The sequence below is a fragment of the Ovis aries genome, chromosome 12 (genome assembly GCF_016772045.2).
Source record: "Ovis aries strain OAR_USU_Benz2616 breed Rambouillet chromosome 12, ARS-UI_Ramb_v3.0, whole genome shotgun sequence".
Classification (NCBI taxonomy): domain Eukaryota; kingdom Metazoa; phylum Chordata; class Mammalia; order Artiodactyla; family Bovidae; genus Ovis; species Ovis aries.
The window spans coordinates 3356758-3484524 of NC_056065.1; the positions used below are offsets into that span (position 1 = coordinate 3356758).

The following is a 127767-nucleotide window of genomic DNA, read 5'->3' on the forward strand; positions in this document are numbered from 1 at the left end:
AGCAGGATCCTCTATGACCCACCTCCCAGAGTTATGGAAATAAAAGCAAAAATAAACTAATGGGACCTAATTAAACTTAAAAGCTTTTGCACAATGAAGGAAACTATAAGCAAGGTGAAAAGACAGCCTTCAGAATGGGAGAAAATAATAGCAAATGAAGCAACTGACAGTTAATCTCAAGAATATACATGCAACTCCTGCAGCTCAATTCCAGAAATATAAGCGACCCAATCAAAAAATGGGCCAAAGAACTAAACAGACATTTCTCCAAAGAAGACATACAGATGGCTAACAAACACATGAAAAGATGCTCAACATCAGTCATTATCAGAGAAATGCAAATCAAAACCACAATGAGGTACCATTTCATACCAGTCAGAATGGCTGCTATCAAAAAGTCTACAAACAAAAAATGCTGGGGAGGGCGCAGAGAAAAAGGAACCCTTTTTACACTGTTGGTGGGAATGCAAACTACTACAGCCACTATGGAGAACAGTGTGGAGATTCCTTAAAGAACTGGAAATAGAACTGCCATACAACCCAGCAATCCCACTGCTGGGCATACACACCGAGGAAACCAGAATTGAAAGAGACACGTGAACCCCCAGTGTTCATCACAGCACTGTTTACAACAGCTAGGACATGGAAGCTACCTAGATGTCCATCGGCAGATGAATGGATAACAAAGCTGTGGTACATTTACACAATGGCATATCACTCAGCTATTGAAAAGAATGCATTTGAATCAGTTCTAATGAGGTGGATGAAACTGGAGCCTATTATACAGTGTGAAGTAAGTTGGAAAGAAAAACACCAATACAGTATATTAACACATATATATGGAATTTAGAAAGATGGTAACGATGACCCTATATTCGAGACAGCAAAAGAGACACAGATGTAAAGAACAGACTTTTGGACTCTGTGGGAGAAGATAATTAAAGAGAATAGCATTGAAACATGTACATTATCATATATGAAACAGATAGCCAGTCCAGATTCTATGCCCGAGACAGGGTGCTCAGGGCTGGTGCACTGGGATGACCCTGAGGGATGGGATGGGGAGGGAGGTGAGAGGGAGGGTCAGGATGGGGAACACACGTACAGCCATGGCTGATTCATGTGAATGTATGGCAAAACCCACCACAATATTGTAAAGTACTTAGCCTCCAATTAAAATAAAAAATTAAAAAAAAAAAACTATGTAAGGCTGTATGCTACACCAACCATAACAGAATGACAAATGTTCTTTCTTAAATACTTCAATTAAAGATTCCACATTGTCCATTAAAAGAAAAATAAAGATAGACACTGCTTCTACTGTCTACAGGAGCTCAGAAAGGGACCTGTCTTTGAAGACCCTGCCAGGAACTTAAAGAAAGATTCTCCAGAGTTGTGTTTTCTTTTTCCTTCTTCTTTTTAAAAATCTTTTACCTCCAACCTGCTGCCCTCTGTCCCATCACAACACTCATAAGAAAGGGTGGGATAGAGGAGCTGTGTGTTTCGTTAGTCTTTCTGTAACCCCAGTGGCCAAAAACCTTCTTGGAGATAGGTTCATGGTTAAGAAGGATGCTTCCTTGCCTCAGGTCACAGCCAGAAAAAGACTGGGCCAAAGTCAATTTAAACTTTCTAATTCATTTTCTCAAGTGTAAATTTCTTATTTTCTCAAGTGTAAATTTCTTATTTTCTCAAGTGTGTATTTCTTCTGCTCCAGACTTCCATCTTCCTTTCTATTCCTAAGAATGTTAAGAGATGGGGCTTCCTTGATGGCTAAATGGTAAAGAATCCGCCTACCAGTGCAGGAGACATAGATTCAATCCCTGGTCTGGAAAAATCCCACATACCATGGAACAACTAAGCCTGTGCACCACAACTACTGAGCCTGTGCTCTAGAACCCCGGGAATCACACACTGCAGCTACTGAAACCCTTGTGCTCTAGAGCCATGTGCCGCAACAAGAGCAATGAAAAGCCTGCGCACCACAAGGAAGAGCACCCCTGACTCGCCACAACTAGAGGAAAGCCCACGAAGCAAGGAAGACCCAGAACAGCCAAAAACAAATAAATAAAAGAATGTTAAGAGCTAAGTTTAGGTGGGTTTCTGTTACTAAGACAAATAGGATGTACAACTTGACATCAGATTGAAGGAAAAAAAAACCAACACTAACACTCGCTGTTTTGCTCAACAGCAGTAATAGAAAACTTGCACTTGTAACATGAAAGACAACACAGCCTTATCCACCTAAACCACCAGCAAACACTGTTAAGTGAACACTACTGAAAGGGGAAGCCCCCAGGTATACCAAAAAGAGCACTGCATTTGTGATGAAGAATATTGGCCCTGAGCACTGTGGTTTACTACCTAGGTGATCTTCAACAAATTTTAAATTCTTGTGCCTCTGCTTCTTCATCTGTAAAATGGGGATAATTATGTTGGCCCTTCCCTCCTTCACGAGATCGAGATCGGTGTAACAATAGCAACAAAAGGGGCTCCCTTGTGAAAGTAGGCTGGACACTATGGAGCACTGTAGGAGGCAGAATGAAGTACACTATCTTCACTGAAGAGAAAAAAGCAAATCCAACAGCTGGTTTATGCCTCCACCGGAACATAACAATCCTCGGGAGGAGAGTAAACAAAGAGTGCCCACAGCTACACGTGGAGAAAAGGTGACAGAAGTGATGACAGTCATCTTTTACCATCATGAATATCCAAGGAGGTATGTCCATACGGCCACCTGATGTGAACAGCCAACTCATTGGAAAAGACCCTGACCCTGATGCTGGAAAAGACTAAAAGGAGAAGAGGGCGGCAGAGGATGAGATGGTTAGATAGTATCACCAACTCAATGGATGTGAACTTGAGCAAACTCCTGGAGATAGTGGAGGACAGGGAAACCTGGCGTGCTGTAGCCCATGAGGCCGCCAAGAGCTGGACATGACTTAGTGACTGAACAGCAGTAACATGTCCAGGGTGCCATCACTCATTCTCCACTATCTCCTAACCATTCCTAGGAGGACTGTGTTCTGACCACACCCAGTACGGACAGGATTCTACCAACTGCTGCTAGCCTCTCTGCCTCCAGTGAATCCCAGGATATTGGAGTTCCAGTCCAGTATCCTGACTACCTACCAGACATTTCCACTTGAATACCCACAAGCTCAGTTCATCTATGCCAAACAAATTATCTCCCCTACCCACATTCTTTTCCTGACTCCTCATTTCTGTCAGCAGCATCTTCTTAATCGCCTGAGCTCAAATCCTTGGTGCTACTGACTCCAACCCAACCCTTCACTGTTAGTCTTCAACACAGAAACTTCTTGATTCTTTCTTTATTGCATTTCTCAAATTCACTATTCACTTGCCATGCCCATTGTCACCATTCATGCTTAAATTACTGCAACAGCTTCTCTTCCCTTTTAGGAATGTGTGGTAGATACAGCAGACAACACTGTCTTCCTGAAGTACAGCACTCATGGCATTCCTATAATTAAATTTTCAATATGTCCTTATGGTTCTCATAATAAAGTCTGAATGGTTTATACTAACATTTAAGCTGTTGCCAGAGTTTCTCAGGCATAAGTCTAATATTATTCTACTTTAAACCTCTCCATGAACTGGGGAAAATATTTACAATATATATGAGAAAAAGTTATAATGAGTTTTACAAAAGCACTAAAAAAAGACAACAAAGTAAAAACAGACATAGGCTACAAATAGGTGACTAACGTAAGAAATAAAAATGACAATTACATTTAATCATAACCAAGTTGGTTTTTTTTTTACATTTCACTACTTAAATTGGTAAAGGTTGAAAACAGTCTTGTTAAGGATATGGATAAACTGGCCCCTCATATCTTACTGGTGGGAGTATATAATGGGACCAACATTTTGGAGGGAAATTTGGCACTATATTTAAAGTATGTATACCCTTTGACTTACTTCTAGGAGTTCATAAAGAAGGTTTCACACAAGTCTATAAATTTATAGAGAGATTCTGTGGCACTATTTGTAGAGAGGAAAAAGAAATAATCCAAACATCCATTAATAGATAACTGGTCAAGTAAATTACAATACATCCATACAATCCTATGCAGCAAGTAAAAGGAATGAGGTAGAACTATGTGTTCTTACAAGAGGAGATATCCAAGATACATTAAAAAAGAAAAAAAGCAAGTTTCAGGAAGCTGTGTATAAATTTGTTTTGTTTTGTTTTTAGGAGAAAGAGTTATACAGCTGGGACTGCATATGCAGAGAAAATCCTGGAGGAATATTCATACTCTTAAATTGTCTTTCGGAGGTCAAATTACAAAAGAAATCTATTTCCTTCTAAAAAATATATTATGTGAATTATAACAATAATGTTCTTGGCCCTACTACCAGCTAGTCATGTGACTCCTTAACAAGTTCCTTAACCCACTACTCCTCAGTTCCATGACCTAATCTCTGGAACCTGTGAACGTGGGAAGGGGAACTAGATTGCTAATCAGCTGATCTTAATATAAAATTAACCTGGATTATCTGAGCAGGCCCAGTGTAATCACAAGGGTCCTTAAAAGTCGAAGAGAGGGACACGAAATGTCAGAGTGATAAACTGACTTGACGGACTTTTGCTGGCTCCAAAGATGGAAGAAGGGGACCATGAGCCCAGGAATGTGCATGGCCTCCAGAAGCCAGAAAAGGTAAGAAAATGATTCTTCCCTAGAGTCTCTAGAAAGGAATGCAGTCCTGCCAACAACTTGATTTTAGTCCAATGCAACCTATTCTGGATCTCTGACCTCCAGAATTATAAAATAATACATTTCTGTTGTTTTAAGCCATTAAAAAATTAATAATGTTTATGTATTTTTCAATTAGAAAAGAAATATTTTAAAAAGCCCTTTTAACAGTTCTCCAACAAAATGAAGTTCAGATGCATGGCGTATAGAGCTCTTCCTGATTTACCCTAACTCCAATCTCATTTACCCACAGTCCCCTGCTCTCCTCCATCCATCCTCTCTCTACCCCAGCTCCCCCAACAGCTCCAGGTCTAACATCCATGTACTGTCCTTACAGCAAGCTCTGATGTTTAGTGAGTGCCCCCACGCCTTTACTCACTTCATCCTGTCTAAGAACGCATTTCTTCTTGTAGTCCTCCAGTCGGAGTGCCCTCTTCCACGAGGTTTTTCCTGACCTCCTTCCTTGCCCTGCGTCACTACAAGAAGTAGACTCCCTTCAGTGAGATGCAATTCTTTTACATGCCTGGCTCTCTTCTGGACTGCCCTTCCTGGACAGAAAGCATTTCTTCCCCAGGGCTTATCCCACAATTATAACAGTAGGTATACCACTTAATTAGTGACCTATATAATCTCTCCATGGTCTTTCTAACTTTATTTCCCACTGCTCTATAATATGACCCTTTTGGTCTACTGGTGACTACTCAAACGTGCATAAAAACTCTCAGCCCCCTTTCTTCCCAGCCTGAAATCCTATCCTACCTCTTTCTCGATCGGCATCCATCTCGTGTCCTCCTTCCCTTTAAGAAATCTTTCTTGACCGCCTTCCATGAACTTCTATGGCACACAGCTTTATATCCTCCACAATTCCTACTGTAATACTGGATACATAAAAAGGATGCAATGAAAACTGCCTTAAGTGTGAATACAAGCATATGAAAAAAGTCTGCACATGAAAAAAATGGACTGAACATAAATTTATCAAAATGTAAACAGAGGTTTTGTTTGGGTTGTGGGACATTTTCCTTAAGGAGCAGATTTAAAATTGTTATAGAAGTACTTAAAAACCTGTACACCCATTTAATAAATTACTCTTTATGTGGGAAAACGTCAAGGATGCCACCACCAAAACAGACACATACAAAACAGGAGGCAGTTTATTTAGCAAAAGGAGCCCCTGAGGTTAACACAGCTAAAGGTTAAAAATGAGTTTGCCACTCTCTAGCTGTCTAACCTTGAGCAGTCTTAATTTTTGTGTCTTAAGTGTCTACACATATAGAATCTTGGGATCATTGTGAAAATAAAAATAATCCATGGGACCTGCTTAGACAAATATGTATTTGGCTTATAGAAACATTCAGATGTTAGCTACTGGCAACAACAGTTGAAAATGCAATGGCTGTTAAAATCCCTGTACTTGCATATATAAAACAAACAACAAGGTCTTACTGTATAGTACAGGAAACTATTCAGTGTCTTGTGACAAACTATAATGGAAAAGAATAACTTTTAAAAAATGTCTGTATTTGCTAACAATAAAGCTGATGTTCAAAAGTAAATGACAGTCACTGCATTTGGGTGACATTATCTCAGTCACTGGAACTTGTCAAACATTTCAGGACATATCTGTGCTGCGTGCTATTCATACAACACTAAACTTGACCCCAAGTTTAATTACACACATCTCTGAACATGATCTCAAAGTCTATCTAATACAAACTAAACTTCCAACCCAAAAAGGGCCAGTTCTGTTTCTCTAAATGTCTGGGCTCATATTCTATTAATAAAATAGGTTTTTCAGGTCAAAGTCTTCCCAGAAACCTAAATGACAGAATGGAGATGGGGAATTTGAAGATTTGCAGTTATGTCTTGGCTTTATTACAGATTCAAATAGCTGTCTTTCATTAGTCAAATTTTGAGACAGTTTTTCCCTCAAATATAAAATGAGAACTGTTTACTTTCTTATTTCCAGGTTAGTGTAAGAAACATGCACAACTCACAGGTCTGAGGGAAGAGTTTATACAAAGTCAGATATTGGTATCTAGTACTACTGGACTGCCTTTCTCAGGTCATGATAAATCATAAAATGTCTATCTTATTTTCTTCCTTTCATATCTGCTTTTCCTCTTTACTCCCATTATATGTAGGTTAGTTCCTAATCAGTTAAATCAAGTTGAGTGTAAAGAAAGTTATCAAAACAGCACCATTACATAGAAAAGTACTGTTAAGTGCAAGTAATGGTTAAGTTTGTGTGTCAGTTTGACTGGAACATCGGTTTACCCAGGTATTTGGTTAACCATTATTCTGGGCGTTTCTGTGAGGGTGTTTTGGGATGAGATTAACACTTACATTGGTAGATGCCGTAAGACAGACTGATTTCTCTAATACAGGTAGGCCTCATCCAGTTAGTTGAAGACCTGAACAGAACAAAAGGCTGACTCCCCATCCTGAGTAGCAGAGAATTCTCCTATCTGACAGCCTCTGAACAGGAACATCAGCTCTGCCAGTCTGGGGACTTGAACTGGGGCATCAGCTCCACAGGTTTCAGGCTTGCCAGCCTCCATAATCACATGAGACAAATTTTTATAATATATCCCTTTACATATATACACACACATATTCATATATATACATACCTACATATCTGTATCTTATTAGTTCTATTTCCCTGGAGAAACCTAAAGAAGAGCAATACCATTATTATACTAAAACTCTGCAGATAAAACGGAACAAAATTCAGATTATGCTTGAAAGCCAAGGAGAAGGCAGGGTTTTTCTAACAACAACAAAGATCATGCGTAGATATATTTTCAAGTCAAAAATACATGTAGAGTTCTTTCCAATGCACATTTTCGAGTGGCTTTCTACCTATTCTACTTTGCAGCATGGAGGGTATCTGCCTTCAATAAATGAGCCATGTACACAGCTGGGGCCTCTTCCTATACATAGTGAAGGGGGTGAAGGAGAAAAGGGCACTGAAGTTTATTTCCTCGAGCAATCTAATCACTGGATTGTACAGAATATCTATCATGGAAATTTTTACATCTGCTAACCTTGGCCACTGCCTACAAAAGGATAAAAGGTAGGAAGAGCCTTCTGTTAGATGGGACAGTGTTCTGGGGACAGAATGCAGACCAGCTAAGGAAAAGAGTTAAATCTGGAGATAAGGGGGGAAATGAGGAACCCAAGTAGTCCTCAGCTATTGTTAAATGAGTTAGAGAAATAATCTTAGAGCAACTCCGGCTCATTACAGCACAGAAGAGCAAATCATCACTTACTGTTGAGGGGCCTTCCGTGACCTGTGGTTCCTTTCCCAGCTTGTTTGATCACTCAGCTATTCTGTTCAAAGTAGCAAGCCAAGGCAGTCACAATTCCACAGCTCTGTTCTCGGCCCTTCCTTGCATCTCTTAGAACACTCTGCGGGGAATGCCTATGATTTCTTCTTGGCCACAGACTAGCTGGATGAGTGGAGGGGCATCTTGTCTCAAATATGGAAATTTCTCTAGGGAAGGGCTACAATGATGTCCATGTTCCAAACAGTTTTACCCAAGAAGTAGCATCCAAATGATAAGATCTAATTATTTTTAATATAATCACATTTCTAATCATGTAAATATTTTTTTATTCTTCCTTATCTTAATTACTTTCTCTTTTCTTTACAGATAGGGATATGGAGAGGAATTATATTTCACTTTCTTCTTTAATTGGTTTCAGGGCCATAATGTTCACCATTTGGGAGAGAAAATCCAGAAGGGCTGGCAGGCCAGCCTCTAGCAATGCTTGAAAAGGCAGAAATATCCTGAGTCAGCCAGTGGGAAAAGAAAACATATTCAATTTTTAAAAAATGGTCACATTTCCATGCAGTATTTGAGAAGTTACATCAAGTACTAAATTGGAACAAGGCAACTGGTGCTAGGAAATTAACATATAACAGACTAACATTTACCTTCATTTTAAAGAAGGTATTTTAAAAAGTCTCCATTTCCATAATACTCTTATCAGTATAAAATAACACTTTAACAAACTCATATTGAAGGTCAATAACTACCATGAATACAACACTTATTTCCCGTTTATTTGTGATTTTGCAGGGGTTCAAATCATTGAATAAAAATCAATTTTCTTTTCACAGAAAACTTGTTCTTCCACTATTATTTTCAGAATCATTGTAATAAAAACTCAACCTGGAATGGGTAATACAAAAGAGAACCTGAAGGTCTAAAACGACTGTGCAAAATTTATTTAACAACTGGCATTAAAAACAAACCACCAAAGGCTCTGATATCTGGCTTCTGATCTCTTAGGAGGGTGGTTTTCAGTCTTCACACGTGCGTGCTAAGTCACTTCAGTCATGTCAGACTCTGTGCAACCCTATGGACTGTAGCCCGTTAAGCTCCTCTATCCGTGAGATTCTCTAGGCAAGAATACTGGAGTGGGTTGCCATTTTCTCCTCTAGAGGTTCTTCCTGACCCAGGGATCCAAACTTCATCTCTTATGTCTAGTGCACTGGCAGGCGGGGTTCTTCACCTCTAGTGCCACCTGGGAAGCCCCAGTCTGGTATGTGTCAAAATCACCTAGAGAACTAACGGAGCCTACAGAAGCCCAGGAACATTTCACTGGGAAGGCCTGGATCTCTGCATTTTTACCATGTTCTCCAGCTGTGGTTTCCAAACTGGCCTGATCAGAACTGAAAACAACAACAACAATGAATCCCCAGGTTTCACTCCTGGACACTGTGATTTAGTAGGTTAGACTGGGAAACACAAATCTTAAAACATTTTATTTTAAAATCTTTAAACAAACTTTCTAGGTGGTTTTGATCAGATGTGGGAACCACAGACTTAGAACACTTATTTAGCTATGTGTCTCTCACAGAGCTCTAAGTCTGAGCTCACTAAGAATACTCATAACTCTAGGTAGGTTATAAATCACCATCCTGTGAGACTTTAACAAATTAAACTGTCTAGAAGTGACTGGATACTAAAAACTCTACCCAATTTAGCACTTAAATTACCTAATGATTTTCTATCTACTTTCCACCCCCAGGCAAAGGTCTATACATAATATTTATTTCCTATGACTGTTAAGTGCTAGCCACGAAAGTGCTCATAAGCAAGTTGTCCCACAGGATTTTGTTCTGTTAACCTCTCCCTCTTCTTCCATTCAGACTACCAGAGCTTTGAGGAACAGACCTATTTTAGGGCACCATGGCCAACTGATGTCACCTGCAGCATCATGCAGTAAGACATCAACCCAGAAACCTGCAAACCTGGTCCCCAGCCCACTGGGAAAAACATTAATGTGAGAATTAATTTCTTTGGAGAAAGAAATGCTCTCACCAAAGAGTTCATTTAAAAGCTTGGCTATTCTTAAAGCCAAGACAAGAGAAAGCTAATACAACTTTAGAATCTTAAAAAAATACAGTGACTTTTGGTTTAGGGCCTTCAGTAGCCCTAAACACCTATTATCTGGCCCCACTCCTCCTGCATTTCAGAATCAGATGTTTAATTCAAAGGCAAAACCGAAAGAATCTGAAAGCAACGGCCAACAAGGAATTTGGGAAATGAGCTTTGATCTCACTTTCCTTGTAACTGAAGTCCTATCAGACTGGGATATCAATATAAATTGAACGGAAAAATATACTCAAAAACAGGTGAGAATTATGCTTCTTGAAACACAGATGCTAATTTCTAATCCTTGCCACAAAATCAATCCCAGATCACAAACTGAGGGATGAGATGATCTTGTTTGGAGAGAAGACACTGGTCTCTCTAAGCCAGCAGCAAGCAAGAGGCAGAAATGCCCATGGGTCCCATGTGTCTTTTCTTAGTTATGATGGTTCTCCTTACCAGACAGTCACCAGCAGACAGGTCAAATGTACTTAGTACAACTGTTGGATGGGCAACCAAAGGGAAGAGAAAGACTTCCTGGAGCTGGGAGGGAAAACAAGCCAAATGCTACTAGCAGCAGGCCCAGCTGGAGGAGGGCTTGGTTTGCAGGTTGATGTAGTTCCCCTGGGTGGACAAAGACATATCTTCTCTGGAATTGCTCATCATCTTTTCAATGAGGACTCTAAAAATCAAATAAAATATAAGCCTCAGAAACTGAATGGTGAAATGGCAGATATTGTCTGCTTTGTCACCAGATGGCATTCAGTAAAGCCACGAGGTTTAAATGCCTCACTGTCCCCAATTATCTCAGGAGAGAAGACAGCATCCCTGGCCTTCAGAAGTTGGCATTCCATTGGCTCAGTCTGTTCTTGTTTGCTCAGAAACAAGAAGGTCCAAGATGCTGCAGTGAAAGATGGGTAAATCTGTATGCTTATCCCTAGAACAGCATAAGCTACTCACCTCATGGCCTCATTAATATTTTTGTTCTCCTTGACCGAGGTTTCTGTCCAACCTGTGAAACCATTCTCTTTACTGAACCGGTCAACCTGGTCTCGGCTCACTGCCCAAGGGGATAGATCACACTGGCAAAGAAAAGAAATTAAAGGCACTACCATAAACTTCCTGGGAATAGGAACATTGCTCAGATACATGTGGATTTAAAATAGTTCCCCCAATGGCTAGAACAGAAGCCTCAGAAATCTATAGTCAACGTTCTTCTCAAAGAAAGTTTCAACATCTCTTGAAGAGAGGTAGAGAAGATTTTGCCAGCTTGAGAAGGGCAAGTGGAAACCTAGAATCAGAGTGCATTTTAGATTCACTTACTCTCTGACCACAGACTGAAGCCAGGGGCCGTTTTCCAAGCTGACCACATACCTTGTTGGCTAAGAGCAGGCAGGGCACCGGCTCTCCATTGGGCAGTGTGAGCTTGCTGTCCAGGTCTTGTTTCCATTTCTGGCTGTTGCTGAAGGTAGTGGCATTGGTAACATCAAACATAATAACACAGGCTGAGGCATCCCGATAGTAAAGTCGGGTCATAGAGGTGAAGCGCTCCTGCCCTGGGAAGTAAGACAGTTCTTGAGAAGGTGATCCTCAGAACCAGCTTGGGGACCCTCTCTGACACTCTGCCTTTTCCATCTTCATTTAAGGAAAGAGGGCAGTATGAGGAGCGGGTGAGTTCAGATTCTGTACCCAGATCATCCACTTCCAAATTCCTGCTCTGTCATTTACCATCTATGTGACTTTGGATAAGTCAAGGTTTCAGTGCTTCAGATTGCTCATCTGTAAAGTGGGGGGAAAGCAGTGGTTTTTTATTACAGGCTAGTTGTAAAGATTAATGAGTCAGTGACTCTAAAACGCTCAGAAAAGTGATTAGCAAATAATAAATAAGGGTTGTTGTTCAGCCGCTCAGTCATGTTCAACTCTTTGTGATTCCATGGACTGCATTATGCCAGGATTCCCTGTCCTTTACTATCTCCCGGAGTCTGCTCAAACTCATGTCCATTGACTCTATGATGCCATCCAACTATCTCATCCTCTGTTGTTCCCTTCTCCTTCTGATTTCAGTCTTTCCCAGCATCAGAGTCTTTTCCAATCAGTCCACTCTTTGCATCAGATGGCCAGAAGTAATGGAGCTTCAGCTTCAGCATCAGTCCTTCCAATGAATATTTAGGGTTGATTTCCTTTATGATTGACTGGTTTGATCTCCTTGCAGTCCAAGGGACTCTCAAGAGTCTTCTCCAGCACCACAATTTGAAAGCATCAATTCTTTAGCACTCAGCCTTCTTTATGGCCCAACTCTCACATCCACACATGACTACTGGAAAAACCATAGCTTTGACTAGACAGACCTTTGTCAGCAAAGTGATGTCTCTGCTTTTTAATACACTGTCTAGCTATTATTATTGTCTTTTCACTTGTTTCTCACCAAGGTTAGCTGGAAACCTTAGAAAGAGCACCCTCTGCCTGCTGTGGGAGCATCTGCCTATGGTCTTCACAGTTCACTACCTCACCACCCCTCCACCCGCACAGAGACTGCTCTATATTTATTCAGGGTAAAACATTTACAGAACACATCTACAAAAGCTCTACATCTATTCAGCTTACATATCCTCAGAGCAGTCTGATCATTCCAGCTTCAGAAAAAAAAGTTTGGTTCTACTTTTTCTCTGAAAGCTTGTTGGTTAAACCAAAATGTCTCCCCTTATTCTTGTCCCGTTTTCCCATCCTACCTGCAATATCCCACAGCTGGAGGCGCACCATCTCTGAGTCAGACCACTGGAGAACCTTCAGAGCAAAATCCACTGAAAATATATGTATAATATACTTGAATAAAGTTTACCTTTAAAAAGTCCACAAAGTCATATCAAACATGCAGATACAACCCTAGGGACACACAACTCCAATCAAATTCATTCATTCATTGTTGGTTTATTTGGTTATTTTAAGCCCTCAATGGACCACACCCATGTACTAAATATGGGACATATAATTCACATGCATCTTCTGAAGGCATCTCTGGCTTTTACTCTCTTGTCAAACCAATTATTTGATCCTACTAATACTGCCTTATCTCTTTTCAGACAGTTGGCTCAGGCTGAGAAAACTCAATTGGAGAATATTAGGTGAGAGTAATTACAAAAACAACTTATCTTAGGTTAAACAGTTTTTGGAAGATTTAGGGGGCTTTCTCAGGGAAGGGATGATGAGGTAGAAGACGGAAATGAGGTAAGTGTGTTGGCCTTTGCATTTTCCACGTTCAATTTCTCTGTTGGTTTCTAACCCAATTGTATTATGAGAAAATCACAACCTTGGGGGAATTCTACATCCTTCATAAGGCTGTAGGAATTATCCTGGGCAGGAATGAGATAAAGTGAAAAGGTCCCAGAGGATTCACCCCATGGGTGATGCTTAAGAGCTGTGCTGGAAGCTCCTGCCACATCTGTAGATGCTGAGACTCCATGAGTTAAGGCCAAGGGGGAAGAGCGTTTGACAAAGACAGAAACAGGATAATTTCTGATGTTTGGAAATATATTTCTTCACATCTATGACAGAAATGAAAGCTAGGGGAAATTTAGAATAAACACTGAAAAAAATAGCCAGTCAATTATATTCTTTACTATAGGAAAACTAGAGCAATTGTTAAAAATTAGGAGGATACTTTTAAACCAAATCCGTGAATCAGAGGCCCTCATGTTACTTATTTGTTTGTTTGTTTGAAACTTAAAACCCTTCATTTTGATGGATGCTCTTAAGGAAGATGTCTTAATTGGATGTTAATTTTTAAAAATTCCATAATGAACACTAGTGTACATTTTCAAAATTTGTATTACAAAAGTTCTTTTAATGGAGATAAATAAATGTTTGTTATTTTTCCTCTTCACCAGCTCTCCCCAGCTAAACTTTTAATTAAAAAGCATTCTCCTACTTCTGGAAAGATAGTTGAGTCCAAAGGCCACACCTGGAAAGAAGTGAATTAACTCCTGGTGTCCCCCTTGTCCTTTGCCTCCCTAGTTTGAGAGAAAAAGGGGTGGGAAAATAAAAAAGTGGTATATTTTACACTAGGAATAGGTTGTCTTTAAACAATCAATGGACAAAAACCACACAGCTCATCAGCCTCTGACAGTGTCCAAGTGCTCTCCTGGGCAAGCATCTCCATAACGAAGCCAGGCTCCTTGAGGCCAGGTTAAACACCCTTCTGTTCCTTCAACAGCTGTCTGTAACTCTCGTGAAAGGTAGAACAGCAGCCCCAGATGGTACCTAACCAGGTTCTTCAGAAGGTCTCAGTGGAGTCCGCTTGTCGCAGAGATTTGCAGGTGACTGCTAGGAAGGCTGGAGGCTTGAGTTCACAGTTCCCCAGCGAAACGCAGCAACTGCTCATTTTCTCACCCACCCTTCCCCATTTCCTACCGTCACACTTTGCCTTTCTCTCTCGAGACAGCTCTGACTGGGAAAATTTAACTGGAAACCACCTCCCCCCACCCGCCCCACGCCCCGAGAGACATGCACATCAAACACCAGGGTCTCAGACAGCTCCTTCCTGGCCCGGGGAAGGACCCAAAGCCGGCAAAACCCCCGGCCCCCAGCCCACTCCAGTCTGCGGCTAGTCGCAGGACCCCGGCCGCTCCCCCGACCGCCCCTCGCAGCGTCTCACCTCCCACCGTGGACTTGTAGTGTTTGCTGAAGCTGTCCTGGGAATATCGCTGCACCAGGGACGTCTTGCCCACCGCGGCGTCCCCCACCACCAGCACTTTGAACAGGTGGTCGCGGCTGCTCATGGCTAGCGGGATGGGGGGCTCGCTTATCTTCACCCCTTGGTCTAGGGACCCCCGCTCAAACTGAAGTGTGGCATACCCGCCCCATGGCCCGTGAGGGCGACTCTGAAGAGAAAGCAAAAAATATAAAAGGAAACTTTGCGCTCAACTAGACGCGCTTCCTCCCCGCGCTGCCGCAGCCTGGGCGGGGCGCAGGGCGCAGGCCCTGAGCCCCGGGCTGTTACCTTCTTCCCCGGCCCGCCCGGCCGCCGAGAAAAGGGGCGAGGCACCACGATGCCTTACTCTCCGGACTTCCCCGGAGCTGCTCCGGCGGGCGACGGAACACGGCCAGCTTATTTCACCTCACGGTGGGGAGGAGATGGGGGCCATCCCCTAACTGCACAGACCAAATTCGGGGGGAAAGAGAGCCGTATGCCTAGCCTCCCCCGGACCCCCGACCGCCTCAGGTGGCGCGGTCCCCTCGCCTGCCTCCGCGTGTCACGTGCAGCGTCGCTTGGCGCACTACACTTCCCAGCGTACCTTGCGGCGAAGGCCGCTTGCCGAGCGCAGCGACTCGCCCGCATGGATTCCTGGGAGTGTAGTTTATACGCTATTTTTTTTTTTAAATACACTTAGTTTCAAACTCCTTCAATGGTTTGGAATTTTATTTTTAAATAATTCTGCGATAGAAAACATCCTTCAGAAAGCGGTTTGTTCGGCATGATCTAACCTTCCTAAATCTGTCTCCACATACATGTCTCATCTTTAATAAAAGTTTCATGGAGCTAAGATTTAAAAAATTATTCCATAGATTCCATATATTATTTCCACTAATAAAAGCTCAAGCCTCATCCCTCATGCTTCAAGTCCATTTCCTATTCTTCCAAATGGATAGATAGACATACCCACCCCAAAAGACCTCAAACCAGTCAAATTTAAGGACATTAAAAGACCGACTCAGGAAATCCCATGTCGTTAAATGTTAGTTATTAATATTTAATAACTTGTTACTGCAGTAAAGACAGAAAACAACAGACGGTTCCTCATTCTCACTTGCACAATCTTCGGTCACACTACACCGCTCACATCATTTGAGCTGGAAGTTGACTGAAGTACACTGCCAGTCCTCCTCCATTTGTTTCTGCTGTTGCTCATGAATAATGATTAAACTACAGTTTTGTGAATATTTTTAATTTTTTAGTCTGTAACTTCTGACCTGCCTGCCCTTTAGGTAGGAGTTAAGTGGACATGAGCTTCATGGCAAACAAAATAATCTCCATTTTCTATGCTTTTCCCAAGAATAGAAGAGAAAGCAACAGGAAGAAGAAAAAAATCAACCCTGCTCGGGTCTCTTGACCTTAACCTCGAGGAGAGACCATCAGCATGATTCACAATGTTTGTTAACCAGGTAGGGAAGGTCAGGCTAGGCTTCTCATCTTTTTGGAATGTCCCAGTTTCCTTCCCAATGGTCTTTTCTCAGTTTCCGTTGGCTTTGACATAGTGAACAATTTCTCGAAATTTGCTTCTCATGTGACTTAGTGACGCCGTTCTTTCTTGTTCAGCCTCCTTCTTCTCTGATGATCACCTTATTTCACCATTTCCTTTCATCCTATCACTCTTTAAGTATTTCTAAAGGCTTGATTCTCGGTCCCTCTGAGCTGATCATTCTTTAACCTTTTTACTTTGGTGAATTGCCCTTGGCATCACATTTCTCTTTGTCTAAGTTTTATTTATATCTTCATCTCCAATCAGTTTTGCTCAACTGATATAAAGGTACTTTTAGTTGGCTGTCCTGCCAGAGCCTCCCTTTCACAGCTTCACCTCAAAAACAACTATTTCTGTCACTGGCCTCATCATTTCTTCCTTCCACTCAGACCTGAAATTTTTTATTTTACTGTGGTAGGAACACTTAACATGAGACCTACCTTGTAAGTTTTTTTTTTTAAGTTTTAAATTATGCAGTCACAGCAATGTAAAAATACAAATTTTAAGTGTGCAATAGAGCTACAGAGTTGTACAGCAGATCTCTAGAACTTATTCATCTTGCTTAAATGAATCTTATGCCTATTGATTATTAACTCCCTATTTCTCCCTCCCTCCAGCCCTTAGTCACCACTATTTAGTCCATTCTTTATTTCTGTAAATTTAACTGTAAAGGTGAAATCATGCAGTAGATTTTCTTTCTTGGATATTTCACTTAGCATAATTAATATCTTTAAGGTTCATCCGTGTTGCAATGTATTGCAGAATTTCCTTCTTTTTAATGGCCAAATAATATTACATTGTATGCATATACAACTTTTAATTTTATTTAAAAATTTTTATTGGAGTAGAGATGCTTTACACTGCTATGTAGATCTCTATTGTGCAGCAAAAGAATCCGTTATGCGTATACATGTATCTCCTCTTTCTTGTAATTCTTGCACATGTAGGTCACTACAGAATGTTCAGTAAAACTGCCTGTGCAGCACAGAAAGTTCTCACTAGTTATCTGTTTTATACATAGTATCAGTAGTATATATATCTCAATCCCGATCTCCCAGTTCATCCATCTCCCCTTTCCTCCTTGGTATCCATGGATTTGTTTTCTACATCTGTGTCTCTATTACTGCTTCATAAATAAGATCATCTATACCAATTTTTTTAGATTTACATATGTTTTCAGTTCAGTCACTCAGTCATGTTTGACTCTTTGTGACCTCATGAACTGCAGCATGCCACGCCTCCCTGTCCATCACCAACTCTTGGAGTCCATCCAAACCCATGTCCATCGAGTCGATGATGCCATCCAGCCATCTCATCCTCTGTCGTCCCCTTCTCCTCCTGCCTTCAATCTTTCCCAGCATCAGGGTCTTTTCAAATGAGTCAGCTGTTCGCATGAGGTGGCCAAAGTATTGGCACTTCAGCTTCAACATTAGTCCTTCTGATGAACACCCAGGACTGATTTCCTTTAGGATGGACTGGTTGGATCTCCTTGCAGTCCAAGGGACTCTCAGGAGTCTTCTCCAATTTGTTTTCCTCTGTCTGACTTACTTCACTCTGTATAACAGTCTATAATAAGTCCATCCACATCTCTAAAAGTGACTCAGTTTCATTCCTTTTTATGGCTGGGTAGTATTCCATTGTGTGTGTATGTACACAAACACACATACACATATATACACACATATGTATTCTTTGGCAATGCCAAAAAATGTTCAAACTACTGCACAGTTGCAGTCATCTCACAGACTAGCAAAGTAATGCTCAAAATTCTTCTAGCCAGGCTTCAATAGTACATGAACCATGAACTTTCAGATGTTCAAGCTGGATTTAGAAAAGACAGAGGAACCAGAGATCAAATTGCCAACATCCACTGGATCATGGAAAAAGCAAGAGAGTTCCTGAAAAACATCTACTTCTGCTTTATTGACTATGCCAAAGCCTTTGACTGTGTAGATCACAACAAACTGGAAAATTCTTCAAGAGATGGGAATATCAGAGCACCTCACCTGCCTCCTGAGAAATCTATATGCAGGTCAAGAAGCAACAGTTAGAACTGGACATGGAACGACAGACTGGTTCCAAATTGGTAAAGGAGTATATCAAGGCTGTATATTGTCACCCTGCTTATTTAACTTCTATGCAGAGTACATCATGCAAAATGCTGGGCTGGATGAAGCACAGGCTGGAATCCAGATTGCTGGGAGAAATATCAATAACCTCAGATATGCAGATGTCACCACCGTTATGGCAGAAAGTGGAAAAGAACTAAAGAGCCTCTTGATGAAAGTGAAAGAAGAGAGTGAAAAAATTGGCTTAAAAGTCAGCATTCAAAAAACTAAGATCATGGCATCTGGCCCCATCACTTCATGGCAAATAGTTAGGGAAACAGTGGAAACAGTGTCAGACTTTATTTTCTTGGGCTCCAAAATCACTGCAGATGGTGACTGCAGCCATGAAATTAAAAGATGCTTGCTCTTTGGAAAAAAAGCTATGACCAACCTAGACAGCATATTAAAAAGCAAAGACATTACTTTGCCAACAAAGGTCTGTTGAGTCAGAGTTATGGTTTTTCCAGTAGTCACAGGTGGATGTTAGAGTTGGGCTATAAAGAAAGCTGAGTGCCAGTGAACTGATGCTTTTGAACTGTGGTGTTGGAGAAGACTTTTGAGAGTCCCTTGGACTGCAAGGAGATCCAACCAGTCCATTCTGAAGGATATCAGTCCTCGGTGTTCATTGGAAGGACTGATGTTGAAGCTAAAACTCTAATACTTCAGCCACCTGATGTGAAGAGCTGACTCACTGGAAAAGACCCTGATGCTGGGAAAGATTGAGGGCAGGAGAAGGGGACGACAGAGGATGAGATGGATGGATGGCATCACCGACTCGATGGACATGAGTTTGAGCAAGCTCCAGGAGTTGGTGATGGACAGGGAAGCCTGGCGTGCTGTAATCCATGGGGTCACAAAGAGTCAGACACGACTGAGTGACTGAACTGAACTGACATATATATATATATGATTACATCTTCCTTATCCATTTTTTGTTGATGGACATTTAGATTGCTTGCATGTCTTGGCTATTGTAAATAGTGCTACAGTGAACATTGGGGTGCATGTCTTTTTGAATTACGGTTTTCTCTGGGTATATGCCCAGTAGTGGGATTGCTGGGTCATGTGGTAGTTCTGTTTTCAGTTTTTCAAGGAATCTCCAAACTGTCCTCCAGAGTGACTGTATCAATTTACATTCCCACCAACAGTGCAAGAGGGTTCTTTTTTCTCCACACCCTCTCCAGTATTTATTGTTTGTAGATTTTGTGGTGATAGCCATTCTGACCAGTATGAAGTGATATCTCATTGTAGTTTTCATTTGTATTTCTCTAATCATTAGTGATATTGAGCATTTTTTCATGTGCTTGTTGGCCATCTTTATGTTTTCTTTGGAGAAATGGCCATTTTCTGATTGGACTGTTTGTTTGCTTTGCTATTGAGCTGCATGAGCTGCTTGTGTATTTTGGAGATTGATCCTTTGTCAGTTACTTCATTTGCAAATATTTTATCCCATTCTGAGGGCTGTCTTTTCATCTTGTTTATGGTTTCCTTTGCTGTGCAAAAGCTTTTAAATTTAATCAGGTCCCATTTGTTTATTTTTGTTTTTAGTCTCATTACTCTAGGAGATGTGTCAAGAAAAGATCTTGCTGTAATTTATGTCAAAGAGCGCTCTATGTTTTCCTGTAAGAGTTTTATAGAGTCTGGCCTTACATTTAGATCTTTAGTCCATTCTGAGTTTATATTTGTGTTTGGTATTAGGGGGTGTTCTAATTTCATTCATGTAATGTAGCTGTCCAGTTTACCCAGCACCATTTATGAAAGAGGCTGTCTTTACTCCACTGTATAATCTGGCCTCCTTTGTCATACATCAGGTGACCATAAGTGGGTGTATGTATCTCTGGGTTTCTGTCCTGCTCCACTGATTTATACTTCTGTTTCTATGCCAGTACCGTACTGTCTTGATGACTGTCGCCAGTAGAATAGCCTTAAATCAAGGAGCCTGCTTTCTCCAGCTCTGTGGTGTGTGTTTGTTTTTTTTTTTCTTCGTAAGATTACTTTCGTTATTTGGGGTCTTTTGTGCTTCCATACAAATTGTAAAATGTTTTGTTCTAATTCTGTGAAAAATGCTGTTGGTAATTTGATAGGGATTACATTGAATCTATCGGAGAAGGCAATGGCACCCCACTCCAGGACTCTTGCCTGGAAAATCCCACGGACGGAGGAGCCTGGTGGGCTGCAGTCCATGGGGTTGCTAAGAGTCGGGCATGACTGAGCGACTTCACTTTCACTTTTGTCTTTCATGCATTGGAGAAGGAAATGGCAACCCACTCCAGTGTTCTTGCCTAGAGAATCCCAGGGACAGGGGAGCCTGGTAGGCTGCCGTCTATGGGGTCGCACAGAGTCGGACACGACTGAAGTGACTTAGCAGCAGCAACATTGAATCTGTAGATTGCTTTGGATAATCATTTTCACAATATTGATCCTTCTAGTCCAAGAACATGGTGTATCTCTCCATCTATTTGTGTCATCACTGATTTCTTCCATCAGTGTCATAGTTTTCTTCATACACGTCTTTTATCTCCTATGTTTTTACCTAGGTTTATTCCTTGGTATTTTATTCTTTTTGTTGCAGTGGTGAATGGGATAGTTTCCTTAATTTCTCTTTCTGATCTTTCATTGTTAGTGTATAAGAATACAAGAGATTTTTGTGTATTGACTTTGTATCCTGTGATTTTACTAAATTCATTGATCAGCTCAAATAGTTTTCTGGTGGCATCTTTAGGATTTTCTATGTTTAGTATCATGTCATCTGCAAACAGTGACAATTTTACTTCTTTGCCAATTTGGATTCCTATTATCTCTTTTTCTTCTCTGACTGCCATGCTAGGACTTCTAAGACTATGTTGAATAATATTGATGAGAGTAGGCACCCTTGTCTTATTCCTGATCTTAGAGGAAATGATTTTGGTTTTTCACCATTGCATACACAATTTTTAAAAATTCATATTTTGATGGACATATAAGTCGCTTCCTTATCTTGGCTATTGTAAATGGTGCTGCGATGAACATAGGACTACTAACATCTCTTTGAGATCCTGATTTCAATTCTCTTGGATAAATTTCCAGAAGTGGGATCATGGATCATATGATAGTTCTATTTTTAATTTTTTCAGGAAACTCCATGCTGTTTTCCATAACGGCTGCAGCATTTACATTCCTACCAACAGTGTACAAGGGTTTCAGTCTCTCCACATCCTTACTAACACCTATCGTTTCTCTTTCTCTCTCTTTCTTAAAAAAATAATAGCCATCCTGACAAATGCAAAGTGATACTTCATTGTGGTTTTGATTTATATTTCCCTAATGATTAGAGTTATTGATCACTTTTTCATATATATTTTTTGCCATCTGTATGTCTTCTTTGGAGAAAAATCTATTCGACTCCTTAGCCAATTTAAAAAATATGTTGTTAAGTTTTTGTTTTTGTTAGTAGAATTTCCACACTTGTTTGCTTTTCTTTTTTACATTTTTATTGAAGTAAAGTTGATTTACAGTGTCATGTTAGTTTTAGGTACACAGCAGAGTGAATCAGTTATATACTCACATATATCCACTCTTTTTTAGATTTTTTTCCCCATATAAACCATTGCAGAGTATTGAGGAGAGTTTCCTGTGCTATACAGTAAGCGCTTATTAACTATCTGTTTTATGTATAGTAGAGTGTCTATGGACCTTGAGCATTATTAATATTTCCTCTTACACACATTCCTCTGAAGCCCCTCTCTTTTATTTTTAAGATTTTTAAAATTTATTTTTAATTGGAGGGTAATTGCTTTGCAGTGTTGTGTTGGGTCCTGCCGTACAACAACTCGAATTAGCCGTAATTATGTATTATATTCCCTCCCTCTTGAACCTCCATCCTACCGCCCATCCCCCTTCTCTAGTTAGTCACTGCAGCAGGCTGGGCTCCCTGTGTTATACGGCAGCTTCCCCCTAGCTATCTATTTTACACATGACAGTGTAGCCCCTCTCTTTTAAAAAATCAGTCACCACATCCTATTGGTCCTTCCTTCAAAGATATTTCTTCCATTCATCCTTTACAGTTGTATCCAGTGCTACTTCATTACTCACTCCTGGATCACCTTCAAAAACCTGTTTATTGGTCTCTCTGATTTTAGTTTAAAAATCTGTTTAGATTTTAAAATCTTCAATGCATCCTATACAGCCAGCCAGGTTGATTTTTCTAGAACCTTATTCAGTTCAGTCACTCAGTCGTGTCTGATTCTTTGTGACCCCATGGACTGCAGCATGCCAGACATCCCTGTCCATCACCAACTCCCCGAGCTTGCTCACACTCATGTCCTTTGAGTCAGTGATGCCATCCAACCATCTCATCCTCTGTCGTCCCCTTCTCCTGCCTTCAGTCAGGGTCTTTTCCTGCGAGTCAGTTCTTCACATCAGGTGGCCAAAGTATTGGAACTTCAGCTTCAGCATCAGTCCTTTCAGTGAATATTCAGGGTTGATTTCCTTTAGGATTGACTGGTTTAATCTCCTTGCAGTCCAAGGGACTCTCAAGAATCTTCTCCAACACCACAGTTCAAAAGTATGAATTCGTCGGCACTCAGCTTTCTTTATGGTCCAACTCTCACATCCATACGTGACTACTGGAAAAACCATAGCTTTGACTAGATGGACCTTTGTTGGCTAAGTAATGTCTCTGCTTTTTAATATGCTTTCTAGGTTTATCATAGCTTTTCTTCCAAGGAGCTTTTAATTTCATGGCATCTGCAGTGATTTTGGAGCCCAAGAAAATAAAGTTTGTCACTGTTTCCATTGTTTCTCCATCTATTTACCATGATGGGACTGGGTGCCATGATCTTCGTTTTTTGAATGTTGAGTTTTAAGCCAACCTTTTCACTCTCCTCTTTCACTTTCATCAAGAAGCTTTTTAGTTCTTCTTCACTTTCTGCCATAAGGGTGGTGTCATCTGCATGTCTGAAGTTATTGATATTTTTCTCAGAAATCTTGACTGCAGTTTGTGCTTCATCCAGCCCAGCATTTTGCATGATGTACTCTGCTTAGAAGTTAAATAAGCAGGATGACAATATACAGCCTTGATGTACTCCTTTCTCAATTTGGAACCAGTCCGTTGTTTCATGTCCAGTTCTAACTGTTGCTTCTTGACCTGCATACAGATTTCTCAGGAGGCAGGTGAGGTGGTCTGGTATTCTCATCTCTTGAAAAATTTCCCACAGTTTGTTGTGATTTGTTCCTTCATTATTTACCAACTGTTCAAAAAGAGGCCAACATCCCTGACTGTGTCAGAAGCTTTCTGTACACTGGTCCCACCCTACCTAACAAATCTGTCTCACCTGATCTCAAATGGGAATTGTTCCCCTCTGAAAGGTGATGCTCCTTCTACTCTTTAAAATCCCAATCTCTTTCTTTCTTTTTTTTAAGGCAGGGGAGGATTTGATGGGATATAGCCAATTCTACAATTCTGAGCACAGTTATTAAGCTCTAGCATCCCCTCCCAGGACGTATGTTTTGAAACTGATTGGCTTTGACTACGCTGGGTCTTCACTGCTGCATGTGGGCTCTTCTCTTGTTGGGGTGGGTGGGGGCTATTCTCGAGTCATGATGTGCAGGCTTCTCATTGCACTGGCTTCTCTTCTCGTGGAGCAGGGGCTCCAGGGCGCCCAGCCTTCAGTAGCTGCGGCACATGGCTCAGTCGTCGCGGCTCCCAGGCTCTAGAGCTCCACGGCGTGCGTAATCTTCCCAGACCAGGGACTGAACCTGTGCCCCTGTCTTGGCAGGCAGATTACTATCCACTGTACCACCAGGGAAGTCACCAATTTAAATTCTGACTTTGTCTATTTGCTTCGGGCTCTTCACCTATCAGGATACCTCTCAGGCTTCTTTTCATACACCTAACTCTTACCACACTTTATGTTCTCAAACTTCAGTGTACATTAAAATCGTTGGGAGGTGCTTGTTAAATATGAACATTCTGACTCTGCAGGCCTGGGGTAGGACCCAGGGAAATCTGCCTTTTTGTTAAGTACTAAGGTGATGCCTAGATCAGATCCACTTTGGGAAATGCTGCTTTGAGGCCTGACTTAAGTATCAACCCATTTAGCAATATTTCCCTTATTATTGTAGTCCTTATTCATCACCTGCAGCATTTACAATTGGTTTGACCTGCAGACTGGTTCCAAATAGGGAAAGGAATACGTCAAGGCTGTATATTGTCACCCTGCTTATTTAACCTATATGCAGAGTACATCATGAGAAATGCTGGGCTGGAGGAAGCATAAGCTGAAATCAAGATTGCCGGGAGAAATATCAATAACCTCAGATATACAGATGACACCACCCTTATGGCAGAAAGTGAAGAGGAACTCAAAAGCCTCTTGATGAAAGTGAAAGAGGAGAGTGAAAAAGTTGGCTTAAAGCTCAACATTCAGAAAACGAAGATCATGGCATCTGGTCTCATCACTTCATGAGAAATAGATGGGGAAACAGTGGAAACAGTGGCTGACTTTATTTTGGGGGCTCCAAAATCACTGCAGATGGTGATTGCTGCCACTAAATTAAAAGATGCTTACTCCTTGGAAGGAAAGTGATGATCAACCTAGACAGCATATTAAAAAGCAGAGATATTACTTTGCTAGCAAAGGTCCATCTAGTCAAGGCTATGATTTTTCCTGTGGTCATGTATGGATGTGAGAGTTGGACTGTGAAGAAAGCTGAGCACTGAAGAATTGATGCTTTTGAACGGTGGTGTTGGAGAAGACTTTTGAGAGTCCCTTGGACTGCAAGGAGATCCAACCAATCCATCCTAAAAGAGATCAGTCCTGGGTGTTCATTGGAAGGACTGATGTTGAAGCTGAAATTCCAATACTTTGGCCACCTCATGCAAAGGCTTAACTCATTAGAAGAGACTCTGATGCTGGGAGGGATTGGGGGCAGGAGGAGAAGGGGACGACAGAGGATGAGATGGCTGGATGGCATCACCAACTCGATGGACATAAGTTTGGGTGAACTCCGGGAGTTGGTGATGGACAGGGAGGCCTGGAGTGCTGCCATTCATGGGGTCACAAAGAGTCGGACACCACTGAGCGACTGAACTGAACTGAACTGAACTGTGGTCTCTTAACTGACCAATATAAAATTATTTAACATATATACAAACAGTACATTGCAAAGTAAACAAGAGTGTCAAATACAAAATTTGGGCTTTGACCCTGGTTGTCTGTAAGAGGAGCTACTGTAAGTTTGCCAGATCTGAAGTATGAAGAGTTAAGAGGGAAGATTAGCAAGTTCCTGGTGTCTCCCCAGCTTACAGAGTTTCTATCAAAGGAGAGACAATTCTTTTGGTGGGAATAGGGGTATTGCATTTCTTTAATAGTAGTTGCAGTTTCCCAGAGAGACAGTTATAAATAAGGGAGAGAGAGAAAGTACATGCAGAGTGCCGAACGTGAATTTGCATGTACATATTTGGAACACAGCTCTTTGGAAGCTGGGGAAAGTGGTCAGCCTTGCTCTGATCCTGTCACAGTACCAGTGGGTGCTTGCCTCTTTCCTCTGTACTTCCCATTTTTTATTTAAAAATTTTTCAAGCCCACTGAAGTGTTAAAGAGTGTAATGTATGTCAATATGTCCTAAAACTGAATCTTCGATTACTGACATTCTGCCCCATCTGCTTGGTCTCTTTGTGTACATGTGTGTATCAAACCACTCGGAACTAAGTAGCACACAGCTCATCCCTACACACTTCAGTACACAGGGCCTAATAATTAAATTCTCTTATAAAGCCCAAACATTGCAATCAGTCCAGTTCAGTCGCTCAGTGGTGTCCAACTCTTTGCGACCCCATGAATCGCAGCACGCCAGGCCTCCCTGTCCATCACCAACTCCCGCAGTTCACTCAGATTCACATCCATTGAGTCCGTGATGCCATCCAGCCATCTCATCCTCTGTCATCCCCTTCTCCTCCGGCCCCCAATCCTTCCCAGCATCAGAGTCTTTTCCAATGAGTCAACTCTTCGCATGAGGTGGCCAAAGTACTGGAGTTTCAGCTTTAGCATCATTCATTCCAAAGAAATCCCAGGGTTGATCTCCTTCAGAATGGACTGGTTGGATCTCCTTGCAGTCCAAGGGACTCTCAAGAGTCTTCTCCAACACCACCGTTCAAAAGCATCAATTCTTCAGCGCTCAGCCTCCTTCACAGTCCAACTCTCACATCCATATATGACCACAGGAAAAACCAGAGCCTTGACTAGATGGACCTTAGTTGGCAAAGTAATGTCTCTGCTTTTGAATATGCTGTCTAGGTTGATCATAACTCTTCTTCTATGGAGTAAGCGTCTTTTAATTTCATGGCTGCAGTCACCATTTGCAGTGATTTTGGAGCCCCCCAAAATAAAGTCAGCCACTGTTTCCACTGTTTCCCCATCTATTTCTCATGAAGTGATGAGACCAGATGCCATGATCTTCGTTTTCTGAATGTTAAGCTTTAAGCCAACTTTTTCACTCTCCTCTTTCACTTTCATCAAGAGGCTTTTGAGTTCCTCTTCACTTTCTGCCATAAGGGTGGTGTCATCTGCATATCTGAGGTTATTGATATTTCTCAAGGCAATCTTGATTCCAGCTTGTGTTTCTTAGGGTAAATGTGACTCCATATTAGATCTGTTTCTTTTACCTTAAACTTTGAATTCTATTGATTTTGTTACAAGTTAAGAATGTTGCCTGTCTCCTGAAATATACAGGATAACTCATTCTCAAAGCTCTGACCTTTAAAGGTATAATACTTTTCCATTTGTACAGAAATAAAACATTGTAGAACAGAGAATAACATTTGTCTTGTTAGAAGTTTATAGGAGAATCATGACTTGACCTATGCAGACAGCTGCAAGAAAAAAGGATTCTAACACCAGAATGTTTGCAACAACTCACCACAGTCACTCCATCTTTGGTATAAAAGTAGCCTTGATTTTAACTAGGTAAAATGGTTCTCTGGAACATTAGTCTACCATCTTCTTGATCAGCTGACTTTCAAAATAAAGTTGTGATTCCTTGCCCCCAAAATCAGCTCTCCATTTATTGGCTTGTTGTGGGGTGAGCAATAGGAGCTTGGACTTGGTAACAATACCATTATCATACCTAACAAAACCTTAGCTCAATAATATCATAAACAATTTACATTTATCTATATTCTTTGAAATATTTTTTTTTCTCATTTCCCCTACTCTGATCCAGAATACAATAATGCATTTGGTTGTTTTATTTCTTTAGTCTTTTTTTTTTGTTTTGTTTTAATGTAGAACTACATTGTATCCTAGGGGCTTCCCTGATGGCTCAGATGGTAAAGAATCTGCCTGCAGGGGGGAGACCCAGGTTCAGTCCCTGGGTTGGTAAGATCCCCTGGAGAAGGAAATGGCAACCCACTCCAGTATTCTGGCCTGGAGAATCCTATAGACAGAGAGGCCTGGCAGGCTACAGTCCATGCGGTCACAGAGTTGGACATGTCTTAGCAACTAACACTTTTCCTTTCATGCTGTGTTCAATACAGGAGCCAGTATCCATGTGTGATTATTTATATTCAAATTAGTTAAAATTAAATAAATTTAAAATTCAGCTCACCAGTCACACTGGCCACATTTCAAATGTTCACATGGGATAGTGGCTACTATATTGAACAGCTCAGACATGGAGTATTTTTCTTATCACTGACAGTTCTGTTGAATAGCTTCAATCTACAATTCCCTGTCTTTTTTTTTTTCTTTTCGTAACACTGAGTTTCTTTCTTTTTTTTCTAATATCTTTGCCTTTATTTTTTTCCTTTTTTAAAATTTATTTTTTTTATTGAAGGATAACCGCTTTACAGAATTTTGTTGTTTTCTGTCAAACCTCAACATGAATCAGCCATAGGTATACATATATTCCCTCCCTTTTGAACCTCCCCCCCATCTCCCTCCACACCCCACCCCTCTCTAGGTTGATGCAGAGCCCTGTTTGAGTTTCCTGAGCCATACAGCAAATTCCCATTTTAAAAGAGTTTTATTGCAGAGAGTCTGGGTTGTTGACCTACATTCTAGACTGTCTGATTATTTTCTCAAGAACAGATCTGGAAAAGCGTTTTTGGCAAGAGCGCTACATGAGGGACATAGCGCACAGCTTATAAGAGCGCTACACGAGGGACGTAGCGCGCAGCTTACAAGAGCGCTACACGAGGGACGTAGCGCACAGCTTACAAGAGCGCTACACGAGGGACGTAGCGCGCAGCTTACAAGAGCGCTACACGAGGGACGTAGCGCGCAGTTTACAAGAGCGCTACACGAGGGACGTAGCGCGCAGCTTACAAGAGCGCTACACGAGGGACGTAGCGCGCAGCTTACAAGAGCGCTACACGAGGGACGTAGCGCGCAGCTTACAAGAGCGCTACACGAGGGACGTAGCGCGCAGCTTACAAGAGCGCTACACGAGGGACGTAGCGCGCAGCTTACAAGAGCGCTACACGAGGGACGTAGCGCGCAGCTTACAAGAGCGCTACACGAGGGACGTAGCGCGCACAGCTTACAAGAGCGCTACACGAGGGACGTAGCGCACAGCTTACAAGAGCGCTACACGAGGGACGTAGCGCACAGCTTACAAGAGCGCTACACGAGGGACGTAGCGCACAGCTTACAAGAGCGCTACACGAGGGACGTAGCGCACAGCTTACAAGAGCGCTACACGAGGGACGTAGCGCACAGCTTACAAGAGCGCTACACGAGGGACGTAGCGCACAGCTTACAAGAGCGCTACACGAGGGACGTAGCGCACAGCTTACAAGAGCGCTACACGAGGGACGTAGCGCACAGCTTACAAGAGCGCTACACGAGGGACGTAGCGCACAGCTTACAAGAGCGCTACACGAGGGACGTAGCGCACAGCTTACAAGAGCGCTACACGAGGGACGTAGCGCACAGCTTATAGCATCATTCATTTCAGGTTGGTGACGTCTACTGTGTGAATTCAATAAATACTGATATTTATTAAAGAAGTGACGCAGCGCCCGGAAATTGTCTAACAACTTGGGGGTTGACTTCAAATAGAAGACAGAGTTTAGGGAACTTCCTGGCTGTCCAGTGGTTAGAATTTGGGGCTTTCATTGCTGTGGCCAGGGTTCCCTGGTTGGGGAACAAAGATCCCGCAAGCTGCGAGGTGCAGCCAAAAGAAAAAAAAAAAAAAGAGAGAGCGAGCCTTTATATCATCTCCATAGCTTCACTGCTGTGCTAGGGAGAGAGCAGAAAAATGCTTTGTGACGTGAAGTGATACAGCAAGTGGCCCAGGAGCATGGATGAGGCAGATGGAGCAAGAGAAGGGTCAGACCACAGCTGTCCCTCAGCCCCAAACTCCAGATTCACTTAAGTAATTGTAGTTTTTTGGTGGTTGCTTTGGGCACAGGAAGTAGCTTGGTGAGATGCCTGTGACCCAGCTAAGCATTCAACCGGAAGGCTCTGCAGCAAGGTGCCCTAGGAAACCCTTTAGAGAGAGGCTGGCGGGCTCAAAGGCCAATGTGTCAGTCACTTCTCTGCAGGCTCGTGCCCAAGTGCGCAGCTAGCTTTGAGCTGGGAGTATCTGGGGGAAACATCAAATCCCAGCTTTTACAGCTTTTGCTACCACATTTGCCTTCTTCCATGGATACCCTCCCATTCATTCCAAATAAAGACCAAGGAGAGAAGACAGGAAAAGGGGTAGAGGAGAATGTGTGGTTTAAAGAACTGAATGTGGGCTTCCCTGGTGGCTCAGTGGGAATGACTCTCCTGCCAATGCAGGAGACACAGGTTTGATCGCTTATCTGGGCAGATACTGCATGCCATGGAAAACCTAAGCCTGTGAGCCTCAGCTGTTGAGCCTGTACTCTAAAGTCCTGAAGGCACAGCTACTGAGCCCAGGCTTCCTAGAGCACATGCTCTGCAACACGAGAAGCCACTGAACTGAGAAGCTTGCACGTCCCAACTAGAGAGTAGCTTCCGCATGACACAACTAGAGAAAAGCCTGTGCATCTACGAAGACCTGTTGATGTTGTTTAGTTGCTAAGTCATGTCTGCCTCTTTTTGACCCCATGGACTGTAGCCCACCAGGATCCTCTATCCATGGGATTTCTCAGGCAAGAACACTGGAGTGCCATTTCCTTCTCCAGGGGATCTTCCTGATGCGAGGATCGAACCTGCATCTCCTGCTTGGCAGGCAGATTCTTTACCACCAAGACACCTGGGAAGCCCCAGTGAAGACCTAGGACAGTCAAAAATAAGTAAATAAAATTAAAAAGAGAACACAGTGTGTGTCAGCATTTCACTGAAAAAGTCACATCTCTCTAACAAAGGCATTCCCTTCACACAGATGATTTTAATTTTCTATGTCTTTTCAACTCTGTAAGAGGTGAGCAAGGCAGAGATTATTGTACCCATAGACCATCCTTAATTACCCACTGACAACCTCCTATTCCTCCACAAAGAGCTTGGAAATACTGTGTTCTTCCTAGGCCTCCCAGAGGTAAACTCTAAAATCAACATGTCATGAGAAGTTCTGAGGCAGGAGATCGTCTGATTGGAGCACAAGCAAATCTAGAGGAGAAATGTGTGGGTTTGAAGGGAAGTTGTTCGATCTCAGCCACGAAGGAGACACTGAGAGAAGAGCTCACAGCTCCCTGGCTTCTGTCTGGCAGAAACTAGGATCTGAAGGGAGGACTCAGGCAGCTGACTAGCAAGGCATGGTGCTACTGTATTTCAAGTGATAAAACGAACTTCTTTGTTGTGATTCCGAGCTCTCTAAGTGCCTTCGGATCACCTTTCTCCTGGGTAAATTCCTTCCGGGCAGTGATTCTGCAGGCCAGGCGGACATGTCTGTTGGGCCCCCTGACCATCTGGTTTCATGCACAGGCCTCTGTGAGCTTGTGGGCATAGGTTAGCCTCCCCAAGATGATTTCTGGATGGGACTGAGTTTCTGGGCTTCTGAGGATGAAGCCAGGTCAGAGTCACAGTTTTCTTACTCCACGGAGACCTGTGAAGCTGGCTGGCCCTCCTCATGGCCCAGCTTTGTCCAACCTCAACTGCAACCATCCCACCAAAGAGCAGAATCCAGGGTGGGCCTGGGCCCATCAGCTTCTCAGTTCACTAGTTCCTTCGTAGCATCCCACACTCTATGTCCTGAGCATTTCTCTTCTCATTTCAATTAACATTATATATCATAATAATTAAAGTTTGCTTCTTGAATCTTCTGTGTGCCCACAGAACGGCCCCACAGAGAAGGCAGTATCATTCCATTCTACAGATGGGACAGTTGGGGACAAAGGAACTGAGAAAGCTAAGATTTAAACCAATGTCTACATCTAGAGCTTGTGCTTTGCTATTATATTTAAAACTAAGCTGCGAGAGGAAACTAGGGTGACTTCTCAGAAGAATATAGCATCCTCAGCATGTTTTCCAAAAGTTACCTCCTTCCAAAAGTGGACACGAGGACTCTCACTTATTGACCTCAAAAAATAAGCATCCGCCTTGATTGGAGACGGCAGGCTGGCAGTCGTGCCTGGTTGGGGGAGCTGGAGAATCTAGCGATGTCCTGGGATATCCCAGAGGAATCTGGCCGTCAGCTTTGACCCTGACACAGGACAAAGCTAATCTGGAGGGTAAGCGAAGCAAGAGACAGTGCGTAGGTTGGGTGGGTATGTGCTGTGCTGGTCTGCCCTCTGTAGCATGGGGGCCCCGGGGAGAGGATCACTGGTTGTGGTCCAGGCTTGGCATGGGGCTCCCCGAGAACAACTCAGGCAACGGTGACATCTCACCACTGCACCTTCTTGAACCTGTACTGAAGGCTGGTTTGATTTTTAGCCTTGAAATCCTATTAATATTCCACATTTGGTTTAGTTCCTTTCCCCACACATTTCTAAGTCCTAAACCCCAAAACATATGCTTCTTTTCAGAGTAATTTGTGAGGCAGTCAACAAGTTAGGTAACGTACTTGAAAGTCACATCCGTGACAGTGCAGAGTCAAGGACGGGTAATCACGTGTGCGTCCCAGGCAGGCCACAACTTAGAGCTCCCTTAAAGCAATGATTTCTACCTACATGTTCAACATTCCCTTGATAGAATCTAAGAGAAAATAGTTTCTGTAATGTTCAAAATAAGGAATTTGTTCCCATATGTGCAAAACGAGGAAATTTTACTGTGCTCCGAATGTGACGTACTTTTTACTTTTTTGGGACTATTTTCATTTAACTTAAAAAAAAACAAAAACCAATAACTAGACAATATTAGTCAACCCCACTTAACTAAACATGAATATAGCCATAAGGTCTTACAAATTATGTTAAAAACTGTTTTTTTTCTGTCTGGCTAACTGGTCCTCACTTTCCTGCAATTTTTGTTATTGATTTGACTGCACTATATGGTTTGCTGACCAGGGATTGGACCCAGGCTATAGCAGTGAAAGCCTGGAATCCCAACCACTAGGCCACCAGTGAATTCCCAGCAGTTTGTTTTCTTATTAGCTTTTTAAAAAACTTTTTTTTTCCCAAGCCAGACACACTCTTGGGAGTCATCTTAAAAATTTTTATATCTAGATAATCATAATAAAATATAGTGCAGTAAACAGCACTCTACACTGTTACTGAATTCAGTTACTGAATTTTAGCTGGAGACAGCTGGATTTCAGGAGACTATCAGCTGACTGATCTCAGGGTTGGTGGTGTTGCCTATAATTATGTTGCAAAAATATCATCAGGGAGAGGATGGCGCCGGGAAGCTTGTTTTTCAATGCCCACTGGAAGATATTGTCTATTTCTGTAGACAATTACCCTTTTGCAGCAATACAAGGTGTCTTAAGGGCAAAACCGGGATAACACGCACTGTATTTCTGACTATTTCGGGCTTGTGTTGTCTATGCAGGGACACCTTGGCCAGTGCTTTCCTCTGGCTCCAGGCGTGGTGGGCTGAGAGAAAGCTGGGTGTGCATCCCCAGCCTTGGGCACTGAACCCTTCTGTGCCAAAGGCCATCACTAGCAAAATGGTGATAAAATCATTTGTGTAGAGCTTTGAGAGAGAATATTGAAGTTGTAATTGAGGCTATTATTTAAAACTATATCATACAAAATATTGTATATTGAAATATTATCTGAATAATAGCAAGCAATTATACTATTTCCATTAACTTTAAATACTACTGCTTTGAAAAGTTAGTCCCAGAGTCCAGGCCCATTCTAAAAGGCTGATTTCTTAAATGTTATCAGGAAAAAAAAAAAAAACCCAAAACATGGTAATAATGTGAAGTGATGGATGTGTTAACTCAATGGCGGGGAATCCTTTCACAACATATACATAGGAAATCATCACAGTACACACTTTAACTATCTTACAGTTTTGTCAATTTTATCTCAATAAAGCTGGAAAAAAGGCTGATCATTGAGTAGGGTACTGCTCAGCACGGTGTGCTATGTAACATGGTCTTGAATCTTTGGGGGACGTGTCCTGGGTGGGCAGTGGCTCCCAGCAGCGGCTTTAGACTCAGGCCTGGGTGGGGCTGCACGGTGACTCTGCCCTTCCCTATCTGCCATCTCAGAGAAACTGCTTTGTCACAGACGTGTGTGTCTCTCAGAAGGTTGTGTGTCACTCCCTGCCCTGCAAACTCCAGTCTATGGAGTGTCTGTAGTTCCCAAAGGCGCCGGGCTCACCGCCCTGTTCAGCTCACCATTTCTCCTCCATGTCGCGTCCCTCCTCTCACGCTGCTCTCTGCTACTCTTCCTGGCTTCCTCGACTTCCCTGACCCTCAAGACGTGGTCAGGCGCTCTTTCCATCCGCCTGCTCCCCGGTCACTCCTGCTTCACCCCTATGGTTAGTGCGTTGGCATTGTCTAGAGACTGGCCCACTTCCCTTTCACTTTAAATTGACGACTACGTTGGGGTTTGGTGTGTGCCAGGCACAGTGTTTATTGCTTCCTGTGAATTATCCTATTGAAGTCTCCTAACGACCCTAGGTATCTGTACAGATGAGGAAACTGAAGCTCAGAGAGGGTGAACGGCTTGTCCAATGTCACACAGACAGAATGAGAAGATCGGGATCCAGGCCAGATTCTAAACCCTTTGCGGTCAATTAGACATTTCTAAGCACTTACAGTGCTGAGCATGGTGAAGGTAAGTGCGAGCACTCAACAGCTACAGCTATTGTTAGTGTGGCCCAAGCAGGGGATACACCTCTGCAGGGAAGGACTCTTAACCCCCAGGTGCGCCCTTTGCCAACACCCCAACCAGGGCCGAGTCAGTGTGTGGCGAGCAGGGAGGATGCCCCAGAGCAGCACTGGCTGCTTCTCAAGAAATGACTGTTTCCTATCACACGTCTCTGTATTTAAGAGCGACTTCATTTCTTGTCACTCTCTGGCCTCTTTCCACTTCTATGCAAGGAGGGGTGGGAACACAGAACAGGCCCAAGACAGCAGGGGAAGCTGCTTTTGGGTGAGACACACAGGAGCCACCAACCACCTAAATAAATGTCCTCTTTATTTTACCAAATATAATTTATCAGTTATGTTGACATTTGTCAATTCAGTTATAGTCACTATAAATAATCCTCTTAGGACACAGTTCTGTAACTTTTTAAGGATAGGAGAGTAAACCAATGTTGCTCCCCACAGCCACGCCAGAAGTCCATGTGGTTTGTGCAATCGGGGGAAAAGAGACGGATCGTCCATCAAAGTCATGAAGTTCATTTTCTTTCCCTCTCGCCCTGCAGACCTCCCTCTGCTCATCCTCAGGGCTTGGGGCACGCCTACCTTCCTGCTTCTCTGGCAAAGGAGGGTGCACCGGACTCCTCCAGGGCAGCCTGGCTGAACTCCAGAGAGGAGAAAGGGGTGAGTGCCTGGGGCAGGGGTGACTGCAAACCGCAGGGGCACAGCCTTGGGGGGCAGAGGAGTTGGTTCTGACGCCTGTACAAGAGCCTGTGTGCAAACGTGTCTGCAGATGGACAACGAGATAGGAGAAGGCCCGAGAAGAGCAGGAACAAGGCCAGGCTGGTGTCAGTGAACTCTGCTGGGGGCAGCCCCAGCTGAGTAACCTCTACAATTCCAAGTCTAAGGGTCTAGGCTCTGGCCGGTGGCTTGGGTGGAAATGCAGAGAGAGAAAGCATCTTTAGAGGTATAGGGCAAGTTCCTTGGGGTGAGGCAGGGTGGTGTTAAGAGGCGGGGTCACTGCCTGGCGTTCCTCTGGAGACAGGCCCTTTAGCGGACAGAGGGGGAGAGCTGAAGGGCAGGCTATGGACAGAGAGGCTGGAAGAAACCTGCATCCAAATGCCCAGGTCTGTCCACACGTGAGTGTGGACAGCAGAATTCTGACCTGTTCACAGTAACGTGCTGGGAGGGTGCAGAGGCCCCAGTGTTCTCCCACTCCTGGGCCGGGTAAGCTGGAAGCCGTGGGTGGATGTCTGGCCTTCTAGATCTGAACCCTCTTTTGGGTGACTGGTGAGGAGATGGAAGGAAGTGAGGGTGAGAGAGGGTAGCGTAGGGAAATCAGGAGTGGCTGAGCCACGGGGCCCGAGCTGTGACCAGTGCTGCGCGCAGGTGGGAGCCAGGAGCGGCGTCGAGACACAGACCCTGCTTGGACAAAGAGGGAAGGCAGTGGGGACACTTTCTCTCTGGACTGCAAAGGGCACACAGCCTCTGCGCCTGGGGAATGAGGCGAGGGCGGGACTGTTTCCTCTGGCCAGTCAGTACCCGGCACAGGACCGGACGCGTAGTAGGTGCTCAATCAACAGCGCTCAGTGAATGTCAGACTGCCTGCAGAAGCGCGCCTCTTGGGGAAGCGGTGTATTTGCTGAATGAGTGAATGAATACACGATGGATGTGGGCAGAAGCCAAGAGAGGAAAACTGACCGACATGGCATGAAAGAATGAGAGATTTCAGGAAGCAAGAGATTCTCAGGGGCCATGTGGTTACGTCCTCGGGACAAACAGCAGCAGTGAAACACCCATCAACCACCCAGCGCCTCTCCACAAACCCCTGCTCTGTCCCTAATCTCGGAAGCCAATGCGGCAAGCTCTGAGGAAGGTCATGCTTAGAAATAATGAGAGATGAAGGTGAACAGAGAAGAAGAATCAGGTCTTTGGGTCCAGGGAGGATGTCGATTTTGGCAAACCTATGGGTGGACATGGGCCAACAGGGAGACCAGGTCACGGCTCATTTCTTCTTGGATGAGACAGTCAGTTGGAAAAAAGATCAGAGGGAGGGGCTGGTGGTATTTATCAGGCAGTTGGGCAAGGAGCAAGTATACAATTTAAGGAGTTCACCTCATCCTTTTGGAGAGCAGGGCAGAGAACAGGGCTAGGATTACTTGGGGGAGGAGCAGCTGTCTCTTGCTTAGGGCTTTGAAGTTGGTCCGCTTCTAGAAAACGTATGTGTGGGGGGAGGGGAAAGCGACATTTATCCCTCTGTTCAACCAAAAAGAAGAAGAGAAAATAAAGACAAACCCCCCAAACCGGAACTGGAGTTTGCTAAAGCTAAACCAAGCGTCCCCACATCCTAGATGGAGACCCCTGCCCCAGGCCTCTCCCCTGGAGTCACCCACCACGCAGTTGCACTTGGTGACTGTCCCAAACACCTACTTGTACTGTTCACCTCAGTTCCTCTGTCCTGTCTGAATTCTTAGTCTACAAACTTGGCTCAATGTATAAAAATTCCCATTGAAAATAATGAGAATTCGGTATCCACGTGAAGTCCTAGAAAGAGATGGGAGTGTCGAGTGGCATGAGGGCAGGGGAAGAAGACCACCCCCCGCCAAAAAAAAAAAATTTCAAACAGGAAGTGTTTGAAAAAAATTTCAAACAGGTGGAGAGAAGGTTGAGTGACCGGGCTAGTCCCCAACATCTGTGTCTCGGTCCCCAATGAGCCAGAGGACGTGGAAGCTGAGTGCCAGGAGCCCGGTGCCGAGAAGGTCCCCCAGGGCTGTCAAGTACGGGATGGAGAAGTTGTCTGGGTCCAGGCCGCGGCCCCACATCCAGTGCACCATCCAGTCTGCGATGTAGAGCAGGATCAGCACCTGGAGGACAGAAGGGCCAGCCTACAGCCACCCCTCTCCAGGGGGAGCCAGAGGCCACGCGATTGCCCCATTCACTGCACCGCAAGGCTCAGCTAGCTGCAGCCAGTCCTTAAGCAAGTCAGCTCATCTTTTTGGCTCCACAACCCCTCTGCTTCTCCAGCCCACAGTGACCACCTCAAACAGATGACCGAAGGAATCTGAGTTCATCGGGAAGGAAGGTGCCTCTGTTCTCTGGAGCCGCCTACATTACATTCTGCTCCCAAACTGACCCGACAAGAGGCTTGCTAATCAACATCCTACTTGTTGCAGGAATTCAGTCCTCTTGCCTCTGATTCTGGGTCATCCTATTCTCGGGTCACTCCAATTCCTGCCATGTTGGCCTCTGTGGGAGCCCAGCAGGCGGCTGGGGGGTTGGAGTTTGCTTTTCAGAGAGGGATTTGTCCTCAGAGCAGAGTGGAATAAGGACAGTGTGAGAGGCTGCTGCCGGCACAGTTGTCCGAGTAACAGTTGATTATCCCCAGCTGCCTTCCTCCTGACCCTTCCCATTCTGCTCAAAGAATGCAGGTTTATTTTAACATTAGTCCTAGCAAAATAGAGTTAGGAATAAGTCAGCTGAATACCAAGCACACAGTGCGTATCAATTCAAAAGACGCCTTGGATGATCTGCTGCTGTGACGTACCTGCCCCTTGCTTTTCTTCCATTACTACAGACAATTAATGATGATCTAGATTAGAACCTTGCTAGTGAGCCCAGGACCAGGGGCATCGACAGCTGGAAGCTTGCGAAAAATGCAGATTCTTAGGCCTCATGCTGGATCTCCTAAATCAGAAACTGCCTTTTAACAAGATGTACATGCACTTTTACGTTGGCGATGCACTTGGCCTAGAATACTATGGAGACGTCCACAGGCCTGCGTCTTCTCTATACTCTGCGCAATTCCTGGCAGTTGGGCTCCCCAGATGACTGCATCTGAGCAAGAATGAAATGGTTTCTAACGGTAAAGCTCTGAAACAGTCATTTAGGAGGTTTTACTCCTGACTGTACTTTGTAAATACTGTGGTATGCAAATTCTGCCCAAAGGGGCTTAGTTCCTGGAACCAGAGCCCACTGGGGGATCCGGAAGCCAGATGTGATACCTAAATTTAGGCAAACTGGTTACTCCCCAGTCTTCTCTCCAAGGAAGGCAGAGGTTACAGTTTCAGCATCCTTCACCTTCTGCCTTGCCCTGCACATAGCGGCCTTGGACTTTTGTGGCCCTGACCCTGAGTGAGGGAGAGCCCCCTCGAACCCCCTCCCCCCATAACTTCACACCCTTGCCAGCAGCTGCAGAATGGTCTCAAATAAAGAACGTGGCCAAGGACTTCGGGACGTGCCCCAGGAAGGGACGGGCAGCAGCTGTCTCCACATTCCAGCCTCCCGAGCAGGCCCTGGGAACATGCCGGGAGGAGGCAGCGAGGGGATCAGGAGTCCCACCCTGGCCCTGCACCAGCCGGAGAAGAGAGGAGGTGAGCGTGGCCCCTGGCGTGTTCACAGTGGGGAACGGGGGCAGGCTCGCCCTTTCCAAGGTGGCCGAGGGCCGCCCTCCAGTCACAGGCCCTGGGCGCCCACACCCACTCCTGCTCTGCAACGCGCGCTTCACCCCAGCTCGCAACTGGGGTAACAGCTGTGGGGAAACTGCACGTGGTTGGCCCAGACCTGGCCAAGATGTCCCGACACCCAATAATGCGTGTGTTTAAAAACAAAGTAAGATGAGAAAAATATGTATGTTTGCTTGCCTACATATGGAATGAGCCAGAAGGATATGTAAGAGACATAGATCAACAGAAGGTCCTACTATAAAGCACAGGGAGCTATACTCAGTATCTTGTAACAAACTATAATGGAAAAGAATATGAAAAAGGATGAATATATGCATCCTTTATATCTCTATGTATGAATCACTTTGTGGTACACCAGAAACTAACATAACGGCGTAAGTCAACTCTATTAAAAAAAAGAAAGAGAGGAGCAGAGGCCACCCACGGCTCGTGAGGAAGAGAACTGGATGCGTGCCCAGAGGGGAGGAAAGATGTGTCGGTGGGGTTTCTCCATCGACCCCTTCAAAGTGTTTGAACTAACCTATTCAAAAACCAAGTCTATAGAAACGGAAAGTGTAATCCTAAGGATTAGATTGGCCATAAAGGGGTTGCATGAGAGAGCCTTGTGGTGACGGAGCTGTTCTGTGTCTTGACTGCGGTGGTGGTTACGTGAACCATGACTGATAGAACGACACACACACACGTGAGATTGGATGTAAAACCGGCGCAGTGTGAATAGCTCTGTGCATTGTACCAACACTGACTTCCTGGGTTTGGTGGTGTGCTACAATTATGCAAGACGTTCCCACTGTGGGGAGCTGGGTAATGGGTACATGGGCTCTCTCAGCACATTTGGAGGGGGCAAATTCTTATGAATACATACTGATTTCAAAATGAAAACCTGAAAAAATGTAGCAAACAGCAAGGGAGAAAACATCCTAGTATTAGAGTAGGAAGGCTGGATGGGGTCCTAGAGACTGTCTAGCGCAGTGGCTTTGACACATTCTCAAGCTGTGAAATCCTCTACTCAAGCGAAATCTCCCAAGGAAGCCCAGCATGTGAACAAAGTCACATGGAGCTCCGTGGCCAGGCCAGTGGGGGTGGCACCTGCCTGAAATCCAGTACCTCTGCTTCACTCCCCTCGATTTGCAAATGTGCTACTGAGGCTCAGAGAAGTAAAACAACTCACGGAAAGCCACACGGCCTCTTACGGGCTGGGCTGGAACTGCGGTCTGCTCTCCTGAGCCCCCGTCCACACCATCCCTGGCCCTCCCTTCCTAGCCCTGCAGGGCGGCCCTGGCCCTCCCCACGCCCCTGCCTGTCCGCACCTGGAGCAGAGCAGCTGTCATGTAGAAGATGATGAAGATGAGGGTGAGGGTGGTATGCCCACCCTGCATACAGCTGATGGTGTAGAGAAACACCAGGTGTCCTGGGACCACGAGGAGGAAGAGCACGCGGGCCGAGCGAGAATTCACATCTAGGACCAGCGGAGAGGGGGCGTGAGGCAAGAAGGGGGCCATCTGGTGCCTGGAGGCGCCATGCTGCACGCCAGGGCAGCAGACGGCAGACTGTCTGCATCCATCCCACGGCGCCCAGCCCCCAGGGTGCCCCAGGAAAGGCCAACCTTCCTGCCTGGGCTCCCCCTCTAGGACAGCTGGTGCACACAGCCCAACAGACAAGGAGAACCCGCATAACTGGGCTCCAGCTGTTTCTTAAGTGATGATGTGAACCCAGGAGAGGAGGCGGGAACTCTGGCATTACCAGGGCTGAAGAAGGTGGTACAGGGGCTGGGACATCGGCGGGGGGCTTGCTCCGAGTTCTCCCCTGGCGTCCCGTTCATGTGGAGGAAGGTGGAGATGCGGCTGGCCTGCACGGCCACCAGATTGCCCCCAACACCTGTGGAGACATGCGAATCCTAAGCTGTGGTGGGCTTGGGGAGCGGGGAGGGCGTGACCCATCCACCAGTCTCTAGGAGAAGACGGAGACACTGAGCAGGGAGACTCCTTTCCAGGGTGTCTTCAGGGCTCCTCTCATCCTCCCAGTTACGGAGACACAGCAGTCCCCTGTAGCCCCGGCGGGCAGAGATCGTGGGCAGGGACAGATGCATAGACGCAGGGAGCCTGACTTCTCTACCCAGACAGCGGGTGCACCTGCTGTCACACACACAGCTCAGGGGACAAGCCCTGCAGTGATCAGTCCCTCTCCAAAGTCAGGTGGACCCAGCATCCCATGCTCAAGCACCGGTTCCAGGAACCAGTCCAAGTCTTGAACTCCCTGAGCTGGACTCTCTTGCCTGCTAGAACCCTGACTGATACAAAGCCCCCAGACCCTCTGATCCAGCCCTCTCCTTTCCCCCCGGCAGCTGATGCCGAGACCTCACCGTTAATCACAGGTGTGAAGACAGCCATCCCTGCAAAGTTGGGGTCTGAGACCGTCTTGTCCAAGATGAGGCCTCCCACACTGCACAGACACAAAGACCGCTGAAGGCTTCTGCTCCGGTCCCTGGGGTGAGGCTGCAGGTCCGTCTGGACGTGGGCAGTGAGGCGGCTCCCGGGAGTCCCTTGTCCTCTAGTCCTCACCTCCCCTTGCCAGAGCCAGCAGATGCCCCTAACATTCACCCTAGCACAGCACCCCGGGCAAGCTGGTGCTGCTGGGCCAGGCAGCCACCTCCTTCAACCACCTCCCAAGTTGGCGTGAGAAGCTGCTGGCTCCCCTTGCCTGCTCAGTCAGTGTTTATTTCCCCTCTGGTAAGAAGGCTGGACTTTTCCTCGGGGAACCAGCTCTCCCAGACTCGGCCACTGTGGTCTGCGTGGCCCTGCTCCAACCCTGAGGGTGCGGGCCCAGGCCCACGCAGTCGGAGCAGCACGTCTCTGAGGCCACAGTGACTGGGTCACGGACAGTCAGTGAGACTCTATAGTGGGACTTCGCAGAAGAGTTTAGAGAAAGGATCTCTCTCCGCCTGCTTATGGAAGCAAACCTGAAGCTGTAGGCCAGCACAGAGGAAAGCAGAGCGGAGAGATGAGAATGCTGGGGCCCGATCATTTATGTCCCTGAGCCCAGCTGTGCGTAGCCAGCTCCCTAAGCCAGCGTGGCTTCTAATGAAACCCCTCCACGCGGCTCCGTCACTTCCAACAGAAGCGCACGTGGCTGAGCCACTACTGCAGGCGTTCCTAGGGTCCGGGCCGCACTTCCTCCTTCCAGAGCTGGGAGGGCGGCGGGTGGGGGCTTGGGCCTACCTGCTGATGGCCATGGCGATGATGACGGGCTCCCAGCCCGAGTACAGCACCTCCCTTGTAGCCGGGCTCCGCCGGGCCAGCATCACCCAGACGGGGAGCAGGGCCACGAAGAAGACACACACCAGTGGGTAGATGTACTGCCAGATTCCTGAGAGGTGGAGAGGAGACGCAGGTGAGCGCGGGCTCCCTGCTCCCAGCCTCCCCTCGGCTCAGCCTGCAAAATCCCAACAGGCCAGCGGTAACACCACGCTAATTGCCAGCAAAGCTATCTACTCATCTGACGCTCGCTGTTAACCCGGGAGGTACACGGGGGCCAGCCCTTTCCATTCTGTAAATGAGGAAACCAAGGTGAACCCTCCTCAGACACTGAACTTATCAGGGGCAGAGACCAGATCCTAGGTCTCTTGATTTGATCCCTGGAAAAATCTCCATCTCCTCTCTTTCATTGTGCAAGCAGATTCCAGCCTTAGTTCCTTTCCTTTGCCCTTACCCCTCTATAGGACCAAATATATTTCTGAGATACTTTCACCCCTGCTCCCGCTGCCTGCATGAATCTGAGATAAGAACTCAGCTTCATTTCTGTGAGGCAGGGAATTATTACAAACTGTGTTCCAACCAAATGGTTAGGAACAGAGGAGAAACCCTTACACGTGTGTGAAAGCGCTGCCACGTCTCCCAGTCCCACCCAGGAATCCACCCTGGTCGAGTCCTCAGTGACCTCAGCCTCACCCTGCTCCAGGTAGAGTCCCCAGCTGATGCCCGAGAGCAGTGCCAAGGTGATGAGGTCACCCAGGCTGGCAGCAATGGGCGTGGCCACATTGTCTGGGTTGATGCCAATCTTGCGAGAGCCAATGATGACTCCAATCATGATCATGCCTGGGGAGGAAGGAGAGGGGCCGGGCAGGGGAAGATGAGATGACGGGGCATCCACCAACCGAGAGGGAGACGGGAGGGGCCCGGTTTTGGACACCTCTGGGACCGCCCTGCCTCCCCCCGCCCCTCCCTTGCCCTCCTTACCCAGGACCAGGGAGGCAATGGAGGCCGTGGCCACGCTGCTGGCACAGAGCAGGAAGGCATGCGGGATGCTGAAGTGGCCATCAGGGATCCAGCCGAAGACCACAGCGGCGATGGACGCCAGGAAGCCCACCACCGTGGCCTGCACCTGGGGAGGGGAGCTGTGACTCAGGGAGCGGGGTGCTTCTCAGCTGAGGTCACAGAACACTCAACCAGCCCTCCTCCTGCCCCCAGCTGCTCCAGGAGGCAGGCAGAGCTGGCCTGTCCAGTCCTCCCAGGCGGGAATGATGTCTTTATTTATTTAGTTTCACACCAGTAGTGCGCCCTGCAGGAGCCCAGGACATGTCACTGGCTGAATGAGCGCTCCTCTGGGGCCCTGGGGTGGGCCCACAGAGCCTGAGACTTCATCCAGACACAGGCCTGGGACTCAAGGGGAGGAACTCCTGGTCCGGAAAGTGTGCAGCCTCATGGGGACATGGGACAAAAGTGGTCAAGGGCCTTCAGCATTCCAAGTCTCCTCCTGATGTGAGCCGGGGGGACACAAGCCTCCTGCATCACTGCAAGCAGAGAGCTGACACTGAAGATCCTGGGAATCCCTCTGATCTTGGCTATTTTCCTGGGAAATCGGGAAAAACTCCCAGAGCTCATTTGGGAGAAGGCAGCTCAGCAGGACCTTGGAGCTTCACTCAGGAGCCAGTGGGTGCTGACTTAGGCCTGTCACGTTCCTGCCCAGGGAGGAAGGAGGCTGAGCCCCACCGGCCTGGTCCCTGCCCTCTTACCTGAATGAGGGCCATGTTCCCAGTGATCATCCGCCAGAGCTCCTTGGGTGTGTCCATGTGCCCGATGTTGGCCTGGGAAAGGGAGGACCAGGGTCTGGAGCAGCAGGCTGGGAAAGCCTGCAGCGCCGTTCGCTAGGATCCTGCCTGGATCAGCAGACGGTGCACGTGCCCCAAGACCCTGGACCAGGGTGTGACCCGCAGGGAAAGTGAAGCAGGGTGGAGGGGCTGGATGAGAGGGAAGGCGCAAGACTGCCTTGAGCTCCTGCCTCTGGCTGGGGGGTGGCCAGGGATCTCGTAAGGCAGCTCCCTCTTCTCCCCTCCTTTCAGAACAGAGGCTGATTCTGGGCTCTGCCCTGCTTATCCGGGCAGCTCATCCCCATACGGGTGAGAAGGAACCGATCAGTCCCTGGCTCTGAAGGCAGCTAGCCATCCAAGGGGAACAGGTCAGCTGCTGGTGCAGGACAGAGGCCATGGGAGTGTTTGGGAAGGACTGAGGTGGCTGGGAGCAGGCCAGGAGGGCAAGATGGGGAGGGCTAGGCAGGCTGCCACTTCTCTCTGCTCCCTTCTCTGGGCTCATGGCCATGCGGGGACATCCCTGCCACCTGGCTCCCCTGGCCTCCCACGTTTTACCGCTTCCTACCTCCCGCCCCATGGCCCTGAATCTGGTTTAGTCTCCGAACCACGACGGCTGATCTAAGAGGTTGTGGGAGGTGGGAGTGACAAGCCGCCCCTCTTCCTCGATTCCCTTACAGAAGAGCAAGCTGCTGTGGGGGAGAGGGAGCGGGGTGGGAGGGGGCTGGAAAGGCCTGGCTCTGCTCCGGCCCAGCTGCAGAGCAGGGCTGGAGATCAGAGAAGGCCCCCGGCTGTGCAGGTGAAGGGACCAGCGTGATGCTCGCCTGGCGAAGCTGCACAAACAGTCACGAGGCGGGCTGCGAAGCAGGGGGTGGGGCAAGAGTCCAGGGGTGGCTGGGACCTCCAGAAACCGAGCCTGGGAACCACGCTGAGCAGGGAGCCCCTGATCAGGGGCAGGACAACCAGCCCGGGATCTCCCTGAGCCTTTCCAGCCCGGACCCACCTTGCGGACCTGAGCAGCTGAGAAAGGCCTGCAGTGACCGCTTGGTCAGGCTCTGTGGTGCCTGAGTCTCTGTGTGCCCCACTCCCTCCAGCCAGGACACTCACTGCGGTGGAAAGCCTTGATGCCAGCGTCATTTCCAGGTTTCCCTTAAGGCCCAGCAGTGCAGGCACCAGGATGAAGACCTCTGTCACCTTCTGGAATACTTCCCAGTGCTACAAGGGGAAAACAGAACCCAGGAATCTCAGGGCCCCACAGGGCAGGCATCAAAGTTGAAAGTGGAACTGAGTCCCCTGAAAGTGAGTTTATGATTAATTAATAAACTCTGCTCCGAGTATATGATTAATGTTGCTATCCAAAACTTTATTCCCTTTCCTGTCCCTGTCTGAATTCAGTCCCTTTCGTGCCCCTTCTGACCTCAATCCTGTGCTAACTAAACAGCAATCTGCCAGAGTCAGATGACTAAGATTGCTGAGATCAGTGATAACATTGTTACAAGCTCAGGTTGTTTCTCCAGGGTGAGATGAGTTACCAGAGCTTTTTTGTTCTTTCCCTTTAAATCCCCTCACTCAAAGACCAAGTGGGAGAGGCTCTGAGGCTTGTTTCCCTCGCCTTGCCTGGTGTCCTGCAGTAAGCTCTTGCTGCTGCTGCTGCTGCTAAGTTGCTTCAGGCGTGTCCGACTCTGTGCGACCCCATAGATGGCAGCCCACCAGGCTCCCCTGTCCCTGGGATTCTCCAGACAAGAACACTAGAGTGGGTTGCCATTTCCTTCTCCAAGGCATGAAAGTGAAAAGTGAAAGTGAAGTCGCTCAGTGTCCAACTCTTCACAACCCCATGGACTGCAGCCTACCAGGCTCCTCCGTCCATGGGATTTTCCAGGCAAGAGTGCTGGAGTGGGCTGCCATCGCCTTATGCCCTTACTTTGCTGCAAACCTGCAATGAGAGTTTGGCTTTCTGTGCTGTGGGCACACGAGCCTTTGCTTGGTTACGGTTAGAGAGTCTGGGAGCAGGGGGTTGAGAAGGAAGTGGAATCAGCAGGGAGTGAGCTGGTCAGACGCCTTTCCTCCAGGAATCCTGGAAGCAAACCAAGTCCATGATGCTCCAAACAACACAGCCCCCTTCCTGCCACCCAGAACCGGGGATGTGCAGAGGGTCTCCCCCAGTCAGGAGACCCCAGCCTGGCTCTGCTTCCTGTGGCTACTTTGTGGAGCCAGGACAGAAGACGGTGGGGACCCATGCAGCTGAGTCACCCTGGAGCTGGCTTACACCCCAGAACTCCAGCGCAATCCCCCTTCAAATCGCCTTCAGTCTAGTTTCTCTGTGGCTTCAGCCTCGGGTGATGTTGTCTCAGCTGTTGAGCGCTGGGCTCCGTGGGGCTAAGGAGATTACAGAGTTTGTTTGGCTTCTATCTCCAAGGGCTCTGGGCCTCAGCCACAGCCGCTCTCCTTCAGAAGAGGCTCTGAATGAAGACGGTGGCCTCCAAACCTCAGAAGGCTCATCTGCAAGAGGCTTGTCATTCCCCCTCGGCCCTGTCACCCCAGAAAGCTCCCGCAGTCTCTCAGTTAGGAAACGGAGGGCTGCTGGTGCGGGAAGAGCGCAGGCGCGTGGATTCCGGCCCTGAGACCGTCAGGCTCCACTCTCCGGCCTGTTCTTCCAGCTAGTGTCTTTTAGGTCTGCACTGAGTGCCCGGCTAAGGGCTCTCTGTGCAGTTTTTCATTTTACTCTATCAAAAACCTGGTGAGGTAGGAGCTATTCTTATCCCTGTTTTGTAAAGGAGGGCACTACTGAGGTTCAGAGAGCACTATATTCAGTGCTGGGAAGGAGAAATGCAGGAGCCGGGACTGGCTATTTGAAAGCTACTTTAATTGCAACTGAAACTGAAGACTTGCAAGAAATGCTGGGATTGAGTTACCTTTCCTGGCCCCAAGGGCAACCTGAGTTCCTTTCTGTGCTTCCTTTTCTAAGAATGGAAACGTTGATGTTTGGCAGAAAACAACAAAATTCTCTACAGCAAGTATCCTTCAATTAAAAAATAAATTAAAAAAAAAAAAAATGGAAAGCTTTCAGGTTCAGACAGGGGAGGGGTCAGGCAGCCAGATGGAGATATGCAGGCTGATCAGACTACCAAGGTCAGGGAGCAAAATGCAAGGGCACTGGCCTGACAGCCTCTGGTCTCCCACGTGAGACCACAAGGGTGGGCCATGTGCTCTGTCCCCAACATTGTCCCACAGAGGCCAGCAGGGGCTCCTCAGACAAGTTAGGAGGCCTTGAGCTCTTGACTGTAAAATGTAGACTTCAGGGGCCAGATCAGATGGTCCCTAATGGCAATTCCAGGACTGACACTACAGTTAATGATAAGCAAGGCTGCAAATCAGATCCACAGTGAGATATCACCTTATACTCATTATGATGGCAACTATTAAAAAAACAGAAAATAACAAGTGTTGACAAGGATGTGGAGAAATTATAAGCCTTGAGTACTGTCGATGGGAATGAAACATGGCTCAAACACTATGGGAAACAGTATGGCTGTTACTTAACAAATTAAGATGAGAACTACTCTGTGATCCAGCAATCTCACTTTTGGTATTTATACCCAAAACAATTGAAAGCAGGGTGTCAAAGAGATATTTGCACATCCGTGTTCATAGCAACGTTATTCCTAATAGCCAAGAGGTAGAAGCAACCCAAGTGTCCACTGATGGATAAATTAATAAACAAAACATAGTCTTACATACACAAGGGAAAGGTATTCAGCCCTAAAATGGAAAGAAATCCTGTTATATGTAACAACATGGATGAACCTTAAGGACAGGACAGTGAGTGAAACAAGCCAGTCGTAAAAAGACAAATACTATATGATTCCACTCATACGAGGTAGATGAAGTGTTCAGCTTCCTAGAAACAGAAGTAGCTTGCTGGTTACCTGGGACTGGGAGGAGGGGGGAAGGGAAGTCGATGTTTAGGCGTAGAGCATGGAGTTTTAGCTCTGTAAGATGAAAGTGTTTTGGAGACCTATTTTACAACAATGTGAATATACTTAACACCACTGAACTGCACATTAAAAACGGTTAAGAGGATAAATTTTATGTTCTGTGTGTTTTTTTTTTAACCACAATTTAACCACAACAACAAAAAAGAGGAGCACGGAAATCAGAGGGGACTGAGGCTGGGGGAGGCGGCACACGGGGTCCGATAAAGGCAAGGACCTCTCTTTTCTTGTCAGAGTTCTTCCTGTGGGTATGGGGGTGTGCGTGTTGACAGTGGGGGTCCCTACCAGGACCCTCTCATTAGGGCTAGAGTGCACCCTTCCCTGAGCTCCTGGCTAGCCCCTCACAGTGGAAGGTATAGGAATCTCTTTAGGGAAGGTGCTCTCTTGAAAACTAAAGATGGGAAAGAAACCCCCTGACTCCCTGCCACAGTTGCTGAGCTTTCAGACACCCACAGGAAGAGCCAGGAGGGAGGCACATCCTTTCTCGGCCCTGGGGCCCCTAGAGGGGAGGCGGCCCCACGAGCCCCATGTGCTCTGGAGGAGCTCAGGCGCTGTTGCTCTTGGCCAAGGCTGGTGCGTACCGCTGGGGCTCCAGCTCCCAGCAGGCAGGGCCGCGCCCCGCTCTGCCCCCTTCTCCCTCACCTCGACTGGACACGTAGCTCAGAGAGCAAGCATTCCTTCTGTGACATCACCCCCTCCCAATAAAAGTGGCTGACTGGCAGTTTTGGAAGCTTCTCTCAGAGCCCAGCCTCATATCCCTTCTTCACTGCATAACACCCACCTCTCACAGCTTCCAAGCCTCCGGTTCTGTGAAAAAGCTGTGATCTGCAGGTAGGCGTATGTAAAATATGTGTGTGTATTGGCAGGGTGAAGAAGCCCGAAAAGAAATACTCCAAGTGTATGCCAGAAATATTTTCTAGATTGTTTGTAAGGAATATTGTCTTTATGATTAAGAAAAAAAAATATATATATGACGCTCAGCTAACCCCTCTAGCTGCCACTCTATTATATACTAATACTTAATACATACTATAAATAACTACATATGAGGTTATAAATATCCTCAAATCCTTGCACCCCCTTAGCACACATACAGCTTCTCTTTCAACTACACTAGGACCTAGAAGGGATGGGGCTTTAGCAGCGAGGCGGACAGACAAGCAAGCAGAATCGGCACCCATGATAACAGCCCCTGTCTTCCGGGCCTGCCAGGAGACAGTCTGGACCCTCACACCATCTGACCCCCCACCCAGCAACACCCTGAGCTGGCACTTGGTCAGGGTAGCCAGTGGCTACACACATCCTTTCTTCACCCACAAAAGCCTCTCAGGGGAGCCTCTGACATGCATGTGTGTGTGTGTGTGTGCGGCATGCACACACACACACACACACACACGGCTCTGGGAGGGCCAGGAAAGCAGGCTGGCCCTGAGATGAGCAGGGGGTCGAGAGACAGGGGCCAGGGGACCAGTGTGTCTCCTTCCCGCTTTGGCCTAACTCAGGCCCATCCTATTCACCCTGCCTGGAAGCGTCTGACCCTGAAGGCAGACCCATGAGCCAAGCCTTCACCCACGCCTTCCTGCTCTGCTGGGGATGGAAAAGGACATGTTCCAGGAAGCCCTTGACGGGAGATGCGGATGGCACACAGGGACAGATTTCACTGGTTCTCAGAAATGTGGCTCCTCTTTCCTTTCCTTCTCTGTCTGTGGATGGTGTGGGGGGGTGCAGTATGGGGCTCACTGGTTCCTGATGGCTCGGAGGAGGGATGAGCCTGCGGCACCCCCACAATAATCCTGACTCATCACCAAAGGTTTCACACCTCAGCGACCCTACTGCTGTCTCACCCTGGTCTGTTCCTCTTCTCTCTTCCATCTGACATCTCTTCTGGCCTCAAAGAGAGAGCCAAGTCTGCCTGGAGTGTTCTGCCCAGCAGGGAAGAAAGTCACAGGCTGGAAAGGCTGGAGTCAAAGACACAAAGCCAGCTCAGATCCCCAGCAGCTCCGAGAACTGCAGGAGAACCTGGGAAGCTGAGCTGGAGCTGCCTCTCAGGCTGAGGACTGAGTCAGCTCAGATGAGTGTAAACCCAGCTGGCACCTAAGGCTCTCCCTGCCACCTGGAGGCATCCTCTAGGTGTCCAAGGAGGAGGCCCTCAGGGCAGCGCCTGGGGACAGAAGGCTGGGCAAAGTGTAATAAGGGAGGCAGATACCTGAAACCTTGGGGGCAGGCCAGCCAGGGAGGAATGTTTCTGCTCCACCCTGCTTCCCCAAAGCCATCCTTGCCATTCACTTTCACCTTTGCAGACTCCTCTGTACACACAAAAAAGCCAGAGGAGGAGGCGTTTGGGGGAGGGGGTGTCTCCTTTCCTTGGGATCTTCAGCACATGAGGAACGAGGATAAAGAGCTGGGAGACTCACCTGTTTTAACACAGCTTAGAATTCAAGTGACGGAGAAGGAAACGGCAACCCACTCCAGTGTTCTTGCCTGGAGAATCCCAGGGACAGAGGAGCCTGGTGGGCTGCTGTCTATGGGGTTGCACAGAGTCGGGCACAACTGAAGCGACTCAGCAGCAGCAGCAGAATTCCAGGGAAAGCTGGCACACCACCTCCTGCCACCCCCATCCCTCCAAGGGCTGACAGAAGAGGGGAGTGAGGTGCCCTGGGGCAGCCCAGGACTAAACCAGGAGGCTGGGCGAGGCCTCTGCAGGATGGAGGCTCCCCAACCCAACCCCCTTCATTTCCTACACTGGGCCCAGTCCCACTTTCCTTCCCAAATGCTTCGGGAACTTCAGCCTCGGTGGGGCGGTTGCAGCAGACTGCAGTCTACTTAACCTCTTCCTACTTTGGGCCAGTAATCAGTCCCTTATCTCACTGCAAAGGTGGCTGTACACACTGAGTGGAGAGAGGGCAGATAAGAGGAGACAGAAATGGGCCTGGGGAAAAGACTGGGGCTTCTGCAGCAGTGGGGAAAATGAGGGCCTTAGACCAAGGAGACATCTGCATCGGCACGGCCTTGTGCTCAGCTGCTCTGAGACACAGGGGACACCCTACAGCCAGCTCCTCCCAAGGGCTGCTTAGAGGCCTCCATCCCCCTGCAGTTCAGCTTAGCTTGTGAGGGGAACACGCAGATCTGAATCCTTAGAAACTGTCCTGCTCCTCCTGACCCCAAGATTGCCAGTCACCTCTTTCATCCCCTTAGATACGGAATAAAAACTTTCCTGCAGTCCCTGATTTCTCTGCTCCTGCCATCCCTGCCGTGACTTGACTGCAACCATCTGCAGGGCTTGCTCCACACACGCTGAGGGAGAAGGCTGGGGGCAGGCACAAAGACAAACCAGCCACTCTCCTCCATACCAACTGGACCTTGGCTCTGGGGTGAGCCAAGGTGCCACACCAAGAGCAAATGCTGGCCCTCTGTGGGCACACTGGGCAGGCTCCAAAGATTACCTACCTGGGTTTCTCAATGTCTCAGGGTAAGGGGTAAGATGCCGGAAGTCATTTCCAGCTCTAGAATTCCCTTGAGTGCGTAAGAGAAGGGGAGGGAGTGGCCCTCAAAGAATCTTTGTTCTTGCTCATTTAGAATATAACTCCAGTTGTTCCAGATTCCAGTCTACCCTGTTTTTCAAGGAAAGACAAAAAGCAGACTCCTCCAGGAGTCTTTAACCAACTTTGGAACCACGGCCACGGTAAAGGCTATAGAGGCTGAGGACACAGGTTCTGGGTCCAATGACCAAGGACAAGTTACTAATCCCTTTGAGCCATTGGTTCCCTGTCTACACAATGGGGACAGTTATGGTTCGAACCTCACAGGTCCACAGAAGAGTCCAACAGATGCTGCCCACTGCCGTTCTTACTTTCTAGAAAATAAAATAACCCCTCCCATGTTACCATCAGACCCTGGTTCTACACCCCTTTGGAGGCATCAAACCAGAACTGGAAACCTCTGAGAATGAGAACCCAGGCCACAGGAAAGGGATGGAAGAGGTGGAGAAACTGCTACCCTGGTCTGATTTCTCCTCTCAGCTACCAGGGTGAGGAATCCAAAGCCTGCCCTCCCCGCTCCAGACTGGCATCCCAACATCCATGAGGAACGATCCCCGAAGAGACAGGTTAAGGGAGACAGAAAGCATGATATAAACACCATCCTCAGTAGGTGGACTCTTAGGAGCAGGGTCCCCCTAAGGTCTCAAGTCAAAGTGGTCCAGGTAGACACCATTGAAAGAACCTCCTAGAAAGAACCATTCTGCTTCCTGGGACAGTGGCCTGGTAAGACTCGCCAGCAGGACTTTGTATTGTCATATGCATTGTTTGTAGGGCTGGCTCTGCAAAGGCGAGGGGCTGCTGAAATCCACATCCTCCTGAGAGATTCCATGGCCAAGGACTCACTGGCTGGGGCAGGGGGCAGGGGCAGGCCCAAAGGGCAAAAGCCAGATCACCTCCAGCCTTCCTATTTCTCTGAGTACCTAGGACAGAGCCCAGAACTCAGTGGGAATCTGATACATGTTAATGATTAACTTAGATAAACCCGGCACTTTCAGAAAGCTTTATATGTCTTACTAACTTCAAAAACTTTAGCTGGAAATATAGCTTTAAATCATCCTGGGGACCTGGAGGTCCCGGGTAAGTCCTAACCCACAATATGCTAACACAGCATATCCCTGGCTGTTAGCCTCCTGGTTCTGCCAATTCCTGTCGTTAATTCTACGTAGGAGCCTCACAAAGAGCTCTCTTTGCCCACCACGGGTTCGTGAAAGACAGGTATGGAGCAAGGAGAAGAGACAGTTCTGCCCAGGTTTAGTTATATTTTGTCCCCTATTTGTCACATGATCAGTACTTCTGTCTGATCACGCCAACCCCCCCACATCATGTCTCAGCATGTGCCCACCCCCATTCTCTAAGGAGAGCCTGCCAAGGTTACATGAAGACAAGCAACACAAAATGCCTTTAAGAACCTTCTCGCTTAATTTGAGACCCTCTTGGCAGCTGGACAAATTCCTGCCCAGCAGGGGGATGAAGGGAAGGCTTGAGACTGAGCTTTCTACTGTGGGTATCCTTGAAACCCCAAAATGAAGGGGAAAGAAAGCCTAAAGAGAAGGCCCACCATCTAAATGTCTCCTAGTGAGCTGGGCTCAGCAGGAATGACCAGGAGGGATGGCAGGCAACAATCTGCTCCATCTCTCCTCCTCCAAGCCTGAGCTTGGGAATCAACCCTGCTTCTGTTTAAGCAATACAGCCCTGACCACCTGTCCCAGGGCTACTGGGCTTCCCCAGGGCTTCTGTAGAAAGGGACTAGAGGGCATGATCCAAAGGGAAACAGTGTTCCAGGAAGCAGCAGCTGCTTCTGACAGGGAGGTGGAGGAAGAGCTCCAAGAGACAGTCTCCCAGGAGGAAAAGACGGTTCCAGGCTCAGTGTCCAGGGCCGCCCTCCCAGCTCCTACCTGCACGATGTCCAGCACCATGCCGGCGGCCACCGTCCCGAAGCCGGCCAGGAGGAAGGGGAACAGCACCTGCAGCCCGATGGAGAAGGAGGTCTCCTTGAGCGGGGAGGGGGCGGCGGGGCCATGGTCCGAGCTGACGTCGTCACTCTCGTTGCTCTGGCTGCCGTTCTCCAGCAGGGCGTCCTCCTCCCGGAGGCCCTTGGCATTGGCCCGAGACTCAGGCACCACCACCTCGACCTCCGCCCCGTCGGGCCCCAGGAACTCTGAGGTCCCGGCCAAGGGCTCTCGGCCCGGGCCCTCCGAAGAGCAGGCCGAGGCTGCGGGACCAGTCCCGTTCAGCTGGTGGGCGTCCTTGGGCTCCGGCTTGGAGGACATGTCGCGGAGGGAGGAGGAGAAGGGGGGAGCTCTCCTCTTTGCTTTTCCGCTCTCTCTCCCTTTCTGACTCGGGGAAGAACTTAGTCCTGGGGTGAACGCAGGTGCGGTGGCCGCGGGACCTCTTCCCGCGGCTCTCCGCTCCTATCGGGCGCTTCAGAAGCTGATCCACCGACAGGCAGCCCCATCAAGCACTGAAGCCACAAGCTGGAGGGGAGCAGGAAACTCCGCACCAGACGCTGCAGCTGGCGCTTATGGGTGCAGGTGCCCGACCCAGCTGGCCGAGAAGCTTCTTGGGGGAGAGCTCCTCTGGCCTCCTAACTTCTTTGGTTCTCAGCGCAGACTCTTCAGAGTCAGGGGCATCCAGAGCAGAAGAGCCGGGTCAAGTGTGGGGAGCCTCTGAGGTGGCCCTGCTTCGATGACAAGCAGTCCGAGTTCAGATCCTTCCGCAGGCAGACTTGGCCTGGGGGGGCCTCTGGCTGGGCTCCCTCAGCTGCCCACAGCTCCTCTGGCTCTGCTGGTCCCAGGGCAGTGTCAGCCCTCTTTCTCCTTTTTTCCAGAGACGTTCTTCCTTTCTGGGAAGACCCTGTATCTTCCCAAATCCCTGGTCCTCACAGTCCCAAGAATCTGGATGGAACACCTTATGTGGGAAGAAGGAAGACAAGGGAACGTCAGGATACTGTAGAAAACAGCTCCTACTGCGAGAATATTCCCCCATGGCAGCCATAAGGAGTTTGCTATTTCCCTTCCCTTTTCACTAACAACCCCCATTCCTGCCCTGCAACATCTGGATGCCCAGCAGGCACTAGTCCTGCCATCCTCCCAACAGGCAACGCACTGCCCACCAGGGACCACCACCATGGCCAACAGCCACGAGACGGGCCAGCCTGGGACGGGGACGATGCTGTGCAGGAGACCTTGGCATTGCCTTCTCAGCAATGGGGGATGGGAAGGGATGTCCTGGGGGATATCCCTTCTTGAATGTCCATTAAGAACCCAAAGTTATTAAAATGTGGTCTCCCAGCGGAGTATGTTACAAATTCAGTCACAAGCTCCCTACAGTCACTTGGCTGTAGAAAGCGATAGTTTACAGTCATAAGGCAAATAAGCAGGGAGAATCTGACTACTGAATGAAGGTCCCTACACCCCTACAAACCCGAGTTCCTGAGGGAAAAAAAAAAAAAAAAAACCAACAAACTGGGAGGACTCCCCGGGCAATGGGACAGGCCTGCCAGACCAAGGCCAAGAGCCAGAGGCCTACCCACTCCTGCCCTTGAGAGTCAACAGTGTTACAAAAAGCTCAGACACTGACTTGGATCCAGGCCTCTGCTACTTCTCTCCCCCTGCTCTTGGCCTTGTGAGCCCTTCAGATAGGACAAGAGTGTTATCTCACTTTGAAGGGAAGGACGGTGGCACTGTGGTTATTAAGCACACATCTCAGCTCTCTAGGTTCACCCTGTTCCCCAGGGTTACTGAGAGCTGGATATAATGGAATTCTTAAAAAACAAAAACGCACCATCGGAAAAAATAAACAAAACAGAGCAAAATAAAAAACAAAAGCAGCATAAGCCAAAACGCACTTGCTCCCAAATGAATGTCTCTTTAGGGTAATGGCCCCACTCCTTCTTGCCTACAGGAATCCCCAGGCCTTGATCCCACCCGATTCCATCCCACCAGAAGAGCTCTCACAAGTAAAAAAACACGTTTGAAGAGAATTTCCCTAGGAAGGATGAATAGGTCCTTAAGTATTCCAAACACACACAATTAGTCAACTCCAGTTTGGGGAAGGGTGGATCAAACTCCAGTAACTGGCCCACGGGAATTGTTTTCTCTTTCTAGCCACTCACGTCACCAGGACTCCCTTTTCCAGTCTCCTTAAACACTGTCCTGTTAGTTCTTTCAAAAACCCTCACTAGAGATCCAGGAAGAAACCTCTGAGCAGGAGAGAGCCCGCGGCTCCTGTGCCAGAAAAGTTTCTGAGTCCGCTAAAACCTGACCGGTCCTCCTCCTCCCGTCTTTTTGGCAAGTTACCTAACCTGAAACAGGGCTCGGAGCGAGAGAAGCCAGCCCCTCATCCGCTGCTGCCAGTAAAGAGACTTCAACCGGGCCTAGGCCCGGGGATGAAAGAGGCAAAAGTGACCCGGGATGCTCTGGGGAGGGGACTAAGCAGACGGCTTTCGTGTCCCCGAACCCAGGGATTGGGAGAGGTATCTGGGTGGCCCTCCGGCCTCTCCTCCAAACAGACTCAGCGAACGCGCTGGGTGCCAGGTCCCTCGGCCTCGCCACCCACCCCCTAGACCCAACAGCACTGACCTGCCCCTCACTCGGGAGGAAAGGGGGCGCCTGGCGACTGGCGGCGGGGACCCGTGGTCTCGGGGGAGGCAAGGGTCCCCCTCTTCTCATCACTCCTCCTCCTCTGCAGTCCTCCTCGGCCCCCGGATGCCCCCCGCCACACACACACACACCCCAGCCAAGGCGAGCGTCCAGCCGCGGCACCCGACTTGCTACATTTCGCCTCGGCGCTGGGCGAGCGAGGCCGCCGCTCTGCTTCCACGAGCGGTAGGTGGCCCGGGCGGGCAGGACAGGTCGCCGCGTCCCAGGCGGGGCGGGGGGCAGTCCGGACGGCGAGCCGTGGGGCCGAGCTCGCTCGCCCCCAATCCCTTCTTGCCCGCAGACTTGGGCCCAACTGGTTGGCTGCTAGCGGCAAACGTGATCTGGGGCAGAATGGGTGGCACCCCCATTCCATCAAAAATAGATTCCGGATGGACAGCGGCAGCCCCCAATCAGAGGCGGCGAGGGGGGCGGGCTCGGCCGCGGCCCGGCCCCGGGGGCGGGGCCCGGGGAGGCGCAGTACGCTGGGTGACGCGCGCCGGAGGCCGCTCGCAGGTCCCCGCGCTGCCCGCGTGGGGCCGCCACCCCGCGCCGGGGTCGCCCCTCGCCCCGTAAAGGCGTGCGCGCCGGTGCGCGTCTACCCCTGGGTACGGAGTTGTTTCCTTGTGCCTCTGGCCTTCGGCAAGACCGGGAAACCTCCCCGCGGAGCCGCCAGCTCTGACCGCCGGGGCTCAAACCACCCTGCCGCTGCTCTGCGCCCCGGGCTCGGTTCCCGGAGAGAACCGTACTTACCTTGTTTGGGGACACAGCCTCTTGCCTGCTGGGGAGAAGTCACCTCCGCTCTTTCCGCCAGATGCCGCGTTCCTGCAAGCGCGTGGCTCAGCCTGAAGGAACCGGCCTTAATAAAGTCCCAGCCTTCGAAGGGCTGGAAATGGGCGGGCGGGCGGGAGGGAGGAAAAAGAGGTCAAAACCACCGCTGTGGTCCTACACTCACCGCCCGAGGCGGGGCGGACGGGAGCCTGGGTTCCTCTGACCCGCTGATTCTGGTGGCAGCACGGAAGGATGTATCCATCCCGGGCTAAACAAAATCCAACTTTCCCTGACGCACCTTCTGGGATCAAAGAGGGCTGTTCCCATTTCGCCTTTTGCCACTTCCTCCCTGGGGTATATCCACCTTTCCAACGCAAACGGAGAACCAGTTCTTTTGGGGATGTTTTTCGTGTACGGGGTGTGATCTCCCCCGAAAAGGAACCGCCACCCTTGGGTTTTCCCCTCTTGTCAGTGGAACCTGTGACCAGTGGTTCCTTCCTGTTATTTTCCTCCCGGAAAGTGGCTCAGGGGTGCATTCGAGCGTGACTCTAGACCCCCGATGAGTTTTGAAGAGAGAGAACACCGCGGAGAGAACACCGCGCTGGGTAGGAGCTTCTGGCTGCCTCTTCCTCTTTCTGAGATACCGCACCCTCTCCCCTACCCCTCAACACGCACGCACCCCAGCACGCACAGAGCAACAAGAGCAGGTAATTAATTCCCTTGCGCAAACCCGCACAGTCTCGTCCCTATTTCCCACTCTAGTCCTCAGGATTATTCCAGTTTAGCTGCTGGGACATTTGGCATCAGGGCCTGCTGTTTCTTATAGCACCTAGTAGAGGAAATGGCTGTGTCAAAGTTGAGGTTCTAATTTGGCTAGGAACACTACGTCTTTCTGCCTGGATACAAAAGTAACTGCTAGACTAGGAAACATTGGGCTGCATCCAGAAGGATCCGATCTTGAATTGGTGGTGTAGGGGTGGGTAGGGAATTAAGGCGAAGGTGTCTGGAGATTTTTCAGTTGAGGGCTGGAAATAATTCCCGCCCCTGCTCCATTCAACAGTCCTCTCTGTCCCCTTTACATCTTGACACAGCTGAGCCACCTGAATGTAAAATCTTGATCCACCTTCTATTCCCTTTCTACCTTCCTTTAAAAAAATCCTCCTGAAGCAGTTTCCTTCCCCTGTAAATTTTTTAAAATAGAATTTTCCACCAGATCTGTGGGAAGGTGCACAAATCCTAAATATGCAGGTCAACAAATAACGACACAGTGAACATACCTGCATGACAGCCTCCCAGATCAAGAATTTGACCATAACCAGCACCCCAAAAGCCCTCTTCATGTCTCCCCCTAGTCCCTGCCCCACCGTCCTTCCTAAATTAACCTCTGTCTAATCCCATATGTTAGTTTTACCTGCTTTTGAACTTTATATGAATGAAACCATTCAGTTGGGACTATTTTGTGTCTAGCTTCTCTCACTCAGTATTATGTTTGTGAAATTTAAGCCCAAGGTAGCAGTAGCTCATTCATTTTCATGGCTGTATGGTATGCCATTGCAGCTGTTGATGAAAAAATAAAAATCAATAGATGATCTGAGAAAGAAATGGAAAATTTTATTCAAGCCAGCCTGAGTATATTAACTTGAGAGACAGTTTTTCAGAAAGCTCTGAGGACTGTTCTGCCTGCTGGAGGGCAAAACATAGTTATATGTGTTTTTGAGATGAAGGTTTATACACTGAATGATGTATTGACAGTTTATGCTATCCAGATGTGCAGAACAAAGCAAGTAGTGGGGCATCATGACCCCTTACAAGACTGAGAAGGGATGTTATCTCCTAAGGAGTTCTTATTCACAATACATACTGAAAGGGAAGGAGGAGGCCCAAATGGGCAGACAAAACTTTTATGTTTCAACTTTTCTTGTCTTGTAATAAAATATAAGTTTTATTTCATCACCATTAAATGCATATACCACAGTTTATTTTTCTATTATTCTGTTGGTGGACATCTAGGTTGTTCCTAGTTTGGCATGATTATGAATAAAGCTGCTGTAACAATTTTGTTTCTGTCCATCGGCACACTTACGTTTCTATTTCTGTTGGATATATATTTACAAACAGACTTACTGGGTCATCAGTTCAGTTCAGTCGCTCAGTCGTGTCCAACTCTGCGATCCCGTGGACTGCAGCACGCCAGGCTTCCCTGCCCATCACCAGCTCCCGGAGTTTACTCAAGCTCATGTCCATTGAGTCAGTGATGCCATCCAACCATCTCATCCTCTGTTACCCCCTTCTCCTCCTGCCTTCAATCTTTCCCAGCATCAGGGTCTTTTCAAATGAGTCCCCTCTTCGCATTAGGTGGCCAAAGTATTGGAGTTTCAGCTTTAGCCTCAGTCCTTCCAATGAACACTCAGTACTGATTTCCTTTAGGATGGACTGGTTGGATCTCCTTGCAGTCCAAGGGACTCTCAAGAGTCTTCTCCAACACCACAGTTCAAAAGTATCAGTTCTACTGGATCATAGAATATGTTTATATGTTTAGCATCAGTGCGTGTGTGCATGCGAAGTTGCTTCAGTCATGTCCAGCTCTTTGTGACTCTATGGACTGTAGCCCACTAGGCTCCTCTGTCCATGGAATTCTCCAGGCAAGAATACTGGAGTGGGTTGCCATGCTCTCCTCCAGGAGATCTTCCCAATCCAGGGATTGAGCCCATGTCTCTTTTTGTCTCCTGCATTGACAGGTGGCTTCTTTACCATCAGTGCCACCTGGGAAGCCCTTTAGGATCAGTAAATGATACTAAATAATTTTCCTAAGTGCTCATGTTAGTCGGCACTCCTGCAGGCAGTGTCTTAGCATGCCAGTCGCTCCACATCCCCATCACACTGTGTCGTCACTCTATAGTGATTTAAAAATGTTAGCCTGTCTGCTGGGTGTGCAGTGGTACTTCATGGAGGTTCAGTTCTGCATTTCCTCAGTACTGATTGAGGTTAAGCACCTTTCCATATGTTTATTTGCTATTAGGATGTCTGTTCAAGTACTTTATTTCTTTTGTCCATTTTCTTTTGAAAAATTATCTATTTTAATTGGAGGCTAATTACTTTACAATATTGTAGTGGTTTTTGCCACACATTGACATGAATCAGCCATGGGTGTACATGCGTTCCCCACCATTTTCTATTAGGCTTTCTGTGTTACCGTTTTATAGGAGTTCTTTATATGTTTTAGATAAGAGTGCTTTGTTGGTTATGGGTATTGCAGATATTTCCATGAGTATATAAATACCGAAGACCTCAGTTTTGCAGGTCTTCTGAAGCCTCGGGGCCACTGGAGCACTAATGTATTCCCAGCTCCTAGCACTTAGTGGGTGCTAGTGGTAAAGAAACTGCCTGCTAATGCAGCAGATGTAACAGACATGGGCTCTTCTTCTGGATGGGGAAAATCCTCTGGAAGACGGCATGGAAACCCACTCCAGTATCCTTGTCTGGAGAATCTCATGGACAGAGGAGCCTGGCGAGCTACTATCCATAAGGTTGCAAAGAATCAAACACGACTGAAATGCCTTAGCACGCAGCACACGCAGCACTTAGTAGGTGCTAAATAAGGGTGTTGAATGAATGACGGATAAAACGAATGAGACTCATCCAGGTAGTCTGTTCTGTGCTGTGCTGATTCCCAGGACCTCACACTGAGAGGGGCTGGAGGGGAAAGATTTTCTTCCAGCCCAGCCAGCTGTGTGACCTTGGGAAGGGGAAGATGCCCAGCCCTTCCCTGCTGAAAAAGCAGAAATAGATACAGTCTGTGAAGAGAGAAGCACAGATATAGGGAACAGAGGTCATAAGTGAGAAGACAGGAACTAGCAGCAGGTAGCAAGCCCGCCAGATGCTCCAGAAGGAGAGACTGGGAAGTGGAGGAGGTGATGGTGTCAAGGAGATGGTGAGGGTCTCTGAGCATCACAGTGGGTCTCCGTATGACAAGAACCTCCAAGCTCATGTAGGCGCTGCTCCCACTTACTCTCTCCCCCTCCTTTTTTTTGGCAGATCTGCTTGGCTTCCTGGGTTTTAGTTCCCTGACCAGGATTGAACCGAGGCATCCCCCAGCAGTGAGGACACCAAGTCCTAAGCGTGGGACTGCCAGGGAATGCCCTCCTGCTTGCTCTTAAAGCGTGTTAGGTGAGTCAGCTCTTCGATGCTTTTCCTTTCCAAAGGAGAGAACTTCAGGGATCCTCATTCCTATCTCCCCATTAAGGAACTCTTTTTTTTTTTTTTTTTGTCAGGTCTGAAACTTCCTCATGGCCTGTAATGTCCATCGTGAAGATGGAAGACGGTGGCGTCAGTGCTGCCCCCTCCTCTCCAGGGCATCCTTCCCTAGGCCTGCGCATTCTCTCGCCTTCTCATGTCACATTCTCTCCCCTGTCCTCTCTTTCTCCTCCTTCAGCTACAGCTGATACCAGGTCAGGCCAGAAGTCTGACCAATTTCCATGAGTTCAGAAGAGAAATGGCCCCCCTCACAGCACCACAACAAACTCACAGCATCCACTTTCCAGGTCTTTCCTCCAGAAGACAATGAGGCTGCAGCTGCTCCAGAGTTTTCTATATAGGATAAACTTGGGGGCTTAGCACTTTAGTTGACAAGGGGTCCGTGGAGTGTCATGGAATGGCACTCTTATAGCAAGCACCGCGTTTCACTTAGACTATGAGACTGTTGACAGGGGTGGAGGATTTAGAGGAGGGAGGAGGTGTGGATAACTGCTGGAGCCGGTGGAGTAGCCTGTGAGGGACGTACCTCTGTGGGCAGCTGTCTCCAAAACTTTTCTAATACGTGGTTCTTTTAGCTTCTGTACTGGGGTCTCCCAGGTCATGTGGCCTTTCTTTCAGGAACAGCTGATGTCTACCAGTGGCTTCTCCATAGACTGCCTGCATGCTCATTCTGAAACATCGTAAAATTCCAGAGCCCTGTAAACCCTGAATCCCATAAGCAGCATGATATAGTCACAGGACTCACCTGACATGGCTGGAACGTTTTCCGTCTTTCGTTTCTGCTGAGGAAAGGATGACGTGTCCCATTTTTCCCCTTCCTACAACTCCTGCCCAGCTATGTCCCTCCCAGAGGTCAACATCTTTCCTGCTGACCCCAACTAAGGTGATATCCTCTTCCGGCTTCCTTCAGTTTAGGAGGATGTGGTGACGGGGGTGGATGGGGAAGTGTGGCCATCTGTGCTCAAAGCTGGGTGCTCTCATCACCTCTTTTCTTCTCTCTGAACTCTCTATTCCCAAAACTCCCTGGATACTCTCCCTGGATTCCTTCAGGCTGGATGGTTCCAGGTAGTTTGGAGCTGTAGTTCTGAAATTCCCGCGTATAACTGGGAGAACTTAGCAGCAAGCAAAATAGGCCAGTGAGCTATAACTGGGGAGATGAAGTCATCTCTGAGAGGCAAAGTTGCAGAGTGGAATGTGTCACAGCTTTGTAATCACATGGGTTTGAATCCATGCTTAGTCACACGTTAGGTATGTGACCGTGAGCAAACTCCTTTATGTCTCTGAGCCATATCTGAAGAAATGGAGACAGTGCTCGCTTCCTTAGAGATGCTGCAGAGATTAGAGACACCATCGCGTTTGGAGCACTTCCCGCACACGGTAGGAAAAGGATGATTTCACCGAAGAGGAAGAGCCACAGAGAAGGGCTGAGGCATCTGTCAGGGCAGCGCCAGCTCCCTGGGACTCACACTGAGGTCTGTCCTTCACAGACTGAGGGCCCTCCTAACTGCAGAGGGTTTAAGAGGGCCGCTCTGTCATATGGGTGTGGCTGCAGACACAGTCTTGGCGGGGCAGCACCCCAAAGTTTTCACCAAAAGTGAGCAAGCTCCACCTTTCCAGAGCCAGAATGCTAGACGATCATATTCTGAAAACCAGATTATCTAGTTTCAGAATACCCCCCTGTGTTTACTGCCCTTTGATTATCCGCTAGCTCAAGGTTTCCTAAACAGGCCTGGTCATAGGAATCACCTGTGGGCACTTCTCTTAAAATATAGATTTCCAGGCCTCTCTCCTGGAAATTCTGTTTCCACAGATCTGGTGCCAGGCCAGGAAATCCATCTTTAATTAGTGTCCCAGTTGACTCCCGTGATCTGACCAGTTTGGGGAAGAGTGCCCCAACCCAGTGGTTCTCAATCATGCTCCTAAAAAGAACCTCTTGGGAAGCTTTAACAACAATTTGGCTCCCCAAGAGGAGGAGCCTCCCCGTAGGAGAAAACAATGAACGCTTGGAAGCCCCCGGGGTGTTTAAAGACACAGAGATGCTTCAGTTGAATCTTCCTGTGTGGATTTATAGATTGACTCATTTAATCCTCATAATTACTCTATGAAGTAGGCTGTTGCAATATGATAGCTCAAAACCAAGTCACTGGATTAGAGAAAAGTAGGTGGCGCATTCTGGGGCTTCCTTGGTGGCTCAGAAGGTAAAGAGTCTGCCGGCAATGCAGGAGACCTGCATTCGATCCTGGGTCAGGAAGCTCCCCTAGAAAGGGAATGGCAACCCTCTCCAGTATTCTTGGCCATCTCTGGTGGCTCAGTGGTAAAGGCTCCTCCTACGATGCAGGAGCTGCAGGAGACGCAGGTTCGATCCCTGGGTTGCAAAGACCCCTTGAGATGGATTTGGCAGCCCGCCCCAGTATTCTGGGCTGGGAAAACCTAGGGACAGAAGAGCCTGGTGAGCTACAGTCCATCGGGTCACAAAAGAGTCGGACATGATTTAGCAACTACACAAGAAGGTGCCTTCAAAAGTTACTTAGGGGTTTCCCGGGTGGCTCTGTGGGTAAAGAATCCATCTGCCAATGCAAGAGAAAGGGGTTCTATCCCTGATCAGAGAGGATCCCAATTGTTGCAGGGAAACGAAGCCCATGTGCCACAACTATTGAGCCTGTGTCTGGGAACCAGAGCTAATGAGCCCCAGTTCAGTTCATTCGCTCAGTCGTGTCCGACTCTCTGCGACCCCATGAATCGCAGCACACCAGGCCTCCCTGTCCATCACCAACTCCCGCAGTTCACTCAGATTCACGTCCATCGAGTCCGTGATGCCATCCAGCTATCTCATCCTCGGTCGTCCCCTTCTCCTCCTGCCCGCAATCCTTCCCAGCATCAGAGTCTTTTCCAATCAGTCAACTCTTCGCATGAGGTGGCCAAAGGACTGGAGTTTCAGCTTTAGCATCATTCTTTCCAAAGAACACCCAGGACTGATCTCCTTTAGAATGGACTGGTTGGATCTCCTTGCAGTCCAAGGGACTCTCAAGTCCCAACACCACAGTTCAAAAGCATCAGTTCTTTGGCACTCAGCTTTCTTCACAGTCCAGCTCTCGCATCCATACACTCACTAGATTGGTAATAAAAAAAATAAGGGCAAACCCCAGAAAATATAGCAAGTGTTGGTGAGGATGTGAAGAAATTGGAACTATTGTGCATTTGGTGGTGGAATGTAAAGTGGGCCAGCTTCTGTGGAAATAGGTCAGTGTTTCCTCATAAAGTTTAACACAAGATTATCATATTATCCAGCAATTCTACTCCTAAGCATATGCCCCTAAAGAATAGAAAACAGAGGAGAAAAGCATTCCAGTTAGAGGCAACGGAGTGAAATGACAGACAGGCAAGGGAGAATGTGTCATTTTCAGAAGCAGGGAGTTTTCTATGTGGCTGCGTGCATTTGGAGAAGTGGAGGGTAAAAGATGAAATGTCTCTGATGGTTGTTATACAGCTTAAGACTTACTTTACACGAATGTATTGTTTTACCTGTTGATTTCATTTTTCCATGTAGGTCTTTGAACATAGAGATTTTATATTTTGAAATTTATATTAATTTTCAATGCCTTATAGTTTAAAATTTATGTAATGTTTGCTGTCATAGTCTACTTTTATAATGAATATATATATATATATATATATATATATATATATATGGTTTTTGGTTTTTTATGTTTGGTCACATTGTGTGGCTGTGGGATCTGAGTTGCATGACTAATGAATCCAGCTGTCACCCTGTGCATTGCAAGGCAGATTCTTAACCACTGGGCCACCAGGGAAGTCTCCCTAAAAAGATTATCCTTTAAGAGCAGTTTTCTTAAAGAGCAATTTTAAAATTTGCAGTAAAGTTGAGAGGACAGCACAGAGATTTTCCTTACGCCCCCTGTCCCCATATGTCCCTCGCCCGCCCCATTACCAACGCTACTCAACAGAGCGGTACGTCTTCCACCAGTGTGAACCAACACGGGCATCATAACCACTCAAAGCTTACCTTAGGGTTCACTCTTGGCATTGTACATCCTACAGGTTTGGACAGGTATGCAATGATATATTCCTCTCATTATAATATCATATAGAGTATTTTCACTGCCCTAAAAGTGAAGAGGAGCTAAAAAGCCTCTTGATGAAAGTGAAAGAGGAGAGTGAAAAAGTTGGCTTAACGCTCAACATTCAGAAAACGAAGATCATGGCATCTGGTCCCATCACTTCATGGAAAATAGATGGGGAAACAGTAGAAACAGTGTCAGACTTTTATTTTTTGGGGCTCCAAAATCACTGCAGATGGTGACTGCAGCCATGAAATTAAAAGACGCTTACTCCTTGGAAGAAAAGTTATGACTAACCTAGATAGCATATTCAAAAGCAGAGACATTACTTTGCCAACTAAGGTCCGTCTAGTCAAGGCTATGGTTTTTCCTGTGGTCATGTATGGATGTGAGAGTTGGACTGTGAAGAAGGCTGAGGGCCAAAGAATTGATGCTTTTGAACTGTGGTGTTGGAGAAGACTCTTGAGACTTCAAGAAGACTTCAAGACTGCAAGGAGATCCAACCAGTCCATTCTGAAGGAGATCAGCCCTGGGATTTCTTTGGAATGAATGATGCTAAAGCTGAATCTCCAGTCCTTTGGCCACCTCATGCGAAGAGTTGACTCATTGGAAAAGACTCTGATGCTGGGAGGGATTGGGGGCAGGAGGAGAAGGGGACGACAGAGGATGAGACGGCTGGATGGCATCACAGATTCGATGGACACGAGTCTGAGTGAACTCCGGGAGATGGTGATGGACAGGGTGGCCTGGCGTGCTGAGATTCATGGGGTCACAAAGAGTCAGACACAACTGAGCGACTGAACTGAACTGAACTGAACTGAAAAATCCTCTGTGCTCTGCCTATTAATTTACTTTTAATATTAAATAATATTCCATTGGTTGGATGTACCAAGTTATTTATCCATTCACCTACTGAAAGATATCTTGGCTACTTCCAAGTTTTTGGCAATTATAAATAAAGCTGTTATGAACATATGTATACAGGTTTTGGTGTGGATATGTTTCCAACTCCTTTGGGTAAATACCAAGGAACCCAATTGTTGGCTTATATGGTAAGAGTATGCTTAGTTTTGGAGAAGGGCATGGCAACCCACTCCAGTTCTTTTGCCTGGGGAATCCCATGGACAGAGGAGCCTGGCAGGCTGTAATACTTGGGGTCGTAGAGAGTCGGATGTGACTGAAGTGACTTAGCAAGCGCATGCTTAGTTTTGTAAGAAACTGCTGAACTGTCTTCCAAAGTGACTGTGCTATTTTGTATTTCTACCAGCAGTGAAAGAGTTCCTGTTGTCCCACATGCCCAACACCATGTGATGTTTTCAGCGCTCTGGATTTGGGCCTACAGTTTTAATAGATGTGTGGCAGTTCCTCATTGTTTCAGTGTGTATTTCCCTGATAACATGTGATGTGGAGCACCTTTTCACATGCTTATTTTCCCTCTGTGCATCTTTGGTGAAGTGTCTGTTAAGGTTTTTGGCCCATTGTTTAACTGGATTGTTTCCTTATCGTTCAGTTTTAAGAGTTCTTGCACGTTTTGGATAAGACCTGCCTCTTAACATGCTGATTTAAACTTACAAATTTGGCTCTTCTTTATCATTATTTTTTTGATTAGACCCTTAGCTATTAAGTCTCATTTACTCTTTTTAAAAAATCTTAATATCTTTAAATTATGAAAGTATGATAACACAGCTAAAGGAGACTTGGAAAATACAGAACAAGGTTACATATAGTTCCGCTGTATATTACAGTTACTTTTTTAAGGAGATAAATTAAGACTTTTAGTTGGAGTTTCAATGTTAAACTCTCAAAAATTAATAGAATAAATATACAGAGAAGTAGAAGGATACAGTAGACCTGAAAAGGTCTGGGAACCAATTCAAGTCTCATTTCCTCTTAAAGCATTAATTTACGGTGCCATGTTGATGACTCCCAAGTATCTTTGTCTTAGACTTCTTCTGGGCTCCTCACTTGTGTGTCTCAAGCCTTGTTAATTGTCATATCCAGCATGGAGCTCGTCATCTCCTGATGTCTACTCCTTCAGTCTCCCCTTCTCAGTAAATGCAGTTGCTGTTCCCATTTGCCCAAGGCAGCTGGCCGGGAGTCCTTCCTGGCCCCTTCCTCTACTTCTCCATCTCCGTTTGTTGCTGTTGTTTAGTCGCTGTGTCCGCATCTTTTGCACCTCCTTGGACTATAGCCCGCCAGGCTCCTCTGTCGATGGGATTTTCCAGGCAAGAGCACTGGAGTAGGTTTCATTTCCTTCTCCAGGGGATCTTCCTGACCCAGAGATTGAACCCATGCCTCTTGCATTGTCAGGCAGGTTCTCTACCACTGAACCATCAGGGAAGCCCTCCTCATCTCCCTACCCTCCATCAATCATCAGCTGCCGTCTCCTGGCTCCACCTCCTACAGACTTTTTTTGATTTTTAAAAATTCACATAAAAGCATACACTTAACTTGTTAATGGATAAACATCAAGGTCCTACAGCATAGTACAGAGAACTATATTCAGTATCCTATGATTTAAAAAAAGATTACATAAAAATAATGTGTGTGTGTATATATATATATATATATATATCTGAAACATTTTGCTTTATAGCATAAATTAACACGACGTTGTAAATCAACTATACTTCAGTAAATAAAATTAAAGCATACAATTCACTGACATAGAAAACAAACTTACAGTTACCAAAGGCGAAGGTGGAGGGGATAAATGAGGACTTTAAAAGGTACACACTGTGTGCACGTGTGCATGTGAAGCCACTTCAGCAAGAACACTGGAGTGGGTTGCCATGCGCTCCTCCAGGGGATCTTCCCAAGCCAGGGATCAACCCTGCGTCTCTTGTGTCTCCTGCAGCGGCACGCGGTTCTTTACCACTAGTGCCACCTGGGAAGCCCCCAAAGATAAACACTGCTATATACAAAAAAGATAAACAAGGACCTACTTTATAGCACAGGGTACTATATTCAATATCTTGTAATAACATATAATGGAAAAGAATATGAAAAAGATTCAGTTGTGTATTTATATATAAATATATAAAACTGAGTCACTTTGTTGTATACGTGAAACATTGAAAATCAAATATACTTCAATTAAGAAAAAAACGTATAATCTGTTAGCTCTTAGTATATTTACAATGTTGTGAAACTATCACTTCTGTTGATTCTTCATAAGACATTTTCATCACCCCAAAAGGAAACTTCTTAACCATTTACTCCTCACTCTCTCCTTCCCCTAGCTCCAGGCAATCACTAACCTGCTTTCTGACTCTATGGATTTTCCTGTTCTAGACATTTCATAAAAATGGAGCCATGTAATATGCGACCTTGTGTGTCTGGCTTCTTTCTCTCTCCACACGATTAATTCGAGGCTCATCCCTGTGGCAGCACATGTCATGCCTTTTTATGGGTGAGAGTAGTCCATGGTACAGATACAATGTATTTTGTTTATCCCTTCACCTATTGGTGTCCGGCTGGGTTGTTTCCATCTATTGGTTATTGTCAACAGTGCTGCCCGGAGTACAAACTTTTGTTTGAATATGTGTTTTCAATTCTTTTGAAAGAATGCTTCAGAGTGGAATTGCTGGGGGCTTCCCAAGTGGTGCTAAGGGTAAAGAACCTGCTAAGAGTTGGACACAGGAGAAACAGCTTAGCACAGAACACAGAGTGGCTAACCGGAAGATTTTTTTAATACGCCTTTCTCTGATCCACTGACTGGATCTTTCAACTGTTACATTGTAACAGCCTACTTCACCAGGTAACTGTTAGTATTAATGATTATAATTGTGTAATTGAATGACCATATACACACAAATCTATGTCTATATATCTATTTCTATCTATCCTTGTTTAGTCGCCCAGTCGTGTCCAATTCTTTGCAACCCCGTGTACTGCAGTGAACCACGCCTCCTGTCCCTTACCATCTCTAAGAGTTTGCCCAAGTTCATGTTTATAGTGATGCCATCCAGCCATCTCATCCTCTGACACCCTCTTCTCCTCTGCCCTTGAGTTTTTCCAGCAACTGGGACTTTTTTAATGAGTTGTCTATTCACCTCAGATGACCAAAATACTGGAGCTTCAGCTTGAACATCAGTCCTTCCAGTGAATATTCAGGGTTGATCTCCCTCAAGATTGGTTTGATCATCTTGCTGTCCAAGGGACTTTCAGGAGTCTTCTCCAGCATCACAGTTTGAAGGTATTAATTCTTACACATTCTACCTTCTTTACAGTCAAGCTCTCACAATCCTACGTGACCACTGGGAAGACCATAGCCTATATGGACTATATGAACCTTTGTTGGCAGAGTAATGTCTCTACTTTTCAACACACTGTCTAGGTTTGTCATTGCTTTCCTGACAAGAAGCAATTGTCTTCTGATTTCTTGGTTGCAGTCACCATCTGCAGTGCTTTTGGAGCCCAAGAAGAGGAAATCTGTCACCACTTCCACCTTTCCCACTTCTATTTGCCATGCAGTAATGGGGTCAGTAACGTGGGCGCAGGAGGGCCAAGAGGAGCTACTCCACGATCAAGGTCAGGAGGGGTGGTGGTGAAGAGATACCCCTCGTCCAAGGTAAGGAGCAGTGGCTGTGCTTTGCTGGAGCAGCTGTGAAGAGATACCCCACGTCCAAGGTAAGAGAAACCCAAGTAAGACAGTAGGTGTTGTGAGAGGACATCAGAGGGCAGACACACTGAAACCTTAATCACAGAAAACTAGCCAATCTGATCACATGGACCACAGCCTTGTCTAACTCAGTGAAAGTAAGCCAGGCCGTGTGGGGCCACCCAACACAGGCAGGTCATGGTGGAGAGGTCTGACAGAATGTGGTCCACTGGAGAAGGGAATGGCAAGCCACTTCAGTATTCTTGCCTTGAGAATCCCATGAACAGTATGAAAAGGCAAAATGAGAGGATACTGAAAGAGGAGCTCCCCAGGTCGGTAGGTGCCCAATATGCTACTGGAGATCAGTGGAGAAATAAATCCAGAAAGAATGAAGGGATGGAGCCAAAGCATAAAACAATAGCCAGTTGTGGATGGGACTGGTGATAGAAGCAAGGTCTGATGCTGCAAAGAGCAATATTGCACAGGAACCTGGAATGTCAGGTCCATGAATCAAGACAAATTGGAAGTGGTCAAACAGGAGATGGCAAGAGTGAATGTCGACATTCTAGGAATCAGAGAACTAAAAAGGACTGGAATGGGTGAATTTAACTCAGATGACCATTACATCTACTACTGAGGGCAGGAATCCCTTAGAAGAAATGGAGTAGCCATCATGGTCAACAAAAGAGTCCGAAATGCAGTACTTGGATGCAATCTCAAAAACGACAGAATGATCTCTGTTCGTTTCCAAGGCAAACCATTCAGTATCACAGTTATCCAAGTCTATGCCCCAACCAGTAATGCTGAAGAAGCTGAAGTTGAACAGTTCTATGAATACCTACAAGACCTTTTAGAACTAACACCCAAAAAAGATGTCCTTGTCATTATAGGGGACTGGAATGCAAAAGTAGGAAGTCAAGAAACACCTGGAGTAACAGGCAAATTTGGCCTTGGAGTATGGAATAGAGCAGGGCAAAGGCTAATAGAATTTTGCCAAGAGAACACGCTGGTCATAGCAAACACCCTCTTCCAACAACACAAGAGAAGTCTCTACACATGGACATCACCAGATGGTCAACACCGAAATCAGATTGATTATATTCTTTGCAGCCCAAGATGGAAAAACTCTATACAGTCAGCAAAAACAAGACCAGGAGCTGACTGTGGCTCAGATCATGAACTCCTTATTGCCAAATTCAGACTTAAATTGAAGAAAGTAGGAAAACCACCAGACCATTCAGGTATGACCTAAATCAAATCCCTTATGATTATACAGTGGAAGTGAGAAATAGATTTAAGGAACTAGATCTGATAGATAGAGTGCCTGATGAACTATGGATGGAGGTTTGTGACATTGTACAGGAGACAGGGATCAAGACCATCCCCATGGAAAAGAAATGCAAAAAAGCAAAATGGCTGTTGGGGAGGCCTTATAAATAGCTATGAAAAGAAGAGAAGCCAAAAGCAAATGAGAAAAGGAAAGATATAAGCATCTGAATGTAGAGTTCCAAAGAACAGCAAGGAGAGATAAGAAAGCCTTCCTCAGCGATCAATGCAAAGAAATAGAGGAAAACAACAGAATGGGAAAGACTAGAGATCTCTTCAAGAAAATTAGAGATACCAAGGGAACATTTCATGCAAAGATGGGCTCGATAAAGGATAGAAATCGAATGGACCTAACAGAAGCAGAAGATATTAAGAAGAGATGGCAACAATACACAGAAGAACTGCACAAAAAAAGGTCTTCACGACCAAGATAATCACGATGGTGTGATCACTCACCTAGAGCCAGACATCCTGGAATGTGAAGTCAAGTGGGCCTTAGAAAGCATCACTATAAACAAAGCTAGTGGAGGTGATGGAATTCCAATTGAGCTATTTCAAATCCTGAAAGATGATGCTGTGAAAGTGCTGCACTCAATATGCCAGCAAATTTGGAAAACTCAGCAGTGGCCACAGGACTGGAAAAGGTCAGTTTTCATTCCAATTCCAAAGAAAGGCAATGCCAAAGAATGCTCAAACTATCGCACAACTGCACTCATCTCACATGCTAGTAAAGTAATGCTCAACATTCTCCAAGACAGGCTTCAGCAATACATGAACTGTGAACTCCAGATGTTCAAGCTGGATTTAGAAAAGGCAGAGGAACCAGAGATCAAATTGCCAACATCCACTGGATCATGGAAAAAGCAAGAGAGTTCCAGAAAAACATCTACTTCTGCTTTATTGACTATGCCAAAGCCTTTGACTGTGTGGATCACAATAAACTGTGGAAAATTCTGAAAGAGATGGGAATCCCAGACCACTTGACCTGCCTCTTGAGAAATCTGTATGCAGGTCAGGAAGCAACAGTTAGAACTGGACATGGAACAACAGACTGGTTCCAAATAGGAGAAGGAGTACATCAAGGCTGTATATTGTCACCCTGCTTATTTAACTTCTATGCAGAGTACATCATGAGAAACGCTGGACTGGAAGAAACACAAGCTGGAATCAAGATTGCTGGGAGAAATCTCAATAACCTCAGATATGCAGATGACACCACCCTTATGGCAGAAAGTGAAGAGGAACTCAAAAGCCTCTTGATGAAACTGAAAGTGGAGAGTGAAAAAGTTGGCTTAAAGCTCAACATTCAGAAAATGAAGATCATGGCGTCTGGTCCAATCACTTCATGGGAAACAGATGGGGAAACAGTGGAAACAGTGTCAGACTTTATATTTTTGTGCTCCAAAATCACTGCAGATGATGACTGCAGCCATGAAATTAAAAGACGCTTACTCCTTGGAAGGAAAGTTATGACCAACCTAGATCGCATATTGAAAAGCGGAGACATTACTTTGCCAACAAAGGTCCGTCTAGTCAAGGCTATGGTTTTTCCAGTAGTCATGTATGGATGTGAGAGTTGAACAGTGGAGAAAGCTGAACGCTGAAGAATTGATGCTTTTGAACTGTGGTGTTGGAGAAGACTCTTGAGAGTCCCTTGGACTGCAAGGAGATCCAACCAGTCCATTCTGAAAGAGATCAGCCCTGGGATTCCTTTGGAAGGACTGATGGTAAAGCTGAAACTCCAATACTTTGCCCACCTCATGCAAAGAGATGACTCATTGGTAAAGACTCTGATGCTGGGAGGGATTGGGGGCAGGAGAAGAAGGGGACAACAGAGGATGAGATGGCATCACTGACTCGATGGACGTGAGTTTGAGTGAACTCCGGGAGTTGGTGGCGTGGCGTGCTGCAATTCATGGTGTTGCAAAGAGTCGGACGCAACAGAGCGACTGAACTGAAGTGAATGGGGTCAGATGCTATGATCTTAGTTTTATTTTAATATTTAGTCTTCAGCTGGCTCGTTCACTCTCTACATTCACCCTCATCAAGAGGCTCTTTAGCGCCTCTTGGCTTTCTGCCTTGGAGTGGTATCATCCGCATATCTGAGTTTGTTGAAGTTTCTCCCATCTATCTTGATCCCAGCTTGTAACTCGTCCAGCCTGGCATTTCTCATGATGTGCTCAGCGTATAGGTTAAACAAACAGGGTGACAGCAGACAGCCCTGTCATACTCCTTCTCAATCTTGAGCCAAGCAGTTGTTCCATACAGGGTTCTAAGTGTTGTTTCTTGACCCGCATATAGGTTTCTCAGGAGACAGGTAAGATGGTCTGGTATTCCCACCTCTCTAAGAGCTTTCCGCAATCTGTCATGATCCATAAAGTCAAAGGCTTTAGCGTAGTTGATGAAACAGAGATAGATGTTATTCTGAAATTCCCTTAGTTTCTCTATAATCCAGCAAATGTTGGCAGTTTGATCTCTAGTTCCTCTTTCTTTTCTAAACCCAGCTTGGACATCTGGAAGTTCTTGGTTCACATAATGCTGAAGCCCAGCATGCAAGATTTTATGCATGACCTCACTAGCATGGGAGATGAGTGCTATTGTCTGATGGTTAGCACATTTTTGGTGCTATCTATCTATAGCTATCCCTATTTCTGTACCTATCCCTTTACCTATATTTATATCTAGGTATAATTATTTAGTACAGTGTCTGGAATATAGCAATCACTGTATGTATGTACGTTAGAAAGAACGAATAAAGTGAAGATGAGAAGAATGGAAAGGTGGAAGTGAGGGAAAGTACCCCCTCACCTGTTCTCCCCTCTCCCACTCTCGGCATGTGAGGCTCCAGAGTTCCTGTCCTGATACACGAGGCCCGTCAAGCCTCCTTCTGGTTTCCTGGAGGCACCAGGCTCTTGTTTGCACACTCTGTTCTGTTTGGCACATCGTTTACACTCCCCCCTCCCCTATTCTCCCCACTTCTTTGCCTTGTTAACTCTTATCTAATCTTGAAGTCTTAGCTTATTCGTGACCTTCTCACCAAGAGGGCTTCCTGACTGCCCTCAGGAGGCACCGTGAAAGTGAAAGTGAAGTCTCTCAGTTGTGTCCAACTCTTTGTGACCCCATGGACTGTAGCCCTCCAGGCTCCTCCATCCATGGGATTTTCTAAGCAATACACTGGAGTGGGGTGCCATTTCTTTCTGCAGGGGATCTTCCTGACCCAGATCGGGAACCTGGGTCTCCTGCATAGCAGGCAGACTCTTTTTACTGTCTGAGGCACCAGGGATCCCTGACCAGGAACCATGGGGCATATACAATAGGATTTTACCTCCTAGATCTGAGCAAGAGAGCTCCTTACCCCCAGTCTCATGCTTTAGAAGGTACCGCAGATTACGGCCACAAAAGAACTAAATCTACTATAAACCTAGAGGTGCTTCTGTCCACTGGGGTTCAGCTCTCAGTGCTGGTTCAGAGCACCTGGTCACCCCAAACACACGTTTCTGAGACTAACACAGTTCAGGCCCCAGAGAACCACTTCTCTACAGAAGTTGCTCTGTATCTTCGGAAAAGAAAAGTTACATCTGAAACGTCCCAAAGATGTGGCGTTGTGGGTTGTGTCACTGTGAACTTTGGAGACGACATAGCTTTGGAGAGCAGGGAGGAACTGAGCTGTCAAAGTGTGCTTAGCCAAGGGAAAAGAAAATTGACTTGTCAAATCCTTCCTCTCAGATAGCATGACGGCAATAGGTTCCTGCACGGTGTGTTATTTCCCAGGAGTGCTGAGTGACCACTTTCTTGCTTCTCTTTGAGTTCCAATTTCTGGTTCTGGAGGCACTCAAGAATTAGTGTAATATTTGCTGATGACATTTTGACTGTTCCAAAGAGGCAGGGAGAAAGGTCAGTATATACATGATTTTGGTCAAGGGGGAATACAAGCAATCAAGCACATATTTTCCCAGAAGGTTCCTGCTAGTCTCATGAAGCTTTTGCTAGTCGTGAGAAACAGTCAGCACCATGAAGGATTTTAGTGCTTTTCTAGATTTGGGGAAATATAAGAATTGGGCTCATATTAATAAAATTAGCTCCTAAAAATATCTATCTGAAGACCTGTCCTGCCAGTTCCCGATTCCTCCCTCATACTGGTGGAGGGTGGGGAGTTGAAAGATACTGAGACACACCCATCCAGCCTCTAGACACTGGGTGGGGTTTGGTTGGAAGATACTGGGGTGGGGGCTGGTTGAAAGATACCAGGGTTTGCTCAGTTGTAGGAGATTGAGTCAGAGAAGGCAATGGCACCCCACTCCAGTCCTCTTGCCTGGAAAATCCCATGGACCGAGGAGCCTGGTGGGCTGCAGTCCATGGGGTCGCTAAGAGTTGGACACAACTGAGCGATTTCACTTTCACTTTTCACTTTCATGCATTGGAGAAGGAAATTGGCAACCCACTCCAGTGTTCGTGCCTGGAGAATCCCAGGGACAGGGGAGCCTGGTGGGCTGCCATCTGTGGGGTTGCACAGAGTTGGACACGACTGAAGCGACTTAGCAGTAGCAGCAGCAGGAGATTGAGTGGTCTTGCCTGAGTGGTCAGGAAAGGCTGATCTGACACTTGTCCTCAATTCAGCTGCCTTAATAGTAATTCGTTAGGGTAAAAGTGAAGATGTTACATGAGAGCTTAGCGCTGAAGAAGAAGGATGAGACTCCTCCTGACCAGTTACAGTTTTCTCAGGGGACTGAGAAATTTACAAGAGTGGTAAATGCTGAGTCCTCACATCATGCAGTGGTCCCATAGGGAAACCCATTCATTAATTAAAGCACTTGCTCTGCTTGCAGCGGGTGGAGACTAAGAACTGGCGATTCAGTGATCTGAGTATCCTTGGTGGTCTTAGATTGCTGGAGGGAGAAACTGAGACACATAAGAAGATCTGAAATGTCTGGGGTGACGGCTAGAGAAGCTAAGCTCACACGGCCCACCACACAGTTTCACTAGGGAATTTTACCTCTGACAAACTCAGCTTAAAACGGGAAACAGAGGCTCTGAAATACAGAAATAAGGAGCATCAGAGAGCCAGCCTTTAACTAACACCTCAGTCAGGGTTCAGTTCAGTTCAGTTCAGTCGCTCAGTCGTGTCTGACTCTTTGCGACCCCATGAATCACAGCACACCAGGCCTCCCTGTCCATCACCAACTCCCGGAGTTCACTCAGATTCACGTCCATTGAGTCAGTGATGCCATCCAGCCATCTCATCCTCTGTCGTCCCCTTCTCCTCCTGCCCCCAATCCCTCCCAGCATCAGAGTCTTCTCCAATGAGTCAACTCTTCGCATGAGGGGGCCGAAGTACTGGAGCTTCAGCTTTAGCATCATTCCTTCCAAAGAAATCCCAGGGTTGATCTCCTTCAGAATGGACTGATTGGATCTCCTTGCAGTCCAAGGGACTCTCAAGAGTCTTCTCCAACACCACAGTTCAAAAGCATCAATTCTTCAGCACTCAGCCTTCTTCACAGTCCAACTCTCACATCCGTACATGACCACAGGAAAAACCATAGCCTTGATTAGACAGACCTTAGTTGGCAAAGTAATGTCTCTGCTTTTGAATATTCTATCTAGTTTGGTCATAACTTTTCTTCCAAGGAGTAAGCATCTTTTAATTTCATGGCTGCAATCACCATCTGCAGTGATTTTGGAGCCCAAAAATATAAAGTCTGACACTGTTTCCACTGTTTCCCATCTATTTCCCATGAAGTGATGGGACCAGATGCCATGATCTTCGTTTTCTGAATGTTGAGCTTTAAGCCAACTTTTTCACTCTCCTCTTTCAATTTCATCAAGAGGCTTTTGAGTTCCTCTTCACTTTCTGCCATAAGGGTGGTGTCATCTGCATATCTGAGGTTATTGATATTTCAAACTTAAACTTGCAAGTACCTACTTAACTTGGGGAAACTATACTAAAGGAGATCTCAACCTAAAATGACCAAATTGAGGTTCTTTTGATATTCCAAAATTTATAGTTTTGTGCACACAGTTAGAAAATGTTGGCCACAAGATCAAACAGACTGAATAGAACGCTTACTTTGATTGGTATCTAGAAGCTTCTTTCGAAACTACGTAAGGATGCAAAAAGGCTGCTTGCAGTCTGTCATTGACTTGTTCTTCTTCCAGCCCAGCAGTTCTCATGATGTACTCTGCATATAAGTTAAACAAGCAGGGCGACAATATACAGCCTTGACGTACTCCTTTCCCAATTTGGAACCAGTCTGTTGTTCCATGTCCGGTTCTAACTGCTGCTTCTTGATCTGCATACAGATTTCTCAGGAAACAGGTCAGGTGGTCTGGTATTCCCATCTCTTGAAGAATTGTTCAAGAGAAAGTTAGCCTGAAGGAAAAAGAAAATGTCCTGAGGGAGGAAGTCTGATTTAGGAGAACCTGGTTTTCAGTCCCTGTGCCTTGAGACCAGAGCTCTCAGGATCACTTATCTATCAAGACCATCTCTAATTCCCGAAACTAAAAAACAAACACCAAAAACAGGGAATGAAGCTAGATCTCTCATTGTGTCTGTCTGAATATATGTATGTCTCAGCATGTATCTGTCTTTGGATAGAATTCTGAGGTTAATTTGCTAATGAGCCCTAATTTAATTTGCCTGAAGAAAAGTAAGTGCTTACAAATCAAACAATTCTAAATATAAGAAAAATTAAGCTAAACGAATTTCAGATTCATGTGAACTGGGAAATACTCAGTATTAAATTAGTACCTGTCAGTGGACGTGAGTTTGAGCAAGCTCTGAGAGATGCTGCCGGCCATGGGGACACAAAGGGTTGGACATGACTGAGTGACTGAGCAACAGCAACCTGGCATTAATGTTCAAGTCTGTTGATCTGATTAATATAGACACGTCTTAGAGTCATCAGTATAATACTTTCATTGTGCTTAGGTTTAATATAGACTAAATAAGATCTTATTGTATCTGTCACAAATTTGTCAGCAAGGAAAGGAACTTAATGTGAAGAAACTTTTAAGGAAACTTTTAAGGAAAGAAAATGTAAATGAGATAAGAGCTTTCAGATAAGCTCCATTAAGAGTAATTATGTTTTAGTCTCTCCAGATTTTGAGAAATTGAATTACTAGGGTTGTGCTAAGTTAAGTGATGAAAGCTTATTGAATACCTAGGTCACTCCCAAATAAAATGAGATAACTGAAACAGTAATTAATAATCACTGGCTTCCTCTTACCGAGAGACTAAGGATATTTTAGGCTATTCATGAATATGTTTGCTGCCATCTTGAGATGTTCAGGAAGTGTTTTTAGAAATTATCATTAGTATTTATGCTCACCAATCTACAGAACGCTAATATAAAGGGCAGCTCATGGTTGCTTAAGGAAAGTAGGATGTGTTTTCAGTAAAAAAAGGCATGAAGAACAGAATTGCATTTTGTTAAGGGAAAAAGAAGTAGGTCTGACTTACAGATGGCTGTTTCTGAGTGGGAAAATAGTAATGGTATAGAAAGTGATGGCTACAAAGAAGTTTGTGAAAAGTGGGCCCTGAAAAAAGATTTTGTGCATCACAAGTTTTCTTAAGATGCTAAACTGCCTTTGATAACAGATTCTGAGCTCTTTACTTTTAAGTGATCTGCTCTGTATTTGTCTTTGAAATTTGTTACTTTGGCTAAGTGAATAACTATTGCTTCATAGGGACCTATGATCCTATCTGATTGAGTGTTCTAAATTCTTTTTGATATTTTTTGACAAAACTTCCTATATCAAAATTTAATGAAGTCCTTTGACCTCTAGCTAAGGGATGCTTCAAAGGGCCCCAGAAACATCCCAAAGAGAGATGTAAACTAGGTTCATTTGATACATTAAATTACATTGGAAGTACTGTCAAGTGAGTAATAGATCTTCTCAGGTTATATTGTATGGTAAATGTTACTAATATATTCTAAAATTTATATGGAGTTCCTAAAATTCTGAAATGTCCTGGTAAGATGTTATCAGTCATAATTCTAATTATTATCTGCAAGTGTTGTATGTCACAGCAGTAACCGCATTACTTTGTCAATTGCATTGCAATCAGATTTTAAATGAGCCTTAAGTTGTCGTTATAGACAGTTATGGTTTTAGGCTGAGGCTTTTGCAAAACAGATTCCTCTTCAAGAAGATTAACAGAATTGGATAAATGTAAGTTTCTGACTTTTAGACCATAATGCTGAACTGAGTAAGAAATTAAAGAATCCTAAGGATAAACCAGATGGCTTCAAAAACTGTTAACAAAAAGAGTTAGTTAACAAAAGGACTGAGTAAACCGGTAAAAATGGTTATAATTTTTATGGCTTCTGTCTGAAAATTACTGGGTTGAATCCGTGTTTTACAGGTGAAAGGAAAACCGTCCCATCAAACTAACTATGACCTACAGTAATTTGGTAAATCATACTTTTGTAGGCAGAACGGAAACACTTACCTTTTTTTTTCTATCTGCACCTTCCAGATGTCATAATCTGTTAGGTTTCCAGCAGCTTCATCAGTAAATCAGGACAGGTAAGTTGGAGAAGGGGACGACAGAGGGTGAGATGGTTGGATGGCATCACCGACTCAATGGACATGAGCTTGAGCAAGCTCCGAGAGATGGTGAAGGACTGGGAAGCCTGACGTGCTGTAGTCCATGGGGTCACAGAGTCACGCATGACTGAGTGACTGAACAACAAAAGGAAAGCTACCTCGCCAACTGGTACAGAATCTTAAGGTATTTGGGGACCTTGTAAAGGGAGAAGCTCACCTAGATTTGAAAGGTGAAACATGTAGTAAGCCCTTGGCATAATTTTCCTAGCCCTGAGAGGTTTTTTTCTAAAGTTCAGTTGGAAGTTTTAAGTTTGGGAAAAAAAAGTTGTTTGAGACTCCTTATAACAATTTCAGTAAAGCAAAAAGCCTATGTGATCAATTATAGTTATATAAATTATCAGGCCAAGATATATTTTTTGAGACCAGACTTATTTTGCAAACAAATTAATCTTAATTTGGATATGTTTGGTAGAAATGAGAGTAATTTTAGAGATTAAAAAGATTATGTTTCAATGAATGTCAAATCCCAATTATGTAAATGAGGGTCTGTATTTACTCACTTGCCAGATAGTTCCTTGCTGTTATGTTATATTAATATTAAATTAATCAAATTACTAAAAGGATACTCTAAGTTTTGTTTCTGAAGCTTATCTCAGTAATCTCTGGATGAAGATCAGACGCTCCATGACCTGCCAACAGGGGATTACATATACTGGAAAAGACATAATTTAAAGGGCTATCTCCAACCTGGATGGAAGGACTTTTAAATCAAGTATTCTTAACTAGTTCATGTACAGTAAAACTGAAGGAAAATTGACTCTTGGATTAATTCCCACTTCTAAAGGCTGGACTGACTACTGGACTAACCTAGAGAGAGCCAGTCTAAATACTGGACTGCCTAGAGAGAGGAGTGCTGACCTCAAACTCACCTTAAAACGATGCTCAAATAGAGGAAACTACACCTACACCAGGAAGAGAAGAAAATGATATGAGAAGTAGACAGCTTACCAAGATCCGGGACCTGATTTGTGTGATCTTGACTTCTTAGACTTTTGCATATAAATCAAAAATTTTCTATCATCTATTTGATCCTATGCTAGTTTTAAAAATCAACCCCAGTTGTTGAGTTGTGGTCAGTTATCTGCATCTATTACTTCTAGATTACCTTGGTGGATTTCTCCACTTCAAGAGTCTAATTGGAAGAAAGTTCAGTCCTATTTAGGCTACTCTTGATATTACTAGGTGGAATTCTCTCACCTGGCAAATTAATAATACTTTCTCTGACCCTGGCCATAATATGAATTTTCCTCTAAGCTATTCAAGCTCAATCAGAGCAACAGCAAAAATTCAAGGATAAAACCTCCCAAAATTATGGGATGGATTTATGACATTAACACTAGGTTGTGGTCATTTCAGATTTAAGCCCCCCTTCTTTATCTTGGGAACAATTAAATTATACTAAGGATAACCAGCCTTAGTAACACTAGGAGACTGGGCTAGGAGTCTTATGGACAGTGCCAACATAAAATTTCCCTGAAAGGTAAAAATTGGTACAGAATAGTCTAAGTCAGATGACCTGAGAATACACTGGGATGCACCTAGTATAAGTTCTGGCTTCATTCTTACTTAAGACTTTAATACTATGGCTAGCTATGTTATTTGTATGTTGTTTGTTTTACAAGATAGTTGTTTCTTGCATTACCAAATGTGTGATTGGACCTCCAATGAAAATAATAGGTGAGGTGAGGTGAAGTCGCTCAGTCGTGTCCGACTCTTTGTGACCCCATGAACTGTAACCTACTAAGTTTCTCCATCCATGGGATTCTCCAGGCAAGAATACTGGAGTGGATTGCCATTTCCTTCCCCAGGGGATCTTCCCGACCCAGGGATTGAACCCAGGTCTCCCGTATTGGAGGCAGACGCTTTAACCTCTGAGCCACCAGGGAAGCCCAATGAAAATAATAATGACTAAGCAATTTGAAGCAGTTGATCAAATATACAGTTCTGTACATGATCAATGACTGTAATAGTGCAACTCTAGATATGGGAAGGTACCATAAGAGGGAGTTTTTCCTGGACCATAACAGATTAAGACAGGTTGGTCCAGAGTCCTTTGATTACTATTGATAAGACCTAGTCCAGTCATAGCACACTGAGTGAGTAGCCTGTCTTCGAAATCTTCACCAGACCTAGGAATGAGCCTTCCTTGCACCGTGGAATAGTGAAATTGTCATGAAATGCCTCCCAAAGTCTGGTCGAATTTATGACTGTGATGGCACTCTGTCAACTAAAAATTGGCACTTACCATCTACCTCTACACTGATAAAATTGTGCTCCTGCTACTGCTGTCCTTCAATACCCACTGAAAGGAGTTTAGAGTGGAGAGCAGAAATGAGGCACTCTGTGCTTGGGGGGAAAACTGATAGGATAGGTCTTCTGTTTTCAGGAGCTGATTTTATGAGTTCAATTCTTGTATCCCTCCATATCTAGAAAAACACTAAAATCCTTCATGGTGACAACTGTTCCTTGTGACTAGCCGAAGTTTCATGAGACTAGTAGAAACCTTCTGGGAAAATATGTGCCTGACTACACATATTCCCCCTTCACCAAAATCACATATGTACTGATCTTTCTCCCTGCCTCTTTGGAGAAGTTTCTCAGAGCTATCTGAGGTGCTGTCTCCCAGGCTGCAGTCCTCACTTTGCTGCAAACAAAGCTTAACTCACAACTCCCATGCTGTGCATTTTTAAAAGTCAACAGTAGGTCTAGATGTCACACATGAAACATGATATGCTTTTTATTAACAGCCACATGGACACTGAACATAGAAATTGCAAATAGCTTCATTTTTATTAAAATATTTAATTAGGTTTAAATATTTTAAAAATTAAAGAAGTGTCCAGCTCTTCAGAAAAAACTGGGTCTCTATTATTTCCTCTGGAAGAAAAGAATACTGGATTGAGAATGGCCAAGTTTACAGCAACCTACAATCAAAATCAAGGGACTTCAGGAGAGAACAAGTTGGCAGAGGAGTAGGTGGGCGTGGAGTACATCTCTTCCCACGGATACATCAGGACTACACCTTCAGACACAGACGTGCATGCAGAACACCAGCTGAGAGTGGACAGGAGGACCTGACCAGAGGAAAATAATTTATAGACCCACGCAAAACTCGGGAGGATGAAGCAGCCAGGGGGAGAAACAGGAGTGTTAGTAGGATTGGACCCGCCCTCGGCGGGTGGGGAAACTGAGGCAGGGGTCCCATCCCCACAGCGGGGCAGTTGTCAGAGTCAGAGGAGAAACATTTAAGGCTGAGAGTGAAACACCTGATCTGGAATGGAAATGAGAATGGAATGAGAATGGAATGGAATGAGAATAAATGGAATGAGAATCAGACCGTCTTTGTCGCAGCCATACATATGCCGGGCAGGAATGCAGGTCTCCTGGAAGAGGCAGTGGTTGGGAGCTGGAGTTTAGGGATTGAGGAGCAATCCTAGTTCGAGGGCTGCTGTTGACTTTGGAGAGACAGATGGAGGCAAAGTAAGGGAGGAGATTGTGGTGGGAAATGCCTGTGGAGGAAAGCCAGGCAGCCATGGAAGCAAGGCAGTACTGCTGAGTCACACATAGCGGGTGGAGCCATCACCATAGCCTCTCTCTCCCCACAGGCCAGCATCCACAGCTGAACAACAGAGAGGCTGGCCCATCAAATGCCTGACTCACTGAACTACAGCATAGGACCCCAGCCAGGGGCCCCTTCTATGTGCCTGACGTGCTGAACAACAGAGAAGGACCCCAGGCAAGGGAGCCCTCTAAGGGCCTGAATGGGTGAAGCAATGGAGAAAGATTGGCCAGAGGGGCCTTCTGATCGCCAGCTATGAGGCTGGAAAAAAGACTCTGATAAGCCACAACTCCTGCCGTGGAGGCAGCCCGTGTCCCTGCATATTCGGTGCTGCCAAAGGCCCTGCCACCCAAGTAGCTGTGCCACCTTTACGCTCAGCTCTGGGGCAAGAGCTGGGGCAGAGCTGCCGCAGGCAAAAAAGTCTTGTGTCTATGTGCGCAGGATCGCTTGGATCATGTCCGACTCTTTGTGACCTGGTAGACTGTGGCCTGCCAGGCATCTCTGTCAGGGAGGGGGTTCTCTAGGCAAGAACACTGGAGCGTACTGGCCCCTACTGGTTGCACTATATTTCCTGCTGCCCTAGCCGCCAACTCCCCTGAGGACCTGGTGCTGCCAGAACCCCTGCGACCCCAGCAGCTGCACCACCTCCACACCTGGCCTTCACTGGGGCAGACCCAAGTGCTCCAGGGCAGCCTCAGGAGCAAACCCCAGTGGACGACCCACAAGCAGAGGTGGAATAAAACCACGATTGAAACCCAGGGGTGGTGTGGCTAAGGAAGCAGACCCAAAACCTTCCCACCAGCTGTACAACCTGCAGATGAAGTCCACACAATCAACTAGCAGGACTCTGTGTCTATGGAATATATAAAAGGCCATTGAGAGCTCCCACAAAAGAAAATGCACTAGTTCTGATAGCTGTGGACATTGAAGGCAAGAACACATAGGAGTAGGTTAGAATCTGAGCTGCCCCCCAGCAGGTCCAGAGATCAGCACAGTGCTGGAGGGCATCCTAGGGTGGTGAGGTGGACTGTGACTCCCAGTGAGGGAAAGGACCCTGACAGCAGTGACTCAAGAAAAACATTTATTATTCTTATGTTTTGACTTGTTCTGTGGATTCTTTTGTATTTTTTCTTTTTTTCTCTCCTCCCCCCACTCCCCCCATAGTAGTTGCTGGTTTTATTGGCACTATGAAATCTAATTAAACATCTGAGCTTTTCAAATTTTTTCTGAGTCACATTTTTTATTGTTGTTATAAACTCCTGCCTCTACATTGGGCTTTTGTAGTTCTGCGGAGATTTCCTTTCCCCCCTCTTTTCTTTCTTCTTCTGCTTTTTTTTTCTTTTCTCTTTTTTATAATTTTAATTTTTAATACCTATTTTTATACATTTATTCCTTTGTTTGCCTCCTACTGTCCTTTTCCCCTTGCAGTTAATCTTCAGTGTGTATAAATCTCCTTAATCTACCTCTATTTAACTTTGCATATCTATTCCTTCTTTCTTTTCTGTCCTCTCAATATATTTGTTAGTTTTGTTCTCATTGCTCTGTTCCCCCCTTGGCACCTTGCTTTAGTTTTGTTTTCCAGTTTGTGCTCTAGTTAGTTTTGTTCTTAACTGGTAAATATACTTTTTGATTTTCTTTGTTCACTGGGTCAATATATTATACTTTATTTTTGTTGGACCATTTTAACTTTGCTCGTGGGTGTATATGTATATATTCCATTATTTAAATTATTATTTCCCTGATTTTGTAACTGCCATTTGTCTAGGGTTCATCTTTGGCTTCTCGTTGTTGGATATTTGCTTTAATCTCACTTAATGTCATAACAAACCACTTGTGGAATCTTCGTTCCTGACCAGAGATCAAGCCCTGAGCCTTTGGAGTGGGAGTACTGACTCCAAGACCCTAAACTACTATAGAACTAACCCTATGGAGTATCAAATATGAGAACTCACACAAAGGAAACCACTTGAATACAAGACCAGGCATTATCCAACCACCAGCAGCACCCTGTGCAGGGTGCCTCATCTAAACAACAAACAGAACAAAAGTACAAATCAAATCATCAGCAGACAGGATTATCACCTCACTCAGCCTTGCCCATCAGAGGAAAAAAACAAACAAATCTCACCCTATACAGATGCTTACACAAACCACTGGACCAACCTTAAGAGGCCAGAAACCAAAAAGAAGAAAGAATTCAGCCTTGAAGCCTGGAAAGAGGAGACCTCAAACACAAACTGAAAGATTAAAAACTATATGATAATCTCAGTAGATGCAGAAAAAGCCTTTGACAAAATTCAGCAACCATTTATGATTAAAATTCTTCAAAAAAATGGGCACAGAAGGAACCTACCTCAACATAGTAAAGGCCATATATGATAAGCCTACAGCAAACATTATTTTCAATGGTGAAAAACTGAAAACATTCCCCCTAAGATCAGGAACAAGACAAGGGTGTCCACTTTCACCACTATTAATCAACATAATTTGGGAAGTCCTACAGCATTCAGAGAAGAAAAAGAAATAAAAGGAATCCAGATCAGAAAAGAAGTAAAACTCTCAGTTTGCAGATGACATGATATTGTACATAGAAAACCCTAAGTGAAGTTGTTCAGTTGTGTCCGACTCTTTGTGACCCCGTGGACTGTAGACTACCAGGCTCCTCCCTCCATGGGATTCTCCAGGCAAGAGTACTGGAGTGGGTTGCCATTTCCTTCTCCAGGGGATCTTCCCAACCCAGGGATCGAACCCAGGTCTCCTGCATTCCAGGCAGTCGCTTTAACCTCTGAGCCACCAGGGAAGCCAAAACACTACTAGAGCTAATCAGTGAATTTAGCAAAGTTGCAGGATACAAAATCAATACACAGAAATTGCTTGCTTTTCTATATACTAGCATGAAAAATCAGAGAAATTAAGAAATAAATCCCATTCATCATCGCAACAAAAAGAATTAAATATCTAGGAATAATCTTACCTAAGGATGCAAAAGAACTGTACACAGAAAATTATAAGACACTGATGAAAGAAATCAAAGATGTCATAAACAGATGGAGAGATATTCCATGTTCCTGGGTAGGAAGAATCAATATTGTGAAAATGACTATACTACCAAATGCAATCTACAAATTCAATGTGATCCCTATCAAATTACCAATGGCATTTTTCACAGAACTAGAACAAACAAATTCACAATTCATATGGACACACAAAAGATCCTGAATAGCCAAAGCAGTCTTGAGAGAGAAGAATGGAGCTGGAGGAATCAACCTTCCTGACTTCAGATTATTCTACAAAGCTACAGTCATCAAGACAGTATGGTACTGGCACAAAAACAGAAATATTGTCCAATGGAACAAGATAGAAAGCCCAGAAATAAACCCATGAACCTATGGGTACTTTATTTTTGACAAAGGAGGCAAGAATATACAATGGGGCAAAGACAACCTCTTCAATAAATGGTGCTGTGATAACTGGACAGCTACAAGTAAAATAATGAAATTAGGACACTTCGTAACACCATACACAAAGATAAACTCAAAATGGATTACAGACCCAAATGTAAGACCAGAAACTATAAAACTCTTCAAGGAAAACATAGGCAGAACACTCGATGACATAAATCAAAGCAAGATCCTTTATGACCCACCTCCTAGAGTAATGGAAATGAAAACAAAAGTAAACAAGTGGGTCCTGATTAAACTTAAAAGCTTTTGCACAGCAAAGGAAACTATAAGCAAAGTGAAAAGACAATCCTCAGAATGGGAGAAAATAATAGCAAATGAAACAACTGACAAAGGATTAATTTCCAAAATATATAAGCAGCTCATACAACTCTATGCCAGGAAAAAAAAAAAAAAATCAAAAAGTGGGGAAAAGACCTAAACAGACATTTCTCCAAAGAAGACATACAGATGGCTAACAAACACATGGAAAGATGCTCAACATCGCTCATTGTTAAAGAAATACAAATCAAGACTACAAGGAGATATCACCTCACACCAGTCAGAATAAAGTGAAGTCGCTCAGTCCTGTTGGACTCTTTGCAACCCCATGGACTGTAACCTACCAGGCTCCTCTGTCCATGGGATTTTCCAAACAAGAGTACTGGAGTGGGTTGCCATTTCCTTCTCCAGGGAATCTTCCCAACCCAGGGATCAAACCTGAGTCCCCTGCATTGCAGGCAGATGCTTTACCATGAGCCACCAGTGGAGCCCCTAAAAGTCTACAAACAATAAATGCTGGAGAGGGTGTGGAGAAAAGGGAATGGGAATGTACTGTTGGTGGGATGTAAATTGATACAGTCACTATGGAAGATGGTATGGAGACTCCTTAAAAAATTAGGAATAAAACCACCATATGACCCAGCAATCCCACTCCTAGGCATATACACTGAAGAAACCAAAATTGAAAAAGACACAGGTAACCCATTGTTCACTGCAGCACTATTTACAATAGCCAGAACATGGAAGCAACCTAGATGTCCCCGACAGATGAATGGATAAAGAAGTTGTGGTACATATACACAATGGAGTATTCAGTTCAGTTCAGTTCAGTCGCTCAGTCGTGTCCGACTCTTTGCGACCCCACGAATCGCAGCACGCCAGGCATCCCTGTCCACCACCAACTCCTGGAGTTCACTCAGACTCACATCCATCGAGTCAGTGATGCCATCCAGCCATCTCATCCTCTGTCGTCCCCTTCTCCTCCTGCCCCCAATCCCTCACAGCATCAGAGTCTTTACCAATGAGTCAACTCTTCGCATGAGGTGGCCAAAGTACTGGAGTTTCAGCTTCAGCATCATTCCTTCCAAAGAACACCCAGGGCTGATCTCCTTCAGAATGGACTGGTTGGATCTCCTTGCAGCCCAAGGGACTCTGAAGTCTTCTCCAACACCACAATTCCAAAGCATCAATTCTTCGGCGCTCAGACTTCTTCACAGTCCAACTCTCACATCCATACATGACCACAGGAAAAACCATAGCCTTGACTAGATGGACCTTTGCTGGCAAAGTAATGTCTCTGCTTTTGAATATGCTATCTAGGTTGGTCATAACTTTTCTTCCAAGAAGTAAGCGTCTTTTAATTTCATGGCTGCAATCACCATCTGCAGTGATTTTGGAGCACAAAAATATAAAGTCTGACACTGTTTCTACTGTTTCCCCATCTATTTCCCATGAAGTGATGGGACCAGATGCCATGATCTTCGTTTTCTGAATGCTGAGTTTTAAGCCAATTTTTTCACTCTCCTCTTTGACTTTCATCAAGAGGGTTTTGAGTTCCTCTTCACTTTCTGCCATAAGGGTGGTGTCATCTGCATATCTGAGGTTATTGATATTTCTCCCAGCAATCTTGACTCCAGCTTGTGCTTCTTCCAGTCCAGCGTTTCTCATGATGTACTCTGCACAGAAGTTAAATAAGCAGGGTGATAATATACAGCCTTGATGTACTCCTTTTTCCTATTTGAAACCAATCTGTTGTTCCATGTCCAGTTCTAACTGTTGCTTCCTGACCTGCATACAGATTTCTCAAGAGGTAGGTCAGGTGGTCTGGTATTCCCATCTCTTTCAGAATTTTCCACAGTTTATTGTGATCCACACAGTCAAAGGCTTTGGCATAAAGCAGAAACAGATGTTTTTCTGGAACTCTCTTGCTTTTTCCATGATCCAGTGGATGTTCGCAATTTGATCTCTGGTTCCTCCGCCTTTTCTAAAACCAGCTTGAACATCAGGAAGTTCACGGTTCATGTATTGCTGAAGCCTGGCTTGGAGAATTTTAAGCATTACTTTACTAGCATGTGAGATGAGTGCAATTGTGCGATAGTTTGAGCATTCTTTGGCATTGCCTTTCTTTGGGATTGGAATGAAAACTGACCTTTTCCAGTCCTGTGGCCACTGCTGAGTTTTCCAAATTTGCTGGCATATTGAGTACAGCACTTTCACAGCACCATCTTTCAGGATTTGAAATAGCTCAACTGGAATTCCATTACCTCCACTAGCTTTGTTCGTAGTGATGCTTTCTAAGGCCCACTTGACTTCACATTCCTCAGCCATAAAACGGAATGCATTTGAGTCAGATCTGATTAGGTGGATGAACCCAGAACCTATTATACAGAGTGAAGTGAGTCAGAAAGAGAAAGATAAATATCGTATTCTAATGCATATATACAGAATCTAGAAAAATGGTACTGAAGAATTTATTTACAGGGCAAAAATGGAGAAACAGATACAGAGAATAGATTAATGGACATGGGGAGAGGAGAGGAGAGGGTGAGATGTATGGAGAGAGTAACATGGAAACTTACAATACCATACGTAAAATAGATAGCCAATGGGAATTTGCTGTATGGCTCAGGAAACTCAAACAGGGGCTCTGTATCAATTTACAGGGGTGGGATGGGGTGGGAGATGGGAGGGAGTTTCGAAAGGGAGGGGACATATGTGTACCTATGTCTGATTTATGTTGTTTGACAGAAAACAACAAAATTCTGTAAAGCAATTATCCTTCATTAAAAAATAAATTAAAAAAAAAATCAAAGGTCTTCAGCCCAAATTTACTCCTTTCCTCCACTTTCTTTGCCTATGAATACTGTGTCTTCCTTCCAACCTTCGAGAGTGAGGTATGAATAGGATACTTGAGCCATGTCATTGATGGGAGTGTGCAGTGTACATGTGATTATCTGCTCGATCTCTTTCAGATGGATTTGGGGAGTGATACACGGATGGAGTAAAGGTGGAGGAAAGTTCCAGGTTCATTGTCCCATCCTACCCAGTATCATGTTACGTTGTTCTGGCCAGCATGTTCAACTGTTCTTTTCAGAAAACTTCAGGGGCCAAAGGGCTGGAATGTCTGTGTTCTCAGAGCCAGGATTTGGAGCAGTTCCCTCTGGAGAACTTCCCTCCCCGGGGGCTTGGAAGACTATTGTTCTGATGCTAGAAGAGAGAAGGAAGACCAGATAGGGACAGGGACCCTTGCTCGCTTTTTCCCCAGTTATCCCACAGATCATTAGAGGCCTGGCTGTCCCCAAACTCAAGAAGGGAGAAGAGCTGAACACAGAAGCTGAGGGTGGGGGTGGTAAGGAAAGTTGGCAGACAGTGGGACAAGTGTGAATAGTAAAAGGTCAGCCAGGAGAACAGAGAACTTGAGCTCAGAACCAAATTCAATAGTAGAACCACCTTTGTCCTTGAGATCTCCCTGAATCAGAATGAATGAGCCACACACCAGAGGTTCTTGGGGGCAGGCAGTGTAGGATGACTGAAAAAGCACTGGATTTGGGGATTTTTGAGCTGCATTTGAATTCTGAGGCTGCCCCTTCAGAACTATGTCTTCTTGGGCAAATGACTCCTCTGAAGACAAGCTTTAGATTCAGATAGACTCTGCCCCTAACACCTGCATGACAAATTAGTTAACCTCTGAGCCTCAGTTGCCTCATTTGTTAAAAACAGGGGCAATAAAACCTTTGGCGTTGTTGTCAGTATTAAATAATATTTAATCTCGTTAAAGTAGATTGCATCTGTCACATTGGATCATGGAGTAACAATGAGCTTGGGGCCAGGAGACATGCATTTGAATTTGCCTCCAGCTAGACATGTAATCTCTCTGGGAAACAATTTCTCCTCTGTAGGAAGAATGGCGCCTCTTCATGTAGTTCTCATGGGGCTCCAGTGAGCTAAGTGGGGCTGCCCAGGTGGCCCAGTGGCAAAGAATCCACCTGCCAGCACAGGAGCCGCAGGAGACTCGGGTTTGATTCCTGAGTCAGGAAGATCCCCTGGAGGAGGAAACAGCAATCAGTTCTTGCCTGGGCAATCCCATGGACTGAGCAGCCTGGTGTGCTACAGTCCATGGGGTCCTGAAGACTCGGACACGACAGAGCACAAGTTGAGTCAGACTGGTATGGGAAAGTACTTTGTACAGCTCTGTACAGATGTGAAGAGTCCTTTTTGTTCTTCAGCTCACCCTCTAACAAAGGCTAAATTAAATACAGAATTGGCCAAAAAAGGGAGGGCGAGGGAAGGAATGTGAATCTTAGGGGGAGTAGCAGAGAACCTGAAATAATCCCTGCTGCCCGTGTTGAACACTGTTCATTAGGCTCCAGCTCCTGAGGAGCTGCTCACACCCACAGGTGGGTGGGAAGGGGCAGGGGATTTTGAGGAGGGAAAAGAAGCCACTGTCCCACTGCTGTTAAACCCCAGGAAGGCGAGGAAGGTCCTGTCTGGACAGGAGAAAAAGAGGGAATGTCGTCTCAAGTCCCAGCTCCGTCTGTGTCTCCCTCCGTGACCTTGACTCCCTTGTGATTCACAAAGCATAGCTCCCAGCCTTGAGCCAAGAAATGCTGCATTTCAATGCCCCCCACCTGACAGCTACTGAGCAGATTCCAATATGCTCCGGCTTGGACCCCACAGAAAACAGACTGGAGCTTTGCGGTCCCCTAAGGGAGGGCAGCTGGCCCTTGCCCCACCGGTGGAGCAGAGCCTCTGTAGGCAGTCTGCTCCCCACTTGCCCTCCACTTTCCCTCGATAAGTCTGAACCAGGACACGACGGCAGGGCCAGGGCCCTGCTGCCCCTGGGCTCCAGAGGGAGGCTGCCTTTCTCTTGGGAGCTGAGCCTGCAGGATGTGCCAGGGAAATGTTTCCGCAGATTAGGGCCTCCTGGGGTGGGGCAGCAGCAGCAGGTGGCAGGACAGGGCAGGGGAGGGAGCGAAACCCAGGGAGCCCCTGGGAGGAGCCCAAGGACGAAGGTTGTCTTCTCCAGGCTCCAACCTCCAGAACCAGGAGGTCTGGGGTTCCCCCAAAGCCCCCGGCCTCAGTTTACCCCCAGTGATCAGACGGTGCTGCACAGACTACTTTATTTGACCAGCTGTTGCGGTAATTATGGTAGTGACACAGTTTAAGTCCTGCTCCAGGTGCAGAATAAAAGGAAGGGGAAGAGGTGAGAGGCAGGGGGAGGAGGGGAGAGATGAAGAGCCAGATAAACAATCCAAGAAGGGAGGGGGAAAAAAAGGAAAGGAAGTTACGGCAAGAACAAATTTATAAGCCGAGGAAAAGGCAGCCCAACAAGCGTGCCTTAAATTAAACTTTTAAGAGGTAAAATCTGGTTGATAGTTTTCAAATCTGTGTTTGCTCAGTTAGGCCTCAACAAGGAGCACTGACATCACCAGTGCAAGGCAGTCAAGCCAGATACCTTCTATTGTAAAAGACGGAAAAGAAGGCAATAACGGATGGCGAATCGAGGAGCTGTCTGGAGGGAGAGGCCAGCTTCCTGCTGGTCCTCCCCTTCTTCCCGGCCTTGTTTTTCACTGAGTTTAGGAGTGACCAAGGCAGGTGGGTGAGGTCATTATAACATGATTTTTGACATCAACACTGGCTTTCCCCCTTGGGTTAGTCCTGGTCCAGCATCAGGCATCCCTAATCCAGCTGGTCTCTAACCTCACAGTTCGTGCAGGTGAGGAACTGGCTCCACGTCCGTGTCACCATTCTGGATAAACTCGAAGATGAATTTCACCTGGGTCTCATAGGCTTCCACCGAGATTTTCTCGTTGATTCCATGGATGCTGAGGGAGAGAAGTTTTGGGAGGAGAGGCCATTGCTTTAGTGCAAATGTTATGGCAGAGCACCCTACCGCTGAAGCCACTGGCCTTTGACCCTCCAGGGGTAGGAAGTGGGCAAGGTGGGAGCAGCCATTTAGAAGAAGTGAGATTCCATATGACACGCTGGTCACCTCTGCAGGATCTACGTCCATGGCAAAGTACAGGGGGAGCAGATGACAGTCCTGGGGAGTGCAAATCATCTCCTGCTCTGGAATCTGTTTAATAATTTCTCCTCCGAGGGGAAGCTATCTTTTAATTCTCTCTCTAAGGCTGGAGTCCCAGCTAGACTTACCCCTATGCCAGCCACCCCTCCCCACATTATTAGGGGCACAAGTGGATAGGAACCCAGGCTACCTATGGGGTTCTCCGCTTCATCTCGAATTTCACTACCAGATCCGATGCCCACAGCCTGCCTCCACACAGCAATACAGCCGAGGCACACATGTAACCTCAAAGGTGAAAGGAGATAACCTACACTCCTTAAAAGAACCAATGGACCCCCTTCCCATGAAATCTGTTCTTAAGTTCAAATTCAAATATATATTCAAACAACTTGACTTATGATGAGGAAATCAGAGCTGGGTATGGTAAGGAGCAGAGAAGTAAATGGAAATCATGCCCCTCTATCCCAGGACTAAAAATTTGCTGAAGAACCCACAAAGTAGTAGTTCACATACCGTAGTTGAAACTGGTGAATATGTTTTAGATTCCCAAAGTATGTTTTGAGAATTCAAAGCATGAGTTCATCTTTGACCTCAAATGTGTCTGCAGTTCACTAAGTGGAAGTTGAGAATTCTGGAGTACCCACTTTTGGGGCAAATGAGATCCAGAGGGGAGGGCTTCTCTCAAAGGAAGGAAGAGGTGGGACTCAAGGGTCCTAATTCTACCAGGTTCTTTCCAGTCATCTGATTATCTCCACCCCTGAAAAACAGTCACTGATTCCACCAAATTCTAGGCAGTGGCAAGACTCTGACACTGAGAAAAGCTGGCCAGTTGGGCTCTGCTGTATCTTTTAGTTTGTACAAATTCCAGGTTCCCCCCATTCTGTGGACTGTCAGGAGAATGAGTGGCAAAGGGACAGGTCAGATGTATCTCCTCTCTCCACCAAGCTGTCCAAACCTGTTCCACTCACTCACCTACTGAAGCTCTGAGGCTGTAGGTAGACGGGGTTGAACCGGTAGATGCCAGTGGTAAGATTTAGATAGTGTCTGCTGTCTGTGTTGCCAATACAAGTACCTAGAAAGGAAGAATCCAGAGAAATGGAGCTTTATGTGAGCAGCCAAGCCAAGGAAGTGGTGGCATGCAGGCTACCTGGAAAATTGGGGCCCTTGTGTCACCACAGAAGACGTCTGGATCTTCCTTAGGAGACTGCAGCCAGGGATTTTTGTCCTTCAGCCTACCCACTTTCAAAACCTTTCTAAGATACCATTTCAGCCAGGAACACGGAGTCACCTCCCAAGGGCATTAGAGAGACATCCCTTACATGGTCCAAGGCTAAGCGCCCTCTCTCCATGATGGCCACGGAGGCCAACGGCTTCATTTCATACCCATGGCCAGGTTATTCTATCAGTAGAAATCTAGGTATCCAGAAATCTAAGCACCATTTCTTTATTGCCCAAGCTTTCTTGTGTATTGCTCAGGTTAGAAACAAACACTCTCTGGGGGAGTTTTACTGCTATAGATGGCGATCCTCTTAAAGTAGAACACGCTGTGCCCCTGTGCTTAGTCGCTCAGTTGTGTCTGACTCTTTGTGACCCATGGACTGTAGCCCACCAGGCTCCTCTCTCCATGGGGGTTCTCCAGGCAAGAATAAAAGTGAAGTCGCTCAGTCATGTCTGACTCTTAGTGATCCCATGGACTGCAGCCTACCAGGCTCCTCCGTCCATGGGATTTTCCAGGCAAGAACACTGGAGTGGGTTGCCATTTCCTTCTCCAGTGCATGAAAGTGAAAAGTGAAAGTGAAGTTGCTCAGTCATGTCCGACTCTGTGCGACCCCAGAAACGGCAGCCCACCAGGCTCTCCCGTCCCTGGGAGTCTCCTGGCAAGAACACTGGAGTGGGTTGCCATTTCCTTCTCCAAGGCAAGAATAAAAGTAGAACATGATTTCTGGTTATTCCTGTCTTCTGAAGGAGGACTCGATCTTCCCAGAGTCAAACTTCAGGTCTGGATAGTCCCAGGATACTCTCTAGTGTCCCATTCTCCCGAAGGTAGTAAGTTGTCCTCCTCCCCAGCTGGGGCTGGGACTCCTCCCCATTATGAATGTTCTTTGAAAAAAGACTCCCTAGCTTATCAGTTAAAGTGTGGTGGGACGAATTCGAGATGGTAGTTTGTGTTTTACTTTGATTGAGTTAGTGCTTTTGTTCTAGAAATGGATCCCATTTTTAAGTACTTTCAGGCAGAACAGATTTATCATGAAGCTATTAAGCGTATGCATAAAGATCCCACAAGTACAGATGTGTTTTTTGAGTCCATGACAGGGTCATAGCTCTGTGTTCATGTAGTTGGATAGGTATTTTTAATAATTTAAAGGTGACAGGAAAATTTCAAAAACACCATTGGCTCTTGCTTTATAGCAACCTTGGGATGATGTGTTGCACGCACGTTTTGTTTGAGTATCCTTTCTAAAACTGAAGTATAGCGGACTTACAGTGTTGTGTTAGCTTTAGGTGGACAGTGAAGTGACCCAGCTATCCACGCTCAGACAGAGCTGTTCTTTCCCAGATTCTTCTCCATCATAGGTTATGCAAGATATCGAATGTAGGTCCCTGTGCTATAAACAGTAGGCCCCCACTGTTTATCTACTTAATATGTAATAGTGTATATCTGTTGTTCCCAAACTCCCCATTTATCCTCCCCAACACCTTTCCCACTTGATAGCCACAGGTTTGTGCTCCATGTCTTTGAGTCTATCTCTGTTCCGCAAGTAAGTTCATTTGTATCGTTGTCCTAGATTTCACATGAGTGACACCAGATGACATTCGCCGTTCTCTGTCTGATTTGCTTCACTTAGTATGATAACCTCTAGGTCCATTGTTCTACTTTCCACTCCTGGTTTCAAAGGGGTCCCTTCACAATTCCTGGCTTTGGAGATTTCTGCCATTGATGTCTGCCTACCTCTGTTCTGTACAAGCCTAACTGTGTTGATGAGATTATCGCAGGTGCCCCACAGGGAAAGGGAAAGGCAGAGAACCTCTGAGGCCAAGAGAGGAGAACCTGGGAGCCTGAAAGCCAGGGTTCCTCGATGGCAGGGGCCCAGGTCCTGCTCTGTGGCAGGAGTCCAAGGAGGCAGGAAATCTCAGAGGGGATGTTCAGGGGAGATCTTGGATCCAGAGCTCTCACCCCCCAGACAGGTCAAGGAATCAGAGGAAATCTGCAACCTGAAGTGACCTTGCGGGCAGGATAATGGATGTCTCAGAGGCAAACACAAGGACTGATGATCACAGACTAAGGGATCCTGATGCTATGCTACTGCATAAGACCTTGAGGCCTGATTCAAGGTGGGGGTGCTTGGAGGCCTGATTCAAGGTGGGGGTGCTTGGAGGCCTGATTCAAGGTGGGGGTGCTTGGAGGCTTCAATAATGCCTGAGGTTGAATTTTTGAGAAATGAGTTAGATTTAAGTTGATTAAAAACTGAGTGCTTTTTTTCCCCCCTAATACCCGAGGAGTTTATGGTTGTAGAATTTCACTATAATATCTTTAAGGTCTACGCCTAATAGGTCCTAAGAATTAGCTTAGAAAAATGAGAGACTCCATGATTGAAGGTATGTAAAAGCAAAGTGAACACAAGTCTTCACATGAGAGCATCTTTTCCTCACATCACAGACCAGAGATTCTCAAACTGTGGTCAGCCATCAGCTGGTGTCAGAATCCCCTGGCATATTTGTTAAAAAGGCAGATTTCAGGGTTCTCTCCAGAGTTAATATACCTGAATCTTTGGGAGTGGGTCCAGGTAATCTGCATTTTAATAAGTTCCCTAGGTGATCCTCTTGTCCTCTTAAATTTGAGAACCACTATCTATACAACATAGATTTGGAAGGCATGCTGGAAGACTAGGGAAGGGGCACAGAGGCACTGCTACTGGGAGAGGTGAAGGGGGTTAATTCCAATGGTACAGCCAGGAGAAGTTCCTGGGCTGCAAATTCTGAGCTCCGTTGCTGAGCTGTTATTCTAGAATGGATCAGAACCAGACTGCGTGGGTGGAACCCAACCCCCTCTGTGGCTCCTCCAGAGGAAGGGGAATCTGAGCCGATCCTCTCCTCTAGGCCAGAGTGGCTGGCCTAGGTTAAGCAAGGACCCAGGCTTGGCTGACCTAATTTATTGTTTCTGATCCTTTCCTGTTTGCTTTCTCACTTCCACTTGGAGGGGAGAATACTGTTTCAGTCCCATCAGGAGAGGAAGCAGCCAGCTGTTTCCAGGCTGAACAGCTGGCATGGGGGTGGGGCAGTGGATATCAGATAGGATATAGTTCCAGCACCCCACCCCCTACAAGCTCCCCCCAAACTCCCCCAGCCACAGTTGATGAAGTCATTACCTGGGGCAACAATGTTGACTTCCGGGAAGACAGATTGTATGGTCTGGCGGAGCAGCTGGTAACCCAAGGCCTGATCATCAGAGGGGCTGATGGGCAGGGGGTCAAAGGCATCCAACACGTGGAACTGGACCCGGTCATCAGCCACAATGTCCTTGGCTAGTTTTAGGACCTTGAGAGAGGAAACAAAGAAAGTCTGATTTCTTATTGATCTGCTATTCAAGTACTGTATGAATCTATACGGTCCTGATTTCTCTCCAGCAAGGCAGAACCTTTACAGAGGAGGCTCACTGTAGCTCTGAGACCTCAATTTCAGCCTACTGGTTGTAGGAGATAGAATGGCTATTCTTCCTGGAAATCTATAGCATGGTAGATTTAGGTTACATGCTTGGGAGGTTTGCCTTATAGCCGTGAGGTAGGTCAGGAACTGGAAAATCAGGATATTGGGTAATTTCCCTTAGGCTGAGAACCATGGGCTAGGTGAAAATGTAGGAGACAGCACAGTGGAAATCTCAACCATCTCGAGGCAGGGGGGTAGATATGATGACCTCACTTAAGCCTGGGAGAGTCTCAGACAGGTGATGACAGATCATACACTTTCTTCCTTCTCTGGGCATCCCTGCTTCCTGTTTGTAACCATCTGCACTGGGGCCAGGAAGATGAGCTCAACAGACAAAAAGTCAGAGGTTGGGGGGCTAGTATTCAAGTTTTCTCTCTGAGCCTCCTTTCCTCAGGAAGGAACATGAGGAAGCTTCTAGAAATTTCAGTCTGAAGTAACTAAAGCTCAACTCAGCAAAAGTCCTGGTCCCAGGCAGGATGTAGACCAGACCCTGAGGATCAGATCACATGAAGCTGTGTGGGAATGGATGAGGATGCTGACAGTCTAGCCCCACAAACCCACCCAGCCACCTAGGGAAAGCTCCAGCACCAGTCTCAAGCTATCTGGGTAACACTTGGTTTAGGACAGTCTCTGCCCTAGAAAGGGGAGTGTCTGTCTCATAACCGGGGGGCATTATCTTGAGAGGACTTCTTTTAGGTCAGTGTGAGGTCTGGAAAGGAAATGAGGGTTCCTTCTTCTGACTTAAAAACCATCATTTGAGGCAAAGCAAATTCTGCGCTGTTGGGCTGAGGGAAGGGGCAACTCACTTGTCAGAGCTTATTTTCACTCCAGCACAGATGTCTCAAATACTCTGATACAAGAATTAATATATAGTCTGGATATGTTCTTGACCCTCTGGAAGGCTCCTAAAGTCATCCCCAGAAGTGTCTGCTGTGCCCTGCCCCACATTACTTAAAGATTCCTGCCTCCAGAAACTGAAGAAGGAGCACAAATCAGACCTCAATGAGCAAGTGGCTCAGCGGTGAACGGTCTGCCTGGCGATGCAGGAGACATGTGTTCGATTCCTGGGTGGGGAAGATGCCCTGGAGGAGGAAATGGCAACCCACTCCAGTACTCTCGCCTGGAGAATGCCACGGACAGAGGAGCCTGGCAGGCTGCAGTCCATGGAGTCACAAAGAGTGGGACACGACTGAGCACGCATGCCTGCAATGAGCCTACAGAGCCCAGGTTTCCCACCAGCTGCTAGGCTAGGTCCGGACTCAAAGGCCTCGTTTCTTTATGTCTAGCACCAAGAATATAAAAGATATGCAATGAATGTCGCATATATACATTTTAAAAGATGTGAAACAATAATAATAAACAAAACAGGAGTTGTCTCATTAAGGAATTTGCCCAAGGTTTACGGAGGTAGTATTGCTGGGCTGGGTATCTGACTTCACAAGGATGGTGCTTTACTTTTCCCAAAGTACCTACAGGTTGAAATGCCAACGAGTAGAGCCAGAAAGAGGGCGGTGTTCATTTAAGATGGATTTCCTAGTGGTATGAATTTTGAGCCAGAATTTGAAGGAAGGCTATGAGAATGATGGAGAAGAGGCAAGAGACAGTGTAAGCATGCACAAAAACTCAGCTCTGGGCTTTGCAGCGCCACTCCCAACTGTGTGACACTCAGCGAGCTCCTTAGCCTTTGCGTCTCAGCTTGCTCATCTGTTAACAGAAGGATAATAGTAGCACCTACCTGGTTAGGTGGTTGTTACCATGACTGGATGTGTGTAATACGCTTAGGCTGGTTCCTGGCACTCAATGTAGGTTAGCTGTTATTTGCCTGTTTAGAAGGGAGGGACCACTCTAGGCAATTATCAGAGGCATAAGGATGGCACTAAGAGGAGGGATTCACCAATGGTAACGGGGACCTCAAAGGCAGAACACATTGATTCTTCATTTCTCTGAGCTCCTACAGTCCGTATTCCCACATTATGTTGTTTTCTATTTTAGGCAAAGCTGTATTTTCTTCTTGAGTGAATAAGTTCGGGGGCAAGGACAATAGGTACTTAGAGTTAGCAAGACCAGCTTCCATCCTACTGTGAGCCTGGTCGTCAAAACAACCATGACAGGATGTCACTGGCTTGTGCTTCAATATTTCCAGTGGCAGAAAGCTCAGCATCCTGTGCTTTAATCCATTTCATCTTTGAACAACTCTGTGATGAGCATCTTCTTAATAATGAACTGAGGTACGGGTTCCTGTAGCATCTAACCTACGCATACCTCTTTTATTTATTTTTAAAATACTCTGTAGAGTCCACAGGATAATGTATCAATAGCACTAGAGCCATCAGCAGGATCTCACCTCTGTTGAGAACAGAGGCCTGTGCTTGTGCCGCCTGAATGCTGTTCCCAGGTCTTTGCTCCTTTTTGGGTTTCAGTGTAAATGCCTCATGAGAGAGGATGCTGTGCGTGCTTAGCCATATAGTCACGTAGGACTCTTTGCAACCCCACGGACTGTAGCCTGCCAGGCTCTTCTGTCCATGGAATTTTTGAGGCAAGAATACTGGAGTGGGTTGCCATTTTCCTCCTCCAGGGGATCTTCCCAACCCAGGAACTGAACCTGCCTCTCCTGTGACTCGGAGAAGGCAATGGCACCCCACTCCAGTACACTTGCCTGGACAATCCCATGGATGGAGGAGCCTGGTAGGCTGCAGTCCATGGGGTCGCTAAGAGTCGGACATGACTGAGCGACTTCACTTGCACTTTTCACTTTCATGCATTGGAGAAGGAAATGGCAGCCCACTCCAGTGCTCTTGCCTGGAGAATCCCAGGGATGGGAGAGCCTGGTGGGGTCGCACAGAGTCGGGCACAACTGAAGTGACTCAGCAGCAGCAGCTCCTGTGACTCCTGCATTGCAGGCAGATTCTTAACTGCTGAGCCACAGGGGAAGCCCCTAAGAGAGGACTGACCACAGATACGAAGCTGTTTACTGTCCCAACCCCACTTTACAACCATTTCGTGACACACTGTCCTGTGGTTTTCTTTGTGGTGCCTACTTCTTCCACTTGTTCATATATTTGATTACTTACACCCACTAGCATGTAAACATCTTTAGAATGGGAATCTTGGCCTGTTCACCATTTTCCCAAGTGCTTGGGAGAATGTCTAGCCCATAGTAGCCACTGAATGAACACTTAGTGAATGAATAAATGAAGGAAGACAGGAATTTTCTGTAAAACACTCTCGATAGGTGGACATCCAGCTTCTGAGCAGCTCACTATCATGCGAGGTGCCATACTCCCAAACTCAGCTTTAAGTGGGGGCTCCCAGAAACATTTCCCAGTGGCCTTATCTCTCCCCCTCAAGGGCCACACAGGACAAGCCTTCCTTCCCACGTGGCAGTCTGTTAGGTTTCTGAAGGCTCTTGTTCCTCACAGATGGGGCCACAAAGTTCATTCAGATCCTTCCTGTAAAAACTTATGGGTGAGACCAGGTAAAGATGGATGAAGAGGGCTCAGGGAGTCATTCAGAATCAGGGCATGAGGAAGAGGTGTGACCAGGACAAAGAGGTACTGTGTACTCCTGGGGTGATGGGGGCTTTCCATTCCCCACGGAGGCAGGGGAGCAGGGTGGGCCTAGGGAGCCCAGAGATCTCATCAGATCATTGGGGAAGGAAGGCCACTGCGGCAGGGGACTGGAGAGGAGGGCAGCATGCCAGAACCTGGGGAGATGAAAGCCCCAGCTGGTGGAAAACAGCCCTTGGAAAGGGCATGGAGTTGGAATGAGGCTGGAAAAAAACTGGTGGAAAGAAGCTCAGTGAGGGGAATTCAGTGATTTCCTGGCCCCATGAGCCCCCAGGGAGAGGACAAAGGCTGGCACTGGATGAAAAGCAGCAGAGCCCAGGGCTTACACTGTTCCAGTTCCCTGCCAATGCTGGGTGACTCTGGGCAGGCTGCCCCCAGCCCCTGCAATGCGGGCATGCCCCCCAGCCTGTGCGAGGACACACAGCATCCTCCATGGGGAAGGCCCCAGGGAGAAAGGACCACAGAAATCGAAGCGTGGAGGATCCTTAATGACCGCCAGGAAGATCATCAGGAAACACCACCTGCCCCTTACCTTGCTTAATCCTGGAATATAATACTCATCTCATAGTTGTCAGGTGGGTTTTATTGATCATTTTCAAAAGGATCAGATTTACCTTCTGAATTCTTTTTAGCTCAACCTGACGTTTAAATAAGCTGGTCTTTCCTAGAGATGTCAAACGTTCTGTGTATTTCTTCTCACCCTTTAGCTTTCAGCTCAGATATCACGTAAGGAAGTCTTGCCTGACCTGTGGACAGATTCTCATTCCTTCTTAAATTCTTCAATAGCAGCAGCCCCCTTTCCTCATAGCACTCATGGTTTGCAATTACACATTCATTTTTCTAACCTTTAAATTGACATTCATAGCAGAACATCCCAAGTCTGTCTGCAACCTCTTCTCTCCAAGGGGTTACACACCCTTCCCATGGGACTTTATTGGCTCTACAGGTTTCAATTAATAATACTCCAGCCTCTGTCTCTATTATCTCTTTGGATCTAAGGTATTTATAACTGTCTATTAATATATTAGAAGCCTCTCAAATTTCTAAACCATTATATTTCTCTGAGAACTTGCTTTCCTCTTGAATTCCCAATCTTGGTTACAGGCACCAGTACCTGACCAGCTAACATCACACACTGCGTCCTGATGAGCCCGCCTCTCACTTGTCTGCAGGCACCTACTCTACCCTACGACCTACTAACATCACACACTGCGTCCTGACGAGCCCGCCTCTCATTCCTCTGTGGGCACCTACTCTACCCCATGACCAGCTAACATCACACACTGCGTCCTGACAAGCCCACCTCTCACTCCTCGGCAGGCACCTACTCTACCCCATGACCAGCTAACATCACACACTGCGTCCTGATGAGCCCGCCTCTCATACCTCTGTGGGCACCTACTCTACCCCATGATCATAGCCTCAGTTAAGACCTCCATACCCACTGCCTGAGACGTTGCAACAATTTAATTGTTTCTTCTTACTTCAAGGCTTCCTCAGGATCGCCTCTAGCAGTGTTTCTCTAAAACAGAATCTATCACAGGCCTGTTTGAAGACCCCTGACATTTGTCCACAGATTAGAGCCCAAACTCGTCGGCATGGCACACAAAGCCTTGACCCCCAAACTATCAATACAACTCCATTTTCATCTTCCATCACTTTCCCCCAAATTATCCTACTCTTTAGATTTCATTTTCCCTGTGCCCTGAATGTCCTACTTCTAGCCAACTCCTATTTGTCCTTTAAGTCCTTTTCTAGTGGTTGGAAACGACTTTCTTGGTTCTTAGAGGTAGCATCAGCCCCCTTTTTTGGCTCAGGTTCTATGGTAATTTGCTCATCCCTAATTGTTATAATCCTAGTATAGTGTGAGGCTGAAAGCACAGCCTCTGGAACTAGTCCTGGATGTATAATACTGGGTATGTTACTTACCTGCTGTGTAGATCTGTGCCTCCATTTTCCCTGTTCAATGAGGATAATACATTCCCCACTTCACAGAACGGCTGCAGGGGTGAACTGTATATCTATAGTATATGTATACCTGAGCACAGTGCCAAGAGCACAGCAAGCCCACTGTCCGTGTTGCTGCTATTATCATTTCCTATTTATCATTAATTATCATCATTCATCTCCCACTCCTAGACTCCACGTTCCCTAAAGCCAGAGACCTCCTATCCCAGCCAAGCACCCGGCACATGGGAAGCCTTTGAAAAATCATTGACCAAATGAGCCTCTGGGCCAGCTCCGCCCAGTCCCGACGGACACAGTTCAGCGGGGCTGACCCAGTCTTCGGGAACACGTGGTGCGTACCTCCTGAACAGTCTGTGCAGGGTGAATTCGGAAGTTGATGATGGCCTCGGCCACAGGGGGGATGACGTTCTCCTGGAGAGAGAACCACAAACCTTGGCTTGAGCTGACCTCTAGTCCCCCACACCTGGCCCCTGCCCAGGAAAAGCCATCTGCCACCAGCAGAGGGAGCGGAAGCTGATTTGACCGAAAAACTCAAGGCTTAATATTCTTAGCCAGCCACTGTATTCCCTGGGCCCTTGACATGTGGTTATGCTCAATGCTAGAGGTCTGTCTCTGCTTCAGGCCAGACCTTCATGTTTCTTGGTCGTGGAGGGGTCACAGAGAGCTGCTCAGAGCAAGACTGCTTTCTCTGGGACCATCAGGACGCCTCTATTTTGGCCTGTACAGTGCTGCTGGCGGTCTTCTGTGGCACTCTTTCCCAGGGTGTAGGACAGTTCTGCAGTGGGCAGTGTGAGTTCTTACTCAGGAGGGGCACCCGAGAGCCTCTGAGGCCCCATTAAGGCCCTGAGGGGGATGATCATTATAACTGATGGTGGTAGTGATTTTCCATATCCTACTGTGAAATTTGTTCTCTGTCTGATGAGGAAAAAACTCAGGACTAATTAGAAAAGAGGGTTAAGCTATGGAGGGAGTTTCTCCTCAGAGCCCACGAGAGAGGAGATTCCCCAATTGTGTATCTTTCTTTGAACTGCTATGGTGCAAAAAAGCACCAGGCTAGGGCCAGGAGAACTGGGCTGATACAAACCGGCTGTGTGATTTTCGGATATGACAACCTCTTTGTGTCTCGATCTCTCAGCTGGCTCCTCCTCTGTCAGGAGGACCAAATGGAAAAACAGATGTGAAAGAATTCTGGACAGATAAAAACACCATTCAAATGTAAGGACATAGTACACAGTACTATTATTTTGGTGAATTCTCTAGGCAGCTGGTGAAAACAGCTCAGGTCTGGCTGACATGCCAAACACACCAGCCAGTCACAGCAGAAATCAATTCTGAGGCACCATTCACTTATTCTCAACCTGGGCTGCGCATTAGCAGAGCTCCGCAAAGCTGCACTGGGTGAATGATCCTCCCTGAAGTTGCGCTGGTGGCACTGGTAGAAACTGGAACGGTCTAACTCCTTTCAAGATTTCAGAAAAGCCTCAGCCCCGGTGAGCTAGTGTGGCTAGTTCAAACAGAAAAGCTCCTTAGCGGCTGGTCCAACTGAAAGTAGACCAATTTGCTGAAAAATAGTTCTCAGAAAAAAACTTTATCAAAGTATTGGTTTACCTGAGACTTATTTCTATAAAAGTAAACCTTACGGGGTCCCTGGTGGTCCAGTGGTTAGGAGTCTGCACTCTCACTGCCAAGGTCCAGGGTTCAATCCCTGCTCAGGGAACTAGGCTCCCACAAGCCAAAAAAGCAAATCTCATATAGAATTTATATTTTTGAAAGCAACCCAAAATTTACCTTATTTTGGAGAATGACAATGTATGTATTTGAAGGCTGTATACATCACAAATGTTATAGATTTTTAAAATAGTAGGTGAATTTCTCTAATTCAACTCAGGGAAAAGATATTAATTATTCATTAAATTTGTGAGGTGAATAAAGCTTTCAAACCATGAGGAAGAATAATAAAAAGGTGGTAAAGAGGTTGGGAATCTTTAGCCTACATGACCAAAATGCTGAATAATAATGATGATGAATATAGTACATGTTAAATGAATATGAAGTGAAGTGAAGTGAAGTTGCTCAGTCATGTCCGACCCTTTGCGACCCCATGGACTGTAGCCTACCAGGCTCCTCAATCCATGGAATTTTCCAGGCAAGAGTACTGGAGTGGGTTGCCATTTCCTTCTCCAGGGGATCTTCCCGACCCAGGGATTGAACCCGGGTCTCCCACATTGCAGGCAGACACTTTACCATCTGAGCCAGCAGGGAAGCCCTGTTAAATGAGTATAGGTCACAAAAATTAACTCCCAAATAATGTCTCTTCACATCAGTGTAATGGTTATATTTTTGAATGGGTACAGTCCCAAAGAACCGGAGGAAGGCCTCTGAAACACACATACAGGAAACTTGGCCAGCAACTTCATGGAGTTTGCAGATGTCAGTTAGAACCCTTGCTCCTGAGGTTTACCCATCTGATGACAGAGGGCAGTTCAGCACTGAGCCTTCCTACTATCCAAACTGTAGCCAGAGAAGGAAGGAGAAGCCAAGAAGATAAAGCCAAGGGGTGGTGGGGTGTGTGGGGGGAGTCAGGTGGTGTTACCTTGATCCCGGCATTGAACATGGTGAGCGCTGCAGTGGTCCTGACCATCGGATTGGTTACGTAATTCCTCTCCATCAATCTAAGGCAAAAAGACTAAGGTCAGACACTGTCCACTGGAAAGAGAGGGTTGTAGGATACCCCCTTTCCTGAACCTTGGAGATCTTTAAGACTAGGAGGGATGTCCTGTGTACCAGTTAGATGTAGTGTCTGGTGGCTGAGGGATGGTTAGTCAGGCCTGGTTAAGCCAAAGAGAGGAGATGGGGAAGTGGGTAGGTTTGGGGTAGGGATGTGAAGAATGGAAAGATAAAACTTTACCTGCTTACAAGGGGCCGAAATAGCCACAGGTTGTTCAAGACTATATTGGTAGGGAAGGGAAACTGAAAGGGAAAGCAACAGGTCAGAGGGTTTCAGAGGGGTCAGCATAACAGGCTCACTGTTCTGGGACCTGGGCCTGTCCTTGTATTAGACCCGCCTCGAGGGCCCGGGGCAGTAGCCTCAAGGGTGAGTAGGAGCCACCTCCCTCAGAGTGGCTGGTGTTGGGGCTCAGGTTCTCAGCCTGAGCACCAAAAGCCCCAGTGAACAAGCTGTGCTTTGGCTCAGCCAGCAGCTGGAAATAGGGAGAATGGGCAGAACACTGGTCATCAGTAGGGCCCCTTTATTACTCTGATGGCAGCTTCTCCGCCACCCTTTCTTCCCCTTCCACAGCTGACCAGAGTCTGTGAGACTCCTCACACCTCATTTGCCAGTTGCTCCAGTGCCATCCTCAGCGGCCCACTTCCAAACATGTTCGGCATTGGTGTTTGCTCCAGTCTGGAAGAGAAATGGAGCTCTCTAGACTCACCCAACTCAGCAGTCCAGGGAGAAGATGGGAGACAGGACATTTCCACAGGCCTGGCCAGGAGTTCTCCTGCTTGCCTCCCCGTCACCTCCACCATTCCACATCTCCAAGCACAAGTGGGGCTACTTCTACTGCACTCACAGGAGCTGTCCCCGGATACCAAGTCCGAGAGAGGGCACCCCAGTCTCATCGCACCTGCCACACTGTAGCAAAGCTGTCAGCCTCTCCCACCAGCTGCTGAGTTCCTGGAGGAAAGGGACTGTCCGTTTCTTCCACCACCACGTGCCCATTACTGGACACAGTCTCAAACATGGTAGATAGTTAAATATTTAGCTGAAAGAATATAGCTTTTCTTCCTACTCTGCAAGAAAACCAGCCAGAGGTAAGCTCTGCTGTTACAAACCCTGCTGTCCTCATCCACAGACACAGCCTCTGCTTATCTTGAAGTCATCTTGCTGGGGCAAGGGGAGAACTTAGACAGTTCTTTTCCAGCTTGTGATCTATAATTTCAGGCCTGGACTTTGGACTCTTGCAGCTACCTAACCTAGCTTTTGTCTGCTGGCCCTTGCTTGCCGTATGGATAGGTCCTTTTCTGACCTATAACCCCTGCCAGGGTACTGCTAGCTCTCTCCTCCCTATAACCTCCATCACGGCTTCTCAGCCCATTAGGACAGGAAGCTTAGCCTCCTCAACTCAAAGTGAAGAAGTGCCAGGTCTTCTGGCCAGAGTCTGGCGGGGGTAGCAAGGCCAGGAATTGCTTACCGGCTGACTGCGGCTGCGAGAATGCCTATGCTTGTTTCCTTTGGAGGAGCTGAAGAGTGGCCTGGAGTCATGTTGACTTGCAGCATGAGGTTAATCGCACCCTTCTCGGAAACTGACACCCTGTAAGAGAGGACCAGAGAAGGCCCTCCTGACTTCCTCCCACCCTGAATGACCCCCACACCCATCTGTTCAGGGGTCTGGTAAGCCAAGAGGTCTGTTTCATGCTGCTTAAAGATTTTTACTTCAGAAGAGATAGGGAAAGGAGAGCTCAGACTTGGTCAAAGCTCGGGGTGATGAAAGCAAGTGTGTGCCTGTGTATATGGCTCAGTCGTGTCCGATGCTTTGTGACCACATCGACTGTAGCTCACTAGGCTCCTCCGTCTATGGGATTTTCCAAGCAAGAATCCTGGAGCAGGTTGATTAAAGCAAGAGGAGTAGGCTTATCGATAACCAGACTGAGGTCAGCTCCCATGTGAGAATCTCTGCTGAGGTGGGGCTGGGGTGCTATACTCACATGGCAAAGGGCTTCTTGAGGTTGGGAAGGAAACCATCCAAGATGAAGCTCCCTTCATCCACCACGAAGGCTAGCTGGACACCCCTTGCCTGTAGCAGGGCTGAGATCTTCTGAGCCCCATTTATCCCTGATACCTGCAGATATTAAACCCAGAGCCACAGTTCTCCTCAGTCAGATCTCCAGAGATAGCTCACAGAGACCCATTCAGCACAGCTGGGTGCTCCAGAGCCTCCCCATGCAGGCTCCTTCATGAGGGACAGGGCCCTCAACGATCCTGCCTCAAAGAATCTGGAATCTCAGAGCTGGAAGGGCCCAACCCCCTCATTTCCCAAACTAAGAAACCAGGGCCCAGAGTGTGAAGTGATTTGCCCAGGGTCAAAGTAAGTGGCATCATTAGAAATAAAACACCTTCATTGATCTGCCTGTTCTCTCTCTTCCCGTTACATTGGTGTTTCTCAAGGTGTAGTTGATGGACTATGTGCCTGCTGCGGATGTTACCAGGGAGTTTGTTAAACATTCAGATCTGTGCATAACACTGAGTGAAAGAAGCCAATCTGAAAAGGCTACATTCTATATAGTTCCAACTATATAACATTCTAGACAAGACAAAATTATGGAGATAGTCAAAAGATCAGTGGTTGCCAGGGTTTGGGGAAGGAGAGAGGGATGAATGGGCAGAACACAGAGCCTTCTTAAGGCAGTGAAAATACTCTGTGTGGTACCATAATGACACACCATTATAATGTACAACACCAAAAGTGAGCCCTAATGTAAATAGCTTTGGGTGACTACGATGTGTCCGGGTAGGCTCATCAGTTGTCACAAATGGATGACTCTGGTGGGGGACGTTGATATTGGGTAAGGCTGTGCACGTGTGTGGGTTGGAGAAGAAGGGAAATTTCTGTATCTTCTAATTTTTGCCATGAACCTAAAACTGCTCTTAAAAAGAAATTTAAAAAACCCTGGACCCGTGGCACAGAGCCCAGGTATCTGCATTTCGGTCAAAGTCCTTAGATACTTCCGGCGCCATATGCACAGCGTGTGTGCGCTCAGTTGTGTCCGGCTCTTTGCAACTCCCTGGACTGTGACCCACCAGGCTCCTCTGCCCATGGAGTTTTCCAGCCAAGAAGACATATTCACAGAGAAGCTGGCAAACTGTGCAGCCAGGGAGCAAACCGGACCACAGTGAAGCATACTCCCTCCCCCAGGAGGGGACCCAGAGATAGGCTTAGGATGAAGGCATTCTACCTCCTCATCATGGCCCAGAGCAATGAAGAAAGATCTTCGGGGGATGTAGTTTCTGATCAGCAGAAGCTCCAAGGCCTGCAGGATTGCCTGGGGGACAGAAGGACAATGGGAGAAGAGAAAGGCTTATTATTTAAGTGGTGGTACCAAGGCATCAGAGATATTCAGCAGCTAGCAACAGGGCTAGGATGTGATGGATTCCTTTTAGAGAGAACACATTAAAATGGCCCCAGGGGATGGAATGGAGGGAAACAGTGGGTGTATGCATGGTCAGTCATTCAGTTGTGTCTGGCTCTTGTGACCCCACAGACCGTAGCTTGCCAGGCTCCTCTGTCAGGGGGATTTTCCCAGCAAGAATTCTGAAGTGGGTTGCCATTTCCTCTTTCAGGGGATCTTCCCCACCCAGGGATTGAACCCACAACTCCTGCATCTCCTGCACTGATAGCTGGATTCTTTATCACTGAGCCACCTGGGAATCCCTGTAGGGAAACAGAGCTCACATAAAACCATCCCCACCTGGAGAAAAGCATAAATTTATCAATGTCAGATCTGAAAGGGTACCTGGGATCATCTACTCTGATCTGTATTTCACAGTTGAGAAATCAGGACCCAGAGAAGTGACCAACTGATGACTGGAACTCAGATCTCCTGGCACCAAGGTTTTCTCTACCAGAACCTCCCACCTCCCAGGGGTTAGCAGAGCACTCCCCCCCTGGATTGATCTTTAGGACTCTAAGGCAGAGGGAACATAGCATTTCAGACCATAAGAGAGTTCTTGTTGTCCAGTGTGCCTCGACCATAGATGAAGCCATCACGCTCCAACCCAGAGAAGGGGGGCACATCCCAGCCTTTGTCCGGGGCAGGCACCACGTCAATGTGAGCGAGGAGCATGTAGGGCTGCATGCTGAGGTCTGAGCCTTTGATAGTGAACAGGTGGCTGTAATTTCCTACGACCTCATGCTGGATAAAGCTGGTATGGAACACAGTAGGAAAGACTAGAAGCAAAGAGATGCAAAGCAGTGAGAAAAAGCCAGATTCAACAGTTGCCTTTGCTTTTCCTACTCACTGATTCTCCCTGCCTTTTTCCTCCCCTTTAAAACAGGCAGCCTCCTTTAGGAAGCCCTCTGGGACAAAGCTAGTCTGATTCCTGATTCGCCCAGACAATCTCTGAAATATCTCTTCCTCATATTATAATGTGCTATCACTGTGTAATAACATGCATATCAAGACATGCATCATTTATGACAGATAAGAGCTCAAGATCTGGACTGACCTGACCTCTAATGTTGTCACAAATACAAGTTACAGAGTGATGCAGACTAGGATTACATTAAATTTTAAATATAATAGGCCCCAGTATCCAAATTATTTGGAACCAAACATGGCCCTTATCTATGTATATTAAAAAATCAGAGATATTTTTCCTTTGCAAAATACACCTAATGTTTGTGCTATATGGAGATAAAAGATGATCCTGTCGAGCACATGGCCATACTTCCGTGTTCAAGTGTTCTCAGGGTCAACTATGCTAGTTACAGATAGGTAATAACACAGGTGGCTTTAGATACGTGGGAGAAAGAACTTTGATCTCCCTTTGTGCTGTGTTGGAAGAATCCATACATGCCTCTGTGGATAACTGAAAACAAACAAGTAGGCAAACAAACAAAAAACTGAAGAAGAATATATTATTTTTCTTGTCAGCCTGCTTATCTAATCTACTATTACTGAACATTTCTTTCCCAGTTTTATTTCCTATTTAGTGAAGACTTTCAGCCCGGCCACTGGGGATTGATCCCAGATTCCCACCCCACCCCCACTGCCCGTCCCAGAGTGTTAGAGAAGGGACTACTTGCTGCACTGTGCCAGCCTCTCCCACTCCTGATGACTTGAGAGGGGGCTGTTTTTTTATTTGATTTGGTAAAGTGGTCTCACTACTCTGCATGAGCTTTTTCTATGGGGAGAGGGAGCTCCAAGTCTCCTTTTTCCCCTTGACCCATCCTTCTTTAGCTCACGGGCAGTGGAGTGAGAAGAGAGCAATCATGCGATAAAGTTTTTGACTGCCTAGCAGCTCAGTGTTAGTAATGAATCTGAAGCAGGGCCTGGGTAGGTGGAGTGTGCCTGTGCGTGGGCTGTAGGTGTGTGTATGGAGGTAGGGAGGGGAGGAGACCGTGGTGCAGTTCTGGAAACTTGCAAATGAAGAAGGAATTCCCAGTCCTATCTTTTTATGTTATTGACTGACATTAAAGGGCAAAATTGACAGCCAACCCAATGGCTATGTGCCTTGGTTCTTCAAAGGGTAAATCTAGTCTCTGTCTGCTCTAACTCCTGAACTCTCTGTTCTATCCCTCCCCCTTGTATACCAACATGTCCAAAGAGACCCAGGCACATGAGGTTGCCCTTTGGTCAATCACAAGATAAACTTCTTTATCATCTTGTAAAAGCACTGTGTCTCCAGTGCTACCTCTCCTAACCCTTTCCCAAGGTTTGTGGCTGACCTTTACGGATATATTCTCCAAACTCAGCCAGGGCTGTTGTGTTGAGCTCCTTGGGGCTGAAAGACACTGTTGGAATCTGGATGGCACCTGTTGGAGTCAGAGATGGAAGATGATAACAACCACTGATTTTTCCGCAGCCCTGTGTACATAAAAAGTTCTCTTGCACTAATTATCTTATTGTGGAGGGCAAAACAATCATTCCAGGTAGGCGTTGTTGTTTTCCCTAATTCAAAGGTGAGGAAACAAGCTTAGAAGCATTAGGTGAGCTGCTTGAGATTGTCCAGAAACAAGCAGTAGAACTGGGATTTAAACTCAAGTCCTTTGTTTAGGCTAATATGGTTCTTAAAGGAAGATAAAGTCCAAAACGGGATGGGGTGGCGGAGGTCAGACAGGAGTAAATTCTGTACCCTGATCCTAAGTGAGAAGCTGCTATAAATTGCTGCTAAGGCCTCACTCTGCCTCTGAAACCACCAACCCTTTGATGAATCCAATGAGCCCACTGTCCTGGGTCCCTTTGCGAACAAAGCTTTGTATCTTTTTGTGTACAGTGAGTGTGTGAAAGTTCCTCAGTCGTGTCTGACTCTCTGTGATCCCATGGACTATAGAGTCCATGGAATTCTCCAGTCCAGAATATTGGAGTGGGTAGTCTTTCCCTTCTCCAGGGGATCTTCCCAACCCAGGGATGGAACCCAGGTCTCCCGCATTGCAGGCAGATTCTTAACCATCTGAGCCACAGGGGAAGTACTCTTTGTGTACAGAGAGTAGGCTTATTCCTCATAGACTGGTTAATCCAGAGTGTCACTGATCTTAGCCCAGGTCAGCTTTGGGGCACATGATGCCTGGGAAGGGGGCAATTTAGAAGCTCCCAGACAAGCTCCTTTGTCATAAACAATCTAATCCATTCTACCCAGAAGTCCAGTTCTTGAGTTGCCACTAGGTTCATTCCTTGGTGAAGGTTTTATATTCTTAAAGAGTTCCACTGTCAAATGCAAACAGTAGGGGGTGGGGGTGGTGTCATGAGATAATTTGATTAGAAGGCTATCCAAAAAACAGTGGGAACAAAAGCACCCAGAGCAGCTTGATGTCAAGGGAGGCCTCTGACTTCTGTACTCAGTTTTGCGAAGAATCAGCCCTGCATCATAGCCTACAAAAAGGTGGGGATGCCAGGGTTCAAAAAGATTAAATGAACTGCCTATGTGAGATTGAGAGGCAGACTCAAGATCTGAATTCAGATGTTTTGCCCTCAGCCCCCAGTGCGAGAGACCTGAGTTCGATCCCTGGGTGGGGAAGATCCCCTGGAGGACATAGCAACTCCACTCCAGTATTCCTGACTGGAGAATCCCCTTGACGGAGGAGCCTGGTGGGCTATATATATAGTCCATGGGGTCACAGAGAGTAGGACACGACTGAGTGACTTCAATATTCCATATATTCGGGGTTCTAAGTCATGGTGCTATGAGGTCCGTATTTTAGTTTCTTATCTAGCTTTTGCTTTCTTGTGTGCAAAGAGACTCTGGTGAATGGCTGCCCAATGCCTTTCAGAGAACTCTTTACACCAGGATGCTTTGGGAAAGCCCTGCTCTGCCTCCCAGGCCTATCACTCCAGCACAAACACAGTTTATATTTAACAACAAGGGCTAGCTTTCGGATTTGCCTGCAGATTTATTTAGGACTTCCCTGGTGGCTCAGACGGTAAAACGTCTGTCTACAATGTGAGAGACCTGGGTTTGATCCCTGGGTTGGGAAGATTCTCTGGAGAAGGAAATGGCAACCCACTCTGGTACTCTTGCCTTGAAAATCCCATGGACGGAGGAGCTTGGTGCAGGCTACTATCCATGGGGTCGCAAAGAGTCAGGCACGACTGAGCGACTTCACTTTTTTTTTTATTTAGGCAGTTTCTTTTAATCCATTACTTAATGGAAGGGAAAAGGCTGAAGATAAGCCCAACAGTGAGGAAGGATCTCATTGGTTTTCATTGTTGTTTATTCCCTAAGTCGTATCCTGACTCTTTTGCCACCCCATGGACTGACGCCTGCAGCCTATCAGGCTCCTCTGTCCATGCGATTTCCCAGGCAAGAATACTGGAGTGGGTTGTTATTTTCTTCTCCAAGGGATCTTCCCGACCTAGGGATTGAACCCGTGTCTTTCGGATCCTTTCACTATTGAGCCCCCAACTCTTTTCTCCTGGATAATGCAGACTGAGATGGTAAGTACGTTTTTAGCTTGGTTTGAGGTCTAGGGGAAAGATGTCCTTTAATTGGTAGAGGAAATTAGGAACATCTCACACCTCAGCAACAGCCCCATACTTCTTTATGGAGCCATCTAGAACCCGCAGGATCCTACAGGCAATAGAGGCTGTCACCCACTGCTTACTCCAAGATGTAGGATCCTGGGGAAGATGGTTCAGCCAACATAAACTTCAGTTTCCTCATCTGTACATAAGATTCAGATCGTTTAGTCTTAAGAAACTTAACAAGTGAAGACTGCCAAAGGTTAAAGACTATAATGCTCCAGGCAAGCGGAGGTTGGCGCGGGGGTGGGATGGGGTGGATGACAGCCTGGTAAACCTGGGCGAAGTTGAAGCTTCCAGGGTAGGCAAGGAACGCCCTGGCGTCCCCAGAAGGCAGGTCTAGGAGCAGAGTGTGGTCTCCAGGGCCCGGAAATGGGGCTGGGGCTCGGTGGTGGGGTGTTGGGGAGCTCAAGCTCGAGGGGCGGACCTCTGCGGCGGGGGAAGGGAGTCACGGGTTGGCCAGAGGAGACGGGGACCTTTATCTGAGAATAAGCGGTAAAGGGGACCAGGGTTCACCTTTCAGCGCTTCCTTCATGGCGATGCGCTGCTCTTGGCTGAACTGAGAAGGGATTCGCGGCTCCCTTTGACTCTCCGTGCCCCGCAGGCCCTTCGATCTGGAGACGGCGGCGATACCTAGGAGCAGCGCAGACAGCGAGGCCAGCAGGCAGACGGACAGCCGAGCCATGCTCCTCTCACGTCCTCGCTGCCAGTCGGCGGCTGGAGTTTGGACCTAAACGCACAGACCGAGTTCTTCCCCCTGTCACGGCTCCAATTCCCGCAACTGCCTTAGCCCCGCCCCATTCCCAGAGCTGGCCAATTGCCGCTCTCCTGGAGACGCGGGCCCACCAATCCATGGACGGCCTCGCCCCAGGCCCACAAGGCCTTTCGGGGGTTGTGGCCGCCCGCTGGGTAGCGGGTCGCCGTGGAGCTGAGGTGTAGTGGGGCACCAGGCTAGTTAACCAGCAGGTCTTGCGTGCGTCTGACCGTCTGCTTTGAGATGCTAGTCAATCCCTTTCTTCGTGACAACAAGTCAGATAAAAGGGGGAAGAGGCAAGCAAATGAACCAAGCTTATCACCTTGATCTTGTCGCTTCCTCTGAAGCTTAGGGTTTGACCATTCTCCTAGGTTCCTTGAGGGAGCTCTCCAACCCTCGGCTCGGTTTCGTTTGAATCAGGACAATATTGTTCTGTCCATGGACATTGTTCTAAAGTATTTTGGATCAGAGGAATTGCTTCTGTTTAGGAATTCGCTGGAAGTGTTTTTGATATCAATGTTAAATTGCATTTTTGCAATTCTAGGCAAATGTAATAAGACGGAAGGATTTTTAGAAAGATTATGTGTTATTAGACTTCCCTAGTGGCTCAGGCGGTAAAGCGTCTATCCTACAATGTGGGAGACCCAGGTTCTGTCCCTGGGTCAGGAAGATCCTCCAACCTACTCCAGGACTCTTGCCTGGAAAATCCCATGAAGGGAGGAGCCCGAGCGACTAAACTTTCATTTTCACATATTGCTAACTTCAGTGTGTCCAAGAAACTGAAATGTGATAGCTTTTAGAGTAGAGGGTCATTCTGGAAAAAAAAAAAAAAAACCTCATAAAATACAGACACTTAAAATTAGATTTCCTGGAACCAAAAAAACTTTTCCTTTCAAATCCCTTGATGCAATTTAATATGGTACCACTGTCACATTTTACAATTCTCTAAAAAAAACTCATAAGTGCTCTGCGGTCAGTAACTAGTCATGACCAAACTTGCAAATTAACACTCTTGATGTTTGCAAAAGCTCAGAAAGGAAGTGCTTTGCTCCAACTCTTTCACGTATCCTACTTGAAAAAGCAAAATTAAAAAAACCCCTGCAATCATGTACTTGTTTTTCAATAGAATTTCGAAACAATATTATGAAAACTTCACATATGTAGAAAGATGTAAAGAACAATAAGACAGACATACCTGTATTCACTACGCAGCTTAACCCCTAGAATATTAAAGATGGAATTTACCTGGGATCCAGCTTAGCCCCCTCCGGCCGCCCGCCTGGCTCTGGGGGAGGGAGCAGTCTCCTTCAGCTGCTTCTTCTGCCACTTCTGGCTGTGGGTGGACTGCAGGGCCCCTGGGTTTCTGAATGGCTGTCCAAGGGGTTGGGGTGCCCTTTGACGGTGTGGAAGCTCACGCCCCAAGGGGCAAATCTTGGCTAATGGGAAGAGGGAGACTAGATGGAAAGTCGTCAAGTTCCCTCCTTCCTCTTTCCTCAGCTGTCCCGGGGGTGTGGTCACATCTGCTTCGGGGCCAACTGGGTGACTCCTGGTGAACCAGGGCCCACTCTCCACCCACACTCATTACCCTTTGGGATTGTGTCTCTCCTGTGAAATATTTGCCCCTGGCTCTGATTTCAGGGAACCAACCATGCATGACAGAACAAGATGCCCAGATCTTACAGGCTTAAACAACTTCGTGTCTCCTGATCTGTGGGTCAGTCATTTGGGCTGGGCTCAGCTGGGGGCAGTTCTGCCAGTCTGGCCTGAGATCACACTGTGACCATGGTCAGCTGGCAGCAGGCTTGAGGCTGGATGGTCTAACATGGCCACACTCAAGTTTGGCAGTAGGGCCGGGCCCTGGCTGGTGGGCTGGGGAGACTCAGCTGCTCTAGGAGGCGCCTCTTCACCCCTTCCCTATCTTGCCTGCTGCTGGGAGTGGGCTCAAGGGGAACCATAGTCCTCCTGTATCCCTGCTGGGATGGGGCCAGGGAACGCATTCTGCCTCCTGCCCTGAACTTGCCCTTTGTACTATGGGCAGCTAATGACGCTGGCCCTCTGTCCACACCCCTGGTAGGGTGTGTGGTCCTGTTTGTAGGGTCCCCCGCCCCTCCATTCTTAAGGTTCAAGCACACCAAGACCCAAGTCTGTGCTACTCTGAAGATGATGACAAAACCCGTGAGGAAGTTCCAGCTTCTTCTGAACACCACTGCCCAGATCAGCACAGACCCCAGATGCGTGGCTTTCTGGCTAGCTTGGCCCACTGCTCCCAGCTCTGTACTCCCTCCCTCCAGGTTCCCCCAAGGTTGACCTGGGGAGAGGGGAGGCTCTCTCCCCAGCCTCCCCCGCTCTAGCTCTCTGTGCTCTGTAAAGTGGACCTTCACCATGTACTATACTCATACCACATACTTGTGTTGCCATTTCTCACCAAAAAGAACTAGAAGCATCACTACAAACAAAGCTTGTGGAGGTGATGGAATTCCAGTTGAGCTATTTCAAACCCTAAAAGATGATGCTGTGAAAGTGCTGCACTCAATATGCCAGCACATTTGGAAAACTCAGCAGTGGCCACAGGACTGGAAAAGGTCAGTTTTCTTTCCAATCCCTAAGAAAGGCAACGCCAAAGAATGCTCAAACTATCGCACAATTGCACTCATCTCACACGCTAGCAAGGTAATGCTCAAAATTCTCCAAGCCAGGCTTCAACAATACATGAACTGTGAACTTCCAGATGTTCAAGCTGGTTTTAGAGAAGGCAGAGGAACCAGAGATCAAAATGCCAATATCTGCTGGATCATAGGAAAAGCAAGAGAGTTCCAGAAAAATATCTGCTTCTGCTTTATTGACTATGCCAAAGCCTTTGACTGTGTGGATCACAAAAAACTGTGGAAAATTCTGAAAGAGATGGGAATCCCAGACCACCGGATCTGCCTCTTGAGAAACCTGTATGCAAGTCAGGAAGCAACAGTTAGAACTGAACATAGAACAACAGACTGGTTCCAAATAGGAAAAGGAGTGCGTCAAGACTGTATAGTCACCCTGTTTATTTAACTTCTATGCAGAGTACATCATGAGAAACGCTGGGCTGGAGGAAGCACAAGCTGGAATCAAGATTGCCGGGAGAAATATCAAAAACCACAGATATGCAGATGACACCACCCTTTTGGCAGAAAGTGAAGAACTAAAGAGCCTCTTGATGAAAGTGAAAGAGGAGAGTGAAAAAGCTGGCTTAAAGCTCAACATTCAGAAAACAAAGATTATGGCATCCGGTCCCATCACTTCATGGCAAATAGATGGGGAAACAGTAGAAACAGTGGCAGACTGAATTTTTTCAGGCTCCAAAATCACTGAAGATGGTGACTGTAGTCATGAAATCAAAAGACGCTTGTTCCTTGGAAGAAGAGCTACGACCAACCTAGACAGCATATTTAAAAGCAGAGAAATTAATTTGCCAACAAAGGTCCATCTAGTCAAAGCTATGTTTTTTTTTCAGTAGTCATGTATAGATGTGAAAGTTGGACTATAAAGAAATCTGAGCACTGAAGAAGTGATGCTTTTGAACTGTGGAGAAGATTCTTGAGAGTCCCTAGGACTGCAAGGAGACCCAACCAGTCAATCCTAAAGGAAATCAGTCCAGAATATTCACTGGAAGGACTCTTGCTGAAGCTCCAATACTTTGGCCACCCTGTGCGAAGACATGACTCATTTGAAAAGACCCTGATGCTGGGAAAGATTGAAGGCAGGAGGAGAAGGGGACAACAGAGGATGAAATGGTTGGATAGCATCACCAACTCAATGGACATGAGTTTGGGTAAACTCTGGGAGTTGGTGATGGATAGGGAGGCCTGGCGTGCTGCAGTCCATGGGGTTGCAAAGAGTTGGACACGACTGAGTGAATGAACTGAACTGAACTGAACTGAAGTTGCTTGTTGGCCAGCCCTGAAGTCAGGCAGTGGGTTGGGACAGGGGTACAGCAGGGCTGTAGTTATACCTGTGCCCCAATGTGGGTCATAGTGCCAGAGGCTCCCCCGTCACGCCCTGTTAGCGTCTGTCCTTTCACCATGGGGCCATTATCACCTCCCCTGTCATCCCTCAAGCAAAGCTACTCTGGAAGTTCAAGGTCCTAATGGATGTGTCCATTTTTTGCACCACAAATTAGATGAGATTTCTGAATGTGAAAAAAAAAATAGAGTTGAAGTGATTTTTAAAAAGTGGATATTGACAGAATTTTTATTAAAAGTAGTTTAATTCTTACCAAACTTAATTTTTTTTTTTTTTTTTGACCAAGCTGCTAGGCTTGTGGGATCTCAGGTCCCCAACCGAGGATTGAACCCTGGGCCATGGCAGTGAAAGCCCAGAATCTAACCACCAGCCATCAGGGAACTCCCCCCAAACTTAAAAATTTTAATTGTCAACTTAATATACATTTATGCTCCTGTGAACTATTTGGAAAACACAGGAAAGAGAAAGAAAACAAAAATCAGGTGCCATCCCAATATCCAAAGATATTCATTCATGATATTTTGTTGTTGCCCAATTTTTTCCTATGCTCACAAATATTCACACATGAGGTATGTATCTGTTTTAAAATGAAACAGATGCATACTATACACAGAGTTCTATATTCTGCTTCTTTCTTTTGGCATTATCATGAGTATTACCCTGTCCTTAAATATTCTTTAAATTCTCTTCTCATATAATATTTAAAAGTTAATGAGTAAATGCAATGACTATGTAAAGCAAGTAATAATGCAAACAACTGTGACCTCCCCCCAATGATCAATAACACTGAAGATGTGTTTGTGACCCATTGCCTCTATCCCTCAACTCCTGCCAAGTAACCACTATCTGACATCCTGCGTGTCTATGTGTGTGCTTTAAATAGTTCTCCCACATATGTGTGAGCCCTGACATATATGGATATGTGTGAGAGGAGAGTTTGGTTTTGCTTGCTTTCATAAAAATGATAGCATGCAATCCATAGTCCTATGAAGTTTTCTCACTCAAAATGTTGTTTGTGGTATTTCTTTACACTGTTATATCTAGCTGTGGTCTATTCAATTCCACTATGCATGATATTGCATCCTGGGAAGATATAAACATCTATTGTACTTGTCTCTTGGGCTACAGGTGAAAGAGATTCTCTGGTGTATATCCCAGAGTGGAATTGCTGGGTTGCACTATATGAGAGTATTCAACTTGAAATTCTGAATCATTTTCCAAGGCTACTGAATCAGTTTATTCCCATCATTGGGCTGCACATAGCCTGTAAGTTCCTGTTGCTTCACTTTCTCGCCAGCAGTAGACACTTCAGATGAATAATTTGGCTTATTTTGTGGCTGGAAAATGATATCTCATTGCGGTGTTAATTTGTACTTCCCAGTTTATTAAGGAGTTTAAGTATATGTTCATATGTTTATTTGCTATTTGTGTTTTCCCAACAAAATGGCTGTTTATTTCTTTTGCCCATTTTTGTTTTGAGTTGTTTTCCTTCTTGTTGACTCTTCAGAGTATCTAAATATTGTGGATAGTAATATTCTGTTGGTTATATTTATGTTGCAAATGTTTATGTCCATTTGTGGTTTGTATTTTTACTTTATGTTCTTTTGATGAACTGAAGTCTAATTTTAATGTAGGTGAATTTATCAATCTTTTGTTTTCTTGTTTAATGTCATTTCCTATTTAAGGTTATAAATATATTTTGATATGCTAGCTTTTTAAACTTTTGCCTTTTACATCAAAGATCTTAATCCATCTGGAACTGCTTTTCTATAAATGGTGTGAGGTCAGGTCCAATTTTATTTTTCTCCAACTAGAGAGCAGTTTTCCCAGGGCCATTCATTAAACAGTCTATCCTTTCCTCAGTGATCTACAAGGGCAACGTTCCTATTTACTAAGTTTTCAGTTGAATGAGCCCATTACTGGGCTTTCTATATTGTTCTATTAGCTTTGTTTATTCCTATGCTAATATGATTGTTTTAATTACTATAACTTTAAAATATGTCTCAACATCTGGTGGAGCATGTTTCTTCTTTAGCCTGTTAATGAATTGAATTATATTAATAAGCTGAAAAAATGTAAACAACTCTGACATTCCTAGGATAAGCTTATTCCTAGGATAAGCTTATTCCTAGGATAAGCTCAACTTGGATGAACCCATTGCTGGGTCTTCTTTTAGGGTTTTTGCGATTCTGTTTTTAAGTGTGATTGGTCTGTAATTTTTCTTTTTCGGATTTGGTATCAAGTGTATAGTAGAAATCTAGTTAGAGGATATTGTAGTGATTTCTAGCTGTCCCTATATTCATTTCTCCTTTTTTCTAAGTAATAAGAACCCCGAAGAACTCAACACGTTGACACTCAGATAAAAAACCAAATTTCCCAGACCCACCCTTGCAGCTAGGTTTGCCATGTGACTAAATTTGGAGAATGAAGGATAAGTAGGTACTCTCTGCTTAAATCACTTTCTCCAGCTTCACATGTGATGGCTGGCAGCTCTAGCAGGCATGCAGGACTATGAGGATCTGCTTTTATGGGGAGGGAAGGAGGGAGAGAGAGAGAGAGAGAGAGAGAGAGAGTTGGTTGTGGGGGGAGGTGGCGGAGAGAGAAGAAGGAAGAGAAGAAGGGGAGGGAAGAGGAAAGAAGGGGAAATCTGAGCTTGACTTTCCTTCCACTTGTTATATTTGTTTGTTTTTTGCATTTTCTGGAAGAGTGTATATAAAGTAGAGTCAAATATCTAAGATATTTTTCTCATAATTCTAAAAAATAGAATAATTTGGACCTGATGTTTTCTCTGTGGGAAGATTTTAAGCTGATGATTTCACTTAATAGTTACAGGACTTTTCAGGTTTCTACTGTTTTCTTGATTCCATTTTTTGTACATTATATTTACTAGCAATTTATTCATTTCATTTACTTTTTCAACTTTATATTAGCTAAGAGTTTAAACTCTGGAGCCAGATTGTCTGAGCTAAGTTCCTAGGCCTTCCACATTCGTTGAGTTGTGCTGAATGATCTTGGGAAATTCACTTAACTTTTCTGAGCCTCAGTTTCCTCATCTGTAAAATGGAGATACTAACAGTATGTACCTCTTAGAGTTGTTGGGAAGATTAGTTTCTGTACATGAGGGACTTAGAAGAGCGCATGGCATATAGTAACCGTTGAAAGGACGTTAGCGATTCTTACTGTCTCCTTTCTTTTGTTTTCTTTACATTTGTTTGTTTCCCAGCTGCCATAGTTGAATATTTGGTTCGTTAATTTTTGTCTTTTTTCTTTTTTGATACAGGCATTTAGAGCTGTAACGGAGAAGGCAATGGCACCCCACTCCAGTACTCTTGCCTGGAAAATCTCATGGACGGAGGAGCCTGGTGGGCCGCCGTCTATGGGGTCGCACAGAGTCGGACACGACTGAAGCGACTTAGCAGCAGCAGCAGAGCTATCCATTTGCTTTGATGCACTCTTCCCTGTGTGCCATGGGTTTTAATAGGTAGCATTTTCATTACTGTTTAGGTCTAAGTGTTATAAAGTTTCCATATAATTTCTTCTTTGACTATGAGTTTTTCAGAACTGTTTTTAAAATTTTTAAAAATGCATACCTTTTAATTCCCTTTTTGTAACTGATTTTTAACTACAGTGCGGGGTCACAAAATGTGGAATGATACCTATGTTTGAAATTTGTCGAGAATTGCTGTAGGGCCTAGTATATGAACAATTTTTGTAAATATTTCGTATGTACTTAAGAAGTGTACATTTTAGTTGCTGTGTGCAGAATTCTATGTATGTTCACTAAATCAAGATTGTTTATTTTATTGCTTAACTCTTTCATACCTAACTTAAAAAAAATCTGTATGAGTTACCAACAGTATATTGAAATCTTCCATTATGTTGCTGGATTTGCCATCTTTTCCAGTTTTTAAAATACCAGTTTTGCTTTATTTATTTTAAGACTTTGATTGGGTACATTCAAATTTAGAACTGTTGAACATTTTATCATGACATAGTAGTCTTCTTTATGCTTCGTGGCCTCCTTGTCTTAGAAGCCAATTTTTTGCAATTAATATAGCTACCTCATGCTTTTGGTTAGTATTTGTCTTATAAATGTTTTCTTCCATTTTTGTGTCCCTATGTTTTACAGGGTCTCTGAATTTAATTGTAATCTAATCAGACAGTTTCTTTTACTAGTGAGATTAGTTATATTTTTTGTGATTTGTGTATTTGGGCTTATTTCTATCTTCTTTTTATCAGCTCTACATTTTCTATGCTTCTTCCCCCCTATGTACTGGCTTTTTAAACAGCTTATTAAATTTTCATCATGTGAGTTGTTTTATTATCCTATTCTCCTCTGCCTCACTGGTTTGGAAATTATATTCTTTGCTATCTTATGATTTACTATTCAAATTTTGTATTCATACTTAATAGATTTGAATTTAATATTGTAATGGTTTTCCTCTGAAAAATAAGAAGACATTTGAACACTTTAACTCTGGTTGCCTTCTCTTTATATACTCTTGTAGTTTGTTATTTTAATTTTTAAATTTATTTATATAGACATTTCTTTCTATTTACCAGTATGTTTACCAGTTTCCTTGTTTAATCTTTCTTCTTGAATCTCAAACCTTACTTCTGGAATAATTTTTGTTCTTCCCAATATTCATCTTTCTGAAGCTACTTTATTGAAAGTCGTGATAGTCAACTCTCTCAATTGTTGTCTATTTGAAAATATCTTTATTTTATACTCATTCTTGCAAGACAATTTTCTTGAGTATACAATTTTAAGTTGATGGTTGTTTTAGCACTTTGAAGACATTAATTTACTGTTTGCTGGCTTCCATTTTTTTCTGTTGAGAAGTTGGCTGATAATGTAATTATTGATGTTTTGTAGTGAACTGTTTTCTCTCTGGCTCCTTTTAAGGACTTCTCTTTGTTTTTAGTGTTCTTAAGTTTCATTACAAGGTGTCTAGATGTCAAATTTCTCTTTTTTTAAGTGTACAATTCAGTGTGTTCACAGAGTTGTGCAACCATTACCACAGTCAATTTTAGGACATTTTCAGTTCAGTTCAGTTCAGTTGCTCAGTCGTGTCCGACTGTTTGCGACCCCATGAATCACAGCACGCCAGAACATTTTCATCACCCCCTAAAGAAACCTTGTACCTTTTAACCATCATCTCATCCCCTAATTCTGTTCAGGACGGTAAAGCGTCTGTCTACAATGTGGGAGACCCGGGTTCGAGCCCTGGGTTGGGAAGATCCCCTGGAGAAGGAAATGGCAATCCACCCCAGTACTATTGCCTGGAAAATCCCATGGACAGAGGAGCCTGGTAGGCTATACAGTCTATGGGGTCGCAGAGTCGGACACGACTGAGCGACTTCAGTTCAGTTCCTTCCTAGACCTAAGCAATCACTAATCTACTTTCTGTCTCTGTATACATGCCTACTCTGGACATTTCTTGTAAATGGAACAATATCATATGTGATCTTTTGTGTCTGGTTTTTTTCATTCAACATATTTTGCAAGGTTCGCCCGCATTATAGCCTGTATTAGTACTTCATTCCTTCTTCCGCCCAAATAATATTACATTATATGAGTATACCACATTTCATTTATTCATCTTTTCATATATTGGTGGACATTTGGATTTTCGCTGTTTGACTGTTATGAATAATGTTAGTATAAACCTTCGTGTATATTAAAGAATAGTTGATTTACAACGTTGTGCCAATCTCTGCTGTACAGTGAAGTGACTCAGTTATACATGTGTAAACAACAAGATCCTAGTGTATAGCGCAGGGAATTATAGTCAATATCCTATGATGAACCATAATGGAAAAGAATATTAAGAATGTATATATGTGGCTAGGTCATTGTGGGTTTGATTTGCATTTCCCAGGTGACAAATGATGTTGATGATGTTGACATGTGCCTATTGGCCATTTGTAAATCTTCCCTGGAGAAATGTCTATTAGAATATTTTGAGTTGTAAGTGTTTTCTAATGTTCTAGATACAAGTCGCTGCTATCATATGTATGATTTGCAAATATTTTATCCCGTTCTGTGGGTTGTCTTTTTACGTTCTTGATGGTGTCTTTTGAAGCACAGAAGTTTTAAATTGTGATGAATTCAATGTACCTATTTTTTTCCTTTATTGTTCTTTTATTGTGCATTTGGTGTCTAAGAATATTTTGCCAAATCCTAGGTCATGAAAATTTACCTCTGTGTTTATTATAATATCTTATATCTATATTCTTTTAATAGCTATCTTGAATAGATATTTCTTAATTTGCTGTTTTCCCTTTTAGGACCATTTATAGAGGCTTAAATTAAAAAAACAATTGTTACCAGTTTCACTGGAGAGCTAGTCAATGTAGTGTCTCACACTGTCATGAAAGACATTGATTTTTCTCAATCCTTTTGTGATAAAAACGCGAAAAAAATTATAAAGTATATTTCCAATACTAAAGTCAGAATGATGTTTAATGATAAAAAGTAGAAACTTTAGCATTAAAGTCAGAGAATAAGAGAAGGATGTCTACTTTCGCCAGCATGATTTAATATCAGTTTTGGAGGAACTAGTCAAGACAAATAAATAAGAGAAAGAGATTAGAGGTATAAAGATTTGAAAAGGAGATAAAATTATAATTATTTGTAGACATAGTCTGTATTGCTGACAAACTTGAAATATTCAATAGCCAAACTATCACAGAACTATTAATATTGTAAGAATTCAGCAGGTACTCTGGGTACAAAGTTAATATACAGAAATCAATAGCAAACATCAACCAGTTAGAAAATACAAGATTATGTTACATAACAAAAAGGTAAAAGAAAGAAGACTAGGAATAAACTTGAGACAAGTGTAACATCTATATGAGAAAACACTACGTAAATTATCAAAAGGAGATCTAAATAGGAAAGAATATTACATCCTTAGTTAAGAAGACTATATCATAAAAATGTTGTAGGTGGGGACTAACCTTTCCAGATGTTAAAAAAATACTACAAATCCTCTGTAATTATCTTCTATCTACCTATCTAGAGGAAATGGCAACCCACTCCAGGATTCTTTCCTGGAAAATCCCTTAAACAAAGGAGACTGGCAGGCTACATACAGTCCACAGGATCACAAAAGTTGGACATGACTGAATCACTGGCAAGAGCACCTGAGATCTATCTACCTAGTACTGGTATAGTCACAATTATTGTTTTTAGTGGTTTAAAATCCACCATTGTGTTTATTTTGGTGCCCCAATTACCCTACATTTGGTTAGTAGAAGGTGCTTGAATCTGATTCCTGTGACCTTGTGATATGCCTCCATCATTTTGGGGGAACAATTTCTTGCCTCCTGGCATAAAAAGTTGTTTCAGATTCATTTCGTCCCTACCCTGCCCTGGCCCTGTAACCAGTCATTGTTCTGAGGGGCCCTGGTACCTCTTAATAATGAATTGTATTAGAGACCATGTTTAGGAATGCATAGTCTTAAAATACTCCATTCCATGGTAGAATGGGGAGATCATCTTATAGAATTTAAAAATTGAGATATAATTGACATATAATAACTTATTAGTTTAAGGTATACAATATAATGATTTGATATTTGTTTATATGGTGAAATAATAACCACAATAAGTCTAGCTAACATAAAAGTTTTGACACTTCTTCCCTAAAGACTGCTAAAGCCATGTTGTAGTTTTACAACTAATGGTAAAAATGGGTTTTAAAGATAGGTTAAAGAAACGCATCTGAGTTAGATGCTGCTTATATGCCACTCAAAACTCTCCTCTGAACCCTCTTGAGAGGTAATAGTTCTGAGCAGTCTTACCTGCTGGCCTTACCTGGAGCCAAACATATCTCTTCCTTCCTGCCCTGGGGGGGTTTCCCTGATGCCATAGCAAAGGGCCCCTTGGGAACTACTTTGTGCTCACGTCCTTGTAACCCATACAGGCCACCCTTGACGCAGAGAAGCTGGGAAAGATGGCTGAACGTTTCTCCAGGTCAGTCTGGCGGTGCGCTTCGCAGCCTCCAGGAGGTCGGAGTCCCCGTTGCCCTCTGCAGGGGCTGCCACAGCGACTCATCCTTTTGTGGGTTTTCCCTCCCTGCCTGTTTCACTAATTCTGCCTTTCATGCCTGCTCCCTGGGGTCACTTCCTAAATACCTGCTTTTGTCTCATCTTCTACTTTTAGTGGTCAGGCTAAGATAGCATCATTAAAAATTCATATAAAATTCAAAAGGGAGGGAGGGAGGTGGAGGGGGGAATTCAGGATGGGAAACACCTGCGGCGGATTTATTTATTTAAACCAATACAATATTGTAAAGGAATTAGCCTCCAATTAAAATAAATAAATTTAAATTTAAAAAAAGGGTGGGGGAGGGATGCCCATTGGGAGCTTACTCAGATCTTGAAGGGCATTTAAATAGCACGGTGAGGCAAGATTATTTTCGATACGTGCTTGTTTTGGAACTCAATGGCTTCTCTGCCTCTGCAACCCATCTTCTTCGTCCTTCGCCTGTTTCCCCCTCTTCTAGCGCTCTTGGTGTCTTTGTTTCCATGCGTCTATCCTGCTTCTTTGCGTCTATCCTGCTTCCTTCCTTCTTTGCTTTGTCTTATCTCTAGCCCTCCATCTCTTGCCGCTTCATCCTATTTCTGTCTCTTTCAGACAGAAGAAGTCTTTGCTGTTTTTCCGTGGTTCCTCTTATTTCCTACAGTTAGCAAACAAAGTTCTGGGTCAGCCAAGCTTGTTGGACACTCGAGTCCTTTGGCCTTTTGCTCGCTGCATTGTCTCACAAACAGGGGAAGGAAATG

General features: G+C 45.8%; 3 protein-coding genes, 1 long non-coding RNA gene and 1 other non-coding gene across 13 annotated transcripts; 1 reads left to right on the forward strand and 4 right to left on the reverse strand.

Moving 5' to 3' along the window:
• Window positions 1-8766: 8766 nt before the first annotated feature.
• RAB29 (RAB29, member RAS oncogene family) lies at window positions 8767-15340 on the reverse strand. 2 transcript variants are annotated; one of them, XM_027976220.2, is made up of 6 exons: window positions 15157-15340; window positions 14754-14979; window positions 12832-12903; window positions 11477-11658; window positions 11063-11184; window positions 8767-10784 (listed from the first exon to the last, which is right to left on the reverse strand). In XM_027976220.2, the coding sequence occupies exons 2-6, from the start codon at window positions 14875-14877 to the stop codon at window positions 10673-10675; spliced, it is 612 nt and encodes a 203-aa protein (XP_027832021.1). In that variant the 5' UTR covers window positions 14878-14979; window positions 15157-15340; the 3' UTR covers window positions 8767-10672. The 2 variants fall into 2 exon arrangements, with proteins under 2 accessions (XP_027832021.1, XP_027832020.1); XM_027976219.2 differs by having other exon boundaries at window positions 15099-15340.
• Window positions 15341-26972: 11632 nt separating this feature from the next.
• On the reverse strand, window positions 26973-56618 carry SLC41A1 (solute carrier family 41 member 1). Of its 6 annotated transcripts, XR_009595784.1 has the most exons (13): window positions 56244-56618; window positions 53559-54570; window positions 49969-50082; window positions 45240-45347; window positions 44061-44132; window positions 43285-43429; window positions 42997-43143; window positions 42268-42415; window positions 41412-41491; window positions 40793-40927; window positions 40360-40508; window positions 31870-32054; window positions 27024-30668 (listed from the first exon to the last, which is right to left on the reverse strand). XR_009595784.1 is itself a non-coding variant. In XM_042256996.2 (12 exons), the coding sequence occupies exons 2-12, from the start codon at window positions 53931-53933 to the stop codon at window positions 32022-32024; spliced, it is 1506 nt and encodes a 501-aa protein (XP_042112930.1). In that variant the 5' UTR covers window positions 53934-54570; window positions 56244-56618; the 3' UTR covers window positions 26973-32021. The 6 variants fall into 6 exon arrangements, 5 of the variants coding, with proteins under 5 accessions (XP_042112930.1, XP_042112928.1, XP_042112926.1 ...); XM_042256996.2 differs by having other exon boundaries at window positions 26973-32054; XM_042256994.1 differs by lacking the exons at window positions 27024-30668; window positions 31870-32054 and adding an exon at window positions 34907-37453 and having other exon boundaries at window positions 56396-56618.
• Window positions 56619-57621: 1003 nt separating this feature from the next.
• On the forward strand, window positions 57622-64959 carry LOC132657492 (uncharacterized). The gene is made up of 3 exons (XR_009595785.1): window positions 57622-57778; window positions 61107-61238; window positions 61343-64959. It is a non-coding gene; the product is annotated as an uncharacterized LOC132657492 (long non-coding RNA).
• A 17693-nt stretch (window positions 64960-82652) lies between these two features.
• On the reverse strand, window positions 82653-114947 carry PM20D1 (peptidase M20 domain containing 1). 3 transcript variants are annotated; one of them, XM_060396288.1, is made up of 14 exons: window positions 114738-114947; window positions 111932-112018; window positions 110199-110431; window positions 109440-109526; window positions 108192-108325; window positions 107678-107797; window positions 106812-106887; window positions 106393-106454; window positions 106078-106156; window positions 103824-103895; window positions 97614-97782; window positions 94219-94318; window positions 92922-93046; window positions 82653-89599 (listed from the first exon to the last, which is right to left on the reverse strand). In XM_060396288.1, exons 1-13 carry the CDS (start codon window positions 114904-114906, stop codon window positions 92923-92925), a joined length of 1512 nt encoding a protein of 503 aa, XP_060252271.1. In that variant the 5' UTR covers window positions 114907-114947; the 3' UTR covers window positions 82653-89599; window position 92922. The 3 variants fall into 3 exon arrangements, with proteins under 3 accessions (XP_060252271.1, XP_027832024.1, XP_060252272.1); XM_027976223.3 differs by having other exon boundaries at window positions 82653-91264; XM_060396289.1 differs by lacking the exons at window positions 82653-89599; window positions 92922-93046; window positions 94219-94318; window positions 97614-97782; window positions 106393-106454 and having other exon boundaries at window positions 102082-103895.
• TRNAS-GGA (transfer RNA serine (anticodon GGA)) lies at window positions 86228-86299 on the reverse strand. The gene has a single exon. It is a non-coding gene; the product is annotated as a tRNA-Ser (tRNA).
• Window positions 114948-127767: the final 12820 nt, after the last annotated feature.

Excerpts from the sequence above, each read along its gene's own strand:
- SLC41A1 (XM_042256994.1), bottom strand. The coding sequence starts at position 53,933 with ATGTCCTCCAAGCCGGAGCCCAAGGACGCCCACCAGCTGAACGGGACT. Across the intron at positions 42,416-42,996 it reads GGGACTCTACCTGGAGCAGG|GAATCTGGCAGTACATCTAC; the intron begins GTGAGGCTGAGG and ends TCCACCTCTCAG. Across the intron at positions 40,509-40,792 it reads TACCACCTTCTTCAGCCCTG|ATGTGAATTCTCGCTCGGCC; the intron begins GTAATGCCAGAG and ends CGCTGGTCCTAG.
- RAB29 (XM_027976220.2), bottom strand. The coding sequence starts at position 14,877 with ATGAGCAGCCGCGACCACCTGTTCAAAGTGCTGGTGGTGGGGGACGCC. Across the intron at positions 12,904-14,753 it reads CTACAAGTCCACGGTGGGAG|TGGATTTTGCTCTGAAGGTT; the intron begins GTGAGACGCTGC and ends ATATATTTTCAG. Across the intron at positions 11,659-12,831 it reads CCAGCTGTGGGATATTGCAG|GGCAGGAGCGCTTCACCTCT; the intron begins GTAGGATGGGAA and ends CTTACTTCCCAG.
- PM20D1 (XM_060396288.1), bottom strand. The coding sequence starts at position 114,906 with ATGGCTCGGCTGTCCGTCTGCCTGCTGGCCTCGCTGTCTGCGCTGCTC. Across the intron at positions 110,432-111,931 it reads TGGAGAATATATCCGTAAAG|TCTTTCCTACTGTGTTCCAT; the intron begins GTCAGCCACAAA and ends CTTTGCTTCTAG. Across the intron at positions 97,783-103,823 it reads CTGCACAGACTGTTCAGGAG|GTCCTAAAACTAGCCAAGGA; the intron begins GTACGCACCACG and ends TCCTCTCTCAAG.